This window comes from Amblyomma americanum, chromosome 10 (assembly GCF_052857255.1).
Source record: "Amblyomma americanum isolate KBUSLIRL-KWMA chromosome 10, ASM5285725v1, whole genome shotgun sequence".
NCBI classification, from domain to species: Eukaryota; Metazoa; Arthropoda; class Arachnida; order Ixodida; family Ixodidae; genus Amblyomma; species Amblyomma americanum.
This window is the reverse complement of record NC_135506.1, coordinates 42,283,037-42,427,215: the sequence shown is the minus strand read 5'-3', so window position 1 is coordinate 42,427,215 and position 144,179 is coordinate 42,283,037.

Below are 144,179 nucleotides of genomic sequence, written 5' to 3'. Positions count from 1 at the left end.
CGTACTCATACGTTGCCTTTGGTTTATTCATGAAGAGGCTTGTCTTTCTTCGGAAATGTTAATAGTAATGACATTTCCACTGATGCCGCCGCGATGGCTCAGTGGTTATGGCACTCGGCTGCTGGCCCTAGAATCGCAGTTTCGATTCCGGTCGCGGCGATCGAATTTTGATGGAGACGGAATTGCAGAGGCCCGTGCACTGTGCGATGTCAGTGCACGTTAAAGAGCCTCAGGTGGTGAAAATTTTCCGGAGCCCTTCACTACGACGTTCCTCATAACCTGAATCGCTTTAGGACGTTAAACCGCATAAACCACACTATTTACACTGGCGTCTTACTGCTGCTGTTTTATGTTTTAACTGCAGAAGTAAAATTGCTTCTAACTTGTGGGAATCCGAGCTTTCCGCCGTTTCCTTTGCGCGGCTGTTGCCGACATCCCGCGTTGTTCTTCTGTTTCCCTTTCTCCCGCTGCAGGCAACGGAAAGGCGGCTCGGTGACTAATCACTGCCAATCAGTCGTAGCTTCGCACCTGTTTCCCAATGGACCTTGCCATTGGTGCCTTTTGGCGAGAATTCGGGACCAGCTTGGCCGGCCGCGCGCCGCACGGCCGTACGACCGGAGAGTAGGAGGAGACCACTGCGTGACAGCGTATGGTGCGTAGTCTACTGTCTATCCCTGCCGGACTTTGCACTTCGGACCAGTGCATACTCGAACTCGCTACCATGGGTCCTCGACCCGCAACGGCTCGAGCCTGTCCAGTGGGGTCGAGCTACCTCAGACAGGCGCACCTTGCGTTGACTGCCCGCTATCTCTCGCAAACGGCCCACTGCCGCGACGTCAGTGCACGTTAAAAAACCCAAGGTGATCGAAATTTCCAGACTCATAGCCTGAGTCACTTTGGGATGTTAAACCACCGTAAGCATTAAACAATAAACTCTTGGAATAAAGCAGCGGGCGTATTTTCACTCCTCACTACACATATCGTGCTTATGACGTAACAAGCCACACGAAAAAATTGGCTGTGCTTTAGCTCTGGTTAAACCTGGAGTGACGCGATAGCTATATATGCCCGAGTGGAATTGGTCAGTCGAAATGCAATGTCAGTCTTCCGCCTCTCTGTTTCACTGGGCGCTCCGTCATCTTCGTCCCACTTGACACGGCGCATGCGCACAGCTGTGGCCCGCCGCGCCGCCGGAAGCTGCTCTTAACCATGTGAACAACCCAGTGACCATCCGCGTGACCAACAGCCGCACCATGTGATCAATCCACGTTACCAACGGCGCAGAAACGGAGCACAGGCTGAAGGGTTGAAGAGGTGGCATAGTGTAGTTGTCGCTGCAGAAGTGAGAACTGACAGGCATCTTTCTCGCTTCCACTCTTGCGGATTGACATTTGATTCCGCTGCCTGAGTAAAATTGACGAAGAATCAGGATTGAATACTAATTGTGGTAGCGGCATCTGTGAGAGGAAAAAATCGGGCTAGGGTGTTTGCTCTGTAGTGCACAATTGGTGAAATTATATATTTGCCGCATTTTTGGCAAAGCGCAGATGTTTTTAAAGCAACATGCATAATTATCGATGCCACATGCCGCTTCCTGCGCGAATCCAAGAAGGAAGCAGGATACGAAAATGCTACGTATATCCAGGGGAAGAAAAATGAGAAGTGTTTCAATGTGCGCTAAATAAATAAGAATGCCAAAAACCTGTATTCATGTGTAGCGGCGAAGTTGCGTGCAGATGTGAACAAACTTGTACAGAGTGTTTGTTCGGTGGTTTGTAGTGTGAAGACAACGCACAGCTGCTGAGACTATCTGACAATTCTGGGCAGACGGATGACCACAAAAACGACAAAAACTTCACTAAAAACGAATCCTTAACCCTATACACGGAGCAAGACTATGTGACCCTAGCTATGTGCTTTAATACTGTTCTTTGTTCCAAGCACACTCCTCAAGCGTTCTACACAAGCATGGTCATGCCTCTAAAGCCCGACGCTTTTAAACGCGTAAAACACCTACCACGGCTTATACCGAGACTGATGTCAAATTGAGCTTCAGACATATCCTTGAAGGCAGCCTTGTCGACGCGGATTTTCAGTCCCGCTGGTCAGAGGTGCGAATCTGAAAACACCGGCTTCGATCTGCTCACAGCGGAGCGAAGTCGCCTTTCGCAAACCAAAGTGAGCCACAAACTCACCCCCAGTTCACAATATTCTCAACTGAAGTCGTTCTGAAGGCGTTCACCAGGCGTCTTTCTTTTCTCCGTCGCACATCGAGAAAAAGTGGACGCTGTTGCATAGTTGCCGCTCAGAGTATATATTTAAAGCGGCTATTTTATTTGATTCCACCGTATCCGTTTAAACAGAATCCACGGCCCACGTGTTCGGCCCGAAGTGCTCCATTCGGTGGCGTGACACAACACGACTTCGCTTGCACTGCTGGGCTTACGCAGCGTCTGCACAACCCTCTGCCCCCCCCATTTCTTTTGCAGCGTTTGCCATTCACTATAGCTCGAAATATTGTGAAATTCGCCTTGGGGTTTGGTATGTACTCGAAGCAGATTAGAGAAAAGCACACAGTTCCCTCTGGCCCGTGCTTATAAACCGCGCCGGCATCTCTACCTCGCTACAATGTCATTGCCCGTACGTAGTTTTTTTATCTCCTGCATTTCCCACCAGAAGTGAAATTGGTGTTAAATATATGCGCTCCGTTTTACCCGACTTCGAGCTTGGTAATGCGGTGTTTGAATATGGACCAACGCAGCCAATTCTCCCATCTAATGACATTTGCGTGTAGTGCGTTGCCATCCTCCGGCTACCCTGCTATCCACTTTCTGGTCCCACCCTTCCCTTCCAAGCAGAGAGGAGGATTTCCTTTTTTCCACTTTGGAACCTGCCCACCATCACAGTTTCAAGCTGGCTCTGCTTTGTACCCGTGGCTGACCGATAAAGGCACATGTCGTACTTGATAGGTCTCTCGCCAATATGCGTGCGCTTATGAACACTAAGCTTACAAGACGATGCAGATGGGAAAGCAGATTTGTCCTAGACGCGTCACTCATCACTGTGTATAGGTTTGTGCTCAGTCAGTTTCAGATGAGCTGCTTCAGATGGGCACCTGTCATATTTGAAGGATCTCTTGCCAGTATTCGTGCGCTTGTGCTGAGATAAAGTCAAAAGGGCACACGTCGCACTTGAAGGGTCTCTCACCAGTATGTGTGTCTATATGCACTATGAGATTATCAGATCGAGCACATGGGAAAGCACTGAGATTACAAGACCAAGAAGATGGGAAATAACACTCGTACTTTTTGAAGGGCCTCTCTTCACTGTGGCTGCATTTGGGCTTAGTTGAGCATATTTGAGCATATGGACACAGGTTAGCACACCAGCAGCTGAAAGAGTGCGCTTGTCCTGCTTCTCTCACCACTATGTGTTTTCTTAAGCTGAGGTAAAGCTATAGACTGAGCAACAACACAACTTCACAATTCACACATGAACGGATTCGCCATTCTGCGTGCGCTTGTGGGCAGTGAGATCAGAAGAATTGTCAGGTGTATTTGAGGACTTGTGGCGCTTGAAGGGTCTCTTGGCACTGTGCATGCACTCGTGCATTATTAAATTGCAGACTTACAAGCATCAAAATAGCACAAGTCAATCTTGAAGGGTCTCTTCCATGTGTGCGTGCAGATATGAACACGGAAGTTATTTATGAGATCCAGAGGCTGCAAAAGAGCACTTGTCACATTGAATAGCCGCTCGTCACTATGCGCTTGCGTTTGCTGAGCTGAATATTCAAACTGAGTAGCAGCAAAAGAGCACAAGTCACCCTAGAAGGGTCCCTCGTCAGAATGCCAGCGCAGGTGGAGGCTGAGGGATTGTTTCGTAGTAGTTGAATATGAGCACCGGGAACACTTGAGGGGTCCGTCTGTGTTGTGGCTGCGCCGGTGTGTTAAAAAATGTGTACGATGAGCAGCAGCAAAAGGGCATAACTCACACTTGTAGGGTCTCTCGCCAGTATGCTTGCGCATGTGTAATTGCAGATTACTAGACCAAAAGGTTGCATAAGAGCAGTTGTCGCACTGGTACGGTCTCACGTCAGGGTTTGCAGGCTTCTCCGGAGTTGTAGGTTTAGACTCAGCAGCTGTGGAAGGGCGCATTTCGGATTTAAACGGTCGCTGTTCTGTATGGCACGGCATTCGGCTGCTATAGTCACGCTTCACAAGCGCCAATGCATCTGTCGAGCTTTCAAAGGGCTCTGCTCCCGTGTGACACTGCTCGTGTCTCCTAACATCGGCATAGTTCGCTGAACTGTATGGACATTGATCGCACCTGAAGAGATCTCCTTTTCCCGGAGGTCTCCACTCCTGATAGCAACTGCTTTCCATCAAAGAATTCGAGAACCAAGCGCCTTTGCTGCACTTGAGTTCGCTGCTCTTCCACGCTGGTCGTTGCCGCCAATGTGCCCGGAACCGAACTTGTGTGACGAAATTGAGGAAAGCACGCCGCTTCTGGAAATAAAGGAAATAAAATTAGCGCGTCAAAAAATTGGTGTGTGTTTGTTGAACTTCATCCTACATTATCATTTTCATTCAATGGCCCAAGCATGGCGACCATTTGGCTGCAGAAAAACGATATTCGGACAGAGACTGATGCTAAGTTAACAGAGAGAAAAAGGGAAATTTGAGGAAGCACACTACGTCGACGGCATCACGCAATATTAGCAGTGTATTTATGGAGTCACAAATTATGCCCATTATGTGTGAACAGTGTTCTAAGAATTTTCAATTCGCCCAGTGGAAAGGCATTTTCCATATAATAACCAACTGTACAATATTATCTTTGAAAGTGTATAGCAGTAGACCACAATATAGGCGGCGGTCTTTCACGTGATCCACGGTTATAACGCTGTAGCCTTCAACGGGCGTAGGTGGAGAGAAAGCGGCCTTTTTGAGAAGAACGTTTGCAAAGGGGGCCTTTCTAAAGAATACTGTTCCGACAAAGTTGAAAACATTTGCCTTCTCCGCTTCATTGTTAAGCGAACTGTACAATATTCTATTGGCATTCCGTGTTGAATGAAATTATTATTGAATCTAAGCACACATCAGTATCTATATGTTAAGCATAAAGCTCACAGCATGCCAGAGGGTCATCTATAGTGTGGCGACTAAACACAGCTGCGGCAATGAAAATATGACATACAATACGATCACTCAAAGCAGTGTGCAACCCACTGAAGTACTAACAGACAGAAAAACCTAAATAATGCTCTTGAAAAAACTGAAAATCCTAACGTTTACCCTGAACACTGGAAAGAAAAAACTCGGTCAAAAATAGAACGATTCTCCTAAGCTAAAAATGTTGCATCTCAAGCGGAGCATATCCGGCTAAGTTCCGAAGCTCCTGCAGCCGCGCAACCCACTTCACATGAAGGTAGCCGATGGTTCCGCGTTGCAGGTCTCTGGAAGAAACCTGAAGGAAGTATCTTCGATACTGATACCCGCTAAAGGCGATAATTGTATTTCCGATACGGATACATGGTACTGAACTGAAATTGACTCCAGACACACACTCGTTCGTGTATCGTCGACGCTTTGATACCTCGATGATATCGCCAGTATATGTAAAGCTAGTAATATGATTACCTGGAAATGTTACCGTGACATCAAGAATATTTAGTGTATTTTATATAACACACTGTTTATCAGATCAGCGGTGTCCGCAAAAGCTGTTGCTTGGCGCCGTTACTTAACGCCATTTACTTTATTGGTGAGAATGGATACAATTGAACGTCCCCCGACTCCTGACTTTCTCAGGGATGCGCTTAGGAGGCTACGGACACCCCGCTACGCAGCGCTGTGCTGCAATTTACGAGATGCTAGCTTTTTTAGAAGTTGTAACGTTGGGCCAAATACATGGTTATGTTGAAGCATCACATCCATAAGCAGCGTGGCAAAATATTTTTTTAGCTACCATTTTTCAATCATTCCTGTGAGCATATGACAACATAGAAGTAAACCTGAGAACTTCTCTAATGCTTTGTTCTTTCTGCTCCATTAAAGGGAAGCCTCGGTAGTTACGTATGCGAAAATGTGCGAACTCCTTACGCTTGGGACAACCAAACGGTTTTTCCTCAACGCAATGTTCAACTGCAACCCGTCGGGGCATTGACCGGTGGCTTAACTGCTGCACCACTGCCTCAGAGAATGGTACCGTTACTTCCCCGCTATCTATGAATGTAAATAGCAGATGGATGGTGTCTGCGAAATGATACACAAATAGGAGCCCAGGCCGCTGAAGGGACCCATTAATGCTTTCGTGTCATACCCTTAATACGGATCTACAATCCCCTTCATCAAACGTAAAATTTTACGTAAGCAAACCATGCTAAAACCAAATTTTTGGCCACACAAATCAGAAAAATACTTCCACTCCCTTCCCACCACGCTCCCAACTTCCTCCTCCAGGGGTGCCCTCATAAATCCGCCCTGAGCCTGTGTGTGCCCCAAGGATTTATGGTGTATTTTCTACCAACGGAAACGAGGGAAGTTTATAGAGACGTCGAATGTAGGAACCTAGCGGTATAGTTAAGAAACGCAGTCCTTACGAATACCTCTTGATAACTATGGCTTGTTGCAGGGCTTGCTACTCTGAAGGAAAAGAATGCAGACTACAGACCGTGGCAGGGACCAATTTTCGCAATTGCATTATACCCTTAAGAAAGAGCTTAAGTGTCCCGTGAAGCTTAAAGTGTCATAGCGCTTCCAGTGGCTTTTCTCGCATTTAGGTGCTGTGTGCTCCTTTTTTTCGTCATTTGACTGTTTGTTCATCTGAAGACTGCCCACCGGGATGTGGGTAACCTCATAGAAGACACTCATAGATCCTACAATGGTCCAGCACGCGAGCATACCTCCCGGCCTGCTGTAATTAATGCCCAACGTTAAGGAAGAGGGCTAGTTCGTATTGAATGCACACAAGCGCCTGAAAGAGGGAAATAAGACACGTCCGAAGAGCTTTTCAATGACGAACTCATGGTCGTCAAACCGAGACGAAACTCCCTTCTGACAATAGGGAACTTCATTGCGGCACACATCCTAAGGGGGTGTAGGACTGAACAGTGGCACAGAAACAACTAACATGGCTGAATGGACTGTAGCGCCCGGCATGACTGACGAATAGCATTAATCGAAACACTTACCCCGACTTGACTCTGGCAAATTGAGAGAAAAATCTGGGTTGCGATCATTTTATACTGCAGTCCAGATGAAGAATAAGGAACCTTTAGGAACCATATCGTAGTCCGAGAAAAAGAGGGAGAAAGATTCATCTTGCCGAATTTTTAAGGACACTCCAGGCTGATGTAACCGGTGTGACAAGAGCGGTACAGGCTACTGCTAACAATTAAGGAGTGTACGTATACTTTCTTTGTAAGTGAGAGGCGTGATGAGGGCTCACCTGAAGGTGGCGTCTACAAAAGATAAAGAGCAAACTAAAACTAAGGATAACACCAATAACTACTGAGGTAGATCTCTATGCTGTGTAGCTATCAAACTAACTGTAATCGAGAGAGTGATAAAATTCAGTGAATAGTGGGGACAGCCCAACACGGGCTGTTGGGAGGGGCCTCATGTACTGAACCATAACTAAAACGGAGACCTGCATGGTGGTCTCTAAACAACTGGACAAGGATGCGCACGACACACAAGCGATCATTCGCGTATTCGAAGACTGATATGTAGGGAAGGACCGTAAGCAGCCGTACCCGAAATAATCGTATGGGTCGGAGGAGACACTAATGAATGAAGATACACAAATGCACAGGATGCGCACCCCTCAGAGAAATAACCAGAATCATGGCGCGAGAAGCCGACGGACAACCTTCAAAATGCTATAAAATCTGGCTGATGAACAGAGAACCGAGCTGACAGAGTATTATAATGGAGGCTGGAGAACAGACACTCCCAGAGGAATGACGACATGCAGGGATAAATTGCATCCACATTCCGGGCAAACCGGACAGCCTCCAGAACCTCATCGCACACGCAGTACTCATGAGATTACGCTTTCACCTCGAAAACACTGGATTTTTATTTATTACATTCTTGGATTACAGTGCAATAGCCAAGCAAATGCAGGGCAAAAACGTTACAAAATATCTGACAAAGGCCTGTCTTCCTGAACAAAATTCCAAGCGATTGACAAGGGCAGCTTTTAACAAAAGAACAATACAGGCTGGGATGACAAACAACATTTAACACCAATAATATTGATAAAACCATCACCTTTACGTACATGATGGTGCAGTGTGACCTGAACATACGAAATTGTAAGAAGTGTTTAAAGATCTAGCATGTCCTGCACGACTTGTCAAAACGTACAGTTACTCTGAGCCCGCAATACCATAGTGAGTGGCGGGGGTAGGTATGCAAATTTCTGGAAATTGTAGATGTCAGGTTTTGGTGGCCATAATTTGTACGAGACCTAGAAGGATGGAGTGAATAGATCGAATGCTATAAGTTCTTGGAGTGTCCAGATAGGTTTTCTCGAAAATGTGTCTGCTTTGCCTTATTTGGTTTGTGATGTATATAGGACGTATTTTATGACAATTTTTTTTTCAATTCCAAGTAACCTGCTTTTTTCTAAAGACTACTTATATGTGTACACTGAGAGCGAGATTGGACATTGCGCGCATAGCTCTTTTTTCTAGTTCAGAGAATTTTGCAACATTAGTAAGTTATTTGATGTACGCCACGCAGATCCGAAACCGCGGTCTCCTCTGAACGCCGCTTTCTGCGCCGTAGAGCCGTAAAACCAGCGGTGACAAATGCATGTAGACTATCGAAATAAAGCGCCCGGTTCTGATCAAAGACATGAAAAGAGTGGCCATAACAGCGCTATGAAAAAACGAGGAGCCTGATGTGGCACTGAAGCGAACTCTCTACAAAGCTCACTTCCGCCCACAAAGATTCAGAGACAGAGTCACAGGCGATAGGAAAAGACCTGCTTGCGGGACGCCGACGAAGAGAACACCGCTGCTTATGACGGCGCTTTATTTATAGCTTACATAAAACTTCGGAGATAAAGCGTAAAGATCAAAGGTGATAATACCGTTTTCCGCACAAACACTTGCGCGTGGCTGGGATAATTTCAGATAAATCTAGTTGCATCATGAGCCACAAAGTGATAAAGCCGGGTGCCAGCGCTACTGTGCCAGGAAAGATTCCGAACCATTAAGGGAGTATCAGCAATTGACTCAATGGCTCAGCAACATTTTTTGTTCACTTCGCGCTTTGAACTTCAACCAGCAGCAGATATAAATTTACAATAAGTTGGCATCGTTCGATAACGTTGGCTGGGCGAGAGGTGATGGTCTAGTTTCTTACACGAAACACTGCACATTTCAAGTACTCTCGGCTTTGTCTTTGATCGTATTTCTCCAGGAGGATCCTTGACGTAATTGAGATTGTAGGCGAAGGCTCTTTCCTTGCATTCAGAAGGCATGCTGCTAATACAGTTGTCAGCACGACCGTCAAGAGCTCTTTAACGCCGCCTTGTCGCACAAAGGCAGGGTAATATTTCAACAAGTATGCAGCCCTAAAGATAATGCTTGGGTTGGAACGAAGAAAGATTAACGCGCAGCTTGCTCTGACGAGCGGCACCACTCTTCATGTCTACTTCTCTTCGCACGTCCTGTTCCTGTCGCGGTTCTTTTCTACCCTTTAGCATCAGTAGCATATGAGCTGAGTGAAGATTACCGTTAGTTCCGCAGCCCACTACACCAGCGCTCTAGATAGGCGTGCTGACGGCTTTGCGACCGAGGCAGGAGCGCGCGGGGCCTGCGGCTACGTATGCGCATAAGACACGAGACGAGGAATGCGTAAAAGAGCGGTTCTACTCACGTAGGGTCTCCGCAGATATGTGTCATAGGCGTGGCAATCCTGTTAGTGCTAGAGCGTTCAATGTAACGTAAGCATATTAAGCAGTCTGGAACTTCTTCAGTACTCTGTTTCTGCAGCAGCTAGACAGCACCGCAAACGAGAAAAATTGGACGACGCGTGACTGCTATACCCAGTACGGCCGGTCTGGGTACCACGGCCACGCTCTCTTAACGTTTGATGGGGCGCCATCAAGCGGCGCCCACGAGATAAAAGAAGAAGAAAAAATAAAACCAGGGCAAGTGTGATATTAACGCAGCAGTTTTAGAGCGTACGTTGGGAGGAAAAACTGCGCGAGTGATCACAGCAATTCAAGATTGGCGGCGAGTATTATCACGTCACACCTTGCTGTGTGCAATCAAAGCGATAAAGGTTGACGTAAATTGTACGTACGAGGTCGTAGCATGACTGAAATGTGGCTCTGACTTATGTGAACATAAAGAAAATCATTTTGTTGTAAAGAAATCTGGGATAATGAATTGGGAATAGTAGCCGTGACCCTTGCGTTGACAGTCACACAGGCTGCCCTGAGGCCATTGAGGCAGGTTCGTTTGGTATCACGTTGTCTAGTAGGAATGCTCCTATGTGCTAATCAGTGTGATTAGAAAGTGGCACTAATTAAGAAAAAGTAGCAAAATTATGAAATGAACATAAGACTGCCTTCGCGCATCGAATGCGAAAGCATTGGCTCCAAATGAAATCTGCTCTGATGTTCATTGGGGATTCCTTCCTTCCTAATGAAACACCTACTTATTAGTGTACACTCGTAACTAAACGCATACACTACATTCACCGTTATTCAGTTACAAAAAACGCCGTTTTTTGGTCAATGTGTGGCGAACTTCCCTCCATATCGGAAGGCCCTTATTTCAATTCGCCGCACCTACTGAAGAAATTTTATTTGTTCTTCTTTGCTGTGGACATTACAATCCTATTGTGTATTGCTGACGTAAGGCGAGAGCATGGTGGCATCACTTAGGAATTTTGTGCCATGTACGGCGATAGACGGCGGAGGGCGGCTTTATGTTAATAGAATATGTAATGGTTTCTCAATAACAATTTAACCGTTCGCATTACACCCCTAAGGCGGAGCTTAGGTGTCCTAATTACTACTCCTTTAAAGTGTAGTGAAGAAGTCGAGAAGATGTTGAGGTGACCAGAAGCAACACCATGGTAAAGGAAAAAAATTGGCCTGGCTTAGCTAAGGTTAAGCCTAGGATGCGAAGCATAATAGATTTGTGAAAGGGATTCGGTATCGCCTGCCCGTAAGTCAGGCTAGTCTCTTCGTTGTTTAGCAATCTCCTGGAGGAGCGGGAGTTCGCCTTGGTGGTCGCGGCCGCGCGGCGACCGAGCGAGTTGAGCCCCGTCTCTCCTCACCTGTCGTGACGTCAGACCACGTGCTCGGCTGCAGCGCCCCTAGCGGGAGGAGCGGGAGTTAGCCTTGGTGGTCGCGGCCGTGCCAGGCTGGGCTATGGTTGAGCTAAGTAGTGTCCCTCTTATGCTTCGCATAAAAATAGCTATTATGTGAAACAAGAGACAAATGCTGGCGACCAAATAAAAAAAATGGAGGGTACACTTGTAGTCCGCCTTATGGGTAAATGGGGAAATTTCCGTATATGCAGGAGGTGTAGTTCTCTACTTTACATTCATAGATCCCTCGGAGTCCTCATACCCCTCCCGCGGAGTGGTTCAGCCGTTAAGCGATGCCCCACTGCCCTGCGTAGGCAGTGGGGTTTTAGCGCCTCCGGAAGTCAATATCGCGTTCTTTGCTGCGCAAGACGAAACCAGGGCACTTTGGAACAATAATAAGTGTCTGTGCAAACTATTAGCGAAGCTTGCATAGGCTCCTAAGAGTCAAATTGTTGGGCTCTTGGAGATCTGCAAAGTTAATTCGCGCGAAGCTTGCATCATTAGCTGCAGACGGCAAAATGAGCCCCCAAGTTATCGAAGCGACAAAAGGACGAATGAAGGTTCTCGCACATGGCTTTAAAACTTTAGAGTATTAAAAAAGCGATTTTTCTAATGCGCCATTCAAATATCGCACACTGTCATGTCTTCATAAATACCTGGCTCCTCTGCTCCCGTGTTATTAATGTTTATGCCATAGATGGATAAATGCTGGCGACTTCTTGCTCAAGTTGCCTGAATGCTTTGCTTACCAATCTATTGTTGTTAATCTCTTAATAAAGGTGATTGAATCCGTCGAAATCTATTTGCGAGTTCGACATGCTACCCGTATGCCACGGAGGTATCTCTTATGACATGGTATTTATTACACTAGAAAATATGCTACATTTATATTAGACAGTTTTAGCTGTGCGTACGCAAGTGCTTGCGTACGCAAAGAGCTACGGCGCTGCGTGCGTTACGCTGTCCGCTCCGAAGTACAGTTTTAGCTGACCGTGCCGTAGCGTCCCTCAGGCGCACGTGGCGCCATCTAGTGACAAGAAGTCAAACCACATCAACGCTCGGTTGAAGAAAATTTCATCCGTGATTACTGATAACTACTGTGAGTGCATTGGGAGCCTTTTTTGTTCCAAGAAGAAAAACTGCAAACCGAAGAAAATGCAAGATCTGGCTAAAAGTTAGAAAACTGCTTCGCCAGGTGTCGTTGCTACGAGGAAAACACACTGAATATAGTTAGGCCTAGGAGCTTGAAGATCGCCAAATTATCTGAAAAACAGGGGCTAGTTATCGCTTATACCGCTACGTGTTGGCAAGATTAGGCGAAATAAAAGCGAACCGCTACCATTTTAGCGAGCTATTGCGTCGGAGAATCCAGCGGCGACATTCCGAAGCGGGCGAGCAGGGCGCCGCCATCTTGTCAAAGTTAGCGTACGCAAGCCACGCAAGCGCCGCAACGCAAACTCCGCTGGCTAGCGTACGCAAGGCTACCGCACGCAAGACGCAAGTCTTGCGCTTGCGTTCTGCGCATGCGCACTACCGTCCCCGCAAACTCCTCGCGTACGCTAACTCTTTGCGTACGCACAGCTAAAACTGTTTATTAACTGAATGGATAAATATAGATTTTTATGGCGCAAGGGCATCTACCGCTAAAGAGCGCCATGGCACTAGGTATTTTCCTGTTCTCAAGGTGGGGTCAAAGACCCATTTCCCAAGCATTTCACCGTAAAGAAGCCGAGCATCAGACCAGGGGAAAGCTTCTACCCATTGTATCACCGGTGGGTACCCGGCTGCACTGGGGATCGAACCTCGCTCCTTCCGCATGCGAAGCGGATGCTCAACCACTTGGCGAACGTTGCGGTGATTTACATGAACTATTTACAAACGTTTCAGGAAGATTTACACGAGCTATTTACAATCATTTTAGGGAAGACGTCTAAAAGGACAAAGTAGCGGAGCACTGGACGAGAAGTAATGCTGATCACTTGAGTTACCGCAGTTTTCTTGGAAGCCTACTTCATTTACGTTATGCCCTCATCTGTTGTACTGATATTTGATATGTCTTGCTACGTGTAATAACAAAGTTATGTGATGTTCTAATCACTTTTCAATATCACTGCTTCAGGTGTCACCTCAAACCTTTTCGCTCAAACCAGATTTTTTCGCTCACACACCGGATATCCAACTTTTGAACAACGGGACCCTTAAAACTATCGCGCTAAAACTGCTGCCGTCAGCTGCTTGGTCCACGACAAACGAGCAACCAAGATTTAAATTATTAGGAACGCCTGTATGGCCGATAACAATTTTTGCCAAGGTGCTCTCGGCGTAGACGAATTAGCTCACACGCACCATGCATTGCTTCGATTGAGCACGAGAGCTTATGGTTATAACGTGGGCAGAGTGCTGCGAAATCACTAGGATGCATTGAAAAAAAAAAATGAAGGACACACGTAAGATCTGCCTTAACGCTGTGACCCGGTAGCGTAATGTGTTAATCACCTTATATGCAGGAGGTCATTCTCTACTCTATGTTCATAGATTCCTGGGAGTCCTCATATTTCACCTGGCGCAGTGGTGAAGCGGTTAAGCGATGTGCCACTGGCCTGCGATGAGAGGTGCTCCTACCGGTGGGCCTTGTGAAACGCAGGTTGCCTTTGCCGAGCGGCCAATCATTAAAAACCACCTGCCATGGAGGGAAGATTACTTGCTATCCGGGGGAAGGTTGTGATGACGCCACAAGGTCACGTGACCTATGTGGCTCACTTGCCTCCTATGTTGTTGTCAGGGCACCTCCTGCCAGAGTCCTGCTCATGGTTTTTCGCTCACAACGGTGACACCGCATTTTCTGGCTAACGGGGGCTTAAACGCTAAACAGTTAAAATACTTGCTCGTCTCGTTAGGATGTGCGTCATGGCGTTGCTATCGACAAGGTAAACTTCAGCGCTGGTTGCCTATGCTCTGGCCACCATTACGGATAGCGTATTGACCACAACCCATGTAGAAATTCATTCACCGAGGGTCAGAATTATTTTAGACCGAAAGACGTCTGCAGAGTAGCACGCACGTGCAGTATGGACGTTTCATTAGGGCGCATGCGCAAGCTACATTCCTAGAAGAAAATTTCTGCTCGGCTTGATGTGCTGCATGGAAAGCAGTCGCGCCTTTACTTTCCGACTGCTGACAGTGTTGTCCTAGCGGTTCAGTGGAGCGGGCGCTCTCACAGATGTTCCTGCAAAGTCCAGAGGTACGCATGGGCCTGGACGATTTGAAGTGCGTGGCCTCAAGTTTTTGCGTAGACGGAGCAGCTAACATGGAAGAGGGCGCAGTATTGCTGATTATTACGAAGTATATCTGGCCGGCTCACGAAGTACTGGTTGTTATTTAACGCGATAACGTTAATCACCCGTGTCGCAGAAAAGCCGGCGTAATCGGCGTCGTTGGCGTTGGCCGTGAGCGAAAAATTTCATAAGCATTAATAAATAAAACCGTGAAGCAAATCTGTCGAGTTCGGAAATCAAGCCAGGGCCTTCGAAGTGCGACACGAGCACGCTAACCACTCCGCCACGCCAGCTCGATGGTTTGGAATGAACAAAGGCGCGTCTAGTGAATACGGTGTTGTGTTAGAAGGGCGTTTCAGAGACATGTACTGTGGTGTATGTTAGTAATTATGAGCCCGGGAATTACAGAAGTCGCAGTTAAGCGAGTAAGTTTTGCGCCCACGAAGCGCCATCTGGCGGCGTCCACTAAAAGCACTCCCTCATTCTCCTCCTCGCAACGTACGTCACACCGCCAGCAGATGGAGCGCGACGGCAGCGCCTCCCTCTCGTCTCGTTCGGGCGCAGTGGGGCCGTGCGGGGACGCAGGAATCAGGCGGCGAGCCTCTAACAACGCAGTGCACTTACAAGGCGCGTTCACCACGAAGCTCGCGACGCGCAGCCCGCTCGTTCGGCGAGGAAGCTATGCTGGCGTTCGTGGCATCGGGTTTGTCGAGAATGATGTGCCGACGAACTACGACTGTAACTTCAATCCCGCGCGTTTAGGCAAGGACCCTGGCAGCGCTTCTACGTCGTTTACCGCTCCGCACGTCCGTTTCACCGTACGTAGCATCAGCAGCATCAGGTTCATGCGGCGCTGAAGGTGTTGGCCGTGAGCGCAAAATCCCGGAATGAATAATAAATAAAAAAGAATAGCAAGTTGGTCTAGGTAGGGAATCCACAACCCATTACGATTTCGCGTCATCCTCTATAGTGGGAGCTGGAGTGTCCCCTAAAATTTTTTAAACTGAGGCAACCATACCCTCGCAGGAATTCAGCGACTTTCGAGAGCAGATGATCTTTGAGGACCAAACGTTTAGGATGCGTTTTTCGTTTAGTTGTTCTGAGACAGCGGGTGAGTGTAGTGTCCATTAATTAGTTTCGTGAGACCAGACTTTGTCGGAGAAACGATTTTGAAGAGATTTTGGGATTTGCGTGAATAATAAAAAAGAATTATGCTAAGAGAAGCATTACGCTGATCCCGTCAGAACAGGGTCATTTTTACCGGGTCAAGATACTTTTCTGACAGTGGTTCCGGTTATTAAGCTAGAGGGAAATTTTTCTCCTGCCTAATACCACCTGTACCTCTTTTTTTTTCTGGAGAATACTTACGTCTGAAATTATCGGTGTAAAAGCATGGTATCAGAGATATTTATGATATGACATGAATACCTTATTTTGTTTGGCGGGGTTTAACGTCCCGACGTGAATCAATCTATGAGGCATGACTGCTGCTGTGGAGGGCACCGAATATTTTCGGCCTCCTGGGGTTCTTTAACGTGCACTGACATCGCGCAGTACAGGGCCCTCTAGCACTTCGCCGCTACAGAAATGGAACCGCCACGGCGGCAGGGGCCCAACTCGATGCCTTTCGGGTCACCAGCTGAGCACCACAACTACTGAGGCATAGAGGAAGCGCGCATATCGAATGAAAGCTCAGAAACATGCGGTCTGCGTAGCGAGCACTCATGTTCATGGCGCACTTGTGCTCGCCGGAGAAGCTATTTACTATTTAATAATTCATTACTTATTGGTAACATAATGACGTTTTCCTCCTCTGATTAAATAGTTTCTAGTGCAGATTTATTGTTTGCGGAATTAATAATTAGACCACGCATTGTGCGAGAAAGTACCGTAATCCACACTTGGTTTAGTCGAAGTGCTGTAAATCATATAGTCATAATTTATGTAGTCGATTCAATGGTACTTTGAGGACTGCTCTTCCGTCAAACGGGGGCTGCCTGAGAGCGGCCAGGTAAGTCTCCAGGCATGAGATTCCTGGTGCAGACAATCATGAGGCTAACACTGGGTATGACTGTTTCTGAAAAACAAAAGAGTCCTTTCTGAGCATGTGGTGCTGACCGGCGATAAAGAATGGCGCTGTCACAATGTGGTAGCTCGCTGATAGGAAAAAAGAGCCGTGGATACACCTTTGTCATTTCTTCATATCCGGCTATTCGGCAGAACAGCATTTTTTAAAGGATAATAATTGATCAGGTCATTTCATATATTGAAAGGTTCCATTGTAATAATCATAAACCCGCATATCTTTCCTCGGAAGGCTTGAATTTTTTTGCTATTAAGGTTATTGCTGTAGTCGAAGACGTTCCTGATTGGTTTATTATTGCTGTCTTAACTACTCGATGCGATCGGCGGAAAACGAAAAGAAAGATTTTGCTTCCAATCTGAAGAATAGATCCTTACCTGAAGTTTTTTCATAAGAGTACATTATGATATCCCACTATTCAAAAATTTCTCGAAGAAAGCTGGTCAATACCGTTAATTTTATGCTTTTACTTACTAATTCTAGTCGAGAGTCATGGTAGTGAGAGCCTCAGAGGGTGTTGCCGCGAATCTGGTTTTCAGCGAGCCGAAGGCAATGCAAAACACAACACGTCCATCCGTCGCCGGATATCAGTGTAGGCGGCTATCTGTCGATGTGAGTGCTTTCACCTTATGACATTTTCTGGTTTCTCTTTAACTGCACTATTTACTGCAGCTCGGCTCCATGAATTATTGATACAAAAACTTTTTCCCGCCTGTAGGATTAAAGCAGACGACGTTTTGTCTTAAAACGATCCGTGATGGCCATTTTAGAGTGAATAGTTGTACAGCAGAAGCTCAAGGATTGGCGCAAAAGTGCTTCGAAATCAACGGAATCTGCTTGCAAAAGCATCCTGGGATTAAGATGCCCTTTTCTACCTTATAACAAATGAGCGTCCATTGAAATTGCCCCTTTATAATTAGAAGGCGGAAATCTAGTGATATGTGCTAGCATCAACTGCCAGTTGGAGTCTTGTTAAGTGTCGGTAATAAGATTTCCCCGGAAACATTCTGTTCGCGCGTATGCGAGAATCCAATCGGAGGACGTTTGCGAGTTATTTCCGCTTCGTTTTAAAATGAGATTTCGTTGTGAGGACACAAACGGGAGTGAGGGGGTTTTTAAAAGAGTTGAGATGAAATATTCAGTGTGCAATTTTTGGAGAATGAGTGTTTTATTTTGTATGAGCTTCCACTGCTGGAGTTGTTATTTAGATAATAAATTTAAATAAAATTTAAATGCGTTTATATTGAAGTGATGTGGGGCTTATCTACGAAGGTTTCCCTATGCGTCAGTCATCTTGGAAAAAAATTGAAGGGGTCAGTTAAGTGTATGACGTGAAAACTTTAAAGGGTCAATGCCAAAATGCGCAGAATTGGCCATTCTCTACTTGACGACGCACCACTCGGAGTGGTGCAGCTATTGAGCGATGCACCACTACCCTGCGATGGTGGTCGCTGCCATCTGCGGAGCTTGTGCGACCAAGGTTGCTCCTCCCTAAGAACCTCTCGAGACCAATCATTAATTTAATGGCAACCTGCTATGGTGATTAGTTTTCTCGCAATCCGGTGTGCAGTTTGTGATGACACCACAAGGTTCTGTGAACTAGGTGGCCTACCTGCCTACGAAGTCGACACTGGATTTGCGACGCCAGCTCCTTAAAGCTATCGCTTAAAGCTATCGCTTTAAGGAGATCTGAGTATGTTTCGGAGGAAGTTATCGAGCAGTATGGTTTTGAAACTGCGAACCACCCGACAGTATTGTAACAGCAGTCTTATTTTCTCTCAACGGCATCCAAACGAAAATATCTCAAATCATTGTATTAATAAAATCTCTAATCAGAGTTTAAAACATCCCAGTATTCCGGGTAACCCTTTAGTGCTGACTGCATACATTAGTCCATGGCACTATTGATATCTTACGAGCTCTAGCGGACCCGTTGGTCCGTGTGTGCTCGTAATCCTGGCTATGCTCGTGGACGACCGAATGATACAGAGCGAATTCATGTCAAAGCGACTGTGTGCGGTCTTGTTCTATTTGTTGACATGCCCTGACTGCTTGAATCGCTGTGGCTGTAATTCTTCCTTTGCTGCTCTTGACAGCTTTCCGGCAGGATTTGTAAAGCGCTTAAAATATCGAATGCACCAGACGACTGTTCTGGTGCTGAGTGTAGAAAGAGAAGGTTTATTTCTTCTTAGTATTTCGTCGTCTGCATCCTTTATTGTAAAAACGTTTGAATGATTGCGGCACACGAATAATGAATTGAGCTGCAAGCGGAATCATTAACACTACCGGCTGTAAATATGTGAGTGTAAGTTTGCTGCTGTTTCCAGGAATTGTCACTTTGACTTTTGACAAAAATACGAATGTTTTAGAGCGGTAGCTGGACCAAGTGAGAATCTCGATTTTAATCACCTTCGGACTTGGCGATTTCATAGCAACAGCCTTAAATGAGATGCCGAAGCATACTTTGACTATTGCCAATGCGACGGTGTCCCCAAACTTGTCCCTTGTCAATATGAACATCGGCCCACCTTGATTCCCAACATTTGACCCACCCCACCACCCAAACTTAGAATTTCGTTGATTTAGACCAAAATCGATACCCAGACTAACTTGGCTATGGCCTACACGATGATGGCCTCCAAATTTGAACGGAGCTAATTTCACCTGAGTTAAACGAATAAAACTTGCAAATGAGTAATTAATATGAATACAAACGGCAGCCAGAAACAAGACAAGAGATAAGAAACAGCAGAAACGTAGTAAAGGAGGGAAAAGCTTTCCCTTGGCCATCGGTGTAACGAAGGTAAAGAACTGTCATTATTTTAACAGCTGGACGAACACCTTGACGTGGAAGTTCATTCTGCAACATGGGTGCAAAAGCTATAGCGGAACTATTCTGCCTTTTCACAAGCGTAAAGTGCGCTACTAAGAAACAGACTTCGGGCACATAATGAGGAAAAAAATGCCATGTGGTGTTGCATAGGACGCAACTTCCATCCATAAGGTTGCTATAGTCCGACGGAAGCAATTGTAGTGAGAAATAGGCGTTTTTTTTTTGTTGAGAATATATTAACAGGGATAACAACCAGACAGAGAGAGCGCGGTGTTGGCAGAAAGCAGCTGGTAAGTATATTCGTCTCGCCGAAAAAGTGCGTTATATGCATTTCTACGAAATATCAGCTGTGGCTGGCTTTTCTTTAATTGGTACAATAACTATGCGAGCTGGTGCTTGGCATTACTCTATGAGCTTCATGACAATACGTAGCGCCATTGCACTTGTCTGGAGACCTTGCCCCGCCATTTGTGAAAGCTGTGCTCGCAAGTGAAATGCCTTGGATGGATTTAGAGCATTCGAAGTTCTTTAGGCTGCGCTGCTAAGGCGCCCGTGTACTGTGCGGTGTCAGTGCCCGTTAAAGATCCCCAGGTGGTCGAAATTTTTCCGCAGTCCTTGACTACGCCACCTCTTTCTCTCGTCTTTCACTCCACCTTCCTCTCATTAATATGGCGCGGATGAGGTGTCTACAGAGGTCTGAAGCAGTTGCTGGGTTATATTTCTTGCCTAACAAGCCAGTTATTCATGTGCAGTAGCGTTTTCGCGTTCCGGCATGTTGAGACACCGCGCAGGTAGGAATGGCGAGTGTGTATTAAACTCAAAACGATTTTGATGCGGAACGAAGCTCAAGTTCCTGACAGCCTTCATCACGCAGGTACCACAGTGGGTGCTCTGGACAGTTAGTCATCAGTGGTCAGGTGCGGCAAGTTCATGATGATGATGAGTTGTGGGCTGCAAATGGGCGCCCTCTTAAATGTACATCTGCAACTTATTTGTCGGTGTGGGCCCTCGATCATGGTGGAAGAAAAAAAAAATCCGAACGTGGATCTGAAAATACTCTACTACAATCTAGTACACTGTATACCTCATGCCACTTTTTGCGAAAGCTGAAGTTCAAAAACTTGGCCATAGCAATAGCGATGTAGTTTGTGACTACTGTTCGGTGCGCCCGTGCAAGATGACATTGTGGACAGCAAGCATTCGGGCGAGTTCTCCTAATTATTCTGGAAGGCTTTTTGGTTCACATCGCCGGATGTGCCCCTGTAAGCGCTGCAGCCTCTGCTGGATTATTGACTACGGGCGCATTCTGGCTGATTCTCGAACTTTCAGGGCCCGGAAAAGATGGCCAGCAAAACCACGTGACTATCGCCAGTATGAACTTTGATTTTGAAATGGTTATTGAAAATGTTGTACATCAGTTATTGGCGGTGTAGTCTAAGGCGCATTTCTAGTATCGGAAGCCCAGGTCGAATTTGTAGGTCTGAGAAAGAGAGACTTCTACTGTAAGCGCTTGAGATGAATCCAAGTTCTTTATTTTGTGCCCTTTCAGTGTGGCTTATTGAGGCAACTCTCATCAGGCCACATGAGTGTTGCAATTCAACTTGCTTTGACTGCCATCGGTGACACTCGTGGTTAGAAGGGTTTGGTTGTGCGTATAATTGATGAGTGGAAGGTGCACTACTCATTCTCATGGAGTGATCATGAAACCCGTTGTGACTGCTCTGTGCCTTTCCCTTGAGCTGCCAATCCCAAGGTCGCTATTATTCGATGCCCTGGGGCGGCGGCCGTTAAAAGCACCTGGGGATCTTTAACGTGCACTGACATCGCACAGCACACGGGCGCCTTAGCGTTTTTTTTTTATGGAGGAAAAACGCTAAGGCGCCCGTGTGCTGTGCGATGTCAGTGCACGTTAAAGATCCCCAGGTGGTCGAAATTATTCCGGAGCACTCCACTACGGCACCTCTTCTTCCTTTCTTCTTTAACTCCCTCCTTTATTCCTTCCCTTACGGCGCGGTTCAGGTGTCCAACGATATATGAGACAGATACTGCGCCATTGCCTTTCCCCCAAAAAACCAATTATTATTAAAAAAACCATAGTCCTTCGAATTGACCCGGAAGCTTATATAATTCATGGCGTCCCTCGTTGCCCGTGTTTCATTAAGGCACGTTAAACCCTGCCGTATATAAGTTACAAGTAACCATAAGGCTTTAGTTGCACTTGTCTGGTTGAATTCACTTTCTGGGTGCATAAACCCAGCAAGAAAAACTCAAGCACTATATCGTTAATGGCTTGTTTGTGGGAGGTCATGATGAAAATATGGTAAAATACTTTGTCGATTAACTGTCAGGATTACCTGATTTCAGTTTATTTGTTCAGGGCTGTCCTGAGCTGTGTTATCTACTGCTTAACATTTTATATGCCTAGATGCTAAAGCTTAAGCTAACTACGTGTTTTGCCTTAAGTCTCCATTTGGTTACGAACCCAGTGAACAAATGCAAGAGCTGGCGGAATAGTGACAATCCGGGCGCAGTATTGCAGGGACTTATGAAGCTTTTGTTCAACACTATTGAGAGCTCCGGCACTGAGGTGGTCTACTGAGTGGTGCTGCTATGTATGTGTGCTGTCTGTTTGACGATGTAAGGAAGTGGTCCCATGGCAGGTAGGGATCCCTGATTTTTCGGTAAACCATTGTACCCTGTAGACGTGGCATTGCCCCTACTTCACTTTGCATAATCAATTTTGGGCACAGGCTGCTCAGAAGTGGTTTGCTGATGACCGCGTGTTCTGCTCAACTTCCCAACATTTGGAAAACACTCTTCACAGGTGATACTGTTTTTCGTTCACTTCACGATTTCTTGTCTAAGTGCAGGCTGTTTGCAGCAATTTGTTTCAGAAATCCTGTTTGCTTGAAATGATATTTTGTTTTTGTTAGATCGGCTACAGTTGTGCAGAAGAGCAAGGGCTTGAGCTATTATAATGCAGATTCATTGCGGCAGCCTGTGCATGGGGTTTTAATGACACCGTATGCATAGACCCCATAAAAGAGTAAGCAAAGAACCCAAGCCACATAATCTTGACGGCTTATTTGACCAAGCTGAGGGACAAACTTGGCAGTAAAAATGCAGCCATATTGCTTTTTAGGCGCTCCTTTTATGTGGCGGCTCTGGGATAATTTTTTTTCCTGTTTATTCATTACCATACCTAGTTCCTGGAGCTTATGTGGACATACTGCATACTGTCTGAGGTCTGCTGCTGTTGCCGAGAGGATAAATAAATTAGCTGCATGGATTGTCTGCGAGTACAACTGCAAAGGCCATTTCACCAACTTTTGTTCCATAGTGTTATAAGTTCCGGAAGCAAAGCGATCTGATTTAAGGTCATATTTTCGCACGTTGTTTATTTTCCTGGCCTTAGCTGTGCTGCTATAAGCATGCGTAGGCTGTTCAGGGTTTTTAAAAGTCGCCTGACTGGTTGGGATTCTGACATTTGTAAGCCAGGTGTGCGGCTGGCACAGTCGCTGCCTCAGCCAGAAGTGGATTGTCACTGAAATACTAAGTGATTCTCACAGCTGAACCAGTCCCATCGGCTACTTTTAAAAGGTTGCGTATGTACAGCGTGTGAAGCTTATTTTACACAAATAAATTGAAGCATACGAGAAATGTAAAAAAACTAAAGATATCCAAGATTGACGTTCTTCAAAAAATCTGGGGAACAAACATTTGGAGTGTTACAAGAAAAAGGAAAGTTGAAATGCACGCCTGAAACTAACCACAGTAACCTAACAGATAATCACGATAACCAATGCTGAGGTGAGTTCGGCGCTTATTCATTACAGTTCAGGCTAATTTTTGCAGATAGCTATGGCCATACCATTTTCAATAAAATCGGAGTCTAATTTCTCGTACCGTGAATTAAAAATGATCAGGAATACAAATACCAAACATAGATAGTTTAAAGGAGCGCACTAAATGTAAAATTAAGTTTAACAGGTCTCACAGGCATTCAAGCTAACTATAACTTGCGTACTTCTTCGAAGCGGAAAAGCAATCCAATTTAGAAACAACGAAAAATATATATTGAGATGTACATGCCCTCACAGATAAGAAGCACCGTAAAACACTCTTAAGACAGTATGTATCTGCAGGCCTCCGCTCTAGATAACCTTTCTGAGCAGAAGAATACAGCTTGAACATGGAATGATAACGCGAAAGGTAAATTAAAGAGTACAAAATAAAAGGCACACACGTGTACTGCATTTCAGTCTAACTAAAATATAGTGGCTGGAACCTTAACACAAAGACCGACTCAATGTGGTATTGCCGTTACTACAGGCACTGCAACCAAAGGAAAACGACTCGGTGAGAGTATGGACATTGTGCTTGAAGGAAAGGCAAGAAATTAGTTTCACTTTATTACAAAGTGTAGAGTAATGCTAAAAAAACTTCCCATGGCATCTAAACAACAAAAAGGACTTGTGAATTGATAAAAAATAAATAGCTGAATTCCTGAAGAACTTTGTAGAAGTGTATTTTGTACTTGAAATCCCATATGTCTCAACTCCGTCATCATTTTGAGTTGTTTTTGTTTATTTTGTGCACAACAAGTATAAATGCCAGGAACTCCTCCATGTTGAAGCATAGAAAGACGACTGACGAACTCTAAAAAAAGACGGAGCTGATGTTATTAGAAGGAAGCTGTCTGAACTAAATGCAGGAAGACTGACTGAATTGCCTACTGTAGCGCAGAGCAGAGAGAAAATAGAGTGACGATTTATAGGGTAAAAACCACGTTGCTTTTCCTATTTGTCGTTCGACTGTCCACGCTGCCACATAATGCAAGTACAGCCTTTTTCACATGTTTATAGGCCAAAATATTGCTTCTCCGGCTTGTAGTGCATGGCTTGAAGGTAGAGGAATTTTATTCCTGACCAACCCGAATGTTAGGGCGTCTAGGCACGCTGCAAGGCACTACTAAATATGGCTTAGATGTTAGGGAATTCAGCTGTTTACATTTCAAAAGGGCTATAAATCAGATTTATTATGGATTCTTGATATAGTTTTTTTTTGATGCAATGTAGCCAACTGCTTAATGTAACATGTTAACTTTGATCTTCATGACATAATGCAAGCACAGTTTTTGTTCCATTTCCGTTGTTAGAAGCTATACTATACAACTAGATATATACACGCGGACACGTCGCGGTGGTTCTGTGCGGCCGGACACAGCAGTTAAATACAAATCAATAAGCCACGAGGGGTCATACGTGTTTCTTCTTCTCGAAAAATACCAGTTGCCTGACTAGCGGGAAACTAATATTTTTTCCCCAAATACGCATCCCGGAAACATTTGTCTATGACGGAGGGCCATGTACAGAATGAATGAACAGGCAGCTTTTTCTGGATGAAATGGTTCTTAATAAATCGATGACCATGATACCCTTGCAGCATGACTTATTTTATGCCAGGCCTATAAACACTCAGAATGCTGTGAAGAGGTTTATTCCTAAAGCGAAGAGGTTTTTCATGAACAGGAATGAATGGGAAAACTGCGCCTTGATTCGTGAGGAGACATGGCGTAAGAAGTAGCTGGGTTCTGAAAATGAAAAAAAAGAACATTGAGAAAACTAAAAATGGTGGCAGAGAAAAAAAAAACTGTCATGGTGAAGTATCCTGTACATTACATAGCTGCTCAATCCTGATGACGAATTTCTGTAAGCGAAAGATTTTACATAAACCCCAAATGTGAACACAATATTTTCCACGACTACAGCATAATAAATGCATGGTTCAAACGTGGCGTTAAGGAAATGACTGGTACTTAACGATAATGGCGACTAGGATAATGCACTTTGAACAACAAACGCTTTGGCTAGCTTCCACGTACCTGCCCAGCGCTATGTGCTAAAGCAAAATATGCACTAGTGTTGAATAAAAAATGTTATTTTCTTTCGTGATTTGTTATTGCGGATGATGCGATAGATGGACTATATTGATTGGGTGCCGAAATGTGCACACAAAAAGGAACAACTGCACACAATATTTACCTCTCACAGCCACGTTCAGCAATTAGTAGATCTACACATCTGCCCAAAAAATAAGTAAATGCGGCTATCTGCTCCTCAAAATGCCGTGAATATTCTTCGGCTGTATGAACCACACACCCACGAACAATACCTTTTTATGCTTAAATCACCGTAAAAATGATAAAGCTCTCCTTATACCATATTTAAGAAAGCGGTGCAGTGTGAAATAAGCAAAAACCTTTAGTATATACTGAGCCAATTGGCTCTGTAGAAAGAGAAGGAAATAGGAGGCTCAAAAAGATAAATTTTGAAATTCGGCATGGCCCTGAATTACACCTTGCTTATTGCTCATATGAAGCTTCACAAGAATTGTTTCCTGGAAGTTGATATTTGATGCACTGCAATAGTACAATTTACATGCAAACAGGCAGCCTAACGCTAGCCACCTGCTTAGAAGCAATGCGATCATAAGCTGTTTAACAAAAATTTACAAACTAGGTTGCAATCTGCATGTAGTATAAGGTGCATCTAGCAATCACTTACTCACTGAAACAAAGAGCTATTCCTTGTGAAGTTCCGCAAAGAAATGAATTAACCTCCGATAGGAATTGTTCTGAAAAAGTGAGTCGCAATGGCTTTTGAAGTGAACAATTGTTCAAATTCGTAACTCGAATTTCATTCCTATCTTACTGAACTCATTCGCACGTTCCCTTGCTCAGGGCAGCCGCCAACTCTATTTGTTTCAAGGGTAGTGCTGAGACACTTGATGTGCTAGTGTTTAATTTATCCCTGAATGCTTACCACATGTATTCAGCGTTCCGCACAAAAAAATATAAACCCAGTAGATGTTACAAGCACACACAAAGCGAATTATCAACCACGGATAACCTATGCTGGGCTTACACTGCAAATTGTCAACTGGACACTTAGGGTTTCCCGACAGAAATTAGCCTTTGCGATTGCCTAAGGAATAATTTATTTACACTACACGTTTAAAAAAGTAAAGGCCCACCATGCAGACTGCGGGTCTCTTGATGTTAAAAGCCTCTGTAAGTGAACTCGATGTAGTATCTCAAAGTTCCATCAGGGATCTGTAAGAACAAGCGTCCAAACGAGCAGACAGCACTGCGCATTTTAAAATGTGCACATTGCGCAGAGGCTCGTTACCAGGCACAGGTAGGCTAGCCATTTGATTGGTACGGGCCAATTTTATTCTGTGATTTAATTATCCCTCCGGCCGTATATATGACGCATAGCCCTGAGTGTTCCTGATGACAGCCACGCCTGTTGTCAAGAAAGCAATAATTGTGGTCATTATACTGAGCATGTCAGCAATTCTGAGGCCAAAGGAGAAAGTATAAGAAACGCAGTCAGAAAAAATTTTAGCCTATACAATCATCTTAATAGTTACAACTAACGCTGCGCCCACTGTATGACAACAAAAAGCTCCTAATAACCTGTTCCAGACATCTCCCGGGCCACCTGCAGCCACTCCATCTCACCAAATTATATAATATCATGTGTGAACCCCTCTGGCTCGAATGCGGTATTTTTCTATTCTTAGGCTTCCATCCTTCACCAAAATGGTCATCGATTATATGATATTTAAATCAGGCTCCTTAGCCAAGCACATCGCCTTTTGTCGATTTCAGTTAGGATATAACGGTTTAACGTGAGAGCGCTAAGGCTCGTTTCCTGCTGAAAACCCGTAGTTGTTGGCGTTGTCGGCATCGTGGGCGGAGTTGAGGGCGGAAAAGCTGGTGGCCCAACTGCCACATACCTCCCGTAACCTTGTGACGTGATCACAACCTGGCCACCACTGGCGGTGGAAACCTGCCCACCGGATAGTAAGCAAACTGCTCACCGTGGCTGGTGGCGTTTAACGATTGGTGGAGAGATTTCTTGGGACGAGCATCCTGCGTCTCGCAAGCCCCATCGATCGCTGTGTTTTCAACTGGACCTGCCGGGCCAGTGGCGCATAGCTCAACTGGGGCACCCCAGCACCAAGAAGGCTATGAAGACTACCTAGGATGTATGATTGTAAAGTAGAGAATGACTAATTACGCATGCATAGGAATGTCGGCAGAACGTAGGCGACAGAGGAGTACTTTTGCGGGACGAATCTCTAATTATATCGCGGTGTACTCTCCTCACAAGGGAAGGCAAGCGGTATGGGATAGTGATAAGAAGAACAGTATCTGTATTTCCGGATCTATGCAGAAAGAAGACCCCAGGCCAACGAAAGGACCCCGTAACGCTATTCAGTAAAATCCCTAAGCCGGAGCTGAAGTGCCGCCTGAAGTTTCTTGCTTGCGTTTTTCCTGTGAATTGTACTAACAGCTCTCTTATTATTAATTGCACGTTTGTTATACCTCTTTACCGCATGCTTGATATCTGCGCTCCCAATAAAGTTGCCTATCAGTATAGTGCACTAGCTGCATTTTTACTTTGTTCACTGCCTATTATATTCGTAAGTAGAGATTTCCTCCAACCTCTCTATGGTTGTATGTCTGGACGCTATGACAAGGACAGCCTTCTCTTGTTACCTTTTACTGAACCTTCATGATCTAACTGCTGCGGCCATTTCAATTGAAACAGTTTGCGGGTACTCTCAGTTGCAGAGTTGTTTATTAAAATGCTACAATTAGTTTTCGCGTTTTTTAGCCATGATTGCAGAATACGTCCCTGCCTCCAAACACTGTATATAAATCATCTCTCCTAATTTTGCTAGTGCTTCAGATTTTTTCGGTATTATCAAGTGTTCTCCCCTCTCCTAAAGCGGCACTTTCATGGATGTTAAAGATAACCATTCCACGAAATGGAAGCTAACATTTTGGGACCTCTGCTTCTGACCAATAGCATAACTTTTCAGGCAACTGTGAGAAGAGAACGTGTTCCCACATTAGTTGGTTTGTTGCTGTACTGGAAAGGTTAAATATTGCTTACAAGTCTGAATATTATTATGGTTAAAGAGAGACACTGCTATTGCTGGAGTGCCTAGTTAAGAGTGACTATTGTCCAACAAGCGCCCTCCTACCACCTACGCCATTTTCGTTAAAGGCATTGTCACAATCAGTCTGCAAATATGCTTTATTATCTGTCCACTGTAACCCGTTCGAAAAAAATGCATCTCATGATTTGATGGTAATTACCGACACTCGGCAGGATTTATGGGATTTTTGTATTTTGTGACTGTGAAACGTTTGCACGCATGCGTTCTAGTAAGTGCGAAATCGAGAGATGGCGTAAAACGACAAGGAATACGCACTGTTCAATACGCGTAGTTGTGCGTGTTGGTGCATATTCCGGAGTACACAGTGGAAATGTACGAACACGGACGTAGTGAGGCACACAGGATGTAGTGAGCGGTCGTCTCGTTCCCGCACTACGTGCGTGTTCGTATTTTTGAGGTACCGTGGCTTTCCTGAATATGCGTGCACACTGTTTCCAGCCGCAGAAGGGCTCTCTTTCGAATACAGACGTGAGGACAGGGAGGCTAATGTCTTAACATATAGTGAAAGAAAGGAACAAGAAGTCAAGACACAGGTACGGGAAAGCTACTTGACCGGCAGGTATGATGTCACCATCACTTCTGCATCTACTTTCCGCATTAGATTTTATCCTCATTCCCGAAGCAGGCAACAACAATTAGTTTTAAGACGTTTCTAATGCAGACACAGTAGTTTTGACAGCCATGCTGCCTGGATGACAGGACCCATCGTGCAAGCAAAGCTGCATCAAACAGTTTGTGCGACTTCTTCCTGCTAATGTCAATGCACTGCCGGTTAGCTAATTTGTAGCTACAAGCTCCTTTGTGTGCGAATTTTAAGCTTTGTTTTCTGGCATTTATGTCACTGCTGGCTGTCAAGGAAACCGCATATTCTCTACGCACAGAGACAAAATTAATATGTAAAGTACTTGCTCAAACCGAGAGTCTATCCCATATGACAGCTTTATTTTTCGGTTCTAGTCGCTTTTTCTTGAACCATTGGCATGGCATTTATTTTTGAAACCAAATTATCGAACTATGTTTCCCAGCATATGTTGACATTATAGGGCTCATCTCATAAGTGTTATTAATATCCATTGTCATACTGCACTTTAATATTGGTAATTACAGATCTGATGACAGAATATCTTTCAATAGCTTGATAATAAAAGAGCCGTGAGCATATAGCTGGCTGCACTGTGTCTTTTAAATTGCAAAATCATTGCCCCTATTTTTGAGGGGCCAAGATTTTGTGTGTCTCTTTAGCATATCGCAGCAGGATACGAATATCACGAACAGAAATAACACCCACAAGACATGATGCTTACGCACCCAGAGCAGTGCCCAATTCAGTCAAAAAGATGCATATATCTTTGTAGAAGAAGCAACTTAGAGGAGGTGCTGTGAAAGGTACCTGGAAGGCAGATCCGAAAACGCTTGTAATAGAGAAAAAATAAATATGACTCCATAGAGCACTAAACACGTAACTTTAGCTGAACTCTTTAAACACATTCTCGGTGCGTAAGAGCACTCTCGTTTGCACTTGTTCCTTTCTTGGCTAAACCTCTGAGCGGCAGTAACAACATTATGTTTAATTGCCCAGTAGGCTTGAGCACAGAAGTTGCACATGAATATGTATTATGCATACTTCAGGCATTTTAATGCACACCTGTCGTCGCCTCATCAAGCCACTCACCGATCAAAAATACATCATTCTGTGCAGTGGCGAGAAGGCATTGCCCGAGACGAAGACGTTGTTCGATCGCCTGACGCCTGAGCTCTGTTTATTTACATAATTTTCAGTAATTTACCTAGTTTTATTTGAATATGCGAGGACGGCAGCTTCTTCAAGGTGGTACTGTCCCTACGGGAAAAGTACGGCTGCTCCGGCGCCGGCAAGCCTAAAGGGACCACGCCATTCAAAGGAGGCTGGCTCGGAAGAGGCGGCCATGGCTTCGCTGGCTGTTGAGTGGCCACAGCATGGACACGACCACCCGTCCAGCGAGACCTCATCGCTTAGAGGGGCTGAGTCAACGATCGTGGACGGTGACGAGTCAGTGGCCGATATGGCTGACGTCGACAGCGAGGGGTTCACGTTGGTGAGTCATCGCAAGCAACGAACGGTAGGGATCCCGGTAGTGGTTGAGCCCACAGAAAAGGGGGTTGATTTGCGGGAGAATAATCCCATCTTACTTTTCGCGGCCATTCAATCACTGCTGGGATCAGCTCCGATTCGAAGTCGGTTCACCATGCACGGGGATCTTCAGCTGGATGTCTCGACGGAAGAGCAGGTTAACAAGCTCCTGCAGAGCTCTGATTTTTGGCACGAACCTTAACATGCGGTTGCCCCATACCTACATGAAGAACACCTGTGTTATAAAGGGTGTACCAAAGTGGTACTCAGAAGGCGACCTACTTGATTATCTGAAACCACAAGGTGTACTGCACGTGAAACGACTTGTGCGTCGTGTGGAGTCTCGAGGAAAAAAATGGGCTGCGAAACCTACCTACTATATCGTGTTGATGTTCGCTCCCAACTCAGAGCACCCAGAAAAAATTGATCTGGGATTCACAAAACACGCAGTTGCAGATATCACTGAAGCACCTCACGGTGTTTTAGATGCCTGCGGTTTGGGCACGTGGCCAAAGTTTGCACAAAGGATCGACGCTGTAAGCGGTGCGGAGGCGACCACGACTTTAAAACCTGCAAGGCAGATTTGGCTTGCGTCAATTGCGGCGGCGATCATCCGGCGAGTTTCGGAGGCTGCCCCTTCCGTGTGAGCGCTCTGCACCGTCGGATATCCTTTACTGCTGGTCCAAAAACCGCACCGACTGAGACGCCTGTCCCAGGATTAGACAAGTTCCCAGTGTTAGAGTCTGATGTTGCGTTGCCCAACAATGTCCCTAAGAGACCTGAGTCCAGCTAGACGCCAAGGCCCAGTGCGCGCGCGTCGGCTGTTCGACCTCCTGCAAAAAGTGTCGATGTTCATGAGCGGCCGAATCACAGCCCGACTCCACGGCAGTGGGGACCCTCATATGCACAAGTGACAAAAAACCAGCTACTGCGGCCAAGAGTGCGTCCTCGTCGGCATCTTTTGTGGATGTTGTGAGTGCGTTGCGCAAAATAAGGAGCTCGAAAATCAAGGTATGTCTGACCTTCTTCATGTTTTGTTTGGGGCCCTGCGTTCACATGTTCCAGCGATGGCGCCTGGTAACCTGAAGAACTTCCTACAGCTGGTGCTTTCTTTTGAGTCCCTAATTTCCACCTTCGCAGCAAACTTTCTTGCGAACTAAAATGTATGGGGTTAAACCTCGTGGATCTCATATGCACCGAAAAATGCCGTTTATTTTGCAGTGGAACTGCGCTGGGATAATAAGTCGGTTAGCTGAACTAAAACTATTCTTGAAAGAGACTTGTGTTCCAGTATTGGCCCTGTCAGAAGCTGGCCTGGCAAGCGGGAGATGTTTGACTGGATATGTCGCCCATAAAAACTGCAGCATAAAGTCCTTTCCTGCAGGAAGTGCTGCGCTTTACATAAGAAAGGAAATTCCACATGCTTCTCTAAGCGTTGCCGATCTTTGCACGGATGACATTGAGGTAGCGGCTGTGAGAATACAGCTGGGCTCTCGAACCCTTTCTAGTGCATCCGTGTACGTGTCTCCGCGGAGCAAGGTAGCATTGGATTTGTTTCTACAGCAGCTCTATGACCGCTTCCCAGCTCCTGGAATCATCTACGATGATTTCAACGCCCATCATGCCGCTTGGGATGACAGGAACACAGATTCCCGTAGACGAATACTCGTAGAGGTTATTGACAGTTTGGACCTGTGTGTTGCCAATGACGGAAGCCCCACTTTCTTCCGGCTTCCAGCCTCAGCGACAGCTATAGACCTGACACTGCATTCACCTGACGTCCGCGCGAGTTGGTCAACAGCGCCTGACCGCGTGGGAAGTGATCACTATCCGATTTTGTGTTTGCTGCCTGCTTTCTTATGCATTGTCCTAAAATTAGCAATGTGGTCAACTGGGACAAGTACAGAGAGCACCTAGAAAGTGTTTCTGGTGATGTTGACAAAATGATTTCTAGTAAGCTAGCAGCAACTACGGCGGTCAAGTTACCTGATCATTTTTCCGGCCCTGGATTTAAAACTCAGGAACTTTTGCGCAGTGAGAAGAAAGGCGGAGCACCAACTCGTGCGGAAGAAGGACGACAGGCAACTGAAGACGACCTTCAATAGGCTGAATTCTGCTATTAGACGGCACACGAACAAGCTGTACAGGTCGCAATGGGCCTCATTCTGTGCTAGTTTGAATCCGTTCTTGCCGATGACGAGAATATGGCGAGTTATTGGCAGCCTCGCTGGAGAATCTCGCTCTTCGAAGCCTTTTGAAGCTCTTGCAATACGCAAGGAAAAACCTATTGCATGCTTGGTAGAGGAATTTGCAGACGCACTCGTACGCGCTGATTCTGGAATAGACATATATACACCACCTGCTTCCTCCAGGTCAATCATGGACGTCCCGTTCACGCTTCGTGAGCTTCAGACTGCGCTCAGTGGCCTGCGGCGCCCGTGTGCACCAGGTCCCGACGGCATCACCAATCAAATGATGAATAATCTGCCCTTGCAACTAAGAAAGGAGCTCCTCAACTTCATCAATCGAGTTTGGGAGACTGGCGATGTTCCTCCGTCATGGAAGGTGGCACATGTAGTTCCAGTACTGAAGCCTGGCAAAGACATGACAGACCTTGCCTCGTATCGCTTTGTGTCACTGACCTCTTGTGTAGCTAACTTGATGGAGAAGCTGGTAAATGAACGCTTATCGTGGTGGCTTGAGGACAGCAAGGCATTGCCAACATGTATGACAGGATTCCGCCGAGGTCTTAGTGCCCAAGATAGTGTCTTAGACTTGGTCAGTCACATTGAACACCTGAGAGCTTTCGGCCTTTCCACCATAGCCTTTTTTCTTGATGTTGCGAAAGCTTACGACAGCGTGCTTCAGAGCTCAATTCTAAACAGTTTGCAAGGCATGGGCATACAGGGCCATATGTTCACATTCATTTACAAGTTTATAAGTGATCGCGTGGTTCGTGTACGGTTAGGGAGTACGTTAAGCACCGAAAGGGTTCTATCACGAGGTGTGCTTCAAGGAAGTGTTCTTTCCCCCATGCTCTTTAACGCCGTAATGGCTGGCCTTCCCGATTCGTTGAAAAAAATTTGCAGGCAAGTGCGTATGTCACTTTATGCTGACGACATCTGTATTTGGATTTATGGCTACCAACACAAGCGATTAGCCCTGATAGCTCGACAGGCTCTACATTCGGCACAAGCTTACCTTTAAGGTGTGGGGTTGTCTCTGTCAGTCGAAAAATCCGGGTTTGTTTTGTTTCCAAGTGTAGGAAGACGTCAAGCGCGGTTGAAGATAGACCTCGGTCACACTTGCATCCGTCCATTCAACTACACGCGTTTCCTGGGTGTCATTATTGACTCCCGTCTACAGTGGCGAAAAGCTGTAGACGCGATTGTTTCATCTACATCTTCTCGTCTCTATGCGATCCGTAGAATTGCACGTGAGCAATGCATAAAGCATCCTTCTTCTATGGTCAAACATCATGAAGCGCTGGTGGTCAGTTGCATAATGTATCAATTACGTTTAATTTTCCCCTCGGCATCACAACTTGAACGTCTCGAAGTGTTCCACAGAAAGGGCCTAAGAAGAGCCATTGGAGTTCCCCAGGCGGCTGCGAATAAGGCAGTACTCCATGAGTCCCTATCGAAACCTCTTAGCCTTAACGCTTCTCTGGGACTACTAATGCATCTTGACCGCCTAGGAGAGACGGTAGCTGGGCGATCCCTTCTCCAGCGGCTCTGCAAGAGATAATAGTCGAAGGCTTACTTGGCACTCAATACTCCTAGTTCTTTAGGCATTAATGTCCGAAGGCAAAGGAAACGGTTGAAACCCCCCTGGTGTTTTCCGACCCTCGACTGTAAGGTCACAATTCCCCATGTGAGTGCAAAGAGCAGCTCTCCTTTGGCAGCAACGCGTTCGTTTGTACTGGAACATTTGGAAACAGAGTATGCCTGCCATCTTCAAATTTTCACGGATCGTTCTGTGGACATGGTCAAAGAAGCTAGCGCAGCGGCTTTTTACATTCCTTCTTTAGACTGTAAGTGCTCCGTACGCTGTACTGCTGTCGTATCCTCCACAACGGCTGAAAGAGTTGCTATTGAGGCGGCTTTACGGAGGTTAGGGTCTTGTCCGGCTCAACCTGTTGTCATCCTAACTGATTCAAAATCTGCCCTTCAGAGGTTAGAGCGCGGATTCCCTACTGACGCCTCGTCTATAAGTTCTCTGCGCTTAGTGCAGAATTTTCACAGCAGAGGCTTTACTCTACATTTCCAATGGGTGCCCTCTCACATAGGAGTCAACGGTAATGAGGTGGCAGACAGTCTCGCCCATAAAGCTCTCTCAATTATCCCATCAAAAAAGTACCTGAAGATGGAAAAAGCCTCTGCAGGAAAACGGTGCTCGATCACTTTAGTACCCTGTGGAGTGCGTCCCGCAAGCAATGTGTGACCAAGGGACTGAGAAGATCTCAGGGGACTCTTCTACATCGAATTCGCACGGCCTCTGCTCGCACTCCTGCATGGATGCATAAGACCGGCATAGCATCGTCTCCGCTCTGATCTTTATGTGGTGTGCGCGGGGATATCGAACATTATATTATGTACTGCCCAGAGTTCAACGCGGAAAGGCATGTGATGTTCGCTTCCTTCAAGAAGACAGGAACCCGTCACAGCACAGTTCAGGACATTATCTACCCGAGTGGAAACCAGACATGCAGAAGGGAGGCTTCACTCTTTCTTTTAACATTTCTGCAGGACACGGATCTTGTTTCTAAATGGTGACAGCAGGATAGGACTACGGCCTACTGTGATTGAATGTTTGCGTAGATGGTGTCTTCCGGAGTGAACTACGTTATAATGGGAGTCAATGTGTGTATGGACTGTGGCACTACAATGGCTTATGTTCTACTGTGACTGAATATGTGCATAGATGGTGACTTCTGGAGTGGACTGTGATGTGGACTGTGTGGATTGAGTGTGTGCATAGATGGTGACTGAGGGAGAGATTGTGTGCTATTATAGGAGACTGTGCGCATAGCGGGGTAGATGCAACATTGTTAATATAGAAGGGACGCTGCGGTGGAGCAATTGCCGGCAGATAAAGCAAGCCTAACCCCACCTGTAGCATTCAACACCTCAACTCAACTCAACAGGGTATTGCCCCTGAGCACAAATTTATTCCCAGTAAAATACCGATATAAACGCGGGAATTACCAGATTGCACAAAACAATGAACCGCTTGCCACCAAAATATTTAACCCCTAGCGTCTAGCATTTTTATAGCAAGCTATCATTGATCATTATAACTCGAAACACTGAGTAACCATCACGAAAGAGCGCGACGTGTGCAGCATGCCATTGTTATTTCATTGTGTAGTACTACAAGAAAATATCAACAGAAATTTCTTCTAATGCCTGAAATGAAGAATAACACAATCACTTAATTATCACAAAGAGTTCCAGCACATCAAAATGTAGTATATCTGCCAAAATTTCTATATGAAGACAGTATACGTGACATTAATTAACTGCATTCTGGCCGTTAGTTCCCATAGTACTAATTATTAGGAAGATTGCAAGCTTCATGAGTAGCAATTTTTGTAGCCGTTATTATTGCTTGCCTCAACATTGGGCCAAAGATAACGAAGTATATTTAGATAATAGCTGAGCAAGCAGTTCATAAAAGTAAAGCACACGAATAAAATCGGATGATGAAGTGCGTCAAAATAGGGCATTACAGCGCAAAAGTTAGTATGTTGTCTTTAGCAGCCTTCACAAATGGGAAGACATATGAAGACCTCCTTTATATAAACAGTCATGCCGTGAAGTATCACAAGCAGCATGGTCTTGTGACAAATGCCTTCTTAAACTTTGGGCTGTAGCAATTTTCAAGAAGTAATTTACCTCGCCTACTTGTAATAGTAGAAGTGCGGTTTCTACGTATTGGTCTGGTTGAGTAGGTTTTCGCCTCCTATCTTGATACTTAAGTGAAGCTTTCGTGTTCAGTGATCTGTTATAGATTTCAAGTACACTTGAAAAATATTATCAAAACAAGAATGAGTTGGAAACAAATCTTTTTTAAACCTTTCTTATATCCATTAGAAGTGAAGAACCTATATTTGGTGCTTCAGACTAGACATTTCCACATCAGTAAATATATATGTTCTTAAACCACACATTCTTAAACTACAATTGCAGAAAATCAACAGCAGAAATCCCGCATAAAGTTTATTGTGAAGTTTTATTATTATATAATTAGGATATCGACAGATCTGTACATCACAACCGCTTCAGTAGTACATGTAATGGAAAATGAATTGATATAATCAGACTCCATTTTTTGTTTGTTATTCCTATTATAGGTTAACTGCACCTCTTGAGAACAGCTCCGACGGTTCAGCAATGCTCATGCAACAGGTTGTTTCAGTATAGCTATAGAGTTTCACGCTATCCACCGTCTGTTGCCTGTTCAGTTTTCCATGGCCTACAGAGGAAATGTTGGCAGATGCGGTGACTTGAAGACTGTTACGAATAAATAACTAAGATTAGAAACAAGAGAAAACAAATAACTGTTTTCTGCTTTAGCAGCGTGCATAAGAAAGAAAACTAACAAACTTTTTCAAGCACAAACTATTCTCATTCTTTAATGCAATTTCCAAAATGAGAAATAAACAATTTGGTGCATGACATCATTTCGGAAGAAAACTGATCACTCTGGCTTGAAGTGCCTAATTCACATGAACAATTCTGAGCGATGGGTATGTTGCCACAAAGAAACATTTCTCTCTCACCTGCCGCATTTCAAGTTTAATACCAGCACGCGTAGCCTCTCTTTATTGTCTCAAATATTTCGATATGCCTCAGAGTCGCTCCTATATGTATGAGTTTATTGAAGTACTGTGTGAAACACACAATGCTTCTTAATCAGATTTATTTGCTTCCAGTGTCACAATCACTTAATTTAGCTAAAACAAAGATACTAAGAAACGTGAGTGAGGCACAGCACATACGGAAGTGTTGTGTTGCGTTTGTGGCTCATAAGCTCTAAGGCCATGATGCGCCTAGCTCAGAGTATAGAAAGTTGTTTTCTGCAGAACAAAAACATATGTAAAAAATGGGTGAATAGTGTTTAACGTCAGGCTATGAGGGATGCCGAAGTGGAAGGCTCTGGATAGTTTGGACCACCTAAAGTTCTATAGCGTGCACAGTACCTCCGTAGAAATGAGAATTATGGCCGGGATCGAACTCCCCTCTTTCGTGTCATCAGCCAAGCACCATAACCATTGTGCCACCGTGGCAGCGTTATGTAAAAAACATCAAAGACGTAGAAACCCAACAATTTAGTTCGTTCTAGTTCGCAATGAGACAGGAAAAAATCGTATAAATTTCTTCTAGTGAATGCTTTAAGAATGGTCGGGTAACCTCGGTGGCCATTCTTGGCTGGGGAACGATCGTGAAGCCCACAACGATTCAAATAAAGGCGTCAGCTTTTTTCTTAGGAATAATAAAGCAGATGATGTAAAAAGATCAAGCTAAGCTGTTGGACAAAAAACCTGCTTCCCTAGAAATATTATGAACTCTAGGCTTGTCTAGAATTTCATTATGCCCTAAGCGCAATGCTTTTTCGAAAGAATGCTTCGTTATTAATTTGAGTAGAGTGTTTTTCTTTAGTTATTCTAGTTTCGCGTAGGAAAATATGATTTGATTTCCTCGAAGCTTGTCTCTGCAACTTTCATAAAAATATTTTTGTTTTGTCAGTAGGAACAAGTTTAGAAGATTGTGTCCAATGTGAGAAGGACATAAACTTACATCTGTAAAGTGTTCCTGGTGCATGGAGGTCTTCCATTCCCCCAGGAACGGGCTTTACAAAATGTAGCTTGTTTGTTACCTTATCATAAGTTATCGGCCATTACCCTTTATTGTGCTGTGTATTTATTTCATACAGTCCTAAGGGGGCATGCTGATTTTCTTGTTCTCACGACAGGGAGCTTGTGCAACACATAAATCGGCTATTTTATTTATTATAACAAAAACAGCGTACTCATACGTTGCCTTTGGTTTATTCATGAAGAGGCTTGTCTTTCTTCGGAAATGTTGATAGTAATGACATTTCCACTGATGCCGCCGCGATGGCTCAGTGGTTATGGCACTCGGCTGCTGGCCCGAGAGGCGCAGTTTCGATTCCGGTCGCGGCGATCGAATTTCGATGGAGACGGAATTGCAGAGGCCCGTGCACTGTGCGATGTCAGTGCACGTTAAAGAGCCTCAGGTGGTGAAAAATTTCCGGAGTCCTTCACTACGACGTTCCTCATAACCTGAATCGCTTTAGGACGTTAAACCCCATAAACCACACTATTTTCACTGGCGTCTTACTGCTGCTGTTTTATGTTTTAACTGCAGAAGTAAAATTGCTTCTAACTTGTGGGAATCCGAGCTTTCCGCCGTTTCCTTTGCGCGGCTGTTGCCGACATCCCGCGTCGTTCTCCTGTTTCCCTTTCTCCCGCTGCAGGCAACGGAAAGGCGGCTCGGTGACTAATCACTGCCAATCAGTCGTAGCTCCGCACCTGTTTCCCAATGGACCTTGCCATTGGTGCCTTTTGGCGAGAATTCGGGACCAGCTTGGCCGGCCGCGCGCCGCGCGGCCGTACGAGCGGAGAGTAGAAGGAGACCACTGCGTGACAGCGTAAGGCGCGTAGTCTACAGTCTATCTGAGCCGGACTTTGCAGTTCGGACCAGTGCATACTCGAGCTCGCTACCATGGGTCCTCGACCCGCAACGGCTCGAGCCTGTCCAGTGGGGTCGAGCTACCTCAGACAGGCGCACCTTGCGTTGACTGCCCGCTATCTCTCGCAAACGGCCCACTGCCGCGACGTCAATGCACGTTAAAAAACCCAAGGTGATCGAAATTTCCAGACTCCTAGCCTGAGTCACTTTGGGATGTTAAACCACCGTAAACAATAAACAATAAACTCTTGGAATAAAGCAGCGGGCGTATTTTCACTCCTCACTACACATATCGTGCTTATGACGTAACAAGCCACACGAAAAAATTGGCTGTGCTTTAGCTCTGGTTAAACCTGGAGTGACGCGATAGCTATATATGCCCGAGTGGAATTGGTCAGTCGAAATGCAATGTCAGTCTTCCGCCACTCCGTTTCACTGGGCGCTCCTTCATCTTCGTCACACTTGACACGGCGCATGCTCACAGCTGTGGCCCGCTGCGCCGCCGGAAGGTGCTCTTAACCATGTGAACAACCCAGTGACCAACCGCGTGACCAACAGCCGCACCATGTGATCAACCCACGTGACCAACGGCGCAGAAACGGAGCACAAGTGGTGCCAGGCTGAAAGGTTGAAGAGGTGGCGTAGTGTAGGTGTCGCTGCAGAAGTGAGAACTGACAGGCATCTTTCTCGCTTCCACACTTGCGGAGTGACATTTGATTTCGCTGTCTGAGTAAAATTGACGAGGAATCAGGATTGAATCCTAAATGTGGTGAAGACATCTGTGAGAGGAAAAAAATCGGGCTAGGGGGTTTGCTCTGTAGTGCACAATTGCGAAATTATATATTTGCAGCATTTTTGGCAAAGCGCAGAGGTGCAAGATGCATAATTATCGATGCCACTTACCGCTTCCTGCGCGAATCCAAGAAGGAAGCAGGATACGAAAATGCTACGTATATCCAGGGGAAGAAAATTGAGAAGTGTTTCAAAGTGCGCTAAATAAATAAGAATTCCGTAAACATGTATCCCTGTGTAGCAGCGAATTTGCGTGCAGATGTGAACAAACTTGTACAGAGTGTTTGTTCGGTGCTTTGTGGCGTGAAGAAAGACGAATACAATGCGCAGCTACATAGGTTATCTGACAATTCTGGCGCTTGAACGCAGACGGATGACCACAAAAAGGACAAAAACTTCACTAAAAACGAATACTTAACCCTACATACGGAGGAAGACTATGTGACACTATATATGTGCTTTAATACTGTTCTTTGTTCCAAGCACACTCCTCAAGCGTTCTACACAAGCGTCGTCATGCCTCTAAAGCCCGACGCTTTTTAACGCATAAAACACTTACCACGGCTTACACCGAGACTAATGTCAAGTTGGGCTTCAGACATATCCTTGAAGGCAGCCTTGTCGACGCGGATTTTCAGTCCCGCTGGTCAGAGGTGCGAATCTGAAAACACTCGCTTCGATCTGCTCACAGCGGAGCGAAGTCGCCTTTTGCAAACCAAAGTGAGCCACAAACTAACCCCCAGTTCCCGATATTCTCAACTGAAGTCGTTCTGAAGGCGTTAACCAGGCGTCTTTCTTTTCTCCGTCGCACATCGAGAAAAAGTGGACGCTGTTGCATAGTTGCCGCTCAGAGTATATATTTAAAGCGGCTATTTTATTTGATTCCACCGTATCCGTTTAAAGAGAATCCACGGCCCGCCGCGTGTTCGTCCCGAAGTGCTCCATTCGGTGGCGTGACACAACACGACTTCGCTTGCACTGCTGGGCTTACGCAGCGTCTGCGCGGCCCTGTGGCCTCTACCCCCCCCCCCCCCCCCCATTTTTTTTGCAGCGTGTGCCTTTCACTATAGCTTGAAAGAAATTGAAATTCGCCTTTTGGTTTGGTATGTACTCGAAGCAGATAAGAGAAAAGCACACGGTTCCCTCTGGCCCTTCCTTATAAATCGCGGCGGCATCTCTACCTTGCTACAACGTCATTGCCCGTAGGTAGGCTTTTATCTCCTGCATTTCCCACCTGAAGTGAAATTGGTGTTCATAAATATATGCGCTCCGTTTTACCCGACTTCGAACTTGGTAATGCGGTGTTTGAATATAGACCAACGCCGCGAATTCTCCCATCTAATGACATTTGTGTGTAGTGCGTTGCCATCCTCTGGCTACCCTGCTATCCACTTTCTGGTTCCAGCCTTCCCTCCCAAGCAGAGAAGAGGATTTCCTTTTTTCCACTTTGGAACCTGCCCACCATCACAGTTTGAAGCTGGCTCTGCTTTGTACCCGTGGCTGACCGATAAAGGCACATGTCGTGCTTGATAGGTCTCTCACCAGTATCCGTGGGCATATGAACACTGAGATTATAACACGAAGCAGATAGGAAGCAGACTTGTCCTTGACGCGTCACTCATCACTGTGTATAGGTTTGTGCTCAGTCAGTTTCAGATGAGCTGCTTCAGATGGGCACCTGTCACATTTGAAGGATCTCTTTCCAGTATGCGTGCGCTTGTGCTGAGATAGATCCAGTATGAGCAGCTGCAAAAGGCACAAGTCGCACTTGAAGGGTCTCTCGCAGTATGCGGGCGCTTATGAACACTGACATTATAAGACGAATCAGATGAGAAAGCAGACTTGTCCTTCTTGACGGATCACTCATCACTGTGTATGCGTTTGTGCTTAGTCAGTTTGAGATGAGCTGCTGCAGATGGGCACATGTCACAATTGAAGGATCTCCTTCCAGTATGCGTGCGCTTGAGCTGAGATAGATTCAGGATGAGCAGCTGCAAAAGGCACAAGTCGCACTTGAAGGGTCTCTCGCAGTATGCGTGCGCTTATGAACACTGACATTACAAGACGAAGCAGATGGGAAAGCAGATTTGTCCTTCTTGACGGGTTACTCATCACTGTGTATACGTTTGTGCTTAGTCAGTTTCAGATGAGCTGCTGCGGATGGGCACATGTCACATTTGAAGGATCTCTTGCCAGTATGAGTGAGCTTTTGCTGAAATAGATCCAGGATGAGCAGGTGCAAAGGGCACAAGTCGCTTGGTCTCCCCAGAATGTGTGACCATATGCACACTGAAATTATCCGACCAAGCACTTGGGAAAGCACAGAGGTTACCAGACCAAGCAGATGGTAAAGGACACCTGTTCTTTTTGAAGGGCCTCTCTTCACTGTGGGTGCGCTTGTGCTTAGTTTCAGATGGGCTGCTGCAGATGCTCACAAAGCACCCGTGAAGGATTTCTTGCAAGTATGCGTGCGCTTGTGCTGAGTTAGTTCCAGAATCAGCAGCTTTAAAAGGGCACATGTCACACTTGAAGCGTCTCTCGCCAGTATGCGTGAGCATATGGACACAGGATTTCACACCAGCAGCTGAATAAGTGCGCTTTTACAGCTTCTCTCGCCACTATATGTTTTCTTGAGCTGAGTTAAAGCTATAGACTGAGCAGCAACAAAAGGGTACCATTCACACAGGAACGGTTTTGGCCATTGTGCGTGCGCTTGTGGGCAGTGAGATAAGAAGGCTTGGCAGGTGTATTTGAGGACTTGTGGCACTTGAAGGGTCTCTCGGCGCTGTGCCTGCACTTGTGGAGTGTTGAATTGCAGACTTAGCAACTGCAAAAAGCACAAGTCAATCTTGAAGAGTCTCTTGCGAGTGTGCGTGCACATGTGAACACGGAGGTTATTTGTGAGAGCGAGAAGCTGCAGAAGAGCACTTCTCACATTGAATAGCCGCTCGTCACTATGCACTTGCGTTTGCTGAGCAAAATATTCAGATTGAGCAGCCGGAAAAGAGCACAAGACACCCTAGAAGGGACCCTCACCAGCATGCAAGCGCAAGTGGAGAGTGAGAGCCCGTGTAGTAGTAATTGCAAACGAGCACTGGTTACACTTAAAGGGTTCGTTGCTGTTGTGCCAGCGCTGGTGATAAATTAAATTTGAAAGCTGAGCAGCAGCAAAAGGGCATAATTCACACTTGTAGGGTTTCTCGCCAGTATGCGTGCGCATGTGGGCACGCAGCTTAGCAGGCCGAGCGGTTGCAAAAGAACAGAGTTCACACTTGGATCTTTTCTCGTCAGTGTTTGTAGGCTTCTGCGGAGTTGTAAGTTCAGACTCAGCAGCTGTGGAATGGCGCATTTCGAATTTAAATGGTGGTTGTTCTGTATGGCAAGGCTCTTGGCTACTATAGCCACACTTCACGAGCGCCACTGCATCCATCGAGCTTTCCAATTGTTCATGTCCCGTATGACACTGCACGTGTCTCTTAATATCAGCAAAGTTAGCTGCATTGTAAGAACAGAAGGGGCACTGGAAAAGATCTCCTTTTCCCGGAGGTCTCCAGTCCTGATAGCAACTACTTTCCATCAAAGAATACGAGAACCAGGCGCCTTTGCTGGAATTGAGTTCGCTGCTCTTCCACGCTGGTCGTTGCCGCCAATGTGCCCGGATCTGAACTTGGTGTGATGAAAATGAGGAAAGCACACCGCGTCTGGAAATAAAGGAAATAAAATTAGCGCGGTTAAAAAATCGGTGTGTTTGTTTGTTGAACTTCATCCTACATCATCATTGTCATTCAATGGCTCAAGCATGGCAGCCATTTGGCTGCAGTTAAACAATATTCGGATAGAGATTGATGCTAATTAACAGAGAGAAAAAGGGCGAATTGAGGAAACACACTGCGTCGTTGACATCAAGAACTATTAGCAGTGTATTTATGGAGTCTTTCAAGTTATACCTGTTATGTGTGAACAGTGCTCGAAGTATATTCAATTCGCCCAGTGGGAATTCGTTTTCATATAATAACCAACTGTAAAACATTATCCTTGAAACTGTGCAGCAGACCACAATATAGGCAGCGGTCTTTCACCTGAACGATGGTTATAACGCTGTAGCCTTCAGAGGGACTAGGTGGAGAGAAATCAGCCTTTTTTGGGAAGAAAGTTTGCAATGAGAGCATCTCTAAAGAGCAATGTTCCGACAAAGTTGAAATATTGGCCTGCTCCGCTTCATTGTTAAGCAATGTGTACAATATTCGATGAGGCATTCCCTGTTGCCGAATTAAACTATTATTGCATGTAAGCACTCCTGAGTATCTATATGTTTAGCATAAATGTCACAGCATATGCCAGATGACCATCTATAGTGTGGCAACTAAACACAGCTGGTGCAATAAACATATGACATACAATACGATCACTCAAAGCAGTGTGCAAAAAATTGAAAAACTAACAGGCAGAAAAACCTATTTAATGCCCTTGAAAGAACAACAAATCATTACGTTTACCCTAAACACCGGAAAGAAAGTACTCAGCAAAAAAAGAACGAGTCTCCTAAGCTAAACGTATTGCGTCTCAAGCTAAGCATATCCGGCTAAGTTCCGAAGCTCCCGCAGCCGCGCAACCCATTTCACATGACGATAGCCGCTGGCTCCGCGTTGCAGGCCTCTGCAAAAAAGCTGAAAAAAAGTATCTTCGTAGTCAGTAGGGTGACGTACTCCCTCCCCTACCACCCGGCGATCAAGAGGGAAAAAGAACAGATCGAGGCATTAATAAGGAAAGCCTACCATACCGCACTAAACCTACCGAGAAACACCCCGAACGACAAGCTACTACAGCTGGGAGTCCACAACACCTTCGAGGAGTTGGCGGCGGCCCAGCTGAACGCACAGCTAGAAAGACTAGAACTTACAGAAACAGGCAGGCAACTCCTGAGAAGACTTGGCCACAGAGTGGAAACCACAGCATATCCGGACGAGAACATTCCGGACGAAATCCGGCAAACCCTCAGAATCTGCCCACTGCCGCGCAACATGGACCCCAACCTACACGCGGCCAGAAGACAAGCAAGAGCAGAATACGTGGAGAGACACCTAGCCACGCAGGAAAACACGGTGTACACGGACGCAGGACTATATATGAGGGATAGACGCAACAACATCACGAGAGTGGCGGTGGCGGTCGTAGACCACACGGGCGACACGATCGGCTGCGCATCCGCGAGAGGACGTACGGTGGCAGAAGGGGAGGAGATCGCTGTGGCGCTTGCAGCGGTCGAAGGCTACCGCAGAAACAAGCCACAGATTATAATAACGGACTCCAAAACGGCATGCAGACTATATCAGCAAGGAAGGATCTGCAGGGAGGCCCTACGCATCCTCCTCGCCGCGAGAGCCTCGGGATTCAAAGCGAAGCAAAAGGTCTTCTGGGTACCGGCACACACCGGAGTCGAGGGCAACTCGAGGGCTGACAGCCAGGTTCGCGAGATCACGCACCGAGCCTTGCTGACGGAGGACCTCGAGAACCCGTCGATGGTGGACCCGACGTACGCAGACATCCTAAATCACTACAGAGGCTGCAGGTTCAAGTATCCCCCGCCCCACAAACTCCTCACACAGCAAGAAGCGGTCAGCTGGAGGAGGCTGCAGACTGGCACCTTCTTTAACTTACACGTCCTAAGCAAAATGTTCCCCACCCAGTACAGCGACAGCTGCCCCTGGTGCGGGGACGTCCCGACACTTTACCATGTCACATGGGAGTGTAAACACAACTACACCTTCCACAAACAGACTAACCCGAGTGCGGAGCAATGGGAGGGCCTGCTCACCAGCAGCGAGCTCACCGCCCAAAGGGCATTGGTGCACCACGCGTGCGAGGTGGCCAGGACCAGTGGAGCCCTGGAATGAGGGACCACCCTTGCTAAGGAGCCCCCGACGGCGGCTGCGGCTGCGGCAAGCGCCAAGACGCAGCTGCAAGGAGACTCTCCGGAACTGACCAAAAGAATTCAATAAAGTTTTTCATTCATTCATTCATCTTCGATACCAAAACCCGATGCAGGCGATAATTGTATTTCCGATACGGATACATGGTACAGAACTGAAATTGACTTCCGACACAGACACTCGTTCGTGTATCGTCGATGCTTTGATACCTCGATGATATATGTAAGGCTAGTAATATGATTATCTGGAAATGTTACCGTGACATCAAGAATATTTAGTGCATTTTATATAATGCACTGTTTGTCGTATCAGCGGTGTGAACAAAAGCTGTTACTTAGCGCTATTACTTTAAGCCATTTGCTCTATCGATGAAAATGACTGCAAGCGTCCCCCGGCTCATGACTTCCTCATTGATGCGCTTAGGAGGCTACGGAAACCCCGCTACGCAGGGCTGTGTTGCACTTTACGAGCAGCTCGCTTTTTTTAGAAGTAGTAACGTTGGACCGAGTAAATGGCTGTGTTGAAGCGATCACTTCCATAAGCAGCGTGGCAGATATTTTTTTAGCTATCGGTTTTCAATCATTCGCGTGTGCACATGTCAGCATAGAAGTAAACGTGAGGACGGTGTCTGCGAAATAACACACGAAGAGGAGCGCAGGCCGCTGAAGGGACCCATTAATGCTTTCGTGTCGTACCCTTAATACGCATCTGCAACCCTCCCTCATAAAACGCAAATTTTTGCGTAGAAAAACCTTGCTAAATCCAATTTTTTTGCCACACAACTCTGAAAAATACTTTCACTACCTTCCCAGCCCACTCCCATCTTACTCCTTCAGGGGTGCCCATAAATCTTCCTCGAGGTTAAGTGTGGCCCAAAGGTTTATGGTGCATTTTCTACCAACGGAAAAGAGGGAGATTTATAGAGACGTCGAGTGCAGGATCCTAGCGGTATAGTTAAGAAACACAGTCCTTACGCATACCTCTTGATAAGTATGGCTTGTTGCAGCACTTTATTCGCTAAAGGAAAAGAATGCGGATTCCAGACCACTTCAGGGACTCATTTTCGGAACGGCATTATACCCATAACAAGGATCTTCTGTCCCGTGAAGCTTTTAGCGTGACAGCGCTTCTAGTGGATTTTCTAGCATTTAGCTGTTGTGGGCTCCTTTCTTTCCTGATTTGTCTGCTTGGTCAGCTGAAGACTGCCCACTGGGATGTGGGTAACCTCATAGAAGACCCTCATAGATCCTACAATGGTCCAGCACACGAGCATACCTCCCGGCCTGCTTTAATTAATGCCCAACGTGAAGGAAGATGGCAAGTTCGTATTGAATGCACACAAGCGCCTGAAAGAGGGAAATAAGACACGTCTGAGGAGCTTTTCAACGATGCACTCTTGTTCGCCAAACCGAGACGAAACTCCCTTCTGACAACTGGGTACTTCATTGCGGCACACATTCTAATAGGGTGTGGGGCTGAAGAACAGTGGCTCAAAAACAACTAACAAGGCTAAACTGAACTGTAGCACCCGGAAAGACTGACGAATAGCATTAATCGAAACACTTACCCCGACTTGACTCTGGCAAACTAAGAGAAAAATCTGTGTTGCGAATTTTGCAACATTAGTAAGTTATTTGATGTACGCCACGCAGATCCGAAACCGCGGTCTCCTCTGAACGCCGCTTTTTCCGCCGTAGAGCCGCAAAACCAGCGGTGACAAATGCACGTAGACTATCGAAATAGAGCGCCCGGTTCTGATCAAAGGCATGAAAAGAGTGGCCATAACAGCGCTATGAAAAAACGAGCAGCCTTATGTGGCACTGTAGCGAACTCTCTACAAAGCTCACTTCCGCCCACAAAGATTCAGAGACCGAGTCACCGGCGATAGGAAAAGCCCTGCTTGCGGGACGCCGACGACGGGAATCACCACTGCTCAGGACGACGTTTTATTTAAAGCTTACATAAAACTTCGGAGATAAAGCGTAAAAATCAATGGTGATAATACCGTTTTCCGCACAAACACTTGCGCGTGGCTGGGATAATTCTAGATAAATCTTGTTGCATCAAGCGCCACAAAGTGATAAAGCCGTGTGCCAGGAAAGATTCCGAGCCATTAAGGGAGTATCAGCAGTTGACTCAATGGCCAGGCAACATTTTTTGTTCACTTCGCGCTTTGAACTTCAACCAGCAGCAGATATAAATTTACCCTTAGTTGGCATCGTTCGATAACGTTGGTTGGCGAGAGCTGATGGTCTAGTTTCTTACACGAAACACTGCACATTTCAAGTACTCTCGGCTTTGTCTTTGATCGTATTTCTCCAGGAGGATCCTTGACGTAATTGAGATTGTAGGCGAAGGCTCTTTCCTTGCATTCAGAAGGCATGCTGCTAATACAGTTGTCAGCACGACCGTCAAGAGCTCTTGAACGCCGCCTTGTCGCACAAAGGCAGGGTAATATTTCAACAAGTATGCAGCCCTAAAGATAATGCTTGGGTTGGAACGAAGAAAGATTAACGCGCAGCTTGCTCTGACGAGCGGCACCACTCTTCATGTCTACTTCTCTTCGCACGTTCTGTTCCTGTCGCGGTTCTTTTCTACCCTTTAGCATCAGTAGCAGATGAGCTGAGTGAAGATTACCGTTAGTTCCGCAGCCCACTACACCAGCGCTCTAGATAGGCGTGCTGACGGCTTTGCGACGGAGGCAGGAGCGCGCGGGGCCTGCGGCTACGTATGCGCATAAGACCCGAGACGAGGAATGCGTAAAAGAGCGGTTCTACTCACGTAGGGTCTCCGCAGATATGTGTCATAGGCGTGGCAATCCTGTTAGTGCTAGAGCGTTCAATGTAACGTAAGCATATTAAGCAGTCTGGAACTTCTTCAGTACTCTGTTTCTGCAGCAGCTAGACAGCACCGCAAACGAGAAAAATTGGACGGCGCGTGACTGCTATACCCAGTACGGCCGGTCTGGGTACCACGGCCACGCTCTCTGGATGGATGGATGGATGGATACGGCTGAACCCTTTACATCGGGCGGTGGCTCAAGCCACCTGCCCATGTCTTGTGAAATTTTACTCCTGTCTTGCTTTTAGCCACCAATCAGATAACCTTCGCTTGGTTACTTCTAACCTCTTAAAATCCACTTTCCCTTCACTATCCCTAAACCCCAATGCCTTGGGTAAGTCACGTTTGATGGGGCGCCATCAAGCGGCGCCCACGAGATAAAAGAAGAAGAAAAAATAAAACCAGGGCAAATGTGATATTAACGCAGCAGTGTTAGAGCGTACGTTGGGAGGAAAAACTGCGCGAGTGATCACAGCAATTCAAGATTGGCGGCGAGTATTATCACGTCACACCTTGCTGTGTGCAATCAAAGAGATAAAGGTTGACGTAAATTGTACGTACGAGGTCGTAGCATGACTGAAATGTGACTCTGACTTATGTGAACATAAAGAAAATCATTTTGTTGTAAAGAAATCTGGGATAATGAATTGGGAATAGTAGCCGTGACCCTTGCGTTGACAGTCACACAGGCTGCCCTGAGGCCATTGAGGCAGGTTCGTTTGGTATCACGTTGTCTAGTAGGAATGCTCCTATGTGCTAATCAGTGTGAATAGAAAGTGGCACTAAATAAGAAAAAGTAGCAAAATTATGAAATGAACATAAGACTGCCTTCGCGCATCGAATGCGAAAGCATTGGCTCCAAATGAAATCTGCTCCGATGTTCATTGAGGATTCCTTCCTTCCTAATGAAACACCTGCTTATTAGTGTACACTCGTAACTAAACGCATACACTACGTTCACCGTTATCCAGTTACAAAAAACGCCGTTTTTTGGTCAATGTGTGGCGAACTTGCCTCCATATCGGAAGGCCCTTATTTCAATTCGCCGCACCTACTGAAGAAATTTTATTTGTTCTTCTTTGCTGTAGACATTACAATATTAATTCCTATTGTGTATTGCTGACGTAAGGCGAGAGCATGGTGGCATCACTGAGGAATTTTGTGCCATGTACGGCGATAGACGGCGGAGGGCGGCTTTATGTTAATAGAATATGTAATGGTTTCTCAATAACAATTTAACCGTTCGCATTACACCCCTAAGGCGGAGCTTAGGTGTCCCAGTTACTATTCCTTTAAAGTGTAGTGAAGAAGTCGAGAAGATGTTGAGGTGACCAGAAGCAACACCATGGTAAAGGAAAAAATTTGGCCTGGCTTAGCTAAGGTTAAGCCTAGGATGCGAAGCATAATAGATTTGTGAAAGGGATTCGGTATCGCCTGCCCGTAAGTCAGGCTAGTCTCTTCGTTGTTTAGCAATCTCCTGGAGGAGCGGGAGTTAGCCTTGGTGGTCGCGGCCGCGCGGCGACCGCGCGAGTTGAGCCCCGTCTCTCCTCAGCTGTCGTGACGTCAGACCACGTGCACGGCTGCAGCGCCCCTAGCGGGAGGAGCGGGAGTTAGCCTTGGTGGTCGCGGCCGTGCCAGGCTGGGCTATGGTTGAGCTAAGTAGTGTCCCACTTATGCTTCGCATAAAGATAGCTATTATGTGAAACAAGAGACAAATGCTGGCGACAAAATAAAAAAAATGGAGGGTACACTTGTAGTCCGCCTTATGGGTAAATGGGGAAATTTCCGTATATGCAGGAGGTGTAGTTCTCTACTTTACATTCATAGATCCCTCGGAGTCCTCATACCCCTCCCGCGGAGTGGTTCAGCCGTTAAGCGATGCCCCACTGCCCTGCGTAGGCAGTGGGGTTTTAGCGCCTCCGGAAGTCAATATCGCGTTCTTTGCTGCGCAAGACGAAACCAGGGCACTTTGGAACAATAATAAGTGTCTGTGCAAACTATTAGCGAAGCTTGCATAGGCTCCTAAGCGTCAAATTGTTGGGCTCTTGGAGATCTGCAAAGTTAATTCGCGCGAAGCTTGCATCATTAGCTGCAGACGGCAGAATGAGCCCCCGAGTTATCGAAGCGACAAAAGGACGAATGAAGGTTCTCGCACATGGCTTTAAAACTTTAGAGTATTAAAAAAGCAATTTTTCTAATGCGCCATTCAAATATCGCACACTGTCATGTCTTCATAAATACCTGGCTCCTCTGCTCCCGTGTTATTAATGTTTATGCCATAGATGGATAAATGCTGGCGACTTCTTGCTCAAGTTGCCTGAATGCTTTGCTTACCAATCTATTGTTGTTAATCTCTCAATAAAGGTGATTGAATCCGTCGAAATCTATTTGCGAGTTCGACATGCCACCCGTATGCCACGGAGGTATCTCTTATGACATGGTATTTATTACACTAGAAAATATGCTACATTTATATTAGACAGTTTTAGCTGTGCGTACGCAAGTGCTTGCGTACGCAAAGAGCTACGGCGCTGCGTGCGTTACGCTGTCCGCTCCGAAGTACAGTTTTAGCTGACCGTGCCGTAGCGTCCCTCAGGCGCACGTGGCGCCATCTAGTGACAAGAAGTCAAACCACATCAACGCTCGGTTGAAGAAAATTTCATCCGTGATTACTGATAACTACTGTGAGTGCATTGGGAGCCTTTTTTGTTCCAAGAAGAAAAACTGCAAACCGAAGAAAATGCAAGATCTGGCTAAAAGTTAGAAAACTGCTTCGCCAGGTGTTGTTGCTACGAGGAAAACACACTGAATATAGTTAGGCCTAGGAGCTTGAAGATCGCCAAATTATCTGAAAAACAGGGGCAAGTTATCGCTTATACCGCTACGTGTGGGCAAGATTAGGCGAAATAAAAGCGAACCGCTACCATTTTAGCGAGCTATTGCGTCGGAGAATCCAGCGGCGACATGTATTTATTCCGAAGCGGGCGAGCAGGGCGCCGCCATCTTGTCAAAGTTAGCGTACGCCAGCCACGCAAGCGCCGCAACGCAAACTCCGCTGGCTAGCGTACGCAAGGCTACCGTACGCAAGACGCAAGGCTTGCGCTTGCGTTCTGCGCATGCGCACTACCGTTCCCGCAATCTCCTCGCGTACGCTAACTCTTTGCGTACGCACAGCTAAAACTGTCTATTAACTGAATGGATAAATATAGATTTTTATGGCGCAAGGGCATCTACCGCTAAAGAGCGCCATGGCACTAGGTATTTTCCTGTTCTCAAGGTGGGGTCAAAGACCCATTTCCCAAGCATTTCACCGTAAAGAAGCCGAGCATCAGACCAGGGGAAAGCTTCTACCCATTGTATCACCGGTGGGTACCCGGCTGCACTGGGGATCGAACCTCGCTCCTTCCGCATGCGAACCGGATGCTCAACCACTTGGCGAACGTTGCGGTGATTTACATGAACTATTTACAAACGTTATAGGAAGATTTACACGAGCTATTTACAATCATTTTAGGGAAGACGTCTAAAAGGACAAAGTAGCGGAGCACTGGACGAGAAGTAATGCTGATCACTTGAGTTACCGCAGTTTTCTTGGAAGCCTACTTCATTTACTTTATGCCCTCATCTGTTGTACTGATATTTTATATGTCTTGCTACGTGTAATAACAAGTTATGTGATGTTTTAATCACTTTTCAATATCACTGCTTCAGGTGTCACCTCAAACCTTTTCGCTCAAACCAGATTTTTTCGCTCACACACCGGATATCCAACTTTTGATCAACGGGACCCTTAAAACTATCGCGCTAAAACTGCTGCCGTCAGCTGCTTGGTCCACGACAAACGAGCAACCAAGATTTAAATTATTAGGAACGCCTGTATGGCCGATAACAATTTTTGCCAAGGTGCTCTTGGCGTAGACGAATTAGCTCACACGCACCATGCATTGCTTCGATTGAGCACGAGAGCTTATGGTTATAACGTGGGCAGAGTGCTGCGAAATCACTAGGATGCATTGAAAAAAAAATGAAGGACACACGTAAGATCTGCCTTAACGCTGTGACCCGGTAGCGTAATGTGTTAATCACCTTATATGCAGGAGGTCATTCTCTACTCTATGTTCATAGATTCCTGGGAGTCCTCATATTTCACCTGGCGCAGTGGTGAAGCGGTTAAGCGATGTGCCACTGGCCTGCGATGAGAGGTGCTCCTACCGGTGGGCCTTGTGAAACGCAGGTTGCCTTTGCCGAGCGGCCAATCATTAAAAACCACCTGCCATGGAGGGAAGCTTACTTGCTATCCGGGGGAAGGTTGTGATGACGCCACAAGGTCACGTGACCTATGTGGCTCACTTGCCTCCTATGTTGTTGTCAGGGCACCTCCTGCCAGAGTCATGCTCATGGTTTTTCGCTCACAACGGTGACACCGCATTTTCTGGCTAACGGGGGCTTCAACGCTAAACAGTTAAAATACTTGCTCTTCTCGTTAGGATGTGCGTCATGGCGTTGCTATCGACAAGGTAAACTTCAGCGCTGGTTGCCTATGCTCTGGCCACCATTACGGATAGCGTATTGACCACAACCCATGTAGAAATTCATTCACCGAGGGTCAGAATTATTTTAGACCGAAAGACGTCTGCAGAGTAGCACGCACGTGCAGTATGGACGTTTCATTACGGCGCATGCGCAAGCTACATTCCTCGAAGAAAATTTCTGCTCGGCTTGATGTACTGCATGGAAAGCAGTCGCGCCTTTACTTTCCGACTGCTGACAGTGTTGTCCTAGCGGTTCAGTGGAGCGGGCGCTCTCACAGATGTTCCTGCAAAATCCAGAGGTACGCATGGGCCTGGACGATTAGAAGTGCGTGGCCTCAAGTTTTTGCGTAGACGGAGCAGCTAGCATGGAAGAGGGCGCAGTATTGCGGATTATTACGAAGTATATCTGGCCGGCTCACGAAGTACTGGTTGTTATTTAACGCGACAACGTTAATCACCCGTGTCGCAGAAAAGCCGGCGTAATCGGCGTCGTTGGCGTTGGCCGTGAGCGAAAAATTTCATAAGCATTAATAAATAGAACCGTGAAGCAAATCTGTCGAGTTCGGAAATCAAGCCAGGGCCTTCGAAGTGCGAGAAAAGCACGCTAACCACTCCGCCACGCCAGCTCGATGGCTTGGAATGAACAAAGGCGCGTCTAGTGAATACGGTGTTGTGTTAGAAGGGCGTTTCAGAGACATGTACTGTGGTGTATGTTAGTAATTATGAGCCCGGGAATTACAGAAGTCGCAGTTAAGCGAGTAAGTTTTGCGCCCACGAAGCGCCATCAGGCGGCGTCCACTAAAAGCACTCCCTCATTCTCCTCCTCGCAACGTACGTCACACCGCCAGCAGATGGAGCGCGACGGCAGCGCCTGCCTCTCGTCTCGTTCGGGCGCAGCTGGGCCGTGCGGGGACGCAGGAATCGGGCGGTGAGCGCCGAACAACGCAGTGCACTTCCAAGGCGCGTTCACCACTCAGCTCGCGACGCGCTGCCCGCTCGTTCGGCGAGGAAGCTATGCTGGCGTTCGTGGTATCGGGTTTGTCGAGAACGATGTGCACACGAACTACGACTGTAACTTCAATCCCGCGCGTTTAGGCAAGGACCCTGGTAGCGCTTCTACGTCGTTTACCGCTCCGCACGTACGTTTCACCGTACGTAGCATCAGCAGCATCAGGTTCATGCGGCGCTGAAGGTGTTGGCCGTGAGCGAAAAATCCCAGAATGATTAATAAATAAAAAAGAATAGCAAGTTGGTCTAGGTAGGGAATCCACAACCCATTACGCTTTCGCGTCATCCTCTATAGTGGGAGCTGGAGTGTCCCCTAAAATGTTTTAAACTGAGGCAACCATACCCTCGCAGGAATTCAGCGACCTTCGAGAGCAGATGATCTTTGAGGACCAAACGTTTAGGATGCGTTTTTCGTTTAGTTGTTCTGAGACAGCGGGTGAGTGTAGTGTCCATTAATTAGTTTCGTTAGACCAGACTTTGTCGGAGAAACGATTTTGAAGAGATTTTGGGATTTGCGTGAATAATAAAAAAGAATTATGCTAAGAGAAGCATTATGCTGATCCCGTCAGAACAGGGTCATTTTTACTGGGTCAAGATACTTTTCTGACAGTGGTTCCGGTTATTAAGCTAGAGAGAAATTTTTCTCCTGCCCAATACCACCTGTACCTCTTTTTTTTTCTGGAGAATACTTACGTCTGAAATTATCGGTGTAAAAGCATGATATCAGAGATATTTATGATATGACATGAATACCTTATTTTGTTTGGCGGGGTTTAACGTCCCGACGTGAATCAATCTATGAGGCATGACTGCTGCGTTGGAGGGCACCGAATATTTTCGGCCTCCTGGGGTTCTTTAACGTGCACTGACATCGCGCAGTACAGGGCCCTCTAGCACTTCGCCGCTACAGAAATGGAACCGCCACGGCGGCAGGGGCCCAACTCGATGCCTTTCGGGTCACCAGCTGAGCACCACAACTACTGAGGCATAGAGGAAGCGCGCATATCGAATGAAAGCTCAGAAACATGCGGTCTGCGTAGCGAGCACTCATGTTCATGGCGCACTTGTGCTCGCCGGAGAAGCTATTTACTATTTAATAATTCATTACTTATTGGTAACATAATGACGTGTTCCTCCTCTGATTAAATAGTTTCGAGTGCAGATTTATTGTTTGCGGAATAATAATTAGACCACGCATTGTGCGAGAAAGTACCGTAATCCACACTCGGTTTAGTCGAAGAGCTGCAAATCATATAGTCATAATTTATGTAGTCGATTCAATGGTACTTTGAGGACTGCTCTTCCGTCAAACGGGGGCTGCCTGAGAGCGGCCAGGTAAGTCTCCAGGCATGAGATTCCTGGTGCAGACTATCATGAGGTTAACACTGGGTATGACTGTTTCTGAAAAACAAAAGAATCCTTTCTGTGCATGTGGTGCTGACCGGCGATAAAGAATGGCGCTGTCACAATGTGGTAGCTCGCTGATAGGAAAAAAGAGCCGTGGATACACCTTTGTCATTTCTTCATATCCGGCTAATCGGCAGAGCAGCATTTTTCAGATGATAATAATTGATCAGGTCATTTCATATATTGAAAGGTTCCACTGTAATAATCATAAACCCGCAGATCTTTCCTCGGAAGGCATGAATTTTTTTTGCTATTAAGGTTATTGCTGTAGTCGAAGGCGTTCCTGATTGGTTTATTATTGCTGTCTTAACTACTCGATGCGAACGGCGAAAACTTGAAAAAAAAATTTGCTTCGCATCAGAAGAATAGATCCTTACCTGAAGTTTTTTCATAACAGTACATTATGATATCCCACTATTCAAAAATTTTTCTAAGCAAGCTGGTCAATACCGTTAATTTTATGCTTTTACTTACTAATTCTAGTCGAGAGTCATGGTAGTTAGCACCTCAGAGAGTGCTGCCGCCGATCTGGTTTTCAGCGAGCCGAAGGCAATGCAAAACACAACACGTGCATCCGTCGCCGGAGATCAGTGTAGGCGGCTATCTGTCGATGTGAGTGCTTTCACCTTGCGTCATTTTCTGGTTTCTCTTGAACTGCACTATTTACTGCAGCTCGGCTTCATGAATTATTTATACAAAGACATTTTCCCGCCAGTAGGATTAAAGCAGACGACGTTTAGTCTTAAAACGATCCGTGATGGCCATTTTAGAGTGAATAGTTGTACAGCAGAAGCTCAAGGATTGGCGCAAAAGTGCTTCGAAATCAACGGAATCTGCTTGCAAAAACATCCTGGGATTAAGATGCCCTTTTCTACCTTATAACAACTCCGCGTCCATTGAAATTGCCTCTTTATAATTAGAAGGCGGAAATCTAGTGATATGTGCTAGCATCAACTGGCAATTGGAGTCTTGTTAAGTGTCGGTAATAAGATATCCCCGGAAACATTCTGTTCGCGCGTATGCGAGAATCCAATCAGAGGACGTTTGCGAGTTATTTCCGCTTCGTTTTGAAATGAGATTTCGTTGTGAGGCAACAAACGGGATTGAGTGGGTTTTTAAAAGAGTTGAGATGAAATATTCAGTGTGCAATTTTTGGAGAATGAGTGTTTTATTTTGTATGAGCTTACACTGCTGGAGTTGTTACTTAGATAATAAATTTAAATAAAATTTAAATGCGTTTATCTTGGAGTGATGTGGGGCTTATCTACGAAGGTTTCCCTATGCGTCAGTCATCTTGGAAAAAAATTGGAGGGGTCAGTTAAGTGTATGACGCGAAAACTTTTAAGGGTCAATGCCAAAATATGCAGAATTGGCCATTCTCTACTTGACGCCACACCACTCGGAGTGGTGCAGCTATTGAACGATGCACCACTACCCTGCGATGGCGGTCTCTGCCATCTGTGGAGCTTGTGCGACCAAGGTTGCTCTTCCCTAAGAACCTCTAGAGACCAATCATTAATTTAATGGCATCCTACTATGGTGTTTAGTTTTCTCGCAATCCGGTGTGCAGTTTTTGATGACACCACAAGGTTCTGTGAACTAGGTGGCCTACCTGCCTACGAAGTCGACACTGGATTGGCGACGCGAGCTCCTTAACGCTATCGCTTTAAGGAGTTCTGAGTATGTATCGGAGGAAGTTATCGAGCAGTATGATTTTGAAACTACGAACCACCCAACAGCATTGTAACAGTAGTCTTATTTTCTCTCAACGGAATCCAAACGAAAATATCTCAAATAATTGTATTAATAAAATATCTAATCAGAGTTTAAAACATCCCAGTATTCCGGGTAACCCTGTGGTGCTGACTGCATACATTAGTCCATGGCACTATTGATATCCTACGAGCTCTAGCGGACCCGTTCGTCCGTGTGTGCTCGTAATCCTGGCTATGCTCGTGGACGACCGAATGATACAGAGCGAATTCATGCAAAGCGACTGTGTGCGGTCTTGTTCTATTTGGTGACCTGCCCTGACTGCTTGAATCGCTGTGGCTGTAATTCTTCCTTTGCTGCTCTTAACAGCTTTCCGGCAGGATTTGTAAAGCGCTTAAAATATCGAATGCACCAGACGAATGTTCTGGTGCTGAGTGTAGAAAGAGAAGCTTTATTTCTCCTTAGTCTTTCGTCGTCTGCATCCTTTACTGTAAAAAACGTTTGCATGAATGCGGCACACGAATAATGAATTGAGCTGCAAGCGGAATCATTAACACTACCGGCTGTCAATATATGAGTGTAAGTTTGCTGCTGTTTCCAGGAATTGTCACTTTAACTTTTGACAAAAATACGAATGTTTTAGAGCGGTAGCTGTAGCAAGTGCAAATCTCGATTTTAATCTCCTTCGGACTAAGCGATTTCATAGCAACAGCCTTAAATGAGGTCCCGAAGCATACTTTGACTATTGCCAATGGGACGGTGTCCCCAACCTTTTCCCTGGTCAATATGAACATTGGCCCACCTCGATTCTCAACATTTGGCCCACCCCAACCCCCGAAATTAGAATTTCGTTGATTTAGATCAAAATCGATACCCAGGCTAATTTGGCTACGGCCTACACGGTGATGGCCTCCAAATTTGAACGGAGCTAAGTTTACCCGAGATAAACGAATCAAATTTGCAAATGAGTAATTAATCTGTATACAAATGGCAGCCAGAAACAAGACAAGGCAAGAGATAAGAAACAGCAGAAACGTAGTAAAGGAGGGAAAAGCTTTCCCTTGGCTATCGGTGTAACGAAGGTAAAGAACTGTCATTGTTTTAACAGCTGGACGAACACCTTGACGTGGAAGTTCATTCTGCAACATGGGTGCAAAAGCTATAGCGGAACTATTCTGCCTTTTCACAAGCGGAAAGCGCGCTACTAAGAAACAGACTTCGGGCACATAATGAGGAAAAAAATGCCATGTGGTGTTGCATAGGACGCAACTTCCATCCATCACGTTGCTATAGTCCGACGGAAGCAATTGTAGTGAGAAATAGGCGTTTTTTTTTTGTTGAGAAGATATTAGCAGGGCAAACAACCGGAAAGAGAGAGCGCGGTATTGGCAGAAAGCAGCTGGTAAGTATATTCGTCTCGCCGAAAAAGTACGTTATATGCATTTCTACGAAATATCAGCTGTGGCTGGCTTTTCTTTAATTGGTACAATAACTATGCGAGCTGGTGCTTGGCATTACTCTATGAGCTTCATGACAATACGTAGCGCCATTGCACTTGTCTGGAGACCTTGCCCCGCCATTTGTGAAAGCTGTGCTCGCTAGTGAAATGCCTTGGATGGATTTAGAGCATTCGAAGTCCTTTAGGCTGCGCTGCTAAGGCGCCCGTGTACTGTGCGGTGTCAGTGCCCGTTAAAGATCCCCAGGTGGTCGAAATGTTTCCGGAGTCCTTGACTACGCCACCTATTTCTCTCGTCTTTCTCTCCACCTTCCTGTCATTAATATGACGCGGATGAGGTGTCTACAGAGGTCTGAAGCAGTTGCTGGGGTTTTTTTTCTTTTTCTAACAAGCCAGTTATTCATGTGCAGTAGCGTTTTCGCGTTCCGGCATTTTGAGACGCCGCGCAGGAAGGAATGGCGAGTGTGTATTAAACTCAGAACGAGTTTGACGCGGAATGAAGCTCAAGTTCCTGACAGCCTCCATCACGCAGGAATCACAGTGGGTGCTCTAGACAGTTAGTCATCAGTGGTCAGGTGCTGCAAGCTCATGATGCTGATGAGTTGTAGCCTGCAAATAGGCGCCCACTTAAGTGTACATCTGCAACTTATTTGTCGGTGTGGGCCCTCGATCACGGTGGAAGGAAAAAAAAAATCCGAATGTGGATCTGAAAATACTTTACTACAATCTAGTACACTGTATACCTCATGCCACTTTTTGCGAAAGCTAAAGTTCAAAAACTTGGCCATAGCAATAGCGACGTAGTTTGTGACTACTGTTCGGCGCGCCCGTGCAAGATGACATTGTGGACAGCAAGCATTCGTGCGAGTTCTCCTAATTATTCTGGAAGGCTTTCTGCTTCACATCGCCGGATGTGCCCCTGTAAGCGCTGCAGCCTCTGCTGGATTATTGACTACGCGCGCATTCTGGCTGATTCTCGAACTTTCAGGGCCCGGAAAAAATGGCCAGCAAAACCACGTGACTTTCGCCAGTATGAACTTTGATTTTGAAATGGTTATTGAAAATGTTGTACATCAGTTATTGGCGGTGTAGTCCAAGGCGCATTTATAGTATCGGAAGCCCAGATCGTATTTGTAGGTCTGAGAAAGAGATACATATACCGTAAGCGCTTGAGATGAATCCAAGTTCTTTATTTTGTGCCCCTTCAATGTGGTTCATTGAGGCAACTCTCATCAGGCCACATGAGTGTTGCAATTCAACTTGCTTTGAATGCCATCGGTGACACTCGTGGTTAGAAGGGTTTGGTTGTGCGTATAATTGATGAGTGGAAGGTGCACTACTCATTCTCATGGAGTGATCATGAAACCCGTTGTGACTGCTCTGTGCCTTTCCGTTGAGCTGCCAATCCCAAGGTCGCTATTATTCGATGCCCTGGGGCGGCGGCCGTTAAAAAAACCATAGTCCTTCGAATTGACCCGGAAGCTTATATAATTCATGGCGTCCCTCGTTGCCCGTGTTTCATTACGGCACGTTAAACCCCGCCGTTTATAAGTTACAAGTAACCATAAGGCTTTAGTTGCACTTGTCTGGTTGAATTCACCTTCTGGATGCATAAACCCAGCAAGAAAAGCTCAAGCACTATATTGTTAATGGCTTGTTTGTGGGAGGTCATGATGAAAATATGGTAAAATACTTTGTCGATTAACTGTCAGGATTATCTGATTTCAGTTTATTTGTTCAGGGCTGTCCTGAGCTGTGTTATCTACTGCTTAACATTTTATATGCCTAGATGCTAAAGCTTAAGCTAACTACGTGTTTTGCCTTAAGTCTCTATTTGGTTACGAACCCAGTGAACAAATGCAGGAGCTGGCGGAATAGTGACAATCCGGGCGCAGTATTGCAGGGACTTATGAAGCTTTTGTTCAACACTATTGAGAGCTCCGACAGTGAGGTAGTCTACTGAGTGGTGCTGCTATGTATGTGTGCTGTCTGTTTGACGATGTAAGGAAGTGGTCCCATGGCAGGTAGGGATCCCTGATTTTTCGGTAAACTATTGTACCCTGTAGACGTGGCAGTGCCCCTACTTCACTTTGCATAATCAATTTTGGGCACAGGCTGCTCAGCAGTGGTTTTCGGATGACCGCGCGTTCTGCTCAACTTCCCAACATTTGGAAAACACTCTTCACAGGTGATACTGTTTTTCGTTCACTTCACGATTTCTTGTATAAGTGCAGGCTGTTTGCAGCAATTTGTTTCAGAAATCCTGTTTGCTTGAAATGATATTTTGTTTTTGTTAGATCGGCTACAGTTGTGCAGAAGAGCAAGGGCTTGAGCTATTATAATGCAGATTCATTGTGGCAGCTTGTGCATGGGGTTTTAATGACACCGTATGCATAGACCCCATGAAAGAGTAAGCAAAGAACCTAAGCCACATAATCTTGACGGCTTATTTGACCAAGGTGAGGGACAAACTTGGCAGTAAAAATGCAGCCATATTGCTTTTTAGGCGCTCCTTTTATGTGGCGGCTCTGGGATAATTTTTTTTCCTGTTTATTCATTTCCATACCTAGCTCCTGGAGCTTATGTGGACATACTGCATACTGTCTGAGGTCTGCTGCTGTAGCCGAGATGATAAATAAATTAGCTGCATGGATTTTCTGCGAGTACAACTGCATAGGCCATTTGACCAACTTTTGTTCCAAAGTGTTATAAATTCCGGAAGCAAAGCGATCGGATTCGAGGTCATATTTTCGCACGTTGTTTATTTTCCTGGCCTTAGCTGTGCTGATACGAGCATGCGCAGGCTGTTCAGGGTTTTTAAAAGTCGCCTGACTGGTTGGGATTCTGACATTTGTAAGCCAGGTGTGCGGCTGGCACAGTCGCTGCCTCAGCCAGAAGTGGATTGTCACTGAAATAATAAGTGATTCTCACAGCTGAACCAGTCCCATCGGCTACTTTTAAAAGGTTGCGTATGTACAGCGTGTGAAGCTTATTTTACACAAAGAAATTGAAGCATACGAGAAATGTAAAAAAACTAAAGATATCCAAGATTGACATTCTTCAAAAAATCTGGGGAACAAACATTTGGAGTGTTACAAGAAAAAGGAAAGTTGAAATGCACGCCTGAAACTAACCACAGTAACCTAACAGATAATCACGATAACCAATGCTGAGGTGAGTTCGGCGCTTATTCATTACAGTTCAGGCTAATTTTTGCAGATAGCTATGGCAGTACCATTTTAAATAAAATCGGAGTCTAATGTCTCGTAGCGTGAATTAAAAATGATCAGGAATACAAATACCAAACATAGATAGTTTAAAGGAGCGCACTAAATGTAAAATTAAGTTTAACAGGTCTCACAGGCATCCAAGCTAACTATAACTTGCGTACTTCTTCGAAGCGGAAAAGCAATCCAATTTAGAAACAACGAAAAATATATATTGAGATGTACATGCCCTCACAGATAAGAAGCACCGTAAAACACTCTTAAGACAGTATGTATTTGCAGGCCTCCGCTCTAGATAACCTTTCTGAGCAGAAGAATACAGCTTGAACATGGAATGATAACGCGAAAGGTAAATAAAAGAGTACAAAATAGAAGGCACACACGTGTACTGCATTTCAGTCTAACTAAAATATAGTGGCTGGAACCTTAACACAAAGACCGACTCAATCTGGTATTGCCGTTACTACAGGCACTGCAACCAAAGGAAAACGACTCGGTGAGAGTATGGACATTGTGCTTGAAGGAAAGGCAAGAAATTAGTTTCACTTTATTACAAAGTGTAGAGTAATGCTAAAAAAACTTCCCATGGCATCTAAACAACAAAAAGGACTTGTGAATTGATAAAAAATAAATAGCTGAATTCCTGAAGAACTTTGTAGAAGTGTATTTTGTACTTGAAATCCCATATGTCTCAACTCCGTCATCATTTTGAGTTGTTTTTGTTTATTTTGTGCACAACAAGTATAAATGCCAGGAACTCCTCCATGTTGAAGCATAGAAAGACGACTGACGAACTCTAAAGAAAGACGGAGCTGATGTTATTTGAAGGAAGCTGTCTGAACTAAATGCACAAAGACTGTCCGAATTGCCTACTGTAGCGCAGAGCAGAGAGAAAATGGGGTGACAGTTTACAGGGTAAAAACCACGTTGATTTTCCTATTGGTCGTTTGACTGTCCACGCTGCCACATAATGCAGGTACAGCCTTTTTCACATGTTTATAGGCCAAAATATTGCATCTCCGGCTTGTAGTGCATGGCTTCAAGGTAGAGGAATTTCATTCTGACCAACCCGAATGTTAGGGCGTCTAGGCACGCTGCAAGGCCCTACTAAATAAGGCTTAGATGTTAGGGAATTCAGCTGTTTACATTTCAAAAGGGCTATACATCAGATTTATCATGGATTCTTGATATAGTTTTTCTTTTTATGCAATGTAGCCAACTGCTTAATGTAACATGTTAACTTTGATCTTCATGACATAATGAGAGCACAGTCTTTGTTCCATTTGCGTTGTTAGAAGCTATACTATTCAACTATATATATATATATATATATATATATATATATATATATATATATATATATATATATATATATATATATACACGCGGACACGTCGCTGCGGTTCTGTGCGGCCGGACAAAACAGTTCAATACAAATCAATAAACCACGAGGGGTCATACGTGTTTTTTCTCGAAAAATACCAGTTGCCTGACTAGCGGGGAACTAATATTTTTTCCCCAAATACGTATCCCGGAAACATTTGTCTATGACGGAGAGCCATGTACAGAATGAATGAACAGGCAGCTTTTTCTGGATTAAATGGTTCTTAATAAATTGATGACCACGATAGCCTTGCAGCATGGCTTATTTTATGCCAGGCCTATAAAAACGGCTAAAATGCATTGAAGACAGTTGTCTTAATTAGGGTATTCAACATGGAACGCTCAGAATGCTGTGAAGAGGTTTGTTCCTGAAGCGAAGAGGTTTTTGATGAACAGGAATGAAGGGGAAAACTGCGCCTTGATTCGTGAGGAGACATGGTGTAAGAAGTAGCTGGGTTCTGAAAATAAAAACAAAAAAAACATTGAGAAAACTAAAGATGCTGGCAGAGAAAAAAAACTGTCATAGTGAAGTATCCTGTACATTACATAGCTGCTTAATCCTGAGGACGAATTTCTGTAAGCGAAAGAGTTTACATGAACCCCCAATGTGAACACAATATTTTTCAAGACCACAGCATAATAAATGCATGGTTCAAATGTGACGATAAGGAAATGACTGGTACTTAATGATAATGGCGACTGAGGTAATGCACTTTGAACAACCAAAGCATTATCTAGCTTCCACTTACCTGCCCACCGCTATGTGGTAAAGCAAAGTATGCACTAGTGTTGACTAAAAATGTTATTTTCTTTCGTGATTTGTTATTGCGGATGATGCGATAGATGGACTATATTAATTGGGTGCCGAAATGTGCACACAAAAAGGCACAACTGCACACAATATTTCCCTCTCACAGTCACGTTCAGCAATTAGTAGATCTACACACGTGCCCAAAAAATAAGAAAATGCGGCTATCTGCTCCTCAAAATGCTGTGAATATTCTTCAGCTGTAAGAACCACGCACCCACGAACAATACCTTTTTATACTTAAATCACCGTAAAAATGATAAAGCTGTCCTTATACGATATATAAGAAAGCGGTGTAGAGTGAAATAAGCAAAAACCTTTAGTACATTCTGAGCCAATTGGCTCTGTAGAAAGAGAAGGAAATGGGAGGCTCAAAAAGATAAATTTTGAAATTCGGCATGGCCCTGAATTACACCTTGCTTATTGCTCACACGAAGCGTCACAAGAATAGTTTCGTGGAAATTGATATTTGACGCACTGCAATCGTTGAATTTACATGCAAACAGGCAGCCTAACGCTAGCCGCCTGCTTAGAAGCAATGCGATCATAAGCTGTTTAACAAAAATCTACAAACTAGGTTGCAATCTGCATGAAGTATAAGGTTCATCTAGCAATCACTTACTCACTGAAACAAAGAGCCATTCACTGAGAAGTTCCGCAAAGAAATGAATTAACCCCCGGTAGGAATTGTTCTGAAAATGTGAGTCGCAATGGCTTTTGAAGTGAACAATTGTTCTATTTCCTAACTCGAATTTCATACCTGTCTTATTGAACTCATTCGCACGTTGCCTTGCTCAGGGCAGCCGCCAACTCTATTTGTTTCAAGGGTAGTGCTCAGACACTTGATGTGCTAGTTTTTAATTTATCTCTGAATGTTTACCACATATATTCAGCGTTCCACAAACAAAAAATATAAAGCCAGTAGATATTACAAGCTCACACAAAGCGAATTATCAACCACGGCTAACCTATGCTGGGCTTACACTGCAAATTGTCAACTGGACACTTAGGGTTTCGCGACAGGAATTAGCCTTTGCGATAGCCTACGAAAAAATTTATTTACACTACACGTTAAAAACGTAAAGGCCCACCATGCAGACCGCCGGTCTCTTGATGTTAAAAGCCTCTGTAAGTAAACTCGAAGTAGTATCTCAAAGTTCCACCAGCGGTCTGTGAGAACCAGCGTCCAAACAAGCAGACAGCACTACGCATTTTAAATTGTGCGCATTGCGTAAAGGCTCGTTATCAGGTACACGTACGCTCGCCATATGTTTTGTACGACCTAGATTATTCCGGGATTTAATTATCACCCCGGCAGTATATATCACGCATAGCCCTGAGTGTTCCTGATGACAGCCACGCCTGTTGTCAAGAAAGCAATAATTGTGGTCATTATCCTGAACATGTCAGCACTTCTGAGGCAACAGGAGAAATTATAAGAAACGCAGTCAGAAGAAATTTTAGCCTATACAATCATCTTAATAGTTACAACTAACGCTGCGCCCACTTTATGACAACAAAAAAGCTCCTAATAAACTGTTCTAGACATCTCCCGGGCCACCTTCTGCCACTCCATCTCACCAAACTATATAATATCATGTCTGCACCCCTCTGGCTCGAATGCGATATTTTTCTATTCTTAGGCTTCCATCCTTCACCAAAATGGTCATAGATTATATTATCTTTAAATCAGGCGTCTTAACCAAGCACATCGCCTTTTGTCGGTTTCAGTTAGGATATAACGGTTTAACGTGAGAGCGCTAAGGCTCGTTTCCTGCTGAAAACCCGTTGTTGTCGGCGTGGTCGGCATCGTGGGCGGAGTTGAGAGCGGAAAAGCTGGTGGCCCACCTGCCACATACTTCACGTAACCTTGTGACGTGATCACAACCTGGCCACCACTGCCGGTGGAAACCTGCCCACCGGTTAGTGAGCAAACTGCTCACCGTGGCTGGTGGCGTTTAACGATTGGTGGAGAGATTTCTTGGGACGAGCATCCTGGATCTCGCAAGCCCCATCGATCGCTGTGTTTTCAACCGAAACCTGCCGGGCCAGTGGCGCATAGCTCAACTGGGGCACCACAGCACCAAGAAGGCTATGAAGACTACCTATGATATATGATTGTAAAGTAGAGAATGACAAATTACGCATGCATAGGAATGTAGGCAGAACATAGGCGACAGAGGAGTACTTTTGCGGGACGAATCTCTAATTATATCGCGGTGTACTCTCCTCACAAGGGAAGGCAAGCGGTATGGGATGGTGATAAAAAGAACAGTATCTGTGTTTCCGGACCTATGCAGAAAGAAGACTCCAGGCCACCGAAAGGACCCCGTAACGCTATTGAGTAAAATCCCTAAGCCGGAGATTAAGTGCTGCCTGAAGTTTCTTGCTTGCGTTTTTGGTATATAACTCTTCCTGTGAATTGTACTAACAGCTCTCTTATTATTAATTGCACGTTTGTTATCCGTCTTTACCGCATGCTTGATATCTGCGCTCCCAATAAAGTTGCCTATCAGTATAGTGCACTAGCTGCATTTTTACTTTGTTCACTGCCGATTATATGCGTAAGTAGAGATTTCCTCCAACCTCTCAATGGTTGTATGTCTGGACGCTATGACAAAGACAGCCTTCTGTTGTTACCTTTTAGTGAACCTTAATGAGCTAACTGCTGCGGCCATTTCAGTTGAAACAGTTTGCGGGTACTCTCAGTTGCAGACTTGTTTATTAAAATGCTACAATTAGTTTTCGCGTTTTTTAGCCATGATTGCAGAATACGTCCCTGCCTCCAAGCACTGTATATTAATCATCTCTCCTAATTGTGCTAGTGCTTCAGATTTTTTCGGTATTAACAATTGTTATCCCCTTTTTTAAAGCGGCACTTTCATGGATGTTAAAAGATAACCATTACACGAAATGGAAGCTAACATTTTGGGACCTCTGCTTCTGATAAATAGCATAACTTTTCAGGCAACAGTGAGAAGAGAACGTGTTCCCACATTAGTTGGCTTGTTTCTGTACTGTAAAGACTAAATATTGCTTACAGGTCTGAATATTATTATGGTTAAAGAGAGACACTGCTATTGCTGGAGTGCCTAGTTAACAGTGACTATTGTCCAACAAGCGCCCTCCTACCACCTACACCATTTTCGTTAAAGGCACTGTCACAATCAGTCTGCAAATATGCTTTATTATCTGTCCACTGTAACCCGTTCGAAAAAAATGCATCTCATGATTTGATGGTAATTACCGACACTCGGCAGGATGTGGGAGCTTTTTGTATTTTGTGACTGTGAAACGTTTGCACGCCTGCGTTCTAGTAAGTGCTAGTAAGTGCGTTCTAGTAAGTTCTAGTAAGTAGTAGAAATCGAGAGATGGCGTAAAACGACAAGGAATACGCACTGTTTAATACGCGTAGTTGTGCGTGTTGGTGCATATTCCGGAGTGCACAGTGAAAATGTACGAACACGGACGTAGTGAGGCACACAGGATGCAGTGAGCGGTCGTCTCGTTCCCACACTACGTGCGTGTTCGTATTTTTGAGGTACCGTGGCTTTCCTGAATATGCGTGCACACTGTTTCCAGCCGCAAAAGGGCTCTCTTTGGGATACGGACGTGAGGACAGAGAGGCTAATGTCTTAACAAAGAGTGAAAGATAGAAACAACAGTCAAGACACAGGTACGGGAAAGCTACTTGACCTGCTGGTATGATGTCACCATCATTTCTGCATCTACATTTTGCAATGGATTTTATCCTCATTCCCGCAGCCGGCAACAACAGTTAGTTTTAAGACGTTTATAATGCAGACACAGTAGGTAACTCAGCCATGCTGCCTGGATGACAAGACACATCGTGCAAGCAAAGTTGCATCAAAAAGTTTGGGCGACTTCTTTGTGCTAATGTCAATGCACTTCAGGTTAGCTCACTTGTAGCTACAAGTGTCCTTTGTGTGCGAGTTTCAAGCTTTCTTTTCTGGCATTTATGTCACTGCTCGCCGGCAAGGAAACCGCATATTCTCTACGCACAGAGACAAAATTATAACGTAAAGTATTTGCTCAAACCGAGATTCTATCCCATATGACAGCTTTATTTTTCGGTCCTAGTCGCTTTTTCTTGAAGCATTTACATGGCATTTCTTTTTGAAGCCAAATTATCAAACTATTTTTCCCAGCTTATGTTGACAGTATTGGGCTCATCTCATAAGTGTTATTAATATCCAATGTCATATTGCACTTTATTATTGGTAATTACAGATCTGATGACAGAATTTCTTTCAATAGCTAGATAATAAAAGAGCTGTGAGCATATAGCTGGCTGCACTGTGTCTTTAAAATTGCAAAAACATTGCCCCTAATTTTGAGGCGCCAAGATTTTGTGTGTCTCTTTAGCATATCGCAGCAGGATACGAATATCACGAACGGAAATAACACCCACAAGACATGATGCTTACCCACCCAGAGCAGTGCCCAATTCAGTCAAAAAGATGCATATATCTTTCTAGAAGAAGCAACTTAGAGGAGGTGCTGGGAAAGGTACCTGGAAGGCAGATCGGAAAACGCTTGTAATAGAGAAAAAATAAATATGACTGCATAGAGCACTAAACGCGTAACTTTAGCAGAACTCTTCAAACAAACACATTCTCGGTGCGTAAGAGCACTCTCGTTCGCACTTGTTCCTTTCTTCGCTAAACCTCTGAGCGGCAGGAACAACATTATGTTTAATTGCCCAGTAGGCTTGAGCACAGAAGTTGCACATGAATATGTATTATGCATACTTCAGGCATTTTAATGCACACCTGTCGTCGCCTCGTCAAGCCACTCACCGATCAAAAATACATCATTCTGTGCAGTGGCGACAGGCATTGCCCGAGACGAAGACGTTGTTCGATCGCCTGTCGCCTGAGCTCTGTTTATTTACCTAATTTTCCCTAATTTACCTAGTTTCATTGGAATATTCGAGGACGGCAGCATCTTCAAGGCAGTACTGTCCCTACGGGAAGAGTACGGCTGCTCCGGCGCCGGCAAGCCTAAAGGGACCACGCCATTCAAAGGAGGCTGGCTCGGAACAGGCGGCCATGGCTTCGCAGGCTGTCGAGCGGCCACAGCATGGACACGACCACCCGTCCAGCGAGACCTCATCGCTTAGAGGTTCTGAGTCAACGATCGTGGACGGTGACGAGCCAGTGGCCGATATGGCTGACGTCGACAACGAGGGGTTCAAGATGGTGAGTCATCGCAAGCAACGAACGGTAGGGATCCCGGTAGTGGTTGAGCCCACAGAAAAGGGGGTTGATTTAAGGGAGAAGAATCCCATCTTACTTTTCGCGGCCATTCAATCACTGCCGGGATCAGCTCCGATTCGAAGTCGGTTCACCATGCACGGGGATCTTCAGCTGGATATCTCGACGGAAGAGCAGGTTGACAAGCTCCTGCAGAGCTCTGATTTTTGGCACGAAAGTTAACATGCGGTTGCCCCATACCTACATGAAGAACACCTGTGTTATTAAGGGTGTACCAAAGTGGCATTCAGAACGCGACCTACTTGATTATCTGAAACCACAAGGTGTACTGCACGTGAAACGACTTGTGCGTCGTGTGGAGTCTCCAGAAAAAGAATGGGCTGCGAAACCTACCAACTCTATCGTGTTGACGTTCGCTCCCAACTCAGAGCGCCCCGAAAAAATTGATCTGGGATTCACAAAACACGCAGTTTCAGATTTCACTGAAGCTCCTCCACGGTGTTTTAGATGCTAGCGGTTTGGGCACGTGGCCAAAGTTTGCACAAAGGATCGACGCTGTAAGCGGTGTGGAGGCGACCACGACTTTAAAACCTGCAAGGCAGATTTAGCTGGCGTCAATTGCGGTGGCGATCATCCGGCGAGTTTCGGAGGCTGCCCCTTCCGTGTGAGCGCTCTGCACCGTCGGATATCTTTTATTGCTGGTCCAAAAACCGCACCGACTGAGACGCCTGTCCCAGGATTATACGAGTTCCCAGTGTTGAAGTCTGATGTTGCGTTGCCCAACAATATCCCTAAGAGACCTGAGTCCAGCAAGACGCCAAAGCCCAGTGCGCGCGCGTCGGCTGTTCGACCTCCTGCAAAAAGTGTCGATGTTCATGAGCGGCCGAATCACAGCCCGACTCCACGTCAGGGGGGACCCTCATATGCACAAGTGACAAAAAAAATCAGCTACTGCGGCCGAGAGTGCGTCCTCGTCGGCATGTTTTGTGGATGTTGTGAGTGCGTTGCGCAAAATAAGGAGCTCAAAATTCAAGGTATGTCTGACCTTCTTCATGTTTTGTTTGGGGCCCTGCGTTCACATGTTCCAGCGATGGCGCCTGGTAACCTGAACAACTTCCTACAGCTGGTGCTTTCTTTTGAGTCCTTAATTACCACCTTCGCAGCAAATTTCCTTGCGAACTATAATGGATGGGGTTGAACCTCGTGGACCTCATATGCACCGAAAAGTGCCGTTTATATAGCAGTGAAACTGCGCTGGGATATTAAGTCTGTTAGCTTAACTAAAACTATTCTTGAAAGAGACTTGTGTTCAAGTATTGGCCCTGTCAGAAGCTGGTCTGCCAAGCGGGAGATGTTTGACTGGACATGTCGCCCATAAAGACTGCAGCATAAAGTCATTTCCTGCAGGAAGTGCTGCGCTTTACATAAGAAAGGAAATTTCCCATGTTTCTCTAAGCGTTGCCGATCTTTGCACGGATGAAATTGAGGTAGCGGCTGTGAGAATACAGCTGGGCTCTCGAACCCTTTCTATTGCATCCGTGTACGTGTCTTCGCGGAAGAAGGTAGCATTTGATTTGTTTCTACAGCAGCTCTGTGACCGCTGCCCAGCTCCTGGAATCATCTACGATGATTTCAACGCCCATCATGCCGCTTGGGGTGAGAGGAACACAGATTCCCTTGGACGCAAACTCGTAGAGGTTATTGACAGTTTGGACCTGTGTGTTGCCAATGACGGAGGCCCCACTTTCTTCCGGCTTCCAGCCTCAGCGACAGCTATAGACCTGACACTGCATTCACCTGACGTCCGCGCGAGTTGGTCAACAGCGCCTGACCGCGTGGGAAGTGACCACTATCCAATTTTTGTGTTTGCTGCCTGCTTTCGTATGCATGGTCCTAATATTAGCAATGTGGTCCACTGGGACAAGTAAGAGAGCACCTAGAGCGTGTTTCTGGTGATGTTGACAAAATGATTTCTAGTAAGCTAGCAGCAACTACGGCGGTCAAGTTACCTGATCATTTTCCGGCCCCAGATTTAAAACTCAGGAACCTTTGCGCAGCGAGAAGAAAGGCGGAGCGCCAACTCGGGCGGAAGAAGGACGACAGGCAACTGAAGACGACCTTCAATAGGCTGAATTCTGCTATTAGACGGCACACGAACAAGCTGTACAGGTCGCAATGGACCTCATTCTGTGTTAGTTTGACTCCGTTCTTACCGATGACGAGAATATGGCGAGTTATTGGCAGCCTTGCTGGAGAATCTCGCTCTTCGAAGCCTTTTGAAGCTCTTGCAATACGCAAGGAAAAACCTATTGCGTGCTTGGCAGAGGAATTTGCAGACGCACTCGTACGCGCTGATTCTAGAATAGACACATATACGCCACCTGCTTCCTCCAGGTCAATCATGGACGTCCCGTCCCGTTCACGCTTCGTGAGCTTCTGACTGCGCTCAGTGGCCTGCGGCGCCCGTGTGCACCAGGTCCCGACGGCATCCCCAATCAAATGCTGAATAATCTGCCCTTGCAACTAAGAAAGGAGCTCCTCAACTTCATTAATCGAGTTTGGGAGATTGGCGATGTTCCTCCGTCATGGAAGGTGGCACATGTAGTTCCAGTACTGAAGCCTGGTAAAGACATGACAGACCTTGCCTCGTATCGCCCTGTGTCATTGACCTCCTGTGTAGCTAAGTTGATGGTGAAGCTGGTAAATGATCGCTTCTCGTGGTGGCTTGAGGACAGCAAGGCATTGCCAACATGTATGACAGGATTCCGCCGAAGTCTTAGTGCCCAAGATAGCGTCTTAGACTTGGTCAGTCACATTGAACACCAGAGAGCTTTCGGCCTTTCCACCTTAGCCTTTTTTTCTTGACGTTGCGAAAGCTTACGACAGCGTGCTTCAGAGCTCAATCCTAAACAGTTTGCAAGGCATGGGCATACAGGGCCATATGTTAACATTCATTTACAAGTTTATAAGTGATCGCGCGGTTCGTGTACGGTTAGGGAGTACGTTAAGCACCGAAAGGGTTCTATCACAAGGTGTGCCTCAAGGAAGTGTTCTTTCCCCCACGCTATTTAACGCCGTAATGGTTGGACTTCCCGATTCGTTGAAAAAAAGTTGCAGGCTAGTGCGTATGTCACTTTATGGTGACGACATCTGTATTTGGATTACTGGCTACCAACACAAGCGATTAGCCCTGATAGCTCGACAGGCTCTACTTTCGGCACAAGCATACCTTCAAGGTGTGGGGTTGTCTCTGTCAGCGGAAAAATCCGGGTTTGTTCTGTTTCCAGGTGTTGGAAGACGTCAAGCGCGGTTGAAGATAGACCTCGGTCACACTTGCATCCGTCCATTCAACTACACGCGTTTCCTGGGTGTCATTATTGACTCCCGTCTACAGTGGCGAAAAGCTGTAGACGCGATTGTTTCATCTATATCTTCTCGTCTCAATGTGATCCGTAGAATTGCACGTGAGCAATGGGGAAAGCATCCTTCTTCTATGGTCAAACATCATGAAGCACTGGTGGTCAGTCGCATAATGTATCAATTACCTTTAATTTTCCCCTCGGCATCACAAGTTGAACGTCTCGAAGTTGTCCACAGAAAGGGCCTAAGAAGAGCCATTGGAGTTCCCCAGGCGGCTGCGAATAAGGAAGTACTTCATGAGTCCCTATCGAAACCTCTTAGCCTTATCGCTTCTCTGAGACTACTAATGCATCTTGACCGCCTAGGAGAGACGGTAGCTGGGCGATCCCTTCTCCAGCGGCTCTGCAAGAGATATGAGTCGAAGGCTTACTGGGCACTCAATACTCCTAGTTCTTTAGGCATTAATGTCCGAAGGCAAAGGAAACGGTTGAAACCCTCCTGGTGTTTTCCGACCCTCGACTGTAAGGTCACAATTCCCCATGTGAGCGCAAAGCGCAGCTCTCTGGCAGCAACGCGTTCGCTTGTACTGGAACACTTGGAAACAGAGTATGCCTGCCATCTTCAAATTTTCACGGATCGTTCTGTGGACATGGTCAAAGAAGCTAGCGCAGCGGCTTTTTACTTTCCTTCTTTGGACTGTAAGTGCTCCGTACGCTGTACTGCTGTCGTATCCTCCACAACGGCTGAAAGTTTTGCTATTGAGGCGGCTTTACGGAAGTGAGGGTCTTGTCCGGCTCAACCTGTTGTCATCCTAAAGTGAATGCTTTAAAAAAGGTCGGGTAACCTCAGTGGCCATTCTTGGCTGGGGAACGATCGTGAAGCCCCCAACGATTCAAATAAAGGCGTCAGCTTTTTTCTTAGGAATGATAAAGCAGATATAAAAAGATTAAGCTAAGCAGTTGGACAAAAAAGCCTACTTCTCTAGAAATATTATGAACTCTACACATGTCCAGAATTTCATTATGCCCTAAGCGCAATGCTTTTTCAAAAGAATGCTTCATTATTAATTTGAGTAGAGTATTTTTCTTTAGTTATTCTAGTTTCGCGTAGGAAATTATGATTTGATTTCCTCGAAGCTTGTCTCTGCATCTTTCGTAAAAAGATTTTTGTTTTGTCAGTAGGAAGAAGTTTAGAAGATTGTGTCCAATGTGAGAAGGACATAAACTTACATCTGTAAAGTGTTCCTGGTGCAAGGAGGTCTCCCATTACCAAGGAACAGGCTTTACAAAATGTAGCTTGTTTGTTACCTTATCATAAGTTATCGGCCATTACCCTTTATTGTGCTGTGTATTTATTTCATACAGTCCTAAGGGGGCATGCTGATTTTCTTGTTCTCACGACAGGGAGCTTGTGCAACACATAAATCGGCTATTTTATTTATTATAACAAAAGCAGCGTACTCATACGTTGCCTTTGGTTTATTCATGAAGAGGCTTGTCTTTCTTCGGAAATGTTGATAGTAATGACATTTCCACTGATGCCGCCGCGATGGCTCAGTGGTTATGGCACTCGGCTGCTGGCCCGAGAGGCGCAGTTTCGATTCCGGTCGCGGCGATCGAATTTCGATGGAGACGGAATTGCAGAGGCCCGTGCACTGTGCGATGTCAGTGCACGTTAAAGAGCCTCAGGTGGTGAAAAATTTCCGGAGTCCTTCACTACGACGTTCCTCATAACCTGAATCGCTTTAGGACGTTAAACCCCATAAACCACACTATTTTCACTGGCGTCTTACTGCTGCTGTTTTATGTTTTAACTGCAGAAGTAAAATTGCTTCTAACTTGTGGGAATCCGAGCTTTCCGCCGTTTCCTTTGCGCGGCTGTTGCCGACATCCCGCGTCGTTCTCCTGTTTCCCTTTCTCCCGCTGCAGGCAACGGAAAGGCGGCTCGGTGACTAATCACTGCCAATCAGTCGTAGCTCCGCACCTGTTTCCCAATGGACCTTGCCATTGGTGCCTTTTGGCGAGAATTCGGGACCAGCTTGGCCGGCCGCGCGCCGCACGGCCGTACGACCGGAGAGTAGAGGGAGACCACTGCGTGACAGCGTAAGGCGCCTAGTCTACAGTCTATCCGAGCCGGACTTTGCAGTTCGGACCAGTGCATACTCGAACTCGCTACCACGGGTACTCGACCCGCGGTCCTCGACCTCGACTCGCAGCGGCTCGAGCCTGTCCAGTGGGGTCGAGCTACCTCAGACAGGCGCACCTTGCGTTGACTGCCCGCTATCTCTCGCAAACGGCCCACTGCCGCGATGTCAGTGCACGTTAAAAAACCCAAGGTGATCGAAATTTCCAGACTCATAGCCTGAGTCACTTTGGGATGTTAAACCACCGTAAGCATTAAACCATAATCTCTTGGAATAAAGCAGCGGGCTTGTTTTCACTCCTCACCACACATATCGTGCTTATGACGTAACAAGCCACACGAAAAAATTGGCTGTGCTTTAGCTCTGGTTAAACCTGGAGTGACGCGATAGCTATATATGTCCGAGTGGAATTGGTCAGTCGAAATGCAATGTCAGTCTTCCGCCATTCCGTTTCACTGGGCGCTCCGTCATCTTCGTCCCACTTGACACGGCGCATGCGCACAGCTGTGGCCCGCCGCGCCGCCGGAAGCTGCTCTTAACCATGTGAACCCAGTGACCATCCGCGTGACCAACAGCCGCACCATGTGATCAACCCACGTGACCAACGGCGCAGAAACGGAGCACAAGTGGTGCCAGGCTGAAAGGTTGAAGAGGTGGCGTAGTGTAGGTGTCACTGCAGAAGTGAGAACTGACAGGCATCTTTCTCGCTTCCACACTTACGGAGTGACATTTGATTTCGCTGTCTGAGTAAAATTGACGAGGAATCAGGATTGAATCCTAAATGTGGTGAAGACATCTGTGAGAGGAAAAAAATCGGGCTAGGGGAGTTGCTCTGTAAAGCACAATTGCGAAATTATATATTTGCAGCATTTTTGGCAAAGCGCAGAGGTGCAAGATGCATAATTATCGATGCCACTTACCGCTTCCTGCGCGAATCCAAGAAGGAAGCAGGATACGAAAAGGCTACGTATATCCAGGGGAAGAAAAATGAGAAGTGTTTCAAAGTGCGCTAAATAAATAAGAATTCCGTAAACCTGTATCCCTGTGTAGCAGCGAATTTGCGTGCAGATGTGAACAAACTTGTACAGAGTGTTTGTTCGGTGCTTTGTGGCGTGAAGAAAGACGAATACAATGCGCAGCTACATAGATTATCTGACAATTCTGGCGCTTGAACGCAGACGAATGACCACAAAAACGACAAAAACTTCACTAAAAACGAATACTTAACCCTACATACGGAGGAAGAGTATGTGACACTATATATGTGCTTTAATACTGTTCTTTGTTCCAAGCACACTCCTCAAGCGTTCTACACAAGCGTCGTCATGCCTCTAAAGCCCGACGCTTTTTAACGCATAAAACACTTACCACGGCTTACACCGAGACTAATGTCAAGTTGGGCTTCAGACATATCCTTGAAGGCAGCCTTGTCGACGCGGATTTTCAGTCCCGCTGGTCAGAGGTGCGAATCTGAAAACACTCGCTTCGATCTGCTCACAGCGGAGCGAAGTCGCCTTTCGCAAACCAAAGTGAGCCACAAACTAACCCCCAGTTCCCGATATTCTCAACTGAAGTCGTTCTGAAGGCGTTAACCAGGCGTCTTTCTTTTCTCCGTCGCACATCGAGAAAAAGTGGACGCTGTTGCATAGTTGCCGCTCAGAGTATATATTTAAAGCGGCTATTTTATTTGATTCCACCGTATCCTTTTAAAGGGAATCCATGCCCGCCGCGTGTTCGTCCCGAAGTGCTCCATTCGGTGGCGTGACACAACACGACTTCGCTTGCACTGCTGGGCTTACGCAGCGTCTGCGCGGCCCTGTGGCCTCCCCCCCCCCCCCCCCAATTTCTTTTGCAGCGTTTGCCATTCACTATAGCTCGAAAGAATGTGAAATTCGCCTTTTGGTTTGGTATGTACTCGAAGCAGATAAGAGAAAAGCACACGGTTCCCTCTGGCCCTTCCTTATAAATCGCGGCGGCATCTCTACCTTGCTACAACGTCATTGCCCGTAGGTAGGCTTTTATCTCCTGCATTTCCCACCTGAAGTGAAATTGGTGTTCATAAATATATGCGCTCCGTTTTACCCGACTTCGAACTTGGTAATGCGGTGTTTGAATATAGACCAACGCCGCGAATTCTCCCATCTAATGACATTTGTGTGTAGTGCGTTGCCATCCTCTGGCTACCCTGCTATCCACTTTCTGGTCCCACCCTTCCCTCCCAAGCAGAGAGGAGGATTTCCTTTTTTCCACTTTGGAACCTGCCCGCCATCAAAGTTTCAAGCTGGCTCTGGTTTGTACCCATGGCTGACCGATAAAGGCACATGTCGTGCTTGATAGGTCTCTCACCAGTATCCGTGGGCATATGAACACTGAGATTATAACACGAAGCAGATAGGAAGCAGACTTGTCCTTGACGCGTCACTCATCACTGTGTATAGGTTTGTGCTCAGTCAGTTTCAGATGAGCTGCTTCAGATGGGCACCTGTCACATTTGAAGGATCTCTTTCCAGTATGCGTGCGCTTGAGCTGAGATAGATTCAGGATGAGCAGCTGCAAAAGGCACAAGTCGCACTTGAAGGGTCTCTCGCAGTATGCGTGCGCTTATGAACACTGACATTACAAGACGAAGCAGATGGGAAAGCAGATTTGTCCTTCATGACGGGTTACTCATCACTGTGTATACGTTTGTGCTTGTCAGTTTCAGATGAGCTGCTGCGGATGGGCACATGTCACATTTGAAGGATCTCTTGCCAGTATGAGTGAGCTTTCGCTGAAGTAGATCCAGGATGAGCAGGTGCAAAGGGCACAAGTCGCTTGGACTCCCCAGAATGTGTGACCATATGCACACTGAAATTATCCGACCAAGCACTTGGGAAAGCACAGAGGTTACCAGACCAAGCAGATGGTAAAGGACACCTGTTCTTTTTGAAGGGCCTCTCTTCACTGTGGGTGCGCTTGTGCTTAGTTTCAGATGGGCTGCTGCAGATGCTCACAAAGCACCCGTGAAGGATTTCTTGCAAGTATGCGTGCGCTTGTGCTGAGTTAGTTCCAGAATCAGCAGCTTTAAAAGGGCACATGTCACACTTGAAGCGTCTCTCGCCAGTATGCGTGAGCATATGGACACAGGATTTCACACCAGCAGCTGAATAAGTGCGCTTGTACAGCTTCTCTCGCCACTATATGTTTTCTTGAGCTGAGTTAAAGCTATAGACTGAGCAGCAACAAAAGGGTACCATTCACACAGGAACGGTTTTGGCCATTGTGCGTGCGCTTGTGGGCAGTGAGATAAGAAGGCTTGGCAGGTGTATTTGAGGACTTGTGGCACTTGAAGGGTCTCTCGGCGCTGTGCCTGCACTTGTGGAGTGTTGAATTGCAGACTTAGCAACTGCAAAAAGCACAAGTCAATCTTGAAGAGTCTCTTGCGAGTGTGCGTGCACATGTGAACACGGAGGTTATTTGTGAGAGCGAGAAGCTGCAGAAGAGCACTTCTCACATTGAATAGCCGCTCGTCACTATGCGCTTGCGTTTGCTGAGCAAAATATTCAGATTGAGCAGCCGGAAAAGAGCACAAGACACCCTAGAAGGGACCCTCACCAGCATGCAAGCGCAAGTGGAGAGTGAGAGCCCGTGTAGTAGTAATTGCAAACGAGCACTGGTTACACTTAAAGGGTTCGTTGCTGTTGTGCCAGCGCTGGTGATAAATTAAATTTGAAAGCTGAGCAGCAGCAAAAGGGCATAATTCACACTTGTAGGGTTTCTCGCCAGTATGCGTGCACATGTGGGCACGCAGCTTAGCAGGCCGAGCGGTTGCAAAAGAACAGAGTTCACACTTGGATCTTTTCTCGTCAGTGTTTGTAGGCTTCTGCGGAGTTGTAAGTTCAGACTCAGCAGCTGTGGAATGGCGCATTTCGAATTTAAATGGTGGTTGTTCTGTATGGCAAGGCTCTTGGCTACTATAGTCACACTTCACGAGCGCCACTGCATCCATCGAGCTTTCCAATTGTTCATGTCCCGTATGACACTGCACGTGTCTCTTAATATCAGCAAAGTTAGCTGCATTGTAAGAACAGAAGGGGCTCTGGAAAAGATCTCCTTTTCCCGGAGGTCTCCAGTCCTGATAGCAACTACTTTCCATCAAAGAATACGAGAACCAGGCGCCTTTGCTGGAATTGAGTTCGCTGCTCTTCCACGCTGGTCGTTGCCGCCAATGTGCCCGGATCTGAACTTGGTGTGATGAAAATGAGGAAAGCACACCGCGTCTGGAAATAAAGGAAATAAAATTAGCGCGGTTAAAAAATCGGTGTGTTTGTTTGTTGAACTTCATCCTACATCATCATTGTCATTCAATGGCTCAAGCATGGCAGCCATTTGGCTGCAGTTAAACAATATTCGGATGGAGATTGATGCTAATTAACAGAGAGAAAAAGGGCGAATTGAGGAAACACACTGCGTCGTTGACATCAAGAACTATTAGCAGTGTATTTATGGAGTCTTTCAAGTTATACCTGTTATGTGTGAACAGTGCTCGAAGTATATTCAATTCGCCCAGTGGGAATTCGTTTTCATATAATAACCAACTGTAAAACATTATCCTTGAAACTGTGCAGCAGACCACAATATAGGCAGCGGTCTTTCACCTGAACGATGGTTATAACGCTGTAGCCTTCAGAGGGACTAGGTGGAGAGAAATCAGCCTTTTTTGGGAAGAAAGTTTGCAATGAGAGCATCTCTAAAGAGCAATGTTCCGACAAAGTTGAAATATTGGCCTGCTCCGCTTCATTGTTAAGCAAAGTGTACAATATTCGATGAGGCATTCCCTGTTGCCGAATTAAACTATTATTGCATGTAAGCACTCCTGAGTATCTATATGTTTAGCATAAATGTCACAGCATATGCCAGATGACCATCTATAGTGTGGCAACTAAACACAGCTGGTGCAATAAACATATGACATACAATACGATCACTCAAAGCAGTGTGCAAAAAATTGAAAAACTAACAGGCAGAAAAACCTATTTAATGCCCTTGAAAGAACAACAAATCATTACGTTTACCCTAAACACCGGAAAGAAAGTACTCAGCAAAAAAAGAACGAGTCTCCTAAGCTAAACGTATTGCGTCTCAAGCTAAGCATATCCGGCTAAGTTCCGAAGCTCCCGCAGCCGCGCAACCCATTTCACATGACGATAGCCGCTGGCTCCGCGTTGCAGGCCTCTGCAAAAAAGCTGAAAAAAAAGTATCTTCGTAGTCAGTAGGGTGACGTACTCCCTCCCCTACCACCCGGCGATCAAGAGGGAAAAAGAACAGATCGAGGCATTAATAAGGAAAGCCTACCATACCGCACTAAACCTACCGAGAAACACCCCGAACGACAAGCTACTACAGCTGGGTGTCCACAACACCTTCGAGGAGTTGGCGGCGGCCCAGCTGAACGCACAGCTAGAAAGACTAGAACTTACATAAACAGGCAGGCAACTCCTGAGAAGACTTCGCCACAGAGTGGAAACCACAGCATATCCGGACGAGAACATTCCGGACGAAATCCGGCAAACCCTCAGAATCTGCCCACTGCCGCGCAACATGGACCCCAACCTACACGCGGCCAGAATACAAGCAAGAGCAGAATACGTGGAGAGACACCTAGTTACGCAGGAAAACACGGTGTACACGGACGCAGGACTATATATGAGGGATAGACGCAACAACATCACGAGAGTGGCGGTGGCGGTCGTAGACCACACGGGCGACACGATCGGCTGCGCATCCGCGAGAGGACGTACGGTGGCAGAAGGGGAGGAGATCGCTGTGGCGCTTGCAGCGGTCGAAGGCTACCGCAGAAACAAGCCACAGATTATAATAACGGACTCCAAAACGGCATGCAGACTATATCAGCAAGGAAGGATCTGCAGGGAGGCCCTACGCATCCTCCTCGGCGCGAGAGCCTCGGGATTCAAAGCGAAGCAAAAGGTCTTCTGGGTACCGGCACACACCGGAGTCGAGGGCAACTCGAGGGCTGACAGCCAGGTTCGCGAGATCACGCACCGAGCCTTGCTGACGGAGGACCTCGAGAACCCGTCGATGGTGGACCCGACGTACGCAGACATCCTAAATCACTACAGAGGCTGCAGGTTCAAGTATCCCCCGCCCCACAAACTCCTCACACAGCAAGAAGCGGTCAGCTGGAGGAGGCTGCAGACTGGCACCTTCTTTACTTACACGTCCTAAGCAAAATGTTCCCCACCCAGTACAGCGACAGCGGCCCCTGGTGCGGGGACGTCCCGACACTTTACCATGTCACATGGGAGTGTAAACACAACTACACCTTCCACAAACAGACTAACCCGAGTGCGGAGCAATGGGAGGGCCCGCTCACCAGCAGCGAGCTCACCGCCCAAAGGGCATTGGTGCACCACGCGTGCGAGGTGGCCAGGACCAGTGGAGCCCTGGAATGAGGGACCACCCTTGCTAAGGAGCCCCCGACGGCGGCTGCGGCTGCGGCAAGCGCCAAGACGCAGCTGCAAGGAGACTCTCCGGAACTGACCAAAAGAATTCAATAAAGTTTTTCATTCATTCATTCATCTTCGATACCAAAACCCGATGCAGGCGATAATTGTATTTCCGATACGGATACATGGTACAGAACTGAAATTGACTTCCGACACAGACACTCGTTCGTGTATCGTCGATGCTTTGATACCTCGATGATATATGTAAGGCTAGTAATATGATTATCTGGAAATGTTACCGTGACATCAAGAATATTTAGTGCATTTTATATATTGCACTGTTTGTCGTATCAGCGGTGTGAACAAAAGCATTTACTTAGCGCTATTACTTTAAGCCATTTGCTCTATCGATGAAAATGACTGCAAGCGTCCCCCGGCTCATGACTTCCTCATTGATGCGCTTAGGAGGCTACGGAAACCCCGCTACGCAGGGCTGTGTTGCACTTTACGAGCAGCTCGCTTTTTTTAGAAGTAGTAACGTTGGACCGAGTAAATGGCTGTGTTGAAGCGATCACTTCCATAAGCAGCGTGGCAGATATTTTTTTTAGCTATCGGTTTTCAATCATTCGCGTGTGCACATGTCAGCATAGAAGTAAACGTGAGGACGGTGTCTGCGAAATAACACACGAAGAGGAGCGCAGGCCGCTGAAGGGACCCATTAATGCTTTCGTGTCGTACCCTTAATACGCATCTGCAACCCTCCCTCATAAAACGCAAATTTTTGCGTAGAAAAACCTTGCTAAATTCAATTTTTTTGCCACACAACTCTGAAAAATACTTTCACTACCTTCCCAGCCCACTCCCATCTTACTCCTTCAGGGGTGCCCATAAATCTTCCTCGAGGTTAAGTGTGGCCCAAAGGTTTATGGTGCATTTTCTACCAACGGAAAAGAGGGAGATTTATAGAGACGTCGAGTGCAGGATCCTAGCGGTATAGTTAAAAAACACAGTCCTTACGCATACCTCTTGATAAGTATGGCTTGTTGCAGCACTTTATTCGCTAAAGGAAAAGAATGCGGATTCCAGACCACTTCAGGGACTCATTTTCGGAACGGCATTATACCCATAACAAGGATCTTCTGTCCCGTGAAGCTTTTAGCGTGACAGCGCTTCTAGTGGCTTTTCTAGCATTTAGCTGTTGTGGGCTCCTTTCTTTCCTGATTTGTCTGCTTGGTCAGCTGAAGACTGCCCACTGGGATGTGGGTAACCTCATAGAAGACCCTCATAGATCCTACAATGGTCCAGCACACGAGCATACCTCCCGGCCTGCTTTAATTAATGCCCAACGTGAAGGAAGATGGCAAGTTCGTATTGAATGCACACAAGCGCCTGAAAGAGGAAAATAAGACACGTCTGAGGAGCTTTTCAACGATGCACTCTTGTTCGCCAAACCGAGACGAAACTCCCTCCTAACAACTGGGTACTTCATTGAGGCACACATTCTAATAGGGTGTGGGGCTGAAGAACAGTGGCTCAAAAACAACTAACAAGGCTAAACTGAGCTGTAGCACCCGGAAAGACTGACGAATAGCATTAATCGAAACACTTACCCCGACTTGACTCTGGCAAACTAAGAGAAAAATCTGTGTTGCGAATTTTGCAACATTAGTAAGGTATTTGATGTACGCCACGCAGATCCGAAACCGCGGTCTCCTCTGAACGCCGCTTTTCCGCCGTAGAGCCGTAAAACCAGCGGTGACAAATGCATGTAGACTATCGAAATAAAGCGCCCGGTTCTGATCAAAGACATGAAAAGAGTAGCCATAACAGCGCTATGAAAAAACGAGGAGCCTGATGTGGCACTGAAGCGAACTCTCTACAAAGCTCACTTCCGCCCACAAAGATTCAGAGACCGAGTCACCGGCGATAGGAAAAGCCCTGCTTGCGGGACGCCGACGACGGGAATCACCACTGCTCAGGACGACGTTTTATTTAAAGCTTACATAAAACTTCGGAGATAAAGCGTAAAAATCAATGGTGATAATACCGTTTTCCGCACAAAAACACTTGCGCGTGGCTGGGATAATTCTAGATAAATCTTGTTGCATCAAGCGCCACAAAGTGATAAAGCCGTGTGCCAGGAAAGATTCCGAGCCATTAAGGGAGTATCAGCAGTTGACTCAATGGCCAGGCAACATTTTTTGTTCACTTCGCGCTTTGAACTTCAACCAGCAGCAGATATAAATTTACAATAAGTTGGCATCGTTCGATAACGTTGGCTGGGCGAGAGCTGATGGTCTAGTTTCTTACACGAAACACTGCACATTTCAAGTACTCTCGGCTTTGTCTTTGATCGTATTTCTCCAGGAGGATCCTTGACGTAATTGAGATTGTAGGCGAAGGCTCTTTCCTTGCATTCAGAAGGCATGCTGCTAATACAGTTGTCAGCACGACCGTCAAGAGCTCTTGAACGCCGCCTTGTCGCACAAAGGCAGGGTAATATTTCAACAAGTATGCAGCCCTAAAGATAATGCTTGGGTTGGAACGAAGAAAGACTAACGCGCAGCTTGCTCTGACGAGCGACACCACTCGTCATGTCTACTTCTCTTCGCACGTCCTGTTCCTGTCGCGGTTCTTTTCTACCCTTTAGCATCAGTAGCAGATGAGCTGAGTGAAGATTACCGTTAGTTCCGCAGCCCACTACACCAGCGCTCTAGATAGGCGTGCTGACGGCTTTGCGACGGAGGCAGGAGCGCGCGGGGCCTGCGGCTACGTATGCGCATAAGACACGAGACGAGGAATGCGTAAAAGAGCGGTTCTACTCACGTAGGGTCTCCGCAGATATGTGTCATAGGCGTGGCAATCCTGTTAGTGCTAGAGCGTTCAATGTAACGTAAGCATATTAAGCAGTCTGGAACTTCTTCAGTACTCTGTTTCTGCAGCAGCTAGACAGCACCGCAAACCAGAAAAATTGGACGACGCGTGACTGCTATACCCAGTACGGCCGGTCTGGGTACCACGGCCACGCTCTCTTAACTTTTGATGGGGCGCCATCAAGCGGCGCCCACGAGATAAAAGAAGAAGAAAAAAATAAAACCAGGGCAAATGTGATATTAACGCAGCAGTGTTAGAGCGTACGTTGGGAGGAAAAACCGTGCGAGTGATCAACACAATTCAATCTTGGCGCCGAGGATTGTCACGTCACACCTTGCTGTGTGCAATCCAAGAGATAAAGGTTGACATAAATTGTACGTACGAGGTCGTAGCATGACTGAAATGTGACTCTGACTTATGCGAACATAAAGAAAATCATTTTGTTGTAAAGAAATCTGGGATAATGAATTGGGAATAGTAGCCGTGACCCTTGCGTTGACAGTCACACAGGCTGCCCTGAGGCCATTGAGGCAGGTTCGTTTGGTATCACGTTGTCTAGTAGGAATGCTCCTATGTGCTAATCAGTGTGATTAGAAAGTGGCACTAATTAAGAAAAAGTAGCAAAATTATGAAATGAACATAAGACTGCCTTCGCGCATCGAATGCGAAAGCATTGGCTCCAAATGAAATCTGCTCCGATGTTCATTGAGGATTCCTTCCTTCCTAATGAAACACCTGCTTATTAGTGTACACTCGTAACTAAACGCATACACTACGTTCACCGTTATTCAGTTACAAAAAACGCCGTTTTTTGGTCAATGTGTGGCGAACTTGCCTCCATATCGGAAGGCCCTTATTTCAATTCGCCGCACCTACTGAAGAAATTTTATTTGTTCTTCTTTGCTGTGGACATTACAATCCTATTGTGTATTGCTGACGTAAGGCGAGAGCATGGTGGCATCACTGAGGAATTTTGAGCCATGTACGGCGATAGACGGCGGAGGGCGGCTTTATGTTAATAGAATATGTAATGGTTTCTCAATAACAATTTAACCGTTCGCATTACACCCCTAAGGCGGAGCTTAGGTGTCCCAATTACTATTCCTTTAAAGTGTAGTGAAGAAGTCGAGAAGATGTTGAGGTGACCAGAAGCAACACCATGGTAAAGGAAAAAAATTGGCCTGGCTTAGCTAAGGTTAAGCCTAGGATGCGAAGCATAATAGATTTGTGAAAGGGATTCGGTATCGCCTGCCCGTAAGTCAGGCTAGTCTCTTCGTTGTTTAGCAATCTCCTGGAGGAGCGGGAGTTAGCCTTGGTGGTCGCGGCCGCGCGGCGACCGCGCGAGTTGAGCCCCGTCTCTCCTCAGCTGTCGTGACGTCAGACCACGTGCTCGGCTGCAGCGCCCCTAGCGGGAGGAGCGGGAGTTAGCCTTGGTGGTCGCGGCCGTGCCAGGCTGGGCTATGATTGAGCTAAGTAGTGTCCCTCTTATGCTTCGCATAAAAATAGCTATTATGTGAAACAAGAGACAAATGCTGGCGACAAAATAAAAAAAATGGAGGGTACACTTGTAGTCCGCCTTATGGGTAAATGGGGAAATTTCCGTATATGCAGGAGGTGTAGTTCTCTACTTTACATTCATAGATCCCTCGGAGTCCTCATACCCCTCCCGCGGAGTGGTTCAGCCGTTAAGCGATGCCCCACTGCCCTGCGTAGGCAGTGGGGTTTTAGCGCCTCCGGAAGTCAATATCACGTTCTTTGCTGCGCAAGACGAAACCAGGGCACTTTGGAACAATAATAAGTGTCTGTGCAAACTATTAGCGAAGCTTGCATAGGCTCCTAAGCGTCAAATTGTTGGGCTCTTGGAGATCTGCAAAGTTAATTCGCGCGAAGCTTGCATCATTAGCTGCAGACGGCAAAATGAGCCCCCGAGTTATCGAAGCGACGAAAGGACGAATGAAGGTTCTCGCACATGGCTTTAAAACTTTAGAGTATTAAAAAAGCGATTTTTCTAATGCGCCATTCAAATATCGCACACTGTCATGTCTTCATAAATACCTGGCTCCTCTGCTCCCGTGTTATTAATGTTTATGCCATAGATGGATAAATGCTGGCGACTTCTTGCTCAAGTTGCCTGAATGCTTTGCTTACCAATCTATTGTTGTTAATCTCTCAATAAAGGTGATTGAATCCGTCGAAATCTATTTGCGAGTTCGACATGCTTCCCGTATGGCACGGAGGTATCTCTTATGACATGGTATTTATTACACTAGAAAATATGCTACATTTATATTAGACAGTTTTAGCTGTGCGTACGCAAGTGCTTGCGTACGCAAAGAGCTACGGCGCTGCGTGCGTTACGCTGTCCGCTCCGAAGTACAGTTTTAGCTGACCGTGCCGTAGCGTCCCTCAGGCGCACGTGGCGCCATCTACTGACAAGAAGTCAAACCACATCAACGCTCGGTTGAAGAAAATTTCATCCGTGATTACTGATAACTACTGTGAGTGCATTGGGAGCCTTTTTTGTTCCAAGAAGAAAAACTGCAAACCGAAGAAAATGCAAGATCTGGCTAAAAGTTAGAAAACTGCTTCGCCAGGTGTTGTTGCTACGAGGAAAACACACTGAATATAGTTAGGCCTAGGAGCTTGAAGATCGCCAAATTATCTGAAAAACAGGGGCTAGTTATCGCTTATACCGCTACGTGTGGGCAAGATTAGGCGAAATAAAAGCGAACCGCTACCATTTTAGCGAGCTATTGCGTCGGAGAATCCAGCGGCGACATGTATTTATTCCGAAGCGGGCGAGCAGGGCACCGCCATCTTGTCAAAGTTAGCGTACGCAAGCCACGCAAGCGCCGCAACGCAAACTCCGCTGGCTAACGTACGCAAGGCTACCGTACGCAAGACGCAAGGCTTGCGCTTGCGTTCTGCGCATGCGCACTACCGTCCCCGCAAACTCCTCGCGTACCCTAACTCTTTGCGTACGCACAGCTAAAACTGTCTATTAACTGAATGGATAAATATAGATTTTTATGGCGCAAGGGCATCTACCGCTAAAGAGCGCCATGGCACTAGGTATTTTCCTGTTCTCAAGGTGGGGTCAAAGACCCATTTCCCAAGCATTTCACCGTAAAGAAGCCGAGCATCAGACCAGGGGAAAGCTTCTACCCATTGTATCACCGGTGGGTACCCGGCAGCACTGGGGATCGAACCTCGCTCCTTCCGCATGCGAAGCGGATGCTCAACCACTTGGCGAACGTTGCGGTGATTTACATGAACTATTTACAAACGTTATAGGAAGATTTACACGAGCTATTTACAATCATTTTAGGGAAGACGTCTAAAAGGACAAAGTAGCGGAGCACTGGACGAGAAGTAATGCTGATCACTTGAGTTACCGCAGTTTTCTTGGAAGCCTACTTCATTTACTTTATGCCCTTATCTGTTGTACTGATATTTGATATGTCTTGCTACGTGTAATAACAAGTTATGTGATGTTTTAATCACTTTTCAATATCACTGCTTCAGGTGTCACCTCAAACCTTTTCGCTCAAACCAGATTTTTTCGCTCACACACCGGATATCCAACTTTTGATCAACGGGACCCTTAAAACTATCGCGCTAAAACTGCTGCCGTCAGCTGCTTGGTCCACGACAAACGAGTAACCAAGATTTAAATTATTAGGAACGCCTGTATGGCCGTTAACAATTTTTGCCAAGGTGCTCTCGGCGTAGACGAATTAGCTCACACGCACCATGCATTGCTTCGATTGAGCACGAGAGCTTATGGTTATAACGTGGGCAGAGTGCTGCGAAATCACTAGGATGCATTGAAAAAAAAAAATGAAGGACACACGTAAGATCTGCCTTAACGCTGTGACCCGGTAGCGTAATGTGTTAATCACCTTATATGCAGGAGGTCATTCTCTACTCTATGTTCATAGATTCCTGGGAGTCCTCATATTTCACCTGGCGCAGTGGTGAAGCGGTTAAGCGATGTGCCACTGGCCTGCGATGAGAGGTGCTCCTACCGGTGGGCCTTGTGAAACGCAGGTTGCCTTTGCCGAGCGGCCAATCATTAAAAACCACCTGCCATGGAGGGAAGCTTACTTGCTATCCGGGGCAAGGTTGTGATGACGCCACAAGGTCACGTGACCTATGTGGCTCACTTGCCTCCTATGTTGTTGTCAGGGCACCTCCTGCCAGAGTCATGCTCATGGTTTTTCGCTCACAACGGTGACACCGCATTTTCTGGCTAACGGGGGCTTCAACGCTAAACAGTTAAAATACTTGCTCTTCTGGTTAGGATGTGCGTCATGGCGTTGCTATCGACAAGGTAAACTTCAGCGCTGGTTGCCTATGCTCTGGCCACCATTACGGATAGCGTATTGACCACAACCCATGTAGAAATTCATTCGCCGAGGGTCAGAATTATTTTAGACCGAAAGACGTCTGCAGAGTAGCACGCACGTGCAGTATGGACGTTTCATTAGGGCGCATGCGCAAGCTACATTCCTCGAAGAAAATTTCTGCTCGGCTTGATGTACTGCATGGAAAGCAGTCGCGCCTTTACTTTCCGACTGCTGACAGTGTTGTCCTAGCGGTTCAGTGGAGCGGGCGCTCTCACAGATGTTCCTGCAAAATCCAGAGGTACGCATGGGCCTGGACGATTTGAAGTGCGTGGCCTCAAGTTTTTGCGTAGACGGAGCAGCTAACATGGAAGAGGGCGCAGTATTGCGGATTATTACGAAGTATATCTGGCCGGCTCACGAAGTACTGGTTGTTATTTAACGCGACAACGTTAATCACCCGTGTCGCAGAAGAGCCGGCGTAATCGGCGACGTTGGCGTTGGCCGTGAGCGAAAAATTTCATAAGCATTAATAAATAAAACCGTGAAGCAAATCTGTCGAGTTCGGAAATCAAGCCAGGGCCTTCGAAGTGCGAGACGAGCACGCTACCCACTCCGCCACGCCAGCTTGATGGTTTGGAATGAACAAAGGCGCGTCTAGTGAATACGGTGTTGTGTTAGAAGGGCGTTTCAGAGACATGTACTGTGGTGTATGTTAGTAATTATGAGCCCGGGAATTACAGAAGTCGCAGTTAAGCGAGTAAGTTTTGCGCCCACGAAGCGCCATCAGGCGGCATCCACTAAAAGCACTCCCTCAAGCTCCTCCTCGCAACGTACGTCACACCGCCAGCAGATGGCGCGCGACGGCAGCGCCTGCCTCTCGTCTCGTTCGGGCGCAGTGGGGCCGTGCGGGGACGCAGGAATTGGGCGGTGAGCGCCGAACAACGCAGTGCACTTCCAAGACGCGTTCACCACTCAGCTCGCGACGCGCTGCCCGCTCGTTCGGCAAGGAAGCTATGCTGGCGTTCGTGGCATCGGGTTTGTCGAGAATGATGTGCCGACGTACTACGACTGTAACTTCAATCCCGCGCGTTTAGGCAAGGGCCCTGGTAGCGCTTCTACGTCGTTTACCGCTCCGCAGGTCCGTTTCACCGTACGTAGCATCCGCAGCATCAGGTTCATGCGGCGCTGAAGGTGTTGGCCGTGAGCGAAAAATCCCAGAATGATTAATAAATAAAAAAGAATAGCAAGTTGGTCTAGGTAGGGAATCCACAACCCATTACGCTTTCGCGTCATCCTCTATAGTGGGAGCTGGAGTGTCCCCTAAAATTTTTAAACTGAGGCAACCATACCCTCGCAGGAATTCAGCGACCTTCGAGAGCAGATGATCTTTGAGGACCAAACGTTTAGGATGCGTTTTTCGTTTAGTTGTTCTGAGACAGCGGGTGAGTGTAGTGTCCATTAATTAGTTTCGTTAGACCAGACTTTGTCGGAGAAACGATTTTGAAGAGATTTTGGAATTTGCGTGAATAATAAAAAAGAATTATGCTAAGAGAAGCATTATGCTGATCCCGTCAAAACAGGGTCATTTTTACTGGGTGAAGATACTTTTCTGACAGTGCTTCCGGTTATTAAGCTAGAGAGAAATTTTTCTCCTGCCCAATACCACCTGTACCTCTTTTTTTTCTGGAGAATACTTACGTCTGAAATTATCGGTGTAAAAGCTTGGTATCAGATATTTATGATATGACATGAATACCTTATTTTGTTTGGCGGGGTTTAACGTCCCGACGTGAATCAATCTATGAGGCATGACTGCTGCTGTGGAGGGCACCGAATATTTTCGTTCTCCTGGGGTTCTTTAACGTGCACTGACATCGCGCAGTACAGGGCCCTCTAGCACTTCGCCGCTACAGAAATGGAACCGCCACGGCGGCAGGGGCCCAACTCGATGCCTTTCGGTTCACCAGCTGAGCACCACAATACTGAGGCATAGAGGAAGCGCGCATATCGAATGAAAGCTCAGAAACATGCGGTCTGCGTAGCGAGCACTCATGTTCATGGCGCACTTGTGCTCGCCGGAGAAGCTATTTACCATTTAATAATTCATTACTTATTGGTAACATAATGACGTTTTCCTCCACTAATTAAATAGTTTCTAGTGCAGATTTATTGTTTGCGGAATTAATAATTAGACCACGCATTGTGCGAGAAAGTACCGTAATCCACACTCGGTTTAGTCGAAGAGCTGCAAATCATATAGTCATAATTTATGTAGTCGATTCAATGGTACTTTGAGGACTGCTCTTCCGTCAAACGGGGGCTGCCTGAGAGCGGCCAGGTAAGTCTCCAGGCATGATATTCCTGGTGCAGACTATCATGAGGTTAACACTGGGTATGACTGTTTCTGAAATACAAAAGAATCCTTTCTGTGCATGTGGTGCTGACCGGCGAGAAAGAATGGCGCTGTCACAATGTCGTAGCTCGCTGATAGGAAAAAAGAACCGTGGATACACCTTTGTCATTTCTTCATATCCGGCTAATCAGCAGAGCAGCATTTTTCAGATGATAATAATTGATCAGGTCATTTCATATATTGAAAGGTTCCACTGTAATAATCATAAACCCGCAGATCTTTCCTCGGAAGGCATGAATTTTTTTGCTATTAAGGTTATTGCTGTAGTCGAAGACGTTCTTGATTGGTTTATTATTGCAGTCTTAACTACTCGATGCGATCGGCAAAAACTTGAAAAAAAAATTTGCTTCGCATCAGAAGAATAGATCCTTACCTGAAGTTTTTTCATAAGAGTACATTATGATATCCCACTATTCAAAAATTTTTCTAAGCAAGCTGGTCAATACCGTTAATTTTATGCTTTTACTTACTAATTCTAGTCGAGAGTCATGGTAGTTAGCGCCTCAGAGAGTGCTGCTGCCGATCTGGTTTTCAGCGAGCCGAAGGCAATGCAAAACACAACACGTGCATCCGTCGCCGGAGATCAGTGTAGGCGGCTATCTGTTGATGTGAGTGCTTTCACCTTGCGACATTTTCTGGTTTCTCTTTAACTGCACTATTTACTGCAGCTCGGCTTCATGAATTATTTATACAAAGACTTTTTCCCGCCTGTAGGATTAAAGCAGACGACGTTTAGTCTTAAAACGATCCGTGATGGCCATTTTAGAGTGAATAGTTGTACAGCAGAAGCTCAAGGATTGGCGCAAAAGTGCTTCGAAATCAACGGAATCTGCTTGCAAAAACATCCTGGGATTAAGATGCCCTTTTCTATCTTATAACAACTCCGCGTCCATTGAAATTGCCTCTTTATAATTAGAAGGCGGAAATCTAGTGATATGTGCTAGCATCAACTGGCAGTTGGAGTCTTGTTAAGTGTCGGTAATAAGATATCCCCGGAAACATTCTGTTCGCGCATATGCGAGAATCCAATCGGAGGACGTTTGCGAGTTATTTCCGCTTCGTTTTGAAATGAGATTTCGTTGTGAGGCAACAAACGGGATTGAGTGGGTTTTTAAAAGAGTTGAGATGAAATATTCAGTGTGCAATTTTTTGAAAATGAGTGTTTTATTTTGTATGAGCTTACACTGCTGGAGTTGTTACTTAGATAATAAATTTAAATAAAATTTAAATGCGTTTATCTTGGAGTGATGTGGGGCTTATCTACGAAGGTTTCCCTATGCGTCAGTCATCTTGGAAAAAAATTGGAGAGATCAGTTAGGTGTATGACGTGAAAACTTTAAAGGGTCAATGCCAAAATACGCAGAATTGGCCATTCTCTACTTGACGACGCACCACTCGGAGTGGTGCAGCTATTGAGCGATGCACCACTACCCTGCGATGGTGGTCGCTGCCATCTGCGGAGCTTGTGCGACCAAGGTTGCTCCTCCCTAAGAACCTCTCGAGACCAATCATTAATTTAATGGCAACCTGCTATGGTGTTTAGTTTTCTCGCAATCCGGTGTGCAGTTTGTGATGACACCACAAGGTTCTGTGAACTAGGTGGCCTACCTGCCTACGAAGTCGACACTGGATTGGCGACGCGAGCTCCTTAACGCTATCGCTTTAAGGAGTTCTGAGTATGTATCGGAGGAAGTTATCGAGCAGTATGATTTTGAAACTACGAACCACCCAACAGCATTGTAACAGTAGTCTTATTTTCTCTCAACGGCATCCAAACGAAAATATCTCAAATAATTGTAATAATATAATCTCTAATCAGAGTTTAAAACATCCCAGTATTCCGGGTAACCCTGTGGTGCTGACTGCATACATTAGTCCATGGCACTAATGATATCTTACGAGCTCTAGCGGACCCGTTCGTCCATGTGTGCTCGTAATCTTGGCTATGCTCGTGGACGACCGAATGATACAGAGCGAATTCATGTCCAAGCGACTGTGTGCGGCCTTGTGCTATTTGGTGATTTGCCCTGACTGCTCGAATCGCTGTGGCTGTAATTCTTCCTTTGCTGCTCTTAACAGCTTTCCGGCAGGATTTGTAAAGCGCTTAAAATATCGAATGCACCAGACGAATGTTCTGGTGCTGAGTGTAGAAAGAGAAGGTTTATTTCTCCTTAGTCTTTCGTCGTCTGCATCCTTTATTGTAAAAACGTTTGAATGATTGCGGCACACGAATAATGAATTGAGCTGCAAGCGGAATCATTAACACTACCGGCTGTCAATATATGAGTGTAAGTTTGCTGCTGTTTCCAGGAATTGTCACTTTAACTTTTGACAAAAATACGAATGTTTTAGAGCGGTAGCTGTAGCAAGTGCGAATCTCGATTTTAATCTCCTTCGGACTAAGCGATTTGATAGCAACAGCCTTAAATGAGGTCCCGAAGCATACTTTGACTATTGCCAATGGGACGGTGTCCCCAACCTTTTCTCTGGTCAATATGAACATCGGCCCACCTCGATTCCCAACATTTGGCCCACCCCACCACCCGAAATTAGAATTTCGTTGATTTAGACCAAAATCGATACCCAGACTAACTTGGCTATGGCCTACACGATGATGGCCTCCAAATTTGAACGGAGCTTATTTTACCTGAGCTAAACGAATAAAACTTGCAAATGAGTAATTATATGAATATAAACGGCAGCCAGAAACAAGACAAGAGATAAGAAACAGCAGAATCGTAGTAAAGGAGGGAAAGGCTTTCACTTGGCCATCGGTGTAACGAAGGTAAAGAACTGTCATTGTTTTAACAACTGGACGAACACCTTGACGTGAAGTTCATTCTGCAACATGTGCAAAAGCTATAGCGGAACTATTCTGCCTTTTCACAAGCGGAATGTGCGCTACTAAGAAACAGACTTCGGGCACATAATGAGGAAAAAAATGCCATGTGGTGTTGCATAGCACGCAACTTACATCCATAAGGTTGCTATAGTCCGACGGAAGCAATTGTAGTGAGAAATAGGCGTTTTTTGTTGTTGAGAATATATTAACAGGGATAACAACCAGACAGAGAGAGCGCGGTGTTGGCAGAAAGCAGCTGGTAAGTATATTCGTCTTGCCGAAAAAGCGCGTTATATGCATTTCTACGAAATATCAGCTGTGGCTGGCTTTTCTTTAATTGTACAATAACTATGCGAGCTGGTGCTTGGCATTACTCCATGAACTTCTTGAAAATACGTAGCGCCATTGAACTTGTCTGGAGACCTTGCCCCGCCATTTGTGAAAGCTGTGCTCGCTAGTGAAATGCCTTGGATGGATTTAGAGCATTCGAAGTTCTTTAGGCTGCGCTGCTAAGGCGCCCGTGTACTGTGCGGTGTCAGTGCCCGTTAAAGATCCCCAGGTGGTCGAAATGTTTCCGGAGTCCTTGACTACGCCACCTATTTCTCGCTTCTTTCTCTCCACCTTCCTCTCATTAATATGGCGCGGATGAGGTGTCTACAGAGGTTTGAAGCAGTTGTTGGGTTTTTTTTTCTTTTTCTAACAAGCCAGTTATTCATGTGCAGTAGCGTTTTCGTGTTCCGGCATTTTGAGACGCCGCGCAGGAAGGAATGGCGAGTGTGTATTAAACTCAGAACGAGTTTGACGCGGAATGAAGCTCAAGTTCCTGACAGCCTCCATCACGCAGGAATCACAGTGGGTGCTCTAGACAGTTAGTCATCAGTGGTCAGGTGCTGCAAGCTCATGATGATGATGAGTTGTAGCCTGCAAATAGGCGCCCTCTTAAATGTACATCTGCAACTTATTTGTCGGTGTGGGGCCTCGATCATGGTGGAAGGAAAAAAAATCCGAATGTGGATCTGAAAATACTTTACTACAATCTAGTACACTGTATACCTCATGCCACTTTTTGCGAAAGCTGAAGTTCAAAAACTTGGCCATAGCAATAGCGACGTAGTTTGGGACTACTGTTCGCCGCGCCGGTACAAGATGACATTGTAGACAGCAAGCATTCGGGTGAGTTCTCCTAATTATTCTGGAAGGCTTTTTGGTTAACATCGCCGGATGTGCTGCTGTAAGCGCTGCAGGGTCTGCTGGATTATTGACTACGCGCGCATTCTGGCTGATTCTCAAACTTTCAGGGCCGGGAAAAGATGGCCAGCAAAACCACGTGACTTTCGCCAGTATGAACTTTAATTTTGAAATGGTGATTGAAAATGTTGTAAATCAGTTATTGGCGGTGTAGTCTAAGGCGCATTTCTAGTATCGGAAGCCCAGGTCGTATTTGTAGGTCTGCGAAAGAGATACTTCTACCGTAAGCGCTTGAGATGAATCTAAGTTCTTTATTTTGTGCCAATTCAATGTGGCTTATTGAGGCAACTCTCATCAGGCCACATGTGTTTTGCAATTCAACTTGCTTTGACTGCTATCGGTGACACTCGTGGCTAGAAGGGTTTGGTTGTGCGTATAATTGATGAGTGGAAGGTGGACTAGTCATTCTCATGGAGTGATCATGAAACCCGTTGTGACTGCTCTGTGCCTTTCCGTTGAGCTGCCAATCTCAAGGTCGCTATTATTCGATGCCCTGGGGCGGCGGCCGTTATAAAATCCGTAGTCCTTCGAATTGACCCCGGAGCTTATATAATTCATGGCGTCCCTCGTGGCCCGTGTGTCATTACGGCACGTTAAACCTCGCCGTTTATAAGTTACAAGTAACAATAAGGCTTTAGTTGCACTTGTCTGGTTGAATCCACTTTCTGCATGCATAAACCCAGCAAGAAAAACTCAAGCACTATATCGTTAATGGCTTGTTTGTGGGAGGTCATGATGAAAATATGGTAAAATACTTTGTCGATTAACTGTCAGGATTACCTGATTTCAGTTTATTTGTTCAGGGCTGTCCTGAGCTGTGTTATCTACTGCTTAACATTTTATATGCCTAGATGCTAAAGCTTAAGCTAACTACGTGTTTTGCCTTAAGTCTCCATTTGGTTACGAACCCAGTGAACAAATGCAGGAGCTGGCGGAATAGTGACAATCCGGGCGCAGTATTGCAGGGACTTATGAAGCTTTTGTTCAACACTATTGAGAGCTCCGGCACTGAGGTAGTCTACTCAGTGGTGCTGCTATGTGTGTGTGTGCTGTCTGTTTGACGATGTAAGGAAGTGGTCCCATGGCAGGTAGGGATCCCTGATTTTTCGGTAAACCATTGTACCCTGTAGACGTGGCATTGCCCCTACTTCACTTTGCATAATCAATTTTGGGCACAGGCTGCTCAGAAGTGGTTTGCTGATGACCGCGTGTTCTGCTCAACTTCCCAACATTTGGAAAACACTCTTCACAGGTGATACTGTTTTTCGTTCACTTCACGATTTCTTGTATAAGTGCAGGCTGTTTGCAGCAATTTGTTTCAGAAATCCTGTTTGCTTGAAATGACATTTTGTTTTTGTTAGATCGGCTACAGAAGAGCAAGGGCTTGAGCTATTTTAATGCAGATTCATTGCGGCAGCTTGTGCATGGGGTTTTAATGACACCGTATGCATAGACCCCATGAAAGAGTAAGCAAAGAACCCAAGCCACATAATCTTGACGGCTTATTTGACCAAGGTGAGGGACAAACTTGGAAGTAAAAATGCAGCCATATTGCTTTTTAGGCGCTCCTTTTATGTGGCGGCTCTGGGATAATTTTTTTCCTGTTTATTCATTACCATACCTAGTTCCTGGAGCTTATGTGGACATACTGCATACTGTCTGAGGTCTGCTGCTGTAGCCGAGATGATAAATAAATTAGCCGAATGAATTGTCTGCGAGTACAACTGCAAAGGCCATTTGACCAACTTTTGTTCCATAGTGTTATAAGTTCCGGAAGCAAAGCGATCTGATTTAAGGTCATATTTTCGCACGTTGTTTATTTTCCTGGCCTTAGCTGTGCTGCTATAAGCATGCGTAGGCTGTTCAGGGTTTTTAAAAGTCGCCTGACTGGTTGGGATTCTGACATTTGTAAGCCAGGTGTGCGGCTGGCACAGTCGCTGCCTCTGCCAGAAGTGGATTGTCACTGAAATACTACGTACTAAGTGATTATCACAGCTGAACCAGTCCCATCGGCTACATTTAAAAGGTTGCGTATCTACAGCGTGTAAAGCTTATTTTACACAAAGAAATTGAAGCATACGAGAAATGTAAAAAAGCTAAAGATATCCAATATTGACATTCTTCAAAAAATCTGGGGAACAACATTTTTAGTGTTACAAGAAGAAGGAAAGTTGAAATGCACGCCTGAAACTATCCACAGTAACCTAACAGATAATCACGATAACCAATGCCGAGGTGAGTTCAGAGCTTATTCATTACAGTTCAGGCTAATTCTTGCAGATAGCTATGGCAGTACCATTTTCAATAAAATCGGAGTCTAATTTCTCGTACCGTGAATTAAAAATGATAAGGAATACAAATACCAAACACAGTTAGTTTAAAGGAGCGCACTAAATGTAAAATTAAGTTTAACAGATCTCAAAGGCATCCAAGCTAACTATAACTTGCGTACTACTTCGAAGCGGAAAAGGTACTTCAATTTAGAAACAACGAAAAATACAAATTGAGATGTACATGCCCTCACAGAAAAGAAGCACCGTAAAACACTCTTAAAACAGTATGTATTTGCAGGCCTGCGCTCTACATAACGTTTTTGAGCAGGAAAATACAGCTTGAACATGTAATGATAACGCGAAAGGTAAATAAAAGAGTACAAAATAACAGGCACACACGTGTACTGCATTTCAGTCCAACTAAAATATAGTGGCTGGAGCCTTAACACAAGGACCGACTCAATCTGGTATTGCCGTTACTACAGGCACTCCAACCAAAGGAAAACGACTCGGTGAGAGTACGGATATTGTGCTTGAAGGAAAGGCAAGACATTAATTTCACTTTATTACAAAGTGAAGAATAATGCTTAAAAAACTTCCCATATGGCATCTGCACAACAAAAAGTACTTGTGAATTGATAAAAAAATTAATAGCTGAATTCCAGGAGAACTTTGTAAAAGTACATTTTGTACTTGAAATCCAATTTGTCTCAATTCCGTCATCATTTTGAGTTATTCTTGTTTATTTTGTGCACAACATGTATAAATGCCAGGAACTCCTCCATGTTGAAGCATGGAAAGACGACTGACGAACTCTAAAGAAAGATGGAGCTGATGTTATTTGAAGGAAGCTGTCCGAACTAAATGCAGGAAGACTGACTGAATTGCCTACTGTAGCCCAGATGAGAGAGAAAATGGGGTGACGATTTATAGGGTAAAAACCACGTTGCTTTTCCTATTTGTCGTTCGACTGTCCACGCTGCCACATAATGCAAGTACAGCCTTTTTCACAGGTTCATAGGCCAAAATTTTGCCTCTCCGGCTTGTAGTGCATGGCTTGAAGGTAGAGGAATTTTCTTCCTGACCAACCCGAATGTTAGGGCGTCTAGGCACGCTGCATGGCCCTACTAAACACGTCTCAGATGTTAGGGAATTCAGCTGTTTACATTTCAAAAGGGCTAGACATCAGATTTATCATGGATTCTTGATATAGTTTTTCTTTTGATGCAATGTAGCCAACTGCTTAATGTAACATGTTAACTTTGATCTTCATGACATAATGAAAGCACAGTTTTTGTTCCATTTCCGTTGTTAGAAGCTTTACTATACAACTAGATATATACACGCGGACACGTCGCTGTGGTTCTGTGCGGCCGGACACAGCAGTTCAATACAAATCAATAAACAACGAGGGGTCATACGTGTTTCTTCTTCTCGAAAAATACCAGTTGCCTGACTAGCGGGGAACTAATTTTTTTTCCACAAATACGTATCCCGGAAACATTTGTCTATAACGGAGAGCCATGTACAGAATGAATGAACAGGCATTTTTTTCTGGATTAAATGGTTCTTAATAAATTGATGACCACGATACCCTTGCAGCATGGCTTATTTTATGCCAGGCCTATAAAAGCGGCTAAAATGCATTGAAGACAGTTGTCTTAATTAGGGTATTCAACATAAAACACTCAGAATGCTGTGAAGAGGTTTATTCCTGAAGCGAAGAGGTTTTTGATGAACAGGAATGAAGGGGAAAACTGCGCCTTGATTCGTGAGGAGACATGGTGTAAGAAGTAGCTGGGTTCTGAAAATGAAAACAAAAAAAAAACATTGAGAAAACTAAAAATGGTGGCAGAGAAAAAAAAAAACTGTCATAGTGAAGTCTCGTGTGCATTACATAGCTGCTCAATCCCGAGGACGAATTTCTGTAAGCGAAAGAGTTTACATGAACCCCCAATGTGAACACAATATTTTCCACGACCACAGCATAATATATGCATGGTTCAATTGTGGCGATAAGGAAATGACTGGTACTTAATGATAATGGCGACTAAGGTAATGCACTTTGAACAACCAAAGCATTGGCTAGCTTCCACTTACCTGGCCACCGCTATGTGCTAAAGCAAAGTATGCACTAGTGTTGACTAAAAAATGTTATTTTCTCTCGTGATTTCTTATTACGGATGATGCGATAGATGCACTATATTGAATGGGTGCCGAAATGTGCACACAAAAAGGCACAACTGCACACAATATTTCCCTCTCACAGCCACGTTCAGCAATTAGTAGATCTACACATCTGCCCAAAAAATAAGAAAATGCGGCTATCTGCTCCTCAAAATGCTGTGAATATTCTTCAGCTGTAAGAACCGCGCACCCACGAACAATACCTTTTTATGCTTAAATCACCGTAAAAATGATAAAGCTGTCCTTATACCATATCTAAGAAAGCGGTGTAGAGTGAAAGAAGCAAAAACCTTTAGTATATTCTGAGGCAATTGGCTCTGTAGAAAGAGAAGGAAATGGGAGGCTCAAAAATATAATTTTTGAAATTCGGCACGGCCCTGAATTACACCTCGCTTATAGCTCATATGAAGCTTCACAAGAATAGTTTCCTGGAAGTTGATATTTCATGCTCTGCAATAGTAGAATTTACATGCAAACAGGCAGCCTAACGCTAGCCGCCTGCTTAGAAGCAATGCGATCATAAGCTGTTTAACAAAAATCTACAAACTAGGTTGTAATCTGCATGAAGTATAAGGTTCATCTAGCAATCACTTACTCACTGAAACAAAAAGAGATTCCCTGTGAAGTTCCGCAAAGAAATGAACAATGTACCGAAAGGAATCTTTCTCAAAAAATGAGTCGCTGCGGCTTTTGAAGCGAAAAACTGTTCCACTTACTAACTCGAATTTCATACCTGTCTTATTGAACTCATTCGCATGTTCCCTTGCTCAGGGCAACCACCAGCTCTTTCTGTTCAGAGGGTAGTGTTGAAGCACTTGATGTGCTAGCGTTTAATGAGTCCCTCAATGCTTACCACACTTAATCAGCGTTCCACAAACAAAAATATAAACCCGGTAGATGTTACACGCAAACACAAAGCGAAATATCAACCACGGATAATCTATGCTGGGCTTACACTGCAACTGGACACTTAGGGTTTCCCGACAGGAATTAGGCTTTGCGATAGCCTACGGAAAAATTTATTTACACTACACGTTAAAAAAGTAAAGGCCCACCATGCAGACCACCGGTCTCTTGATGTTAAAAGCCTCTGTAAGTAAACTCGAAGTAGTATCTCAAAGTTCCACCAGCGGTCTGTGAGAACCAGCGTCCAAACAAGCAGACAGCACTACGCATTTTAAATTGTGCGCATTGCGTAAAGGCTCGTTATCAGGTACACGTACGCTCGCCATATGTTTTGTACGACCTAGATTATTCCGGGATTTAATTATCACCCCGGCAGTATATATCACGCATAGCCCTGAGTGTTCCTGATGACAGCCACGCCTGTTGTCAAGAAAGCAATAATTGTGGTCATTATCCTGAACATGTCAGCACTTCTGAGGCAACAGGAGAAATTATAAGAAACGCAGTCAGAAGAAATTTTAGCCTATACAATCATCCTAATAGTTACAACTAACGCTGCGCCCACTTTATGACAACAAAAAGCTCCTAATAACCTGTTCTAGACATCTCCCGGGCCATCTTCTGCCACTCCATCTCACCAAACTATATAATATCATGTCTGCACCCCTCTGGCTCGAATGCGATATTTTTCTATTCTTAGGCTTCCATCCTTCACCAAAATGGTCATAGATTATATTATCTTTAAATCAGGCCTCTTAACCAAGAACATCGCCTTTTGTCGGTTTCAGTTAGGATATAACGGTTTAACGTGAGAGCGCTAAGGCTCGTTTCCTGCTGAAAACCCGTTGTTGTCGGCGTGGTCGGCATCGTGGGCGGAGTTGAGAGCGGAAAAGCTGGTGGCCCACCTGCCACATACTTCACGTAACCTTGTGACGTGATCACAACCTGGCCACCACTGCCGGTGGAAACCTGCCCACCGGATAGTAAGCAAACTGCTCACCGTGGCTGGTGGCGTTTAACGATTGGTGGAGAGATTTCTTGGGACGAGCATCCTGGGTCTCGCAAGCCCCATCGATCGCTGTGTTTTCAACAGACACCTGCCGGGCCAGTGGCGCATAGCTCAACTGGGGCACCCCAGCACCAAGAAGGCTATGAAGACTACCTACGATATATGATTGTAAAGTAGAGAATGACAAATTACGCATGCATAGGAATGTAGGCAGAACGTATTTGACAGAGGAGTACTTTTGCGGGACGAATCTCTAATTATATCGCGGTGTACTCTCCTCACAAGGGAAGACAAGCGGTATGGGATAGTGATAAGAAGAACAGTATCTGTATCTCCGGACCTATGCAGAAAGAAGACTCCAGGCCAACGAAAGGACCCCGTAACGCTATTGAGTAAAATCCTTAAGCCGGAGCTAAAGTGCTGCCTGAAGTTTCTTGCTTGCGTTTTTGGTATATAACTCTTCCTGTGAATTGTACTAACAGCTCTCTTATTATTAATTGCACGTTTGTTATACCTCTTTACCGCATGCTTAATATAATGCACTGGCTGCATTTTTACTTTGTTCACTGCCGATTATATGCGTAAGTAGAGATTTCCTCCAACCTCTCCATGGTTGTATGTCTGGACGCTATGACAAGGACAGCCTTCTGTTGTTACCTTTTAGTGAACCTTAATGAGCTAACTGCTGCGGCCATTTCAGTTGAAACAGTTTGCGGGTACTCTCAGTTGCAGAGTTGTTTATTAAAATGCTACAATTAGTTTTCGCGTTTTTTAGCCATGATTGCAGAATACGTCCCTGCCTCCAAACACTGTATATAAATCAACTCTCCAAATTTTGCTAGTGCTTCAGATTTTTTCGGTATTAACAAGTGTTCTCCCCTCTCCTAAAGCGGCACTTTCATGAATGTTAAAAGATAACCATTACACGATATGGAAGCTAACATTTTGGGACCTCTGCTTTTGACCAATAGCATAACTTTTCAGGCAACAGTGAGAAGAGAACGTGTTCCCACATTAGTTGGCTTGTTGCTGTACTGGAAAGAATAAATATTGCTTACAAGTCTGATTATTATTATGGTTAAAGAGAGACAATGCTATTGCTGGAGTGCCTAGTTAACAGTGACTATTGTCCAACAAGCGCCCTCCTACCACCTAAACCATTTTCGTTAAAGGCACTGTCACAATCAGTCTGCAAATATGCTTTATTATCTGTCCACTGTAACCCGTTCGAAAAAAAATGCATCTCATGATTTTATGTTAATTACCGACACTCGGCAGGATGTGGGAGATTTTTGTATTTTGTGACTGTGAAACGTTTGCACGCCTGCGTTCTAGTAAGTGCGAAGTCGAGAGATGGCGTAAAACGACAAGGAATACGCACTGTTTAATACGCGTAGTTGTGCGTGTTGGTGCATATTCCGGAGTACACAGTGGAAATGTACGAACACGGACGTAGTGAGGCACACAGGATGCAGTGAGCGGTCGTCTCGTTCCCACACTACGTGCGTGTTCGTATTTTTGAGGTACCGTGGCTTTCCTGAATATGCGTGCACACTGTTTCCAGCCGCAGAAGGGCTCTCTTTGGGATACGGACCTGAGGACAGGGAGGCTAATGTCTTACCAAATAGTGAATGATAGAAACAACAGTCAAGACACAGGTACGGGAAAGCTAGTTAACCGGCAGGTATGATGTCACCATCACTTCTGCATCTACTTTCCGCATTAGATTTTATCCTCATGCCCGAAGCCGGCAACAAAAAATAGTTTTAAGACATTTCTAATGCAGACACAGTAGTTATGACAGCCATGCTGCCTGGATGACAGGACGCATCGTGCAAGCAAAGCTGCATCAAACATTTTGTGCGACTTCTTCCTGCTAATGTCAATGCACTGCCGCTTAGCTAATTTGTAGCTACAAGCTCCTTTGTGTGTGAATTTTAAGCTTTGTTTTCTGGCATTTATCTCACTGCTCGCCGTCAAGGAAACCGCATATTCTCTACGCACAGAGACAAAATTATTATGTACAGTATTTGCTCAAACCGAGAGTCTATCCCATATGACAGCTTTATATTTCGGTCCTAGTCGCTTTTTCTTGAACCATTGGCATGGCATTTGTTTTTGAAGCCAAATTATCGAACTATGTTTCCCAGCATATGTTGACATTATTGGGCTCATCTCATAAGTGTTATTAATATCCAATGTCATATTGCACTTTATTATTGGTAATTACAGATCTGATGACAGAATTTCTTTCAATTGCTAGAAAATAAAAGAGCCGTGAGCATATAGCTGGCTGCTCTGTGTCTTTTAAATTGCAAAATCATTGCCCCTAATTTTGAGGCGCCAAGATTTTGTGTGTCTATTTAGCATATCGCAGCAGGATACGAATATCACGAACGGAAATAACACCTACAAGTCATGATGCTTACCCACCCAGAGCAGTGCCCAATTCAGTCAAAAAGATGCATATATCTTTCTAGAAGAAGCAACTTAGAGGAGGTGCTGGGAAAGGTACCTGGAAGGCAGATCGGAAAACGCTTGTAATAGAGAAAAAATAAATATGACTCCATAGAGCACTAAACGCGTAACTTTAGCAGAACTCTTCAAACAAACACAATCTCGGTGCGTAAGAGCACTCTCGTTCGCACTTGTTCCTTTCTTCGCTAAACCTCTGAGCGGCAGGAACAACATTATGTTTAATTGCCCAGTAGGCTTGAGCACAGAAGTTGCACATGAATATGTATTATGCATACTTCAGGCATTTTAATGCACACCTGTCGTCGCCTCGTCAAGCCACTCACCGATCAAAAATACATCATTCTGTGCAGTGGCGACAGGCATTGCCCGAGACGAAGACGTTGTTCGATCGCCTGTCGCCTGAGTTCTGTTTATTTACCTAATTTTCCCTAATTTACCTAGTTTCATTTGAATATTCGAGGACGGCAGCATCTTCAAGGCGGTACTGTCCCTACGGGAAAAGTACGGCTGCTCCGGCGCCGGCAAGCCTAAAGGGACCACGCCATTCAAAAGAGGCTGGCTCGGAAGAGGCGGCCATGGCTTCGCAGGCTGTCGAGCAGCCACAGCATGGACACGACCACCCGTCCAGCGAGACCTCATCGCTTAGAGGGGCTGAGTCAACGATCGTGGACGGTGACGAGTCAGTGGCCGATATGGCTGACGTCGACAACGAGGGGTTCAAGATGGTGAGTCTTCGCAAGCAACGAACGGTAGGGATCCCGGTAGTGGTTGAGCCCACAGAAAAGGGGGTTGATTTAAGGGAGAAGAATCCCATCTTACTTTTCGCGGCCATTCAATCACTGCTGGGATCAGCTCCGATTCGAAGTCGGTTCACCATGCACGGGGATCTTCAGCTGGATGTCTCGACGGAAGAGCAGGTTGACAAGCTCCTGCAGAGCTCTGATTTTTGGCACGAAAGTTAACATGCGGTTGCCCCATACCTACATGAAGAACACCTGTGTTATTAAGGGTGTACCAAAGTTGTATTCAGAACGCGACCTACTTGATTATCTGAAACCGCAAGGTGTACTGCACGTGAAACGACTTGTGCGTCGTGTGGAGTCTCCAGAAAAAGAATGGGCTGCGAAACCTACCAACTCTATCTTGTTGACGTTCGCTCCCAACTCAGAGCGCCCCGAAAAAATTGATCTGGGATTCACAAAACACGCAGTTGCAGATTTCACTGAAGCTCCTCCACGGTGTTTTAGATGCCAGCGGTTTGGGCACGTGGCCAAAGTTTGCACAAAGAATCGACGCTGTAAGCGGTGCGGAGGCTACCACGACTTTAAAACCTGCAAGGCAGATTTAGCTGGCGTCAATTTCGGTGGCGATCATCCGGCGAGTTTCGGAGGCTGCCCCTTCCGTGTGAGCGCTCTGCACTGTCGGATATCTTTTATTGCTGGTCCAAAAACCGCACCGACTGAGACGCCTGTCCCAGGATTAGACGAGTTCCCAGTGTTGAAGTCTGATGTTGCGTTGCCCAACAATGTCCCTAAGAGACCTGAGTCCAGCAAGACGCCAAAGCCCAGTGCGCACGAGTCGGCTGTTCGACCTTCAGCAAAAAGTGTCCATGTTCCTGAGTGGCCGGATCACAGCCCGACTCCACGGCAAGGGGGACCCTCATATGCACAAGTGACAAAAAAACCAGCTACTGCGGCCGAGAGTGCGTCCTCGTCGGCATGTGTTGTGGATGTTGTGAGTGCGTTGCGCAAAATAAGGAGCTCAAAATTCAAGGTATGTCTGACCTTCTTCATGTTTTGTTTGGGGTCCTGCGTTCACATGTTCCAGCGATGGCGCCTGGTAACCTGAACAACTTCCTACAGCTGGTGCTTTCCTTTGAGTCCTTAATTACCACCTTCGCAGCAAACTTCCTTGCGAACTATAATGGATGGGGTTAAACCTCGTGGATCTCATATGCACCGAAAAGTGCCGTTTATATAGCAGTGGATCTGCGCTGGGATATTAAGTCTGTTAGCTTAACTAAAACTATTCTTGAAAGAGACTTGTGTTCAAGTATTGGCCCTGTCAGAAGCTGGTCTGCCAAGCGGGAGATGTTTGACTGAACATGTCGCCCATAAAAACTGCAGCATAAAGTCATTTCCTGCAGGAAGTGCTGCGCTTTACATAAGAAAGGAAATTCCACATGTTTCTCTAAGCGTTGCCGATCTTTGCACGGATGACATTGAGGTAGCGGCTGTGAGAATACAGCTCGGCTCTCGAACCCTTTCTATTGCATCCGTGTACGTGTCTCCGCGGAAGAAGGTAGCATTTGATTTGTTTCTACAGCAGCTCTGTGACCGCTGCCCAGCTCCTGGAATCATCTACGGTGATTTCAATGCCCATCATGCCGCTTGGGGTGAGAGGAACACAGATTCCCGTGGACGCAAACTCGTAGAGGTTATTGACAGTTTGGACCTGTGTGTTGCCAATGACGGAGGCCCCACTTTCTTCCGGCTTCCAGCCTCACCGACAGCTATAGACCTGACACTGCATTCACCTGACGTCCGCGCGAGTTGGTCAACAGCGCCTGACCGCGTGGGAAGTGATCACTATCTAATATTTGTGTTTGCTGCCTGCTTTCTTATGCATGGTCCTAAAATTAGTAATGTGGTCAACTGGGACAAGTACAGAGAGCACCTAGAACGTGTTTCTGGTGATGTTAACAAAATGATTTCTAGTAAGCTAGCAGTAACTACGGCGGTCAAGTTATCTGATCATTTTCCGGCCCCAGATTTAAAACTCAGGAACCTTTGCGCAGCGAGAAGAAAGGCGGAGCGCCAACTCGTGCGGAAGAAGGACGACAGGCAACTGAAGACGACCTTCAATAGGCTGAATTCTGCTATTAGACGGCACACGAACAAGCTGTACAGGTAGGTCGCAATGGACCTCATTCTGTGCTAGTTTGACTCCGTTCTTACCGATGACGAGAATATGGCGAGTTATTGGCAGCCTTGCTGGAGAATCACGCTCTTCGAAGCCTTTTGAAGCTCTTGCAATACGCAAGGAAAAACCTATTGCGTGCTTGGCAGAGGAATTTGCAGACGCACTCGTACGCGCTGATTCTGGAATAGACATATATACGCCACCTGCTTCCTCCAGGTCAATCATGGACGTCCCGTTCACGCTTCGTGAGCTTCTGACTGCGCTCAGTGGCCTGCGGCGCCCGTGTGCACCAGGTCCCGACGGCATCCCCAATCAAATGCTGAATAATCTGCCCCTGCAACTAAGAAAGGAGCTCCTCAACTTCATTATTCGAGTTTGGGAGATTGGCGATGTTCCTCCGTCATGGAAGGTGGCACATGTAGTTCCAGTACTGAAGCCTGGTAAAGACATGAAAGACCTTGCCTCGTATCGCCCTGTGTCATTGACCTCCTGTGTAGCTAAGTTGATGGAGAAGCTGGTAAATGAACGCTTATCGTGGTGGCTTGAGGACAGCAAGGCATTGCCAACATGTATGACAGGATTCCGCCGAGGTCTTAGTGCCCAAGATAGCGTCTTAGACTTGGTCAGTCACATTGAACACCAGAGAGCTTTCGGCCTTTCCACCTTAGCCTTTTTTCTTGACGTTGCGAAAGCTTACGACAGCGTGCTTCAGAGCTCAATTCTAAACAGTTCGCAAGGCATGGGCATACAGGGCCCTATGTTAACATTCATTTACAGGTTTATAAGTGATCGCGCGGTTCGTGTAAGGTTAGGGAGTACGTGAAGCACCAAGAGGGTTCTATCACGAGGTGTGCCTCAAGGAAGTGTTCTTTCCCCCACGCTCTTTAACGCCGTAATGGCTGGCCTTCCCGATTCGTTGAAAAAAGTTGCAGGCAAGTGCGTATATCAGTTTATGCTGACGACATCTGTATTTGCATTACTGGCTACAAACACAAGCGATTAGCCCTGATAGCTCGACAGGCTCTACTTTCGGCACAAGCTTACCTTCAAGGTGTGGGCTTGTCCCTGTCAGTGGAAAACTCCGGCTTTCTTCTCTTTCCAGGTGTAGAAAGACGTCAAGCGCGGTTGAAGATAGACCTCGGTCACTCTTGCATCCGTCAATTCAACTACACGCGTTTCCTGGGCGTCATTATTGACTCCCGTCTACAGTGGCGAAAAGCTGTAGACGCGATTGTTTCATCTATATCTTCTCGTCTGAGTGTGATCCGTAGAATTGCACGTGAGCAATGGGGAAACCATCCTTCTTCAATGGTCAAACATCATGAAGCGCTGGTGGTCAGTCGCATAATGTATCAATTACCTTTAATTTTCCCCTCGGCATCACAACTTGAACGTCTCGAAGTTGTCCACAGAAAGGGCCTAAGAAGAGCCATTGGAGTTCCACAGGCGGCTGCGAATAAGGAAGTACCCCATGAGTCCCTATCGAAACCTCTTAGCCTTATCGCTTCTCTGAGACTACTAATGCATCTTGACCGCTTAGGAGAGACGGTAGCTGGGCGATCCCTTCTCCAGCGGCTCTGCAAGAGATATGAGTCGAAGGCTTACTGGGCACTCAATACTCCTAGTTCTTTAGGCATTAATGTCCGAAGGCAAAGGAAACGGTTGAAACCCCCCTGGTGTTTTCCGACCCTCGACTGTAAGGTCACAATTCCCCATGTGAGTGCAAAGCGCAGCTCTCCTTTGGCAGCAACGCGTTCGCTTGTACTGAAACACTTGGAAACAGAGTATGCCTGCCATCTTCAAATTTTCACGGATCGTTCTGTGGACATGGTCAAAGAAGCTAGCGCAGCGGCTTTTTACATTCCTTCTTTGGACTGTAAGTGCTCCGTACGCTGCACTGCTGTCGTATCCTCCACAAGGGCTGAAAGTGTTGCTATTGAGGCGGCTTTACGGAAGTTAGGGTCTTGTCCGGCTCAACCTGTTGTCATCCTAACTGATTCAAAATCTGCCCTTCAGAGGTTAGAGCGCGGATTCCCTACTGACGCCTTGTCTATAAGCCGTCTGCGTTTGTTGCAGAATTTTCACAGCAGAGGCTTTACTCTACATTTCCAATGGGTGCCCTCTCACATAGGAGTCAACGGTAATGAGGTGGCAGACAGTCTCGCCCATAACGCTCTCTCAATTATTCCATCAAAAAGTACCTGAAGATGGAAAAAGTCTCTGCAGGAAAACGGTGCTCGATCACTTTAGTACCCTGTGGAGTGCGTCCCACAAGCCATGTGTGACCAAGGGACTGAGAAGATCTCAGGCCACTCTTTTACATCGAATTCGCACGGCCTCTGCTCGCACTCCTGCATGGATGCATAAGACCGGCATAGCATCGTCTCCGCTCTGCTCTTAATGTGGTGTGTGCGGGGATATCGAACATTATATTATGTACTGCCCAGAATACAATACCTGTCTTCCTTCAAGAAGACAGGAACCCGTCACAGCACAGTTTAGGACATTGTCTACCCGAGTGGAAACCAGACATGCAGAAGGGAGGCTGCAGGCTTTCTTGTAACATTTCTGCAGGACACAGATCTTGTTTCTAAATGGTGAGAGCAGGAACGGACTACGGCCTACTGTGATTGAATGTGTGCGTAGATGGTGTCTTCCGGAGTGAACTACGTTATAATGGGAGTGAATGTGTGTATGGACTGTGCCACTACAATGGCTTATGTTCTACTGTGACTTAATATGTGCACAGATGGTGACTTCTGGAGTGGACTGTGATGTGGACTGTGTGGATTGATTGTGTGCATAGATAGTAACTGAGGGAGAGAATGTGTGCTATTATAAGAGACTGTGCGCATAGCGGGGTAAATGCGACATTGTTAATATAGAAGGGACGCTGCGGTGGAGCAATTGCCGGCAGATAAAGCAAGGCTAACCCCACCTGTAGCATTCAACACATCAACTCAACTCAACAGGGTATTGCCCATGAGCACAAATTTATTCCCAGTAAAACACCGATATAAACGCGGGAATTAACAGATTGCACAAAACAATGATCCGCTTGCCACCAAAATATTTAACCCCTAGCGTCTAGCATTTTTATAGCAAGCTAACATCGAATATTATAGCTCGAAACACTGAGTAGCCATCATGAAAGAGCGCGATGTATGCAGCATGCCATTGTTCTTTCATTGTGTAGTACTACAAGAACATATGAACAGTAATTTCTTCTAATGCCTGAAATGAAGAATAACGCAATCACTTAATTATCACAAAGAGTTCCAGCACATCAAAATGTAATATATCTGACAAAATTTCTAAATGAAGACAGTAAACGTGACATTAATTAACTGCATTCTGGCCGTTCGTTCACATATTACTAATTATTAGGAAGATTGTCTGCAAGCTTCATGAGTAGCAGTTTTTGTAGCCGTTATTATTGCTTGCCTCAAAATTGTGCCAAGGATAACGAAGTATATTTAGAATATGGCTGAGCGAGCAGTTCATAAAAGTAAAGCACACGAATAAAATCAGGTGATGAAGTGCGTCAAAATAGGGCATTACAGCGCAAAAGTTAGTATGTTGCCTTTAGCAGCCTTCACAAATGGGAAGACATACGAAGACCTCCTTTGTATAAACAGTCATGCCGTGAAGTATCACAAGCTGCTTTTTCTTGTGACAAATGCCTTCTTGAACTTTGGTCTGTAGCACTTTTCAAGAATTTACCTCGTGTACTTGTAATAGTAGAAGTGCGGTTTCCACGTATTGGTCTGGTTGAGTAGGTTTTCGCCTCCTATCTTGACACTTAAGTGAAGCTTTCGTGTTCAGTGATCTGTTATAGATTTCAAGTACACTTGAAAAATATTATCAAAACAAGAATGAGTTGGAAACAAATCTCTTTTAAACCTTTCTTATATCCATTAGGAGTGAAGAACCTATATTTGGTGCTTCAGATTAGACATTTCAACATCAGTAAATATATATGTTCTTAAACCACACATTCTCAAACTACAATTGCAGGAAATCAACAGAAAAAATCACGCATAAAGTTTACTGTGAAGTTTTATTATTATATAATTAGGATATCGAGAGATCTGTACATCACAACCGCTTCAGTAGTACATGTAAAGGAATATGATTTGATATAATCAGACTCCATTTTTTGTTTGCTATTCCTATTATAGGTTAACTGCACCTCTTGAGAAGAGCTCCGACGGTTCAGCAATGCTCATGCAACAGGTTGTTTCAGTATAGCTATAGAGTTTCACGCTACCCACCGTCTGTTGCCTGTTCAGTTTTCCATGCCCTACAGAGGAAATGTTGGCAGATGCGGTGACTTGAAGACTGTTACGAATAAATAACTAAGATTAGAAACAACAGAAAACAAATCACTGTTTTCTGCTTTAGCAGCGTGTATAAGAAAGAAAACTAACAAACTTTTTCAGGCACAAACTATTCTCATTCTTTAATGCAATTTCCAAAATGAGAAATAAACAATTTGGTGCATGACATCATTTTGGAAGAAAACTGATCACTCTGGCTTGAAGTGCCTGGCTCACATGGACAATTCTCAACGATGGGTATGTTGCCACAAAGAAACATTTCTCTCTCACCTGCCGCATTTCAAGTTTAATACCAGCACGCGTAGCCGCTCTTTATTGTCTCAAATATTTCGATATGCCTCTGAGTCTCTCCTATATGTAAGAGTTTATTGAAGTACTGTGTGAAACACACAATGCTTCTTAATCTGATTTATTTGCTTCCAGTGTCACAATCACTTAATTGAGCTAAAACAAAGATACTAAGAAACGTGAGTGACGCACAGCACACACGGAAGTGTTGTGTTTCTTTTGTGGCTCATAATCCTCTAAGGCCATGATGCGCCTATCTCAGAGTTTAGAAAGTTGTTTTCTGCAGAACATAAACATATGTAATAAATGGGTGAATAGTGTTTAACGTCAGGCTATGAGGGATGCCGCAGTGGAGGGCTCCGGATAGTTTGGACCACCTAAAGTTTTATAACGTGCAGAGTACACTGGACTTTAACTATTCGCCTCCGTAGAAGTGAGAATTATGGCCGTAATCGAAGTCCCCTCTTTTGGGTCATCATCCAAGCACCATAACCATTGTGCCACCGTGGCAGCCTTATGTGAAAAACATCGAAGACGTAGAAACTCAAAAGTTTAGTTCGTTCTAGTTCGCAATGAGAGAGGAAAAAAAATCGTATAAATTGCTTCTAGTGAATGCTTTAAAAAAGGTCGGGTAACCTCAGTGGCCATTCTTGGCTGGGGAACGATCGTGAAGCCCCCAACGATTCAAATAAAGGCGTCAGCTTTTTTCTTAAGAATGATAAAGCAGATATAAAAAGATGAAGCTAAGCAGTTGGACAAAAAAGCCTGCTTCTCTAGAAATATTATGAACTCTACACATGTCCAGAATTTCATTATGCCCTAAGCGCAATGCTTTTTCAAAAGAATGCTACATTATTAATTTGAGTAGAGTGTCTTTCTTTAGTTATTCTAGTTTCGCGTAGGAAATTATGATTTGATTTCCTCGAAGCTTGTCTCTGCATCTTTCGTAAAAAGATTTTTGTTTTGTCAGTAGGAAGAAGTTTAGAAGATTGTGTCCAATGTGAGAAGGACATAAACTTACATCTGTAAAGTGTTCCTGGTGCAAGGAGGTCTTCCATTACCCAGGAACAGGCTTTACAAAACGCAGCTTGTTAGTTACCTTATCACAAGTTATCTGCCATTACCCTTTATTGTGCTGTGTATTTATTTCATACAGTCCTAAGGGGGATGCTGATTTTCTTGTTCACACGACAGGGAGCTTGTGCAACACATAAATCGGCTATTTTATTTATTATGACAAAAACAGCGTACTCATACGTTGCCTTTGGTTTATTCATGAAGAGGCTTGTCTTTCTTCGGAAATGTTAATAGTAATGACATTTCCACTGATGCCACCGCGATGGCTCAGTGGTTATGGCACTCGGCTGCTGGCCCGAGAGGCGCAGTTTCGATTCCGGTCGCGGCGATCGAATTTTGATGGAGACGGAATTGCAGAGGCCCGTGCACTGTGCGATGTCAGTGCACGTTAAAGAGCCTCAGGTGGTGAAAAATTTCCGGAGCCCTTCACTACGACGTTCCTCAAAACCTGAATCGCTTTAGGACGTTAAACCCCATAAACGACACTATTTTCACTGGCGTCTTACTGCTGCTGTTTTATGTTTTAACTGCAGAAGTAAAATTGCTTCTAACTTGTGGGAATTCGAGCTTTCCGCCGTTTCCTTTGCGCGGCTGTTGCCGACATCCCGCGTCGTTCTCCTGTTTCCCTTTCTCCCGCTGCAGGCAACGGAAAGGCGGCTCGGTGACTAATCACTGCCAATCAGTCGTAGCTCCGCACCTGTTTCCCAATGGACCTTGCCATTGGTGCCTTTTGGCGAGAATTCGGGACCAGCTTGGCCGGCCGCGCGCCGCACGGCCGTACGACCGGAGAGTAGAGGGAGACCACTGCGTGACAGCGTATGGTGCGTAGTCTACTGTCTATCCGAGCCGGACTTTGCAGTTCGGACCAGTGCATACTCGAACTCGCTACCACGGGTACTCGACCCGCGGTCCTAGACCTCTACTCGCAGCGGCTCGAGCCTGTCCAGTGGGGTCGAGCTACCTCAGACAGGCGCACCTTGCGTTGACTGCCCGCTATCTCTCGCAAACGGCCCACTGCAGCGATGTCAGTGCACGTTAAAAAACCCAAGGTGGTCGAAATTTCCAGACTCATAGCCTGAGTCACTTTGGGATGTTAAAACACCGTAAGCATTAAACCATAATCTCTTGGAATAAAGCAGCGGGCTTGTTTTCACTCCTCACCACACATATCGTGCTTATGACGTAACAAGCCACACGAAAAAATTGGCTGTGCTTTAGCTCTGGTTAAACCTGGAGTGACGCGATAGCTATATATGCCCGAGTGGTATCGGTCAGTCGAAATGCAATGTCAGTCTTCCGCCATTCCGTTTCACTGGGCGCTCCGTCATCTTCGTCCCACTTGACACGGCGCATGCGCACAGCTGTGGCCCGCCGCGCCGCCGGAAGCTGCTCTTAACCATGTGAACAACCCAGTGACCATCCGCGTGACCAACAGCCGCACCATGTGATCAACCCACGTGACCAACGGCGCAGAAACTGAGCACAAGTGGTGCCAGGCTGAAAGGTTGAAGAGGTGGCGTAGTGTAGGTGTCGCTGCAGAAGTGAGAACTGACAGGCATCTTTCTCGCTTCCACACTTGCGGATTGACATTTGATTCCGCTGCCTGAGTAAAATTGACGAAGAATGGATACTAATTGTGGTAGCGGCATCTGTGAGAGAAAAAAAATCGGGCTAGGGTGTTTGCTCTGTAGTGCACAATTGGTGAAATTATATATTTGCCTCATTTTTGGCAAAGCGCAGAGGTTTTTAAAGCAAGATGCATAATTACCGATGCCACATGCCGCTTCCTGCGCGAATCCAAGAAGGAAGCAGGATACGAAAATGCTACGTATATCCAGGGGAAGAAAAATGAGAAGTGTTTCAATGTGCGCTAAATAAATAAGAATGCCAAAAACCTGTATTCCTGTGTAGCGGCGAAGTTGCGTGCAGATGTGAACAAACTTGTACAGAGTGTTCGGTGCTTTATAGTGTGAAGACAACGCGCAGCTGCTGAGACTATCTGACAATTCTGGGCAGACGGATGACCACAAAAACGACAAAAATTTCACTAAAAACGAATCCTTAACCCTATACACGGAGCAAGACTATGTGACCCTAGCTATATGCTTTAATACTGTTCTTTGTTCCAAGCACACTCCTCAAGCGTTCTACACAAGCGTGGTCATGCCTCTAAAGCCCGACGCTTTTAAACGCATAAAACACCTACCACGGCTTATACCGAGACTGATGTCAAATTGAGCTTCAGACATATCCTTGAAGGCGGCCTTGTCGACGCGGATTTTCAGTCCCGCTGGTCAGAGGTGCGAATCTGAAAACACCGGCTTCGATATGCTCACAGCGGAGCGAAGTCACCTTTCGCAAACCAAAGTGAGCCACAAACTCACCCCCAGTTCTCAATATTCTCAACTGAAGTCGTTCTGAAGGCGTTCACCAGGCGTCTTTCTTTTCTCCGTCGCACATCGAGAAAAAGTGGACGCTGTTGCATAGTTGCCGCTCAGAGTATATATTTAAAGCGGCTATTTTATTTGATTCCACCGTATCCGTTTAAACAGAATCCACGGCCCACGTGTTCGGCCCGAAGTGCTCCATTCGGTGGCGTGGCACAACACGACTTCGCTTGCACTGCTGGGCTTACGCAGCGTGTGCACGGCCCTCTGCCCCCCCCCCCCCCCCCCCCAATTTCTTTTGCAGCGTTTGCCATTCACTATAGCTCGAAAGAATGTGAAATTCGCCTTTTGGTTTGGTATGTACTCGAAGCAGATTAGAGAAAAGCACAGTTCCCTCTGGCCCGTGCTTCTATACCAAGGCGGCATCTCTACCTTGCTACAACGTCATTGCCCGTACGTAGTTTTTTTATCTCCTGCATTTCCCACCAGAAGTGAAATTGGTGTTAAATATATGCGCTCCGTTTTACCCGACTTCGAGCTTGGTAATGCGGTGTTTGAATATGGACCAACGCCGCGAATTCTCCCATCTAATGACATTTGTGTGTAGTGCGTTGCCATCCTCTGGCTACCCTGCTATCCACTTTCTGGTTCCAGCCTTCCCTCCCAAGCAGAGAAGAGGATTTCCTTTTTCCCACTTTGGAACCTGCCCACCATCAAAGTTTCAAGCTGGCTCTGGTTTGTACCCGTGGCTGACCGATAAAGGCACATGTCGTGCTTGATAGGTCTCTCACCAGTATCCGTGGGCATATGAACACTGAAATTATAACACGAAGCAGATAGGAAAGCAGACTGGTCCTTGACGCGTCACTCATCACTGTGTATAGGTTTGTGCTCAGTCAGTTTCAGACGAGCTGCTTCAGATTGGCACCTGTCATATTTGAAGGATCTCTTGCCAGTATTCGTGCGCTTGTGCTGAGATCAATTCAAAAGGGCACACTTCGCACTTGAAGGGTCTCTCACCAGTATGTGTGTCTATATGCACAATGAGATTATCAGACCGAGCACATGGGAAAGCACTGAGATTACAAGACCAAGAAGATGGGAAATAACACTTGTACTTTTTGAAGGGCCTCTTTTCACTCTGGCTGCATTTGTGCTTAGTTGAGCATATTTGAGCATATGGACACCGGTTAGCACACCAGCAGCTGAAAGAGTGCGCTTGTCCTGCTTCTCTCACCACTATATGTTTTCTTAAGCTGAGGAAAAGCTATAGACTGAGCAGCAACAAAACTTCACAATTCACACATGAACGGATTCGCCATTCTGCGTGCGCTTGTGGGCAGTGAGATCAGAAGAATTGGCAGGTGTTTTTGAGGAGTTGTGGCGCTTGAAGGGTCTCTTGGCACTGTGCATGCACTCGTGGATTATTAAATTGCAGACTTACAAGCATCAAAACAGCACAAGTCAATCTTGAAGGGTCTCTTCCATGTGTGCGTGCAGATATGAACACGGAAGTTATTTATGAGATCCAGAGGCTGCAAAAGAGCACTTGTCACATTGAATAGCCACTCGTCAATATGCGCTTGCGTTTGCTGAGCTGAATATTCAGATTGAGCAGCCGGAAAAGAGCACAAGACACCCTAGAAGGGACCCTCACCAGCATGCAAGCGCAAGTGGAGAGTGAGAGCCCGTGTAGTAGTAACTGCAAACGAGCACTGGTTACACTTAAAGGGTTCGTTGCTGTTGTGCCAGTGCTGGTGATAAATTAAATTTGAATGCTGAGCAGCAGCAAAAGGGCATAATTCACACTTGTAGGGTTTATCCCCAGTATGCGTGCGCATGTGGGCACGCAGACCAACAGGCCAGTAAGATGCAAAAGAGCAGTTGTCGCACTGGTACGGTCTCATGTCAGTGTTTGTAGGCTTCTCCGGAGTTGTAGGTTTAGACTCAGCAGCTGTGGAAGGGCGCATTTCGGATTTAAACGGTCGCTGTTCTGCATGGCACGGCATTCGGCTGCTATAGTCACGCTTCACAAGCGCCAATGCATCTGTCGGTCTTTCAAAGGGCTCTGCTCCCGTGTGACACTGCTCGTGTCTCCTAACATCGGCATAGTTCGCTGAACTGTATGGACATTGATCGCACCTGAAGAGATCTCCTTTTCCCGGAGGTCTCCACTCCTGATAGCAACTGCTTTCCATCAAAGAATTCGAGAACCAAACGCCTTTGCTGCACTTGAGTTCGCTGCTCTTCCACGCTGGTCGTTGCCGCCAATGTGCCCGGAACCGAACTTGTGTGACGAAATTGAGCAAACCGCGCCGCTTCTGGAAATAATGGAAATGAAATTAGCGCGGCAAAAAATCGGTTTGTGTTTGTTGAACTCCATCCTACATTATCATTTTCCTTCAATGGCTCAAGCATGGCGGCCATTTGGCTGCAGCTAAACAATATTCGGACAGAGACTGATGCTAAGTTAACAGAGAGAAAAAGGGAAATTTGAGGAAGCACACTACGTCGACGGCATCAAGCACTATTAGCAGTGTATTTATGGAGTCTCAAATTATGCCCAATATGTGTGAACAGTGTTCGAAGAATTTTCATTTCGCCCATTGGAAAGGCATTTCCATGTAATAATCTACTGTACAACATTGTCTTTGAAACTGTGCTGCAGTAGACCACAATATAGGCGGCGGTCTTTCACGTGAACCATGGTTATAACGCTGTAGCCTTCAACGGGCGTAGGTGGAGAGAAATCGGTCTTTTTGAGAAGAACGTTTGCAAAGGGGGCATTTCTAAAGAATACTGTTCCGAAAAAGTTGAAAATATTTGCCTTCTCCGCTTCATTGTTAAGCAAACTGTACAATATTCTAATAGCATTCCGTGTTGAATGAAAGTATTATTGAATCTGAGCACACACCAGTATCTATACGTTTAGCATAAAGCTCACAGCATGCAAGAGGGTCATCTTAGTGTGGCTACAAAACACAGCTGCGGCAATGAAAATATGACATACAATACGATCACTCAAAGCAGTGTGCAACCCATTGAAGTACTAACAGACAGAAAAACCTAAATAATGCTCTTGAAAGAACTGAAAATCCTTACGTTTACCCTGAACACTGGAAAGAAAAAACTCAGCCAAATATAGAACGATTCTCCTAAGCTAGAAATGTTGCATCTCAAGCTGAGCATATCCGGCTAAGTTCCGAAGCTCCTGCAGCCGCGCAACCCAATTCACATGAAGGTAGCCGATGGTTCCGCGTTGCAGGTCTCTGGAAGAAACCTGAAGAAAGTATCTTCGTTACCGATACCCGCTACAGGCGATAATTGTATTTCCGATACGGATACATGGTACTGAACTGAAATTGACTCCAGACACACACTCGTTCGTGTATCGTCGACGCTTTGATACCTCGATGATATCGCCAGTATATGTAAAGCTAGTAATATGATTACCTGGAAATGTTACCGTGACATCAAGAATATTTAGTGTATTTTATATAACACACTGTTTATCAGATCAGCGGTGTCCGCAAAAGCTGTTGCTTGGCGCCGTTACTTAACGCCATTTATTTTATTGGTGAGAATGGGTACAATTGAACGTCCCCCGACTCCTGACTTTCTCAGGGATGCGCTTAGGAGGCTACGGACACCCCGCTACGCAGCGCTGTGTTGCCCTTTACGGGATGCTGGCTTTTTTAGAAGTTGTAACGTTGGACCGAACACATGGTTGTGTTAAAGCATCACATCCATAAGCAGCGTGGCAAAATATTTTTTTAGCTACCATTTTTCAATCATTCCTGTGAGCATATGACAACATAGAAGTAAACCTGAGAACTTCTCTAATGCTTTGTTTTTTCTGCTCCATTAAAGGTAAGCCTCGGTAGTTACGTATGCTAAAAGATGGAAGCTCCTTACGCTTGGGACAACCAAACGGTTTTTCCTTAACGCAGTGTTCAACTGCAACCCGTCGTGGCATTGACCGGTCGCTTAACTGCTGCACCACTGCCTCAGAGAATGGTACCGTTACTTCCCCGCTATCTATGAATGTAAATAGCAGATGGACGGTGTCTGCGAAATGATACACAAAGAGGAGCCCAGGCCGCTGAAGGGACCCATTAATGCTTTCGTGTCATACCCTTAATACGGATCTACAATCCCCTTCATCAAACGTAAGAATTTACGTAAGCAAACCATGCTAAAACCAAATTTTTGGCCACACAAATCAGAAAAATACTTCCACTCCCTTCCCACCACGCTCCCAACTTCCTCCTCCAGGGGTGCCCTCATAAATCCGCCCTGAGCCTATGTGTGCCCCAAGGATTTATGGTGTATTTTCTACCAACGGAAACGAGGGGAGTTTATAGAGACGTCGAGTGCAGGAACCTAGCGGTATAGTTAGGAAACGCAGTCCTCACTAATACATCTTGATAACTATGGCTTGTTGTAGGGCTTGCTTCTCTAAAGGAAAAGAATGCGGACTCCAGACCACGGAAGGGACCAATTTTCGCAACTGCATTATACCCTTAAGAAAGAGCTTAAGTGTCCCGTGAAGCTTTAAGCGTCATAGCGCTTCCAGTGGCTTTTCTCGCATTTAGGAGCTGTGTGCTCCTTTCTTTCGTCCTTTGTCTGTTTGTTCACTTGAATACTGCCTACCGGGAAGTGGGTAACCTCATAGAAGACACTCATAGATCCTACAATGGTCCAGCACGCGAGCATAACCTCCCGGCCTGCTGTAATTAATGCCCAACGTTAAGGAAGAGGGCTAGTTCGTATTGAATGCACACAAGCGCCTGAAAGAGGGAAAGAAGACACGTCTGAGGAGCTTTTCATTGATGCACTCATGCTCGCCAAACCGAGACGAAACTCTCTCCTGGCAATAGGGAACTTCATTGCGGCACACATTCTAAGGGGGTGTGGGACTGAAGAACAGTGGCGCAAAAAAAGAACTAACAAGGCTAAACTTCAGTGTAGCAGTCGTCAAGACTGACGAATAGCATTAATCGAAACACTTTCCCCGACTTTACTCTGGCAAATTGAGAGAAAAATCTGGGTTGCGATCATTTTATACTGCAGTCCAGATGAAGAATAAGGAAGCTTTAGGAACCATATCGTAGTCCGAGAAAAAGAGGGAGAAAGATTCATCTTGCCGAATTGTTGAGGACACTCCAGGCTGATGTAACCGGTGTGACAAGAGTGGTACAGGCTACTGCTAACAATTAAGAAGTGTACGTATACTTTCTTTGCAAGTGGGAGGCGAGATGCGGGTTCACCTGAAGGTGGCGTCTACAAAAGATAAAGAGCAAACTAAAACTGAGGATAACACCAATAACTACTGAGGTAGAGCTCTATGCTGTGTAGCTATGAAACTAACTGTAATCGAGAGAGTGATAAAATACAGGGAATAGTGGGGACAGCCCAACACGGGCTGTTGCGAGGGGCCTCATATACGGAACCATAACTAAAACGGAGACCATCATGGAGGTCTCTAAACAACTGGACAAGGATACGCACGATACAGAAGCGATCATTCGCGTACTCGAAGATAGATATGTAGGAAAGGACCGTAAGCAGCAGTACCCGAACTAATCGTATGGGTCGGAGGAGACACTAATGAATGAAGATACACAAATGCACAGGACGCGCACCCCTCAGAGAAATAACCACAAGCATGGCGCGAGAAGCCGACGGACAACCTTCAACACGTTATAAAATCTGGTTGACGTACAGATAACCGCGCTGACAGATTATTACAATGTAGGCTGGAGAACAGACACTCCCATAGGAATGACGACATGCAGGGATAAATTGCATCTACACTCCGGGCAAACCGGACAGCCTCCAGAACCTCATCGCACACGCAGTACTCAAGAGATTACGCGTTCACCTCGAAAACACTGAATTTTTCTATTTATTAGATTCTTGGATTACAGTGCAAAAGCCAAGCAAATGCAGGGCAAAAACGTTACAAAATATCTGACAAAGGCATGCCTTTCTGAACAAAATTCCAAGCGATTGACAAGGGCAGCTTTTAACAAAAGAACAGAACAGGCTGGGATGACAAACAACATTTAACACCAATAATATTGATAAAATCAACAGTTTTACGTACATGATGGTGCAGTGTGACCTGAACATATGAAATTGTAAGATGTGTTAAAAGATCTAGCATGTCCTGCACGACTTGTTAAAACATACAGTCACGCTGAGCCCGCTATACCATAGTGAGTGGCGGGGGGTAGGTATGCAAAATTGGGGAAATTGTAGATGTCAGGTTTTGGTGGCCATAATTTTTACGGGGCTTAGAAGGATGGAGTGAATAGGTCGAATGCTATAAGTTTTTGGAGCGTCAAGATAGCTTTTCTCGAAAATGTGTCTGCTTTGCCTTATTTGGTTTCTGATGTATATAGGACGTATTTTATGACAATTTTTTTTCAATTCCAAGTAACCTGTTTTTTTCTAAGGACTACTTATATGTGTTCACTGAGAGCGAGATTGGACATTGTGCGGATAGCTCTTTTTTCTAGTTAGGAGAATTTTGCAACATTAGTAAGTTATTTGCTGTACGCCACGCAGATCCGAATCCGCGGCGTCCTCTGAACGCCGCTTTTTCCGCCGTAGAGCCGTAAAACCAGCGGTGACAAATGCAGGCAGACTATCGAAATAGAGCGCCCGGTACTGATCAAAGACATGAAAAGAGTGGCCATAACAGCGCAATAAAAAAACGAGGAGTCTTATGTGGCACTGAAGCGAACTCTCTACAAAGCTCACTTCTGCCCACAAAGATTCAGAGACAGAGTCACAGGCGATAGGAAAAGCCCTGCTTGCGGGACGCCGATGAAGAGAACACCGCTGCTTATGACGGCGCTTTATTTATAGCTTACATAAAACTTCGGAGATAAAGCGTAAAAATCAATGGTGATAATACCGTTTTCCGCACAAACACTTGCGCGTGGCTGGGATAATTCCAGATTAATCTAGTTGCATCAAGAGCCACAAAGTGATAAAGCCGGGTGCCAGCGCTACTGTGCCAGGAAAGATTCCGGACCATTAAGGGAGCATCAGCAGTTCACTCAATGGCTCAGCAACATTCTTTCTTCACTTCGCGCTTTGAACTTCCACCAGCAGCAGATATAAATTTACCCTGAGTTGGCCTTGCTCGATAACGTTGGCTGGGCGAGAGCAGATGGTTTAGTTTGTGACACGAAACACTGCACATTTCAAGTACTCTCGGCTTTGTCTTTGATCGTACTTCTCCAGGAGGATTCTTGACGTAATTGCGATTGTAGGCGAAGGCTCTTTTCTTGCATTCAGAAGGCATGCTGCTAATACAGTCGTCAGCACGACCGTCTAGACCTCTTGAACGCCGTCTTGTCGCTCAAAGGAAGAGAAATTTTTAAGCAGGCATACGGCTCTAGAGACAATGCTTGCGTTGAAACGAAGCAAGATTAACGCGCAGCTTGCTCTGACGAGCGGCACCGCTCGTCTTGTCTACTTCTCTTCGCAAGTCCTGTTCCTGTAGCGGTTCTTTTTTACCCTTTAGCATCAGTAGCAGATGAGCTGAGTGAAGATTACCGTTAGTTCCGCAGCCCACTACACCAGCGCTCTAGATAGGCGTGCTGACGACTTTGCGACGGAGGCAGTAGCACGCGCGGCCAGCAGCTACGTATGCGCATAAGACCCGAGACGAGAAATGCGTAAAAGAGCGGTTCTACTCACGTAGGGTATCCGCAGATATGTGTCATAGGCGTGGCAATCCTGCTAGTGCTGGAGCGTTCAATGTAACGTAAGCATATTAAGCAGTCTGGAACTTCTTCAGTACTCTGTCTCTGCAGCAGCTAGACAGCACCGCAAACGAGAAAAATTCGACTACGTGTGACTGCTGTATCCAGTACAGCCGGTCTGGGTACCACGGCCACGCTCTCTTAACTTTTGATGGGGCGCCATGAAGCGGCGGCGACGAGATAAAAGAAGAAGAAAAAAATAAAGCCACAGCAAATGTGACATTAACGCAGCAGTGTTAGAGCGTACGTTGGGAGGAAATCTGTGCGAGTGATCACAGCAATTCAACATTGGCGGCGAGGATTGTCACATCACGCCTTGCTGTGTGCAATCCAGGAGATAATGGCTGACGTAAAGCGCGAGTACGAGGTCGTAGCATGACTAAAATGTGACTGTGATTTATGTGAACATAATGAAAATCATTCTGTTGTAAAGAAATCTGTGATAATGAATTGGGAATAGTAGCCGTGAACCTTGCGTTGACAGTCTGACAGGCTGCCCTGAGGCCATTGAGGCAGGTTCGTTTGGTATCACGTTGCCTAATACGAATGCTCCTCTGTGCTAATCAGTGTAATTAGAAAGTGGTACTAATTAAGAAAAAGTAGCAGAATTATTAAATGGACTTAAGACTGCCTTCGCGCATTGAATGCGAAAGCATTGGCTCCAAATGAATTCTGCTCCGATGTTCATTGAGGATTCCTTCCTTCCTAATGAAACGCCTGCTTATTAGCGTACTCTCGTAACTAAACGCATACAATAAGTTCACCGTTATTCAGTTACAAATAAACGCTGTTTTTTGTTCGATGGGTTGCGTACTTGCTTCTAAATCTGAAGGCCCTTATTTCAGTTAGCCGCACCTACTGAAAAAATTTTATTTGTTCTTCTTTGCTGTGGACATAACAATCCTATTATGTATTGCTGACGTAAGGTGAGAGCATGGTGACGTCACTGAGGCATTTTGTGCCATGTACGCCGATAGACGGCGGAAGGCTGCTTTTACGTTAATGGAGTATTTAATGGTTTCTCATAAAAACGATTCACACGTTCGCATCACACCCCTTAGGAGGAGCTTAGGTGTCCCTACTACTATTCCGATAAAGTACTTTGAAAAAGTCGAGTTGATGTAGAAGTGACCAGAAGCAACATAAGGGTAAAGGAAAAAAATATCTATTATGTGGAACAAGGGAAAAATGCTGGCGGCAAATACAAAAAATGGAAGGTATACTTGTAGTCCGCCTTATGGGTAAATGGGGAAATTTCCGTATATGCAGAAGGTATAGTTCTCTACTTTACCCTGACAGCCCTCATACCCCTCCTGCGCAGTGGTTCAGCGGTTAAGCATGCCCCACTGCACAGCGTCGGCAGGTGCTCCCAGAAGGGCGCTTTGAGCGGCCCATCTTGCTTTTCTCGAGTGACCAAGCATTAATTTACTGCCACGTGCCATGGTGAGCAGTGTGCTGACTATCCGGTGGGCAGGTTGTGATGACGCCGCAAGATCACGTGACCTAGATGGCCGAACTGCCTCCTAGATTAGTCTCTTGTGGCCACCCGTCTGAAGCGTGTTCGTGATTTTTCACTCTCAACGTCGAGAAGGCCAGCACCGGATTTCCTGGAGAACGGGCAGTCTGACGCCATCGCGTTAAGAGTCGACTGGCCCGAGTCGCTCAGTAGCTTTGACATTCAGCTGGTTATCTCACTGTATCTGGATGAAATTCCGACCTCGACGGTGCCACTTCAATCAAATGCTTGCTGATGTATGCTGAACGAGCGGCGATTCTTTGCATAAGGGCACCTGTCACAACCAAGGCTAGGGAAAGGCTGCCGAACACTTCCTAATGTGATGAACACGAATCTGCAACATGAAATAAATCACGAGAGCGCGTGGCTTTAGGACTTCGCGAACCTGGAAACAATCGGCAGCCAACAGGAATGAGCAGCAAGAGAGGCTGGATACTCTTTCCGCACATGCGCCCAGTATCGTCCGTCCATCTTCGCCGGTTTTCGGAGGCAGTGCTTCGGGTCGTGTGAAGCACAGGCGCTCCTGTGTTCACTTTCTTTATGCCGCTGACTGTACGGCACTGGGTCGACAGCGTGCGCTTTTGTTGGTGACACTGTGATCCTTATCGTTATTGCGATCCTTGACATCCTTACCAACAATACTGCAAAATTTCTGGTTGTTTGCGAAATATGATGAATCACACCACATATGTTTATGCTTGGGGACCATGCTATGCACAATTCTTGTGATGGGCCGCGTGGCCTTTGTCGGGAGGGGCAACAGCATTGTTACATATCCTCTTCTCTCTCATAGGGCCTCTTAAGAAGTCGATCAGTGCAGTCATACAGGCTGTCTCCACCAGAGGGCACGGATGAGCACACAGCAAAGCAAAACAAAGACCTGAGCAGTTTTTTCTTTCCCAAGCGATGCACTAGTGCCTTCCGGGTGATAGGACACGTATCCCACATGCAGTATTTTTCTATCCTGTGTGTATGCTTGTGCTAACCTACAGTATCTCAGAACGAGGCTTTGTAAAACGACACTTGCTGCACGTGTCAGTGAAGTTCCTAAAAGAAGTACGAAAATTCCCAATTTTGTACCTAAAGTAGCGAAGACACTACAGAAAGCATCAGCTAGCCATAGAAATAGAGCTCCCTTCCTTCTTCTCCTCCTGCTTGGCATAGAACATTCATAAGGTTTGGTTTATGGAGGTTTAACGTCCCAAAGCGAAAGTGAAGGGATCCAGAAATATCGACCACCTGGGGTTGTTTAACGTGCACCGACATCGCACGGCACACGGGCCTCTAGAATTTCGCCTCCATCGAAATTCGACCGCTGCAGCCGGCAACGAACCGGCGCTTTTCGGGCCAGCAGCCGAGCACCATAACCACACAGCCACCGTGGCAGACACTTTCATAAGGCATGCGCTTTAAAAACCATTCGTCAGCGGAGTCATCCGCTATAAATAATTGTCCTTTCTCCTTCCTTCTCTCTGTTTTGTGGTCCTCCCAATGTAGGTTTCTAATTAACACTCCGTAGCCTCTAAGGTTTCCTAACCGGCAGCGAATAAACGAAACAATCCAACAGGCATTACAGTTTCGCACCACTAAGACCATTACTGAAGTCTGACTTATCATAAATAGAATGGCGCTGGCACTTCTTTTTATCTGTTTTGTTTAGCACCTGCGCAACTCAATATCATGTTCTTTGCTACGCAAGAAGAAACCAGAGCACTTTGGAACAAGGACCAGTGTAGGAGTAAACTGGTAGCAAAGCTTGCATAGGCGCCTCGCGTCTATGCGTCTTGGAGATCTGCAAAGATAAATCGGGAGAAGATTTCATCATTATCTAACGATAGCAAAATACGCTCCCGAGTTATCGATGCGAACAAGCAGGAATGGAGACTCTCGCACATGGCTTTAAAATTCCTGGGTGTTAAATAAATATTTCTAATGCACAATTTATATATCGCACTTTTCTGGCATGTCTTTTTAAATACCTGGCTGCCCTGCCACCCTGTTATTACTGTTTATACCATATACAGATAAATGCTGGCAATTTCTTGGTCAAGTTGCCTGAATGCTTTGCTGACCAATCTAATATTGTTAATCTTTCAGTAAATGAGATTGAATCCGTTAAAATCTATTTGTAAGTTCGATATGCTACCCGTATGCCACGGAGCTATCTTTTCGAACATGGTAGTTACTACACTGTAAACTATTCAAGATTTACATGAACTATTTACAAACGTTCCAGAAAGATTTACATGAACTACTTACAAACGTTTTAGGAAAGACGTCTAAAAAGACAGAGTTACAGAGCACTAGACGTTAAGTAATGCTGGGCACTGCAAGAATTACCGCAGTTTTATTTAAAGCCTAATTCATTTACTTTAATCCCTTAGCTGTTGTACTGATATTTCAGTTGCGTGGCTATGTGTAATAACAAGTTATGTGAAGTTTTAATCACTTTTCAATACCACTGCTTCATGTGTCACCTCAAACCTTTCCGCTCAATCCAGAATTTATCTATTACAAAACGGACGTGTAAATTTTGATCAACGGGACCCTTGAAACTATACCGCTAAAACGGCTGCCGTCAGCCGCTTGGTCCGCGACAATCGCGCCACCATGATTTAAATGATTAGGAACGCCTGTATGGCCGATAACAATTCTTGCCAAGGTGCTCTCAGCGTGGACAAATTAGCTCACAGGCGCCAAGCATTGCTTCGACTGAGCACGTGAGCTTACGGTTATAACGTGGGAAGAGGGCTTGGATAGTCACTGCGGATGTAAAAAAAATAGAGGACGCACTTAAACTCTGCCTTAAGGGTGTGACCCGATAGCGTAATGTGTTAATTACCTTATATGCAGGAGGTCATTCTCTACTCTATATACATAGATGCCTGGGAGTCCTCATATTTCTCCTGGCGCAATGGTGCAGCGGTTAAGCTATGCGCCAGAGACCTGCGATGGCAGGTGGTGCCACCGGTGGGCCTTCCGCCAGCCAGCTTGCTTTTCCCATCAAGCGACCAATCATTAAATGCCACCTGCAATGGTGGAAAGTTTGCTTGCTATCCGGCGGCAGATTGAGATGACGCCAGAAGGTCATGTGACCTAGGAGGCTCACCTGCCTCCTAGGTTGCTGTCAGGGCAACAGCTTCCAAAGTCATGGTCATGATTTTTCTCTCAAAACGGCGACACCGGATTTTCTGGCTAACGGGCCTTTAACGATAAACGGTTAAAATACTTGCTGTTCTGGTTAGGCTGTGCGTCATGGTGTTGCTGTCGACAAGGTAAACTTCAGCGCAGGTTGCCTATGCTCTGGCCACCATTACGGATAGCGTATTGACCACAAGCCATGCAGAAATTCATGCGCCGAGGGTCAGAATTATTTTAGACCGAAAGGCGTCTGCAGAGTAGCACGCACGTGCAGTATGGATGTTTCATTAGGGCGCATGCGCAAGCTACATTCCTCGAAGAAAATGTATGCACGGCTTGGTGTGCTGCATGGAAAGCAGTCGCGCCTTTAGTGTCCGACTGCTGACAGTGTTGTCCATGTGGTTAAGTGAAGCGGGCGCTCTCAAAGATGTTCCTGCAAAGTCCAGTGGTACGCATGAGCCTAGACGATTTGAAGGGCGTGCCCTGAAGTTTTTGCGTACACGGACCATCTAATATGGGAGAGGGCGCAGTGTTGCGGACTATTACGAAGTATATATGGCCGGCTCTCGAAGTACTGGTTTTTATTTAACGCGAGAGCGTTAAGGTCCTTGAGCGACAAATTTCAGAAGCGTTAATAAAACCGAGTATGAAATTGGTAGATTTGGGAAATCGAGCCAGGGCCTCCGGATTGAGATACAAGCACGCTAACCACAATGCCACGCCAGATCGATGGTTTGGAAAGAACAAACGCGCGTCTTGTGAATACGATGTTCTCTTGGAAGGGCGTTTTAGAGACATGTACTCTGGTGTGTATTATTAATTCTCAGCATGGAAATTACAGAAGTCGCAGTTAAGCGAGTAAGCTTGGCACGCACGAAGCGCCATCGGGCGGTGCCCGTGAAACCACTCCCTCCTTCTCCTCCTCGCAGCGTACGTCACCAACACCCTCTAAATACTTTCTTCAGGCCTCTCCAGGCCCTCCTTTCCACACGCGCTACGTCACGCCAAGTGTCCGGTCAGGCTGCTCACCAAGCGCGGCTCCGCTCCGCTCGGTTGTCTCCCTCGATGTGCTCGCGCTTGCCCGGGCAAGCACAGACACGAACGCAGTCTTGCAGTGAGCGTCTAGCTGCTGCTTGAGTCTTTCAGCCTGGCGTTGGGTGCATTTCCGTTCGCTCCTCGCACGGCTGTGTCTGTTTCGTGTGGCCGTTTCTTGTGTGGCGTGCGTACCTGTGCTAGCGCACGAATGGGAAACTGATTGCCTGCCGTGTAGCGAGTGCAACTTCGTGAAACATGGGCCGGTGCTGTGTTCCCGGGTGCCGCGGGAACTACCAGAATGGTCCCAAAGTACGTGTTTATTGCTTCCCAAGAGACGAAGTACGAAGAAAAGCCTGGTTGCGAGCCATTCCACGGAAGGATTTCACACCTACAGAGCATTCGAGGGTAAGACTCTGAAATATTGCTTAATAGGCGCTGGTAATTATCTTAGTTGTGAGCTGTCGCTCCCGGAAAGGCATGCTGTCTTTGTAGGCAATGATATCACTTCTTACACTTATGTATGAATTGTCCAGGAAGCATTTAGTTCTGTGGATGTGCATAAGGCTTGTGTAAAAGCTGTGTAAATATGTAAAAGCTGTTCACTATTCAGACTCTTTTTACTTAGTGTTTTAGGCAATGGAGAGTCATGGCGAATGGCCTTGCTTCATTTTCTCGTGCAGGTGTGTGAACTGCACTTCCACGCAGGCGACTTCATTACGACGTTGTCACACCAAGATGAACTGACAGGGAAAATAATAGAGGTGAAGCGTGACAGGCTACAGTTGAAGATTGATGCTGCGCCTTCTGTTTTTCCAAACTGCCCAAAATACTTGTCCTCAACGCCTGGACGGAGTGAATCGCCAGAGACGAAAAAAGCAAGAAGGGAAAACGCTGCTTTGCAGGAGGCTATGAGGAAGTCACTTCAGTCTAATGAGCTTGAACAGAAAAGAAACAAAGTTTCATCTTACGAGGAGTTCAAATCTAAGTTGCCTGGAATCTGCAACACGAAATTCTGGACCGTTTCTGTCGATGAGCAGTGCGTTAGGTTCCTTCTCATCGAGAATGATCCTTCACCTAATGTGAAATGCGCCTTGGTAGTTCTCCCTGATCTGTCACTTTCTGTTTTCTTGAATGGAGTGAAGCTTCTGTCGCTTCCTTCAGGCAGGATTCTGCCAGCTCAAGTATGCGACACCTCCAGCCTGTCCTTGCTGCTAGAAGAACTCGAGATAGGCTTGCATAATATACCTGAGGTGACGAAAGAGTCGAAACATACTAAAGTATTGCAGTTTGTCGGTTCACTGCTGGCAGACCTCATTGAGGACAGTGATACGACGAAAGAACAGTCTTCTTTGCTGAAATTTCTGGTTGAGCAGATAGAGCTTCTCCTCGCGAAACAGCATGTGTATAGCGCAGAGCTGCTGGTATTCGCCAGTATTTTGAATTCAATTTCTCCTCACGCATATCACTTCACAAGAGCTGCATCAAGAATCATTCTGCCCCATCCTTCCACACTGCGCCGTGTTTGCTCAAATTACAAAGCTGACCCTCTTGTGGAGCAAAATCAACCGCACTGTCTCTCCTACATCCGAGAACGAGTCAAATCAATGAAAGACCACGAGAAGACAGTGACCCTGATGATCGATGAGATCCACATAAAACCATACTTCGACTACAAAGGGGGCACAATAGTAGGATCGTCGGTTCATTCAACGGAACCAGCAACAACAGCCCATGTGTTCATGGTACAATCACTCCTTTCTGCAAACAAGGACGTCATTCACATATTACCTGTGAGCAAACTGAGCGCAGAAATTTTGCACGAGCATGCTAAGAACATAATCATTAATGTTGAGAAAATGGGGCTCAAAATTATCGCTGTGATAACGGACAACAATGCTCTGAACCGCAAGATGATGTCGTTATTTGCTACAAGTCCTCAGGTGAGCATTGTCTATCCCCATCCAGCCGATAACGCTCGCCCTCTTTTCTACGTGGTCGATCCTGTGCATCTCTTGAAGTGCATTAGGAACAATTGGATTAACCAGAAAAACCCTGGAACATGCCTCTATTTCCCTGAAATGGACTTGAGTGGAGCAATGCCCGAAGGGCCTCCTCGTATGAAAGCTGCTTCTTTCGCAGCTGTGCGGCAGCTTTATTCTTCAGAGAAGACGTCGCTTGTGAAGGCTGCTTACAGACTGAACGCAAAAGCCGTGAATCCAACCTCAATGGAGCGGCAAAATGTAAAGCTCGCTCTCGACGTCATTAATCAGTTTGTTTCAAATGCCCTCAGGACACATGGTTCCGCGTTCAAGATTCCTCAAGCTGAGTCGACTGCTCTTTTCATTGACGTTATCCTCACATGGTGGCAAATAGTCAATGTTAAGACCCCTTGCAAAGGCCAGAGGCTAAGGGACAGCATGCAAGACCCTGTAAGGTCTGTTGATGACACACAGTTAGCTTTCCTGAGCGGCGTTGTGGACTGGTTGGACGCTTGGGCAAGAATAAACATCACCAGTGGCTCGCTGACGAAAGAGACTCACAGTGCTTTGCGACTGACATGCTATTCTCTGGTAGAACTCTCGCGCTACTGCTTAGAAGAACTTCACTTCAAGTACGTACTGCTGGGCAAATTTCAGACGGATGCGCTAGAAGACTGGTTCGGCCGTTACCGCCAGCTGGCAGGATCACAGTACCACATTTCCGTGCGTCAGCTCTACGAATGTGAGAAGAAGCTTCGTCTTCAAAAACTTTTGACATTTCCACGCGAGGAAACAGAGTTTGAAGACGTAAGTGAGGATCTTGTCCCATGCAACTTTTCTGTGGCTGTCAGCGACGACGATATTACACACGCCCACTCTGACATGGATGCTATTGTCTACATTGCAGGATACGCTGCTCATGCTGCTTTAAAGAAGCTTTCATGTTCTGCTTGCTTCAGCACATTGGTGATTGAAAATCGAGAGATCGAAGCGGAAAATACTGCCATGATAGCTAACCTGTCGAGAGGAGGGCTGAAGTTTCCCCAGCCATGCACAGTTCACATGGTACTGATGACTAAACTAGTTGCAGAGAAGTTGTCTTTTGGAGCAACCGCGGAAGATTTTCTCTCCTGTAGAAATCAACGTGGTGTCGTGATTTCACAGACGATTTCCCTCCTGGACGAACACGACATTGAGACATGTGAAAATGGCCACACTGCACAAACTCTCCTGCGCTTGGTAGTACGCGTTGCAACCAACGTTGTTCTAAACAACTTTTGCAAACTAAGAAATGATGCCATACAAGACAATGCGCAGCAGAAGGCCGCAGCCCGGAAAGCAGCAACGCTTAAGAAGAAGTAAGTTTTATTCCCAAGCAATAAAAATGCTTTGCGCACACTTCATTGCTGGTGTCTCGTCGTTTTTTATTGTAAGGGTCAGATTAGCTGTACAAATACTCAACAGCGCAACATTATTGTGAGTGTCATTATTGCTGTGTGTGAAAGCTTTAAGCAAAACACAATACAGAATAAAACTAACACAATGCGCAGTAGACGGTGTTTTTTTTTTCAAAGTTCACGAACTTCTACTTTAACAACTAGATATACGCATGTGCGGTCTGTGCGGATGGATTTTACCGCACGGCAGACATCATGTACGTGATAGAACCTAATAATTAGATGATTAATTGAAATTAACTAATCAATTTTTTATTATAATGACCAATAATGCGAAATTGGCGGCCGTATGCTAAATTGTTTATTATAAAAAACTGTATTAGCAGCTCGAACTTTCTTGACAATAAGGTGTTCTGCAATAAAAAAAATATATAAAGCAGATAAAATGATAGCCTAAGGCGCGCACAAACTAGCGAATTTCTTTTCTGCAGCAACGACAAAAATGAAAATGAAGGAATCACTTATAAGGCAGCTACGTACGGCAGTACCCGAATAGTGCAGACGGGCGCGGCGCGCTGAAATCGCGGAGCGCGGGGCCTGCACGGTCCCTTGGCGTGACGTCACGCGGCCGGTGGAGAGGCCTTAGCATTGAGAGGGTGTTGACGTCACACCCCCAACAGATAGCGCGAGACGGCAGCGCCTCCCTCTCGTCTCGTTCGGGCGCAGTGGGGCCGTGCGGGGACGCAGGAATCAGGCGGTGAGCGGCGAACAACGCAGCGCACTTCCAAGGCGCGTTCGCCACGAAGCTTGCGGCTCGCTGCCCGTTAGTTCGGCGCGGAAGCTATGCTGGCGTTCGTGGCATCGGGTTTGCCGAGAACGATGTGCCGACGAACTACGACTGCGACTTGAGTCCCACGCGTTTCGGCAAGCAGCCTGGCAGCGCTTCTACGTCGTTTGCCACACCGCGCGCCCGTTTCACCGTACATTGCATCAGCAGCGTCAGGATCACGCGGCGTCGAAGGCGTTGGCCGAGAACGAGAAATATCTTAAGAATTAATAAATTAAAAAGTGTAGAAAGTTGGTATACGTAGGGAATCCACAACCCATTAAGCTATCGCGTCGTAATAATAAATAATGGTTTTTTTGGGGAAAGGAAATGGCACAGTATCTGTCTCATATATCGCTGGACACCTGAACCGCGCCGTAAGGGAAGGAACAAAGGAGGGACTGAAAGAAGAAAGGAATAGGTGCCGTAGTGGAGGGCTCCGGAATAATTTCGACCACCTGGGGATCTTTAACGTGCACTGACATCGCACAGCACACGGGCGCGTTAGCGTTTTTCCTCCATAAAAACGCATACCCTCAAAGCGGAGTTTTTGTGTCCCCTCCAATTTTTTAAACCGAAGTAACCATACCCCCGGAAGAATTCAGCGACCTTCAAGAGCAGATGATCTTTGAGAGCCAAAAGTTTAGGATGGTTTTTTCTCCTTTCGTTATTCGGAGACAACGGGTGAGTGTACTGTTCGTGAATTCCCTTGGATAGGCCAGTCTCAGTCGGAGAAACGATATTGAAAAGATTTTGGGAAATGCGCTAGTAATGAAACAAATTATGCTAAGAGCGGCATTATGCTGATCCCGTCAGAACTGGATTATGTTTACTGTCAAGATAATTTTCTGACAGTGGTTCCGGTTATTAAGGTAGTGAGAAATTTTTCTCCTTCCCAATAGCACCTGTCCCTCTTTTTTTTTTCTGGAGAAGATGTACGTCTGAAATTATCGGTATAACAACGTGATATGAGAGATATTCATGTTATGACATGAATATTTGGTTTTGTTTTGCGATGTTTAACGTCCCGAAGTGAATCAGGCTATGAGGCTATGTGGAGGGTGCCGGATATTTTCGGCCACCTGGGGTTCATTAATGTGAACTGACATCGCGCAGTACAGGGGCCTCTAACACTTTGCCGCTATCGAAATGAGACCACCGCGGCAGGGATCCAACTTGATGTCTTTTGGGTCACCAGCTAAGCACCACCACTACTGAGGCATCGAGACAGCACGCATCTTGAATTAAAGCTCAGCAACATGCAGTAAGCGTGGCGAGCACTGAGTAATTTTCTTTGTTCACGGCGTGCTAGTGCTCGCCACACGAGCAATTTAGTATTTAATAATTTATTACTTATTGGTACAATAATGACGTTGTCCTCCTCCGATTAGAGAGTTACCAGTGCAGATTGATAGTGAGTCGAAAGAAAATTAGACAACGCTTTGTGCGAGAAAGTACCGTAATCCACACTTGGTTTAGTCCAAGTGCAGTAAACCAATAAGTCATAATTTAGAGTGTCTGTCCATGGGTACTTTGATAACTGTGCTTCCCTCAAACGCGGACTGCGTGAGAGCGGCCAGGTAAGCCTGCAGCCATGAGATTCCCGGGGCAGACAGTCATGAGTTGAACACTGGGAGCGACTGTTTCTGAAAAAAAAAGTGTCAACGTGGTTCTGACCGGCTGTAAAGAATGGCGCTGTAAGAATGTAGAGCTTGCTAATAAGAAAAAAGAGCAGGGGATGCACCTTTGTCATTTCTTCATACCCAACAATTCTGCACAGCAGCTTTTTCAAAGACAAATAAATTATGAGGTCGTTTCATATACTGCAAGGTTTCACTGCAATAATCAATAAATCACCAGCTCTGTCTTCGAAAGGCTTGCAGTTTTTGCTATCAGCGTTTTTGCTTTCGTCGAAGACGTTGCTGATTGGTTTACTATTGCTGTCTTAACTACTCGATGCGAACGGTGGAAAACTTGAAAGGAAATATTTTGCTTCGCATCAGAAAAATAGACCATTACCTTACATGTTGTCATAAGAGTACATTATAATATCCACTATTCAAAATTTTTCTGTAAGAAAGCTGGACTTGAGTTGAAGAAATGCCATCTGTTCTCTCAGTACCGGTAATTTCTATCTTTTAATTACTAATTATAGTCGAGAATCCAGGCAGTGAGCGCCTAAGAGAGCTATGACGCCACTCTGGTCTCCACAGAGACGAAGGCCTTTCAAAATACAAGTGCATCCTTCATCGGAGATCAGTGTTGGCAGCTACCTGTCCATGTGCAAGCTTTTACGTTGACATTTTCTGGTTTCTGTTTACTTTCACTATTTACTCAAGCTCGGGTCCATGCACTATTCCTACAAAGATTTTTCTCGGCTAATAAGAATAAAACAGACCTAAAATGATCCGGGAGCACCATTTGTGAGAGAATAACAATGCAGCACATTGTCAAGGATTTGCGCAAGAGTGCTTCGAAATCAACGCACTCTGCTTGCGAAAACAGCTTGTGATTGTGATGCCCTTTTCCACATTATATCAACTCCGCGCCCAGTGAAATTGCCTCTTTGTCACTACAACGCGGAAATCTACTGATACATGTTAGGGTAAACTGGCAGTTGGAGTCTTGTTAAGTGTCGTTAATGAGATAGCCTAGGAAACATCCTGTTCGCGCGTATGCGAGAGTCCAGTCGGATGACGTCTGCGAGTTATTTCGGCTTCGTTTTAAAAGCAGATAGCGTTGGCAGGACAGAAACGGAAGTGAGTGGGTTTTTAAATGTGTTCAGTTAAAATATTTATTTTACAGTTTTTTGAGAATGAATGTTTTATTTTTTATAAGCATACACTATTGGAGTTGAAAGTGAGATAATAAGCCCTCCCAAGGAGGGAGTGATTGAAGGAAGAAAGACTTGCAGCAGTGCAGGTGAGGCGCTTTTTGCGCAAACACTGTGGGCCCCCAAATGGTCGCAGAAGTGTCGGAGTGTTCGCTTTCAAATCTGTGGTCTATCTAGAACCGAATTGCTAGTCGTAATTTGGGTCAGGCATTGGTCAAGAGTCGAACTGTCAACCAACAAATACATGGACATCTAGTAGAAGCCGGTCGGCCCTGACAGTTGGGGCCCTTTTCGCTGGCATGTTCGGGCCCAAATTTGCGCATGGCGCCGTTTCCGGTGCAGTGCTATCGCGCTGTCCACACGTAATTTAAATAAGTTGTTAATGCCTCCCTGCTAGAAGTCACCATGAACGAATGAACAACAGAGAAGGGAGAGTTTTCTATGCTCTCGAGAACGTGGTTTCGAGCACTAGGCTGTTCCACGGAAGCTTGAAGTATGCGGCAAATATGCGAGCGCGGACTATCCAATTGTTAGAATTAAAAACGTACTTTGGACAAATTAATTTCGTATTTACGAAAGCACAGTTTAAATACACTGCCAACACGCAAATGCGATTTCCTGAAACGCGATTTCCAGCACCTAGTTATTCAACGGCAGCTTGTAGTGTGCTGCAAATATGTTTACGCGGACAATCCATTCACTATAATTGAAATATACTTTTGACGAATTAATTTGGTATTCAGGAAAGTACACTTTAACTACATTGGCAACTTGTCATTCTCCTAAACGCGATTTCGAGCACTCACTGTTTAACGGGAGCTTGAAGTGCGCTGCTAATATGTTTACGCGGACAGCTCGTTCGTTAGAATTGAATTGTACTTTGAACGAATTAATATCGTATTTGCGAAACTTCACATTTATTACATTGCAAACATGCAAAGGCCATTTCCCGAAACGCGATATCGAGCACAGGATTGTTTTACGGCAGCTCAAAGTGTGGTTCAAATATGTTTATGATGGCTGCCCGTTTATTACAGTTCAAGTATACTTCAGACAAATTAAGTTAATATTTACAGAAGTACACTTTTAACACACTGACAAGATTATAAAACCGCTTACATATTTTTCACGTATTTGAAACGCGTTCGAAGCATGATTTAAGTGACGTATTTTTGGAGATTTTTAGCAATATATTACAAATACCAAGCATAAAATTTCAGGAACCCATTTGCGGAATATTTTAGTGCATTCCTGAATACAAAATGTGTTTAAACGGCAATATAAATATCCCTCCGCATATTCCACACGTATTAGTTTTCGCTAAGGGGAGTTCTGATATTCTTTCGAAGGAAGTTATCTAGCATTAAGATTTTGAAACTACGGGCCAACTGGCCGCATTGTATCATGAGGCTAATTTCCTCTCAACGAGATAGAAAATAAAATATCGCAAATTCTTGCATTAATAAAATCCGTAATCGGGGTTTAAAACATCCCATAACTCCTGGTAACCCTGTGGTGCCGACTGCATACATGAGTCCACGGCACTATTGGTACGATATAAGCTCTAGCGCACCCTTTGGTCCGTGTGAGCTCGTAATCCTGGCTATGCTCGTGAGCGACCGAATGACACAGAGCGAATTCATGTCAAAGCGACTGTGTGCGGTCTTGTTCACCTTGGTGACCTGCCCTGACTGCTTGAATTCATGTGGCTGTAATTCTTCCCTTGGTATTCTTATGCCTTCAGGCATTTTGTGTAAAGCGCTAAAGGTATCGAATGGAGCAGACGAATGTTCTGGTGCTGAATGTCGAAAGAGAAGGTTTATCCCTCGGTAGTCTTTCGTCGTCTACATCCTTTTTTTGTAAAAGCGTTCTAATTTATTTATTTATTTATTTATTTATTTATTTATTTATTTATTTATTTATCACTATACCCACAGCGCTGTGAGGCATTACAGTGGAGGGGGGGGGGGGGGGGGCAAGACAACTCAAACACAATCGAAAAGCAGGAAATGCAGATAAAAAGCAAATAGGCAAGCAACTGAATCAAACAAGCATACAGGCAACACATTAACAAAAACAAAAAAGACAAGAAGGAAAATTCAACGGCTTAATTACAATGCATATTTCGCAAACAGGAAAAAAATACATCAGGGGAGGTAATGGTAGCAATATCATGTGGGAGTTTATTCCATTCGCGAATTGTTTGGGGGAAGAAGGACATCTTGAAGAAGTTCGTTTTACACCTGATCTCTTTATTTTGAAGGCATGATCAAGACGCGGTGAGACATAGTTGAGATGACGCAGATAATGCTCCCGGTTAATGCCAGTTTTAATATGAAAGATATTGTGGAGAAATTTTAGTCTAAGAAGTTTCATTCGCTGCTTGAGTGATTCCCATCCAAGGCTATTCTTTGCAGCGGAGACGCTTAAATTGCCACACACGAATGATGAATTCAACCTCAAGCGGCATCATTAACACTGCAGGCTGTAAATATATACGTGTAAGAATGTTGCTGCTTCCTAGAATTGTCACTTTCAACGGTTGCCAAAAATGCGAATGTATTGGGGTGGTTGCTCTGCTATGTGCTAATCTCTATCGTAATGATCTTCTTTAAGTCATACCCCGAAACATACTTTGACTGTGGCCAATTCGATGGTGTCCCCAGGCTTGGCCCTGGTCGTTACCCACATTCGGCCACCTCCATTCCCAAAATTTGGCCGTTCCCAACTCCCGAAATTTGGTCTTTATTAATTTTGACCAAAATTGACATCCAGGGTAATTTGACTACCGGTAAAATGATGGTGCCTTCCATATTAGACCCGGGCACATTTGACCCAGGTTTAAATGGGTAAAACTTGGAAATGAGTAATTAATTCGAGTAGATATAGCAGCCGGGAACAACAAGTCAAGCCAAGAGATAAGAAACAGCAAAATCATAGTAAACCAAAGAACACGCTATCGCTCGACGATTAGTGTAATGGAGTTTGACCACTGTCATTTTTTTAACAGCTTGACGAAGGCCTTAATAGTGGAGTTGGCTCTGCAACATGGGTGCGAGATCCATGGCGGAAGCGTTCTTCCTTTCCGTGAGCGCAAGGTTGAATGCGCTACAAAGGAAGAGCTGTCAGGACAGAGTGAAAAAAAAAAAACATTACCATGTGGCGTTGGATGGGACGTAACATCCATTCATGAGGCTGCTATGGTCAGATGAAGGCAATTGTTTTGTGAAAAGGCGTTACTTTAGCCAGAAAGTATTAACAGGGCTATCAACGAGTAAGGGCGGTGGTTGGTATCAGCGGCAGGTGAGTATCTTCGTATCGCAGGAAAAATGCGTTAATCGCATTTGTACGAATCATCTGCTGTGGCCGGCTTTCCTTTAACTAGGAATAATAACAATGTTAGCTAGTGGTTGGCATTCTCGGCGACGCCGCTCTATTGCGCTTGTCTGGAGACCGTGCCGCGACATTTGTGCAAGCTGTAGTCGCCTTCCATTGCTGGGCCTGGAAGCACGCGTATGTTAAATGCTCCGGATGGGCATAGATCACTCGAAGCTGTATAGTTTGCGTTGCAAAGGCGCCCGTATGTGCATCCCCAGGTGCTCGAAATTTTTCCGGAGCCCTCCACTACGGCACCGCTTTCCCTTTTCTTTATCTCCGACATTCCTCACTTTCCTACGGCGCGGTTGAGGTGTCTATATACGTCTGAGGCAGTTGCTGGGTTTTTTCCTTGCTTAAAAAATCCACTTATTCATGTGCAGTAGCGTTTTTGCACTCCGGCATGTTGTGACGCCGCTCAGGTTGAAATGGCGAGTGTGTATTAATCACAGGAGGAGTTAGACGTGGAACGACGCTCATAGTGCTGACAGCGTCCATCCCGTAGGCACCATAGTGGGTGCTCTACACGGTTAGTCATCAGTGGTTAGTGGCCTGCAAATGGACGCCCTCTTACGTGTACATCTCCCATTTAATTGTTGGTGTTGGCCCTCAGTCACGGTGGAAAGAAAAAAAAATCACGCGTGGCTCTCAACATAATATATTGTAGTACACTAGCTTTCATGCCACTTTTTGCGAAAGCTGAAGTTAACGTCTTCGCCATAGAAATAACGGCGTGGGTTGTGACTAATGTTCAGCGCGCCCGTACAATATTACATTGTGGACAGCGAGCATCCGGGCGAGTTATCATCCTGCAAGGCCTTTTTGGTTCACCTCGGCGGATATGGCGGTGTAAGCGTTACAGCCCCTGGTAGAGTATCGACGGCGTGCAGATTCTAGCGGGTTCACGAACATTCGGCGCCAGGGCAAGAGTACCAGCAAAACCACCAGTATGCAATTTGATTTTGGCATGGTTATTGACAATGTGGTACATCATTTGTAGGCGGTGTAGTTAACGGCGCACTTATAATATCGATACTGGGTCGTATTTTAAGGTTTGATAAAGAGATTATTTTACCGTAAGCGTTAGGGAAGAAACCCCTAAGTGCTTTATTTTGTACCCCTTCAATGTGGTATGTTTATCTTAGAATGAGGGCCCCACGCAGTGCCAGCGTAATCAAGCAATAGCGTAACGAACGTTCTGACGGCTGTAAATTTTGCCTTACTAGTGCTGTGCTCCACATGCGGTGTTTCAGTAATCACAGCTTTTTTAGAGGCGCCGAAACAGCATAGTCATCTTTGTTGCAACACACACGTTCCCTAAATTTCAGTCCAAGTAAAAAATAGTGGCTGGATCCTTAACTGAAGGACGGAGCAAATCTCCTTCCTCCTTCAGTGCGGAGATGCTTGCGGTTCAAGAGGCACTTTGCTCTGTGGCCGCCGTTCCCATGCTACCCACGGCCCGCATTGTCATTCGCACCGACGCCCTTCACGTCACCCGCCTACTGCGACGAGTCAGTCGCACCCCAGAAATCTGCCAAGACATCCATCGTCTAGCGGCGCGCATCCCGAAGCAAATCCGTATTGAGTGGGTCCCGCGTGACCTCCTGAGCGCACAAAGCCGGCAGATTCTGCGACCCGCCTTTCGACCCCAACCTCGTCTTTGCCTCGAGTCCTCACTCTGGATGACACCACCCTCTTTTTAACAAGAAAGGAACACCTCCGGCGCCGCACACGTGCTCTCGTGTGCGGTAACCCTCCCCGTGGTCTTACCAGTGCAGAGGAGGTTGCGCTTCGGCGGATACGGGTCGGAGTTGCCCTAACTCCAGCTGTGACACGCAAGTGGCTGCATTTCAAAGATTTATATCCCCGCCCCGGGTGTCCAGTGTGCAAGAACAGAGACTGTGAGGCGGATATCCACCACCTGTTGTGGAACTGCCCGGCGCTGAAGCCTACGAGAATTCGGCACCTGACGGCAGTGGGACTCTCACCGGACAATCCGGATTGCTATATTGCCTCGACACAGGGTCCATATCAACGTTCACTTCTTTATTTATTCAAATCAGCCCACCATTTTTCATTTATTTAAGCACCTTACTCATCTCTCATTTCATCGCCTTTATGCCCTGAGGCAGTAAACATCGCTTCAAAAAAAAAAAAATCTGGTATTGGCGTGACAGCGGGCACTGCCAGCAAAAGAAAAGCACACGGCCAAGGGGCACACCAGTGAGAGTACGAATATTGTGCTTGAAGGAAAGCCAGGGCATTCATTTTCCCTTTATCACAAAGGGAAGAATAAGGCTGAAAACGAGGTTCCCATGGCATCTGAGCAAAAAAAAAAAAAATGGAGTGTTTATTTGATGAAAAAATAACTAGCTGGATTCCTGAAGGCCTGTGCATGCACAGTGTGTAGTTTAAAGCACATAGGTCTACCAATTCCGTCATCATTTCGAGTTATTCAAGTTTATTTAGAGGACAACATGTACAAATTCCAGTAACTGCGCCATGTTGCAGCACGGAAAGACTAATGGCAAAGTGTGAAGGAAGACTGCGCTGATGATGTTTCCAGGACGCTGCTCGAATAAATTAAAAAAATACAGACTGATTAACCAACATTAGCAGTGACCAGAGACAAATGGGATGACGATTAAAAAAATAAAAGCCCTGTTGCTTTTCCTATTTGTGCTTCGCCTTTCTACGCTGTCACATAACGCAATTACACCCTTTGTGAGAAGTTTAGAGGCTAAAGATTTTTCATCTCCGGCTTATAGTGCACCGGCTGCGCTCCAGACTGCTTGAAAGTAGAGGAAATCTCTCCCTGACGAACCGCTATGTTAGGACGTCCAGGCATGCTGCAAGGCCCTATTACATTGCTTAGAAATGAGAACCTTCAGCTGTTTATGTTCTGCGAAAATTATACACAGAATTTATCAAGAATTCATGATCTTATTTTTCTTTTGATGAATTTGGGCCATCTGGCTAATGTGATGCTAATGCGTTTCATCAGAGGATTGAAGCCAGTTCGTGTTCTATTTGCATTGTCTGAAACAATACTATACAACTAGATATATCGGTCAAATGTCTAGGAGAATCTCTCAATATGGAGTAGATTTGCGGTTGGGTGGATGTAAATGAGTAATTACTTCCTTATTAAAAATAGATATACACATGTGGACATGTCCGTGTGGTTCCATGTGGACGGAGAAAGCAGCTCAATAAAAAGCACTCGAGCACGAGGGGACATACGCGTTCCTTCTCCAGAAATACCAGCTGTCTGCCTAGCGGAGCAACTAAGAAAACTTTGTTCCGCAAATACGTATACCGGAAACCATTCTTCGTGACGTTGAACAATGTACAGGCAGAGTGAACAGGCATCATTTTATGAAATATTGAGGGCCTTAACAAATTGTTGACCTCATGACCCTTGCAGCATGGCTTATTTTAAGCCAGGCCTATTAAGTTGGCTCAAAAAGCATGGATGACCGCTTGTCTTCATTAGGGCCTTTTACATGGAACACTCAGAATGCTGTGAAGAGAAGGCGCTCCTGAAGCGAAGAGGTTTTTGATGAAAAGGAATGAAGAGGAAAACTGCGCCATCATTTGTGAGGAGACATGGCGTAAGAAGTAGCTGGAGCCCTGAAAATAAAGAATGCAAAATACAATGAGTAAACTAACACTTGTAGCAGAGAAAAGAAAAATTGTCGTAGTGAAGTATCCTGCACATCACATGGCTGCTTCATTCTAACGACTGTTCTTCGAACCGAGATATTTTAAATAAACGCCCAATGTGAAATCAATATTTCCGGAGACCAAAGCCAAATACACGAATAGTTCGAACGCTGCGATAAGAAAATGACTCGTACTTAATGATAATTGCGACTGGGGCAATGCACTTTGCTCAACCAACGCTTAGTCTCGGTTCCACTTCACAGCGCACCGCTATGTGCAAAAGAAGAGTATCCACAAGTTCTTACTAAAAATTTTGTTATTTTCTTTCTAGATTCGTCATTACGAACGATTGGCTAGATGGACTCTTTTGATCGGGGAGCGAAATGTTCGCATTAAAAAGGCGCGACTATGCGCAATTTATCGCTCACAGCCAAGATCACAATTAGTGAATTAGCACATCTTTTTAAAAGACAACGAAATGCGGCAATCTGCTCCCCAGCTAGGATGTGATAGTGCTTCAGCGGTGAGAACCACATATGCGCCAACAATATATTTTCATGCTGAAATCTCCGTAAAAATGATGAAGCTGTCCTTACGCCATATCTATGAAGCCAGTGTAGGGTAAAATCTGAAAACTTCAGGTACCCTCCTGGCCAATTGACAGGGTCCAGAGACAACGAAATGGAGGCTCAAATCAAAAAGATAAATTTTGAAATTCTAACGGGCCGTGGATTACACCATGATTATTGTTCATACGAAGCTTCGCGAGAATATTTTCCTACACGTTTTTATTTCTATCAGAGCAATCGCTGAATTTAGATGCAAACAGGCAGCCAAACTCTAGTCACCTGCCTAGAAACAAAGTGCACATCAGCTGCATAACAAAAATCTACAAACTAGGCTGCGATCTGCACGAAGTATGTCTAATGTAGTAATCAATTACTCCTAGAAACAAAGAGCCGTTCCCTGCGAGATTTCGAACGAGAATGAATAAATACTCTGTGGCGACGCAGTCTGCGCACATTTCCGCGCAGCCTCCACCTTGCGATTATCGGGCCCAGCGTAACACGGCCACGCGCTGGACTGTGTTACCGATAAAGCACAGCGCCACCGGCGGCCTCGGCTCCCCCGGTGCCCACGGCCCTCTCGGCGGCCTCGGCTCTACCAATGCCCACGGCCCTCCCGAGAGCCCCGGCCCCCTTGACAGCCCCGGCCCTCCCGACAGTACCGGTCCTCTCGACAGCCCTGGCGCTCCCAGTGGCCCAGACCCTCCCGGCAGCTCAGCATTCCACGTACATCGCTGCACCCCGAAACCTCTGCCGCAGCGCCACAGCCAGCGTCGCCCGCCTGAGCCGCGT